This window comes from Arachis ipaensis, chromosome B4 (genome assembly GCF_059453495.1).
Source record: "Arachis ipaensis isolate K30076 ecotype BB chromosome B4, ASM5945349v1, whole genome shotgun sequence".
Taxonomy (NCBI): Eukaryota; Viridiplantae; Streptophyta; class Magnoliopsida; order Fabales; family Fabaceae; genus Arachis; species Arachis ipaensis.
The window spans coordinates 142,050,219-142,193,318 of NC_142439.1; the positions used below are offsets into that span (position 1 = coordinate 142,050,219).

Below are 143,100 nucleotides of genomic sequence, written 5' to 3' on the forward strand. Positions count from 1 at the left end.
TCGCGCGGCTCTCCCTCGGTCCTGGTCTTCCTCGCGACGGCGATGAGTGGCGCGGTGGCAGCGGCGGTCCGCAATGGTGGCGACGAGTTGGAGCACAAACGGCGGCGGCTATGGACGACAGCGAGCTCGATGACAGCAACAGCCTCTTCTCCTCCTCTTGGTGGCGACACGACGGCGGCAGCAACGCGGTCTTCTCTCTCTTCTCCTTCCTCGGCTCTCCCTCTTTCTTCTCTGTGCGACATGATGGCGCGACGGCAATGACGCCCGCCGGCGCTGCCCTCACTCTCCCCTCCCTTTTTTCCCGCGAGTCCCTCTCCTCTCTTCCCTTTCTGTTTCAGCTGAAGCTGCTTGTGTTGGTGTGTGTGTTGTTTTTGTTTGCTAATGAAGGGGGCGGCTTAGGGTTTAATTAGCGGTAAAGGAAAAATTGTGGTTTAATTAGGGTTAGGGTTTGTGTATGAAATTGGGGATTTTAGGTTTAATTTGAGTAAGATAATTTTAATAAAATTGGAGTATAGAGTATTAATTTGAAAAACTAATTTAATCTCTAAAGTTACTTTAAAATATTATTGTGGCATAAAAATACTAATTGATTTTTAATAAATAACTCTAATTGAAAATACATGGTAATATAATTAATTTTCTTTATCTTTAAACTTAAAGTATTAAATGATATAAATATAAATTATCTAAAATCAAATCATATAAAATTCTTATTATTTTATAACTACCAACTTTATAATTTAAATATAGAAAATAATTCAATAATTATAAAATTAGACAAAATTCTAATTCAAATAGCAAAACCTCATTATTTTCGAATTTCTAAAACTTTAAATCATAAATAGGAAAATAATCCATAAGTATAGAGTTTGGATAAAAACCTTAATTTATTTCAAATCCAATTAATTGCCTTTGATTATTTTTAATAAAAATAATTTCTGAAATTAAAACTATAAATAAATATATGATTTGAGATTAGTTCAAAATAGGACTTTTCAAAAGTTTTTGGTCTTATACGAAAATCCATGACGAGTATCCTATGTTGTGTTGTTAAACTCTCTTTTGGGATAATTTTACAATTAATGCAAAATTTCCAGTTGACTCTCCTCAACAAGAAGAAGTCGATTTGAGAGCTTGTCATGCCACTCGTATAAGTTATAAGATGTTCGTCTTTCTTTTTAAAACATGTATTTGCGATGAGAAGGTCAAATGTTGAGGAAAATCTAAAATAGTTTTACCCTCGGCATTGATCACTCTGAAACCTTGGCCTCCGTGAATACTTCCATACCCAGCCAATTCTCTTCCATCATGGCCATTTAAATCTCCTCCTAAGAAAATCTTATCTCCCGAAGGTATATCTTGGACCAAACTCTCTAGATCCTCCCAAAACCTTATCTTGTGTTGTTTGTCCGAACCCACTTGCGATGCATAGGCACTAATCACATGAAAAGCACCTTCCTTCACCACAAATTTGATAGAGATGATCCGATCTCCCACCCTCTTGACATCCACTACGTCCTTCTTCCACTATTTATCCACAATAATACCAACCTCATTCCTATTCTTCACCTTTCCTGTATACCAAAGTTTGAAACTGGAAGTATCCAACTCCATAGTCTTCGCACCAACCCATTTTGTTTCTTATAGGCACATAATGTTAATCTTCCTCCTTATCATAGTGTCCACCACCTCCATAGATTTTCCTGTTAGAGTGCCTATGTTCCATGTCCCAAATCTCAAACTTCTGTCGCTCCAACATTTACCTTTTACTTTGTGAACTAGCTTATTTACCCTCGTCCGTTCACGAAAACGCGGGAACCCTTACTCATTTAACACTACATTCAGGCACCGATGCAGCGGCTCTTGCTCCTTTGACCCTCGAGCCATACAGCGCGTTGCTTCCGGTCAACGACCTAACTTTAGCGTAATAACATCTTTGATTCATGTCATGAAGATTTGACTCAATTTTTATATTAGTTGTCGAAGACCTAACACAATCCTCCTTCTTTATTCGGACTTGGGACCGACTATATACCGCAAGTGTAACATAGACAGAGTTAATAGGATAACATTCTCAATTTAATGTAAAAAAATTTAAAATTATTGAAAAAAGAGTACGGACCAAATTTTGAAAATATCTACTATATTTAATCGTAATTTTAATATAGTATAATCACAATGAAATACTCTTCTACTATAATTTGTAATAACTAACGGATACTAAAGAATAGACCTAAAATTCAGTATTTATTCCTCACAACACTCTCATATTATACCCTCTTTATAATATATATTACACTAACCAAATAAAAGAGAATTCAAAGAAAGTTAGGCACCGTACTTGGAAGAAATTTGGCACTTCCAATAGGTGGTGATAGGCTGATAGCTGGCACTAAAGTGCTTGTTTTTGGAGCCTATAAAAGGAGGCCTTTGGTGCATGAGTTAGATGCATCAATTGAAGCAATGTCTAGGTCCTATAACGATATATGAGCAAATTAGAGGTGGAAAAGGAAAACACTTTGAATAATACTTTCACGGTTACATCTGAGTTGCATAATTATTTGCATAGTGAATGGTATCATCGAAGCAAATGGCCAACTTTGTAATCTCTGTGTTTGTTTTCTGCCTATTAGCAACTTCATTATCCGAAGCTCTTAATGTAAGGATATATACTATGTAACAATTTTAATTTGTTTCCCTGTACTATATACTTAATTACTTTAAATTAATTTTCATTCTCATCGATTTATGAAACTTTTTTGTTCTTATCCATTAGATAAAAATACAACTAAAAAGTCAAATTTTTATGTCAATATTAATTAACTTTTTAAAAAATTTAAATAAAAAAAATTAAGTCCTAAATATTAAATTTTAAATTATAATTCTTAAGTTTTAAATACTTGAAAATTTTTATAATTTTAAAAAATTAGTTTTTTATTCTTATTCTTCTCTATGAATATAATTTGATGAGTATATACTATTAGTTACTACTCCATTAAACTGAGTTTGCTAAGTATTGAATGATTTCTGTTTAAGCTTTCCACAAAAGAGCAGCAAAATTGGATAAACCATGGTGGAGACATATACAATAGAAGATATGCCAACAAAGAACACAAAATCAGCCGTGAAACCGTTTCAAGCTTAAGCCTAAAATGGAAATTCTATGCAGGGAAAGACATAACTGCAACCCCATCTATCTTTGATGGAATTCTATATTTTCCATCATGGAATGGTGAAATGTTTGCAGTAAGAGCATGTGATGGAAGCCTTATTTGGAAGCAAAACTTGCAAGAACTGACAGGGTTAACACCAACAGGGTTGGTTGGTGGTGTTAATTGGACAGTGGCTAGGGCAACACCAACTATAGCTGATGAATTTGTGATTGTTGGAATCTATGGTCCTGCTGTGGTTATTGCTCTCAAGAGATTAACTGGAGAGTTAGTTTGGCAGACAAGGTTGGATAGTCATGATTCAAGTACTTTGACCATGTCCGGAACTTATTATAAAGGGTTGGTAATATAACTTGGTATATATATCTCTTCTTAATTTCAAGAGTGAATTTGTATAATTTTTTTAGTTATGCTACATGTATACTAAAATTAGTTACTAAACTCAGTTATCAGTATAAAATATATGCTGAAATATAAATATATATTGAAAATAAATTAAATCACACATGTATTTATACACAAATACATTAATAACTGATTTTAGTAGTTAATTTTAATGTATAAATAATATTTTTAAAATTTTTTATATAAACTTTTTTCTTTCTTTAGGTGAAAACTAAGGTACATACTTATAGTTAACTTCATGCAAAGTTAATTATTGAAAATCGTTAAATAATTTGATAAATTTAATTAAATTATTATTTAAGGACTTTACCAATTATCAAAATATTAAAATGAAGACAATTACTGTAAATTTCTGACTACTTGTATATCTAAAACTATTCTACCTCTATATCCAGGGGTTTTTATGTAGGTACATCCTCACTAGAAGAACTGAAAAGCGTTGAAGAATGTTGCACATTCCGGGGAAGCTTTTCAAAGCTAGATATTTACACTGGTGCCATCTTGTGGCAAACCTACATGCTGCCGGATAACCATGGAAAACTAGGAGAGTACGCCGGAGCCGCCGTGTGGGGAAGTAGTCCTTCTATTGACGAGGCAAGGAACCATGTTTACATTGCCACCGGAAACTTGTACTCGGCGCCTTTGCGTGTTGAACAGTGTCAAGAGAAACAGAACAACCAAACGACACGGCCAACACACCCGGACGAGTGTGTTGAAGAGGAGAATCACTCGAATTCGATTCTTGCTTTGGATTTGGACAATGGTGATATCAAGTGGTATCATCAATTGGGAGGGTATGATGTTTGGTTCTTTGCGTGCAATAATTTATCTTCATCTCCTAATTGTCCACCAGGTCCTAATCCAGATGCTGATTTTTCTGAGGCACCATTGATGATCACCATTCATGTGAAGGGAAGAAAGGAAGATATTGTTGTTGCTGTGCAAAAGAGTGGTTTTGCTTGGGCTTTGCACCGGGACAATGGCACCATCATTTGGTCAACGGTAACAAATTTAAAATTGAACTTTTATAGAAAAAAAATTCTTGAAATAATTTTTGAATTATTCTCTGTGACTTAATAAAAGTTACGAGTTCAAATATACAATTAGGTGAAAACTCACGTGAAGTTGATAGTTAAAAATCAAAAATTTAGTCAAATCAGTCAAATCATCTAACGACTCTGAGTTATCAACTTCACGTAAAATCGACTGCACGTCTGCACCTGAGTTTCTACTATACAATTATTAAACTATAATCCTTATATTTTGTAGAATTTTATATCTTCTTATTAACTAACAAGGGAAAGTCTAATATTATATTCCTTTGAAAAATAATGATAAAAAAATATTAAATGAAACAATTTGTTTTCAAGGTTTTAGTTCTTTTAGAGGTATTAATTGATTATTTTTCTCCTTCAACACTTCTTTAGTAAGTAACTAAGTCTTGCAACGATTAACTAATATTAATAAGAAAATTAATTTTTAAGTCCATAATTATCTTAGATATATAGGTAAAAAAATAGATAGATAAATCAAGATTTTAATAAGTATCAGGCATTCTCAAAAATATTTATTATGTTATATGTGAACTTGATGTATCTTCTAAGTCCAATAATAAAAGAGTGTGGTGCGTTTTGGAAAATGTGAGCAGGAAGCTGGGCCAGGTGGGCTTTCAGGAGGTGGATACTGGGGGGCAGCAACAGACACAAAGATAGTGTACACCAACATTGCAAACTCTGATGCCAAAAATTTCACTCTTAAACCCTCGAACAAGACCACAACTAGTGGTGGTTGGGTGGCAATGGATGCTAATAGTGGCACAATATTATGGTCAGTAGAAAACCCAAGCAATGCCACTGCTAGTGGGCCTGTTAGTGTGGCTAATGGCATTGTGTTTGCTGGTTCCACAAATAGGAAGGGTCCTATTTATGCAATTGATGCAAAGAGGGGTGAAATTGTTTGGTCTTATGAGACTGGTGCCACTGTTTTTGGTGGAATGTCAATTAGTGATGGATGTATATACGTTGGTAATGGGTATAAGGTTGGTATTGGATTGTATCTTGGCAACTTCACTTCTGGAACCTCTCTTTATGCATTTTGTGTCAAAATAAAATAAATCATAACGGGAACTTGGTATGTACTATGTAGTGTTTCTTAATTAATAACATGGACTCAACTTTAGGTGCAATATATATAGAGCTAGAGCCAATATTATTGTGGTGTACTTGTCACTAAATCATATTGATCAATGAATTATTTTGGTCAACCTCTTTTTGGTATTAAATATTTTTGGTCAATCTTGTGAGTAAGTTATTTCTCATAGTTTGGGTCCGAATTAGTCTATCTCAAAGTCCATTAAACATTATTTATTAATTGAAGATTGGCTCAAGAAATTCTGATAAGATCTCAACTTTGAATACACATTTGCAAGAATAGTCTAATCTTATTTTTTTTTACGATCTCTCTTGTCTCGATAAAACAAAGACTAATCCATCAGGGTTAGAATTTTATTTAAGGATTTGTCATTGACTAATGGATTATTATATGTATAAAGTGAAATTCAAATCCTCAACCTTACTTAAGCAAACTAGTAAGCTTACCACTAAAACTAACTCAAGTTAATTAATGATTGTCTAACTTTATCTTCTAATAATCTAACTAAATAGTTTTATTTAAGACTAATTATCAGTGTCTCAACTCTAAAGTTGTCTATAAATAAGATATCAACAATTGCTATAGGTGGTAAACAAGTTCACTATGTTAACTAATTGTTAGAATTTAGTTAAAATATTACAATTTATTTTATAGTTGTTGTAGGTTAAGTTTTGAGTTAATAGTCAAAATTGTCCCTGAAAGATACTTCGATTTTCATTTTCGTCCTCGAAAGATAAATTTAATCAAAATCGTTCTCGAAAATTTTAAAATTAATCACGTTAGTCCATCCGTCCATTCTGTCACTAACGACGTTAAGTTTGCTGACGTGGCAGTTAGCTTGACAACCCAACTCAAACCAGATCAGGATCATACCCGCTTCCAATCCAACCCAAACCCAAACCTAGCAAGAAACAACATTCATTCTTCCCACATTCAACAGCTTCTTCATCTTCTACCTGAAGCTCCACCACGCCACCACCCTGCAAGGTATTCCACATTGCTGTCAGTCGCTATACGTTCCTCTACTACAATGTTGCCGGTTCTTACCTGCAGTTCTTCTCTTTGTTTCAATCTCATAATTCCTTTTCTCCTCCTCTTCCCTCTCTTTCTATTATTCTTTTCGCCACCAACACTGAAACCCTTCTTCTCTATTGATTCCTGATTTAGATGAACATACACACTTGCTACTCTATACCCATTTTTTATTTTTCGGGATTTCAATCCCAGAACTCCAGTTGCTCATAGATTGAAACTTTGATATAATATATGGGGGTCTTTGTTCCAAGTCTCCCAAGGGTGGTGACAGGGTGGTTGCCACCATAGATGGAACCAAAGAAAACCATAAAAGCTACAAGACCACCGTGCCTTCTGATTTGGCACCTGCGCCTCACACAAAGGAGGACATTAACAAGTAGAAACGTCGTGCTGAGAATGCTGCAGGGACTGGTATTGTTGGTAATCAAAATATTGGTTAGTTTAATGTTAAGCATTTGATTCCGATTGAGAGGTTGTCATTTTGGGAATAGGTAGCTCCTGCTTTGCCGAACACCCTCCACCCAATGATGCAGAGATCGCCGTCGCTGCGCCCTCTAACTCCTCTCTGTTCTTCCTCAATCATCACTGCTGGCTTCTGGTGGAACGTGGTCTCTTCCTCCACTGCAACTTGTACCGATCTGCTCTGCTTGTGTTGGTCTTCCTTTGTGCTCTTCCATGGACACCGCCAAGTTGGAATAAAGACCATTACTGGAAGAACGGCATCGACGAATAGGCAGCAGCTGTTGAAACTGGCATGGAGGCTAAGACGCGTAGAGGAGAAGGAAAGTTGTTGGATCGTTGGGTTGGGGCTCTAATTTAACGCCGTTAGTGATAGAATGAACGGAGGGATTAACGTGATTAATTTTAAATCTTTCAAAGACGATTTTGATTAAATTTATCTTTCGGAGATGAAAATAAAGATTGAAATATCTTTTAAGGACGATTTTTGACTATTAACTTGTTAAGTTTTCATAGCATTTGTAAGTTTTAAACAACTTTCATTCTTTGCATTAACTTCTAAAATCGAATTAAGGGTTAAGTACGATTTTGGTTGCATTAACTTGTTAAGTTTTCATAGCATTTGTAGGTTTTAAACAACCTTTCTTCTGCTTTATTTTTTGGTGCATAAAGGTTAGAGATAAGGAAAATCTCTCCTCATCATCTTTTCAACAATATTATTGGGTTGACTCACACATGTGACAGCTATAAGATTTGAGAGTTAATTAATTATAAGATAAGAATTAAGACAAATATGATATGATATACATAAGTTTCATATTATAGTTTGTCATCATGTGCTGGTATTATCCTTCAAAACAATGTGACTTATAGTCAGCAATTGCGTCTTTTCAACCATAATTAATTATTTTTTAGAATAATCAACTAACGTTTTACGAATTGTCTAATGATAAAAGAGTTTGGTTCTCTTTTTCTTTATGTGAAGTAAAAAATAACTTTTGAATGAAATGAATAGAAATATTAAATTGGGAAAAAGTGAATTTATCAAACTATTTTGTTATGCGAAAATCATATACCAATTTTCAAATTATTAATTTCGTTTTGTTTTACTTTTCAACGAGCTAAGGTTCTAAATTTGTATTTTCTTACAAGAGTATGATATAGATTAGGAGTTTAATACTTTAGTAGACTCAATTAATCCATAAAAAATGTGGGTCCACAATTAAATTTAACTTTGAATAAAAAAGAAGAGTAAATTACCAATTATGCCCCCGAATTTGTAAAACGCTGACATAAATACCCCTAGAATTCGATAACGACAATCATACCCTTGAAAAATTTAAAAACGGATCAGATCTGTCCAACTGTGAGGAGAACCCTTCTCCGTTAAACGGAGTTTGTTGATGTGTCAAACGGAAGTTCAACGTGGCATTCGTATTAGACTCTCAATCCCTTCTCTCCCTTATATAGTAGTAGGTGAGAACGTTTTTCTCAAATTGATCAGCAAGCAAAACCCTAACCAGAGCCATGCATGGTGGAAGCAGAGTCATGTCAAATTGTAATCGAAGGACACAGTCCATGAAAAATTGTAGCTCCGAAGAGGTCGAAGAACACGTGAGGAAGCCATATGATGGGACATGCTTCTGCCGTTTTCAGGTGGTGGCTTTGAAGTCGAAGACAAGGAGAAATATTTGGTTTGTATTTTTATTTTGAATATTTTTTTTAGGATTTTATGAGAAAAAATGTAAAAAGATTTTTTTTATAAATAATATTTTAAAAAAATATATTGAACATAATAAAATATAAAGAAAACACCTTTGTTAGTACTAATATATTTGAGAGATTATACTAATTAAGATAATATAGGTGGAGTGATAAATAAATTCGTCCTTTAATTTGATTTTGTATGTATATTTGTGTAGGAAGCTGGGCCAGGTGGGATTGCAGGAGGCGGATACTGGGGGGCAGCAACCGACACAAAGATGGTATACACCAACATTGCAAACTCTGATGCCAAAAATTTCACTCTTAAACCCTCGGACAAGACCACAACCAGTGGTGGTTGGGTGGCAATGGATGCTAGTAGTGGCACAATACTATGGTCGGTTGGAAACCCTAGCAATGCCAGTGCCAGTGGACCTGTTAGTGTGGCTAATGACATTGTCTTTGCAGGCTCCCCAGATTGGAAGGGTTCTATTTATGCAATTAATGTAAAGAGTGGTGAAATTGTTTGGTCCTTTGAGACTGGTGCTACTGTTTATGGTGGAATGTCAATTAGTGATGGATGTATATACCTTGGAAATGGGTATAATGTTAGTCTTGGATTGTTTTTTGGGAACCACACTTCTGGAACCTCGCTTTATGCATTTTGTGTCTAAGCAAAATACACCACCACCAAAGTAATAATCTTCCTTCATTTCTGATGATGGAAAGAAAGGAAACTTAGTGATATTATAAAAAGAAAAGACATGTGACTATATATTATATTATAGCCTCTTGAAGTTTTTTAATTATATATATAGGTACACTTCTAATTTTATTATATTCCTGCAATCTGATCTTGAGATCGAGTAGAACAAATTTCTCATAATATTATCCAAAACAAAAGTCAAATTAAAAAAAGAGAAACGATACGCTAAGTTTGTGGGGGTATGGGAGCAATCACCTTATAATATTACACTAACCAAATAAAAGAAAATTCAAAGAAAGTTAGTCACCGTACTTGGAAGAAATTTGGCAATTCCAATAGGTGGTGATAGCTGCCACTATAGTGCTTGTTTTTGGAGCCTATAAAAGGAGGCCTTTGGTGCATGAGTTAGATGCATCAATTGAAGCAATGTCTAGGTCCTATAACGATATATGTGCACATTAAAGGTGGAAAACACTTTGAATACTTTCACGGTTACATTTGAGTTGCATCATTATTTGAAGCAAATGGCCAGCTTTGTAATCTCTCTGTTTGTTTTCTGCCTATTAGCAATTTCATTATCCCAAGCTCTTAACGTAAGGATATATACTACAATTTTAATTTATTTTCCTGTACTATATACTTAATTACTTTAAATTAATTTTCATTCTCATCGATTTATGAAAATTTTTTGTTCTTATCCATTAGATAAAAATTCAACTAAAAAGTCAAATTTTCATGTCAATATTAATTAAATTTTAAGTCATAAATATTAAATTTTAAATTATAATTCTTAAATTTTAAATTAGGGGTGTTCATGGTCCAGTCCGGTCCTGAATCTTGTAGGGGCTAATTTGGTGTGATTTCACCGGATTTAGGGCCGGGTAAGGGTATCAAAAATAGACCCGATCATTATTTCGGGTCAGGTCTGTGTCATAGCTCGAGTCACCCGAACTCGGCTCGGTGGCCCGGTCATCATACACAATTAATATTTTGTGTTATTAGTGATGGATGATGACTATTCTTATGTAGAATTTAAGTATTGTAAACCTTAATATTTTGTGTTATTAGTAATTATAAGACTATAAGTTAACGTTTTATGTTTAAAGTACATAAGACTTTAGACTAATGCATAATATTGTGTTATTTGTATTGATTTAAATATTTGGTGTTATTAGACAATATTAGTATTGATTGTGGTTGTGTTTAGGGGTGTAATCGACTCGGTTCGGTTCGGTTTTGGACCGAAAACCAACCGAACCGACCTGATCGGTTGTTCAAAGAGGCCAACCGTTCGGTTGGCTGCTGCTTGAGCAACCGAACCGAACCGAACCGAACCAACAGCGGTTTGGTTCGGTCAGTTTTTTCGGTTTTTTTACACCTGGTTATCTGAATTTAAAATGCCATAAAATTAAATTTAAAACCTTCAATAAACTAGAATAACAAGAGTTTATCACATCCAAATCCAATACAAATTCAACTTAATTAAACATAAAACAAAGACAATTAAAAATGTCTAGCAAAACAACAACAATAAACACAGTTTAAACCGAAACATTCACTTTAAAACAAATAAAAGCCAAACAGCCACCATGTTTAATCAGAATCCACACCAGACTCATCCTCATCTTCTCCGGTTGGTGCAATTTCTACAAAAATAAAACAAGAAAATCAATATAGATTATAAACATAATATAGATTATAAATTATAAACATAAACCATAAAGGGAACTACAAATTTCTTTTTTGCATACCTAATTCAAGTTTCTCAAACTCTTCAATAAGCTCCTCAATTAGTTATATATTAACAAAGAAAATAAATTTGGTTGATATCAATATCTTCCACCAATAAAATAAACAACCTCTATATAAAATAAACCAATACCTTCCACCAATGAATCCACTTGACAAAAGTGCAGAGTTAAAGAAAATATGCATACAACATCAGCAACTAGTACTGCTAGATGAAGCAGAAAAGTGAACAAAAAGTAGACCTTTGGTAAGACAGAACAGAGATGCAAAGATATCCATCACAAATAAAAAGTGATAAATAAATGTCATAAGATTTTTAAAATAAATTCATTCTCTTTTAAGTGATATCTAAACTGCCAACATTTTATGTGTGATAACTGATATCTGATAACCATTCCAACAAGAAACTACCTTCTTTTTTTAATCTTTTTCTCTGTTTCCGTTAACCACACTTCTCATATAATAAGTTGCTTGAGTTTTAGAATTTAATAAGCATAACTATGTAATACCAAGAAATGGTTAAAAAAGTATTATTAGATAATAGAAAGGCTTATGCACATCATATGCCTACAAGTACAAACCTAAAACAAGTTTTAAGCACTGCTGGTAACACAATCGAACTATTTTAGTTATTCATCATACATCACTGTCATATCACTTAATAGTACTAGCAAAGTCATAAATAGTTGACCAATATTTGCATTAGATATCATGGTCTCTTTTCAGCATCTTTAAGTAACATTTAACTAATATACTAAAACTCAATATTTACTTTATCATGTAAAAGGCAACATGAAAAGGCAGTTCACCACATGGTTAGCAGCTTAATCAAACAAATGATAAATGAAGGAATCACCTGCAACTTATGATTATCACCAAGAATAAGAGGTTGCTAATTCACCCCCAAAAAGAAGACACATTCAACACAGCAACATTTTCTCAGATCTAACAACTCCATAACTTCATTTTTTATGTTCATTAACTCTGTATATTTTTAGATAAGTCTTCCAAATCACTAAACATACAATCAGAAACTCACATAACAATACAAATAAGCCAATGATCAGTAATTCAGTATCACAAGAACAAGAAAGAGCAATCAAAGAGACTCACTAGTAGTTAACAAAAACAACACAGCAACATTAACTAAAAAACAAATCACTAAACATTTGTATATATTCAACACAGCAACATTTTCTCAGATCTAACAACTCCAGAATTTCATTTTTTCTGTTCATTAACTCTGTATATTTTTAAATAAGTCTTCCAAATCACTAAACATACAATCAGAAACTCACATAACAAATTAACAATACAAATAACCAAACACAAAATCTAACCTCTGACGAAGACATAGTTCTGTTTCGTTTTGGGTTTTTGCAGGAGAGGGACTGGTTGTTCGGCGGCTCGGCCACTGGAATCTTGCTCGGCGGCTGGACTGGTTGGACGTTGGAGTGCTGCTCGAGTGCTCGGCTTTGGCTATGTTGCTCGGCGACCCTGCGACGGCAACCCTTCGACGGCGATGATGAACGACCTCGAGGCTTCGAGCGACGATTGGCGAGTTCTCTGTCTCCCTCAGCCTCTCCTTCTCTCAAATATGGAGCTCGGAGGTGGAACCATGGAACCTTCGAAGAATGGGGGAGAGAGGTGTGGGTGACTGGCAGACTGGGTATGTGGGTATAGGGTAGGCAGGGTTCGCGGCTGAAGAAGAAAGAGGAAGAAGAAAGCTAGGTTTTTTTTCTGATTTTCCTTTTTATACCTAGGTTAAGGGGTAACTTGGTAAAATCACACTCCACTGAACCCTCCTTCTTCGGTTCGGTCCGGTTCGGTTCGGTTTTAGCAAAGGCAACCGAAAACTGAACCGAACCGATCGGTTTAGTTTGAAAAAAACCAAAAAAACCGGTTTTTTCGGTTTTCCAATCGGTTGTTGTAGAATTCGGTTCGGTTCTGCGGTAATTTTCGGTCCGGTTCGGTAATTTACACCCCTAGTTGTGTTTTAATTTTAGGGAAGGGTTGGTTCTTGTTATATTTTTCTAAATGAATTTTACCATGTTAAATAATGGTTGGAGTCTTGAAAATTTAGATATTTTCACATATTAGCTTTCAAGAAGGTAATGTTAACGGCCTGGTTTTCACCCGATTTTTACCCAGTATAATCGTGACCCGAAAGTGTGTAGGTTTCATCGGGTTTAGGATCGAGTTCAAGTCTAACAAATGGGCCCGGTATATATTTCGGGTCGAGTCTGAATCATATCAAACCCGGTTTCACCCAACCCATGAATACCCCTATTTTAAATACTTGAAAATTTTGATAATTTTAAGAAAATTAATTAATATTAACTAATTAAAAATTAATTTTCTATATATTTATTCTTCTCTTAATATAATTTTGAGTATATACTACTATTTACTACTCCATTAAACTGAGTTTACAAGTGTTGAGTAATTTCAGTTTAAGCTTCCCACAAAGGAGCAACAAAATTGGATAAACCATGGTGGAGACATATATAATAGAAGATATGCCAACAACGAACACAAAATCAGCCGTGAAACCGTTTCAAACTTAAGCCTAAAATGGAAATTCTATGCAGGGAAAGACATAACTGCAACCCCATCAATCGTTGATGGAATTCTCTATTTCCCATCATGGAATGGTGAAATGTTTGCAGTAAGAGCAAGTGATGGAAGCCTTGTTTGGAAGCAAAACTTGCAAGAACTAATAGGATTAAAACCAACAGGATTGGTTGGTGGTGTTAATTGGACAGTGTCTAGGGCAACACCAACCATAGCTGATGAATTTGTGATTGTTGGAATCTATGGTCCTGCTGTGGTTATTGCTCTTAAGAGATTAACAGGAGAGTTAGTTTGGCAAACAAGGTTGGATAGCCATGACTCGTGTTTTGACAACTGAGACACAGTATTATGTTTGTTGACTCAGAGACTGGTACTAAAATTTTTGTCTCTGTCCCTAAAATTTCAGTTTTTCAATACCTCTAAAAAGTAAGGACACAGGAGACTGAAATTTTTAGAAACGGAGACTGAAATTTTAATAACATTTTATATCTAAAATACCCTCATTTCAATTAATTAATTATAATTTTATCCTTTGTGCAAATTAAATTAGAGTTTTATTCTTATTTCAATTTCTATCTATCACTTTACACCAAATAAAATAGTAAAATTTATTTTGGTCTCGGTGTCTTAATCTCTGTCTCTCAATCTCATTCTTTCAATCTCTATCTCTCTACTAAACACTACCTAAAAGATACAAGGAAAATTGCGGCTCTTACCAGCGGCTATTCGAATCGCCGCGAATTGGCAGAATAACGGGGTAGTATATCATTTTGTTGTGGTTTAAAATCGTAAACCGCCATATATATATATATATATTGAATAACAAGGTTTTAACTTTTTATTGTATCATATAGAAAAAGATAATTATTACTTACCTAAAGAGTTTTATCACTTTAAAAGGGTAAATTAATTAAAAACGTATTAGAAGTTTAATCACTTTAAAAGAGTTTTATTCGTATAAGATGCATTAGAAGTTTGAAAAGTTGTTTTTGATCTATGAATATTTATATATTTTTGGGGTAATTTTTTTAAAAAAATTTGGACTCCTATTAATAAGATTCTTATAAAATTTAAAAATACTCCATTCTTGTTAAGAAAAAGAACAGATATAGTTTAAAAATATATAACGTTATATTATATCAATAAACAAAATTATCACTAAATAAATAAGAATATATTTACTTAATTATCATCATTAATTAAAATAAGAATGTTATATATTAAGAAAATAGTTACTTTATTTCGATATATTAGAAATGGAAAGTTATTTTAAAATGTTAATTTGTTTAAAACTTGACAAATATATTAAAATAAAAGTGTATATGTGAAAAGAAAAATCGTTAAAATTAGAGTTAGTTTCATATTAAAATTGAGATTAAATAAGTTAATTTAATTTTAAAAGTTAGTTTATAAAATAAAAAATATTTTATACTTATAAATCATCTAAAGAACAAAAGAAACCAGATATAAGACTTTTAATAAAATGAGATGAAATTAAAGAAATTGTAGCATTTTAACCTAATGAATAGTGAGACTTTATCAAGCATTTTTCAAAATTAAGAAATGAATTCTTTACTTTTGCGTCATGTTGAGTATTCTATATAATACTAATATATGCTACACTCAATCAATATGGCCAATTATATAATTGTTTAGGGGTTTTTTGTCAACTGAATGTGTGGTCGTAGACTTTACGTAATAACCAATCTTTTTATTTATTTTCATAAATTATTTTATACGTTTTATTATTAAAGTTGACTTTAAATTTGATATACATGTGCATATTAAGAAACAACAGGGTTAGAGACCAACACTTTTTGTATCAATTTGGGATAATAATACATTCGAAACATTTTTATATGTTATATAGTGTGAGTAAAGAATGAGAAAAAAAATTGCACATTTTAAAAGTTGGAGAAGCTAAAAATTACACTTTTTTAATTTATAAACATTGGCATAACATGTTGGCTAGAAATTAGAATAGATAAAAATCGCTAATCTCATAGTTTTTAGTTTTCCCGTTAAGAAAAATGATATCAAATCATTATAAAGTAATTTATTTAAGACTATATAAACTTATAAAGGTAAGGTTATAATATTTTTTATTAGAATTTCTTTAGTAAAATAGAATTAATTAGTGAAGAGTTTTAAAATTTATAGAAAAAGAAGAATCTCTATTTTTCATTAAAAATACAATACATTATAATATTATTACCCATTTTTCATCTTATTATTAGGAGGTTAGGCGCAAGTTCTATACATTAGACAAAAGTTGCCATTAGTTAACTTTTTTTTTTTGTGACTGAAATAAATTAAACAAAGAAAAACAAAACAAACAAAATAAGAAATTGCCTAAACAGAGGGACAGTCTCATTCAAGACTACTCTTAAACTTCTCCTAAGGTGAAAGAAGCTCCACATGCGAAAGTTGTAACTTCATCGCCATCTTTGCTATAGTATCTGCCACCGTGTTTGCATCTCTCATAATCAAACGAAAGTCAACCCGCCAATTCCAATGCATGATATCTCTTATTTTGAGCACCAGTGGATCAATAAATCCAAAACCATCTTGAGTAATAAGATTAAATGCTTCCACACAATCCGTTTCATAAATAACATCTCGTTGACCCACATCCCAAGCTAAGAGATATCCTCTCCAAATAGCAAACAATTCTCCTTGAAGAATACTATTACTCTCAATCATTCCCAAACACCCCCTTTGCCAGCTCCCATTACAATCTCTAATAACACAAGCAAAACCAACACTATCACCCGAACCAAAATAACTAGCATCACAATTAATCTTAAAAGTACCAATAGATGGGGGATTCCAAAAACCATTTAGAGTAGAGGGAAGGGACATACGTTGTAATTCAAAAATATTCCTAAGCTCCTTTTCTGAAGTTAATGCCAGACAAATCATCACTTTTTTCGGAGGCCAAGTTTCATGGGGATTAAAGATGTCATTATTCCTTGCTCGCCATATCTACCAAAGTCCCGAAAAGAACTTGAACGGATGCTCTCTGCTATGATACAAGAACCAGTTCTTCAAATCCAAAGGATGACAAGAAATATCCAACCTATGCCAGACAAGCTGAGCTTTTGGACAATCCCGAATACAATGTAAAACCGATTCCTGGCTAGAAAGACATCTTGGACACCTATCCGATGACGACATCCCTCTTCTAAAGCGAAAACTTGCAGTAAGAAGAGCCTCCTTAAGACACAACCAAGCCAAAAACTTATACTTTTCCGGAACAAGCTGACGCCAAAGCCAAAGCCAATTCTCCCGCTCCTCCCAACCAAACAGCTGCTTACACAACCACAAGTAACCATTGCGTGAGTTATAGACTTTGGCAGCAGACCCACTCCAATACCAACCCACTTCCGGACCTGCTTGTTCATCTGGATTGTAAGAGAGAATATTATCTTTCAAATTTTGAGATAAAGGAGAATAAAGAGTATCCAAATGCCACCTACCAACCGACCAAATATCCTGTATCCGGAGATTCGAATTAGAAATGTGAATATAATCCATCTCATTAGATAACCGTCCTTCTCTCCTCTAGCTAGAAAACTAAAAATTCTGGTTCAAATCTCCAATACACCAAGCAAATCCATCCTTCAACACTTCCCAAGCCTTGCAAAGACACCTCCAAATAGGAGAGTCCTTGTTCTTAGGATAACTAAAACAGTCATATAGAGATGATCGGTATTTGGCATCCAACAGTTGGACCCATAGCTTGTTTGGCTGCTGGAAAAAAAGTCCAAACTAGCTTCCCAAGAAGAGCAATATTTACACAATAAGGATCTCTAATCCCCAAACCTCCATATTTTTTTGGAGTAACCAGTACCTTCCAACTAACAAGATTCAATCCTCTTCCATCAACTTGTCCTTTCCAAAGAAAATTCCTCATCATAGACTCCAATTTACTAATGATTCCTTTGGGAAAAATAGAGACCTGCATCTGGTACGTGGGAATAGCAGCAGCAACAGAATTAACCAAGCAGAGCCTACCAGCCCGATTGAGTAAACTTCCTTTCCAGCTTGCTAGCCTACTCCGAATCTTATCCAGGACACCATTGAAAGCTGAACGAGTCACCCTAGAATGGCTAAGGGTAACTCCAAGATACTTGCCCAAGTCCTGGACAAATCTGATAGAGGATACCCCAGTAAAACCCTCTTTCCTTGTTGCAGAGACATTCTTGGAGCAAAGTGCTTTAGACTTCTCAACATTAATCTTCATCCCAGATGCTTTGCAAAAAGTCTCTAAAACCAACATCACATTTTGCACTTATCTCTTTGTAGCTTTACAGAACAGAAGCAAGTCATCCGCAAACATTAAGTGGGATATTCTTGGTCCCCCTCTAGAAATAGCAACCGGCTCCCACAAGCCCAAATCAACCTGATGACTAATAAAGCATGCCAATCGCTCCATACACAACACAAAAAGATAGGGTGACATAGGGTCTCCTTGTCTAAGACCTCGGCTAGGAGTAAAGCCATTCAGATGACTCCCATTCCAAAGAATAGATAAGGAAGAAGCAGTGACACAATTCATAATCAAATTAAGTGTAGGAATAGGAAAACCAAAGCTTTTAAGGGTATGAGCTAAAAACCTCCAGTCAACTCTGTCATAAGCTTTCTCCAGATCAATCTTAAAGGTCAGTGTGCCTTTCTTTGATTTAGTCTTCTTCATAAAGTGGAGGACTTCTTGAGCAATAATGATGTTGTCAGGAGTTCCTCGTCCCGGAATAAATCCTCCTTGAAGCGGGCCAACAATCTCCGCAAGATGAGGACGAAGCCTATTAACAAGGACCTTCGTGATGATCTTGTAAACTACATTGCAGAGACTAATCGGCCTGAAATCTTTCATAGATACCGGTGATACAACCTTTGGAATGAGAACCAGTAAAGTCTCCAAAATTCTTGGATCAAGAGGAACACCAGAGAATGCCTGCTTAACCATCTTCCAAACATCAAGACCAATGATCTCCCAATATTCTTTGAAGAAGAAAGCTTGAAACCCATCAGGACCCGGAGCTTTAAAAGAGTTCATGTGAAAAACAGCTGCTTTGACTTCCTCCATAGTAACTGGTGCCGTAAGGTTATTGAAAGCTTCCTCATTCAGAGAAGGAAGAGGCACATCACCAAGACAACCCAAATCAACATCATCCAAATGACAGAATAAGCTTTTATAGAAAGACTCTGCTTCTTGACTCAGAACTTCTGGATCAGTTTCCCACACTCCATCCTTGAGAAAAAGGCCATGAATCTTATTATGCTTCCTTCGCACAAGAGTTTGAATATGAAAGAATCTTGTATTCCTATCCCCGAACCTTACCCACTGCTCTCTGGACTTTTGGAACCATAGGAGCTCTTCTTGCACTAGAGTATTATTATAATCATCAAGCAACTGTTGCTCTTTCTGACGCAAATAAATACTATCCACCACTTCCAAACGCTTTTGTAAATAATTAATCTGCTGCTCTAATTCACATTTCTTAACAAAAATGTTACCAAATATCTTCGAGTTAAACTCTAGTGAATTCTTCTGTACTTCCGAAAGCTTGCCATGAATTCCTCTATTACCAGACCACCATGACTGGTTCACAATATCCCTATACCCAGGATGAGTAGCCCAAGCAGCAACAAATCGGAAAGGTCGATTCCCTTTAGGATGAGGACGACCTTTACAACGCACCAGAATAGGGCAATGATCAGACTGAAGCCTATTTAAAACTTCTGCATAAGCCTCTGGAAAGATAGATAACCAACTACTATTTATACAGACTCGATCAAGCTTTTTTGCCACGTCAACATAATTTTTCACTCTCCTGTACCAAGAAAACCGCCTCCCAATAGTCTTCAGATCAAACAAACCACTATCCTCTAATGAAGTAGCAAACATGTCGGCTCTTTGATGAGAAAATTGACAGCCCTTAGATTCATGAGAAAATTTGACTTCATTAAAATCACCAAGAACAATCCAAGGTCCTTGAAAAACCATGGATTGTGCAACAAGATAATCCCAAAGGAGAATCCTTTTATTAAATTGAGGACTGCCATAAATACCACTACACCTCCAAATTAAATTATCAAAGTGAACCTCAACAGTAACACCCTGATCAAAAGCATCAATGAACTTACAGCAAACACCCTTCATAGAGGATAGAAACCAAATACCTCCCTTATGCCCCTCTGCTTCTACTATACCAACAGAGTGATACCCCAACCTTTCCCAAAATAATTTTAATTGCTGAAAAGGGGAGTGAGTTTCAACCACAATAAAGAAAACAGGTCTAAATTTCCTAACAAGTTCCTTACAATGCACCCGGGCTAACTTATTAGAAGCACCCCTAATATTCCAAACAATCATATTTAAACTATCCATAAATAATAGGGACAGAATAAATAAGAACATAAACTCTAAACAGAATCACCAACCTCAATAGGTGGTTTGTCCTGCGGTATTGGCACACTCTGATCCTCAATAATTGCCACCTTTGGACCTCCTGACACTGCACCTGCCATGCTTCCATCTACTAAGGTTTCCTCCGTTGCGCCACCATTTTTATCAACTGGCGAGTTCTGCAAGGAGGAAGGCCGAGGACGCTTCCGTAGAGAGATTCCACGAAGTGCAGGAGTTCTGCGCGATGGAGATAGCGCAATTTCATGTTTTTCTCGCTTCCCCATCCTAATGCCAATTGATTTGCCTCCATCACCATGCAAATTGGGCCTTGGAACCCTTCTCGAACCAAACTTGTGCTGCTTTCCATCTTGGTCCTTCAAATCTGATGACTGGCCCATTGTAAATTTTTCCTTACGCAGCACTTGTTGCCAGCCCTCTCCATCATCCATGCATACCTCATTAACATGACCATCAGGCACGTGAGGAGCCAATGATTCCGTAACTACATCCTTCCCTTTAACAACTCCTAATTTCTCACCCAAATTACGAGGATTCTCACCCAAATCACGAGCTTCTGATTCAGCCTCTTGTTGAATCTCATGATTGTTGTGTGGCACTAATGTCGGAGCTTCATTATTTTTTTCATCACCAAAGGAATTTCCGTTTCCTTCCAAGGACTCCTTCTCCATGCACAACGATTTATCATGCCCATACTGTGCACAAGTAGTACAAATCAACTGTAAACTCTCGTACTCCACTTCATAAGTCACACCCTCCACTATAATATGTTTGATTACAGGCAACTCAAGATTAATTTGAACACAAGCTCGGGCATATTTTCCTCTTTCTGCAAGCTTAGTAGCCAAATCTACTTTCACCGGAATCCCTATTGCAGAAGCAATTCGCAACATTGCTTGTTCCTGGTAGCACCAAATTGGAAGTCCCGAGACTCGAATCCATACCAGCGTTGATCCAAAGGATTTTTCGCATGGCCTAAAATCCACATCCCATGGCTTTACTGCAACATAGTGACCGTCTATCAACCACGGGCCACCAAGAATGACTTTCTCACGATCCGCAGCAATATCAAATTTAACCAAAAAAATCCAAACCCCACATCCAACAAATCAAACCCTCATTTGATGCGCCATAATATCCGAAGCTTATGCATGAGAGCCGTGTAGCCATAATGCTTATCCAGCACCTTGATCACGATGGCTTCCTTATAAGGTTCAGCTAGACAGCTCTTTGCCTCCTTGGTAAAACTGACACTTGGTGGACGAGAATCACCCTGCTTACCTGTCACCGTCGCGATACCATCCCCAGATAAAGACCCTACTAATGCAAAGGCCTTAGACTTTTCTGCACCAATGACTTTATCTCTAAAAGAGACCTTGGATGGCTTTTCTAACCCCTCTCGAGAAGAACCCTCCTTAACACCGGATACACACCCACCCACGCTCTCCCCCTTATCTCTTCCGATGGCATGGCCATCTTCCTCACCGTGTTTCATCCTCAACCGCTCACCCCCGCTCTCTCCTTCTCTTATTCTCCTTGAGTACGTACTCTTTCTCTGCTAGGGTTTTTTTACCAATAGTCCTAGTAAGTACATTCCCTTTAGGATGTCCGGTGTTTGATCTTCTAAAAACTACATCCTAATTCACCACACTGGAAAGTGCCAGCAATGGGTCTATGAAGAAGTACAAGACCACTGATGAAGCTTGGCAATTGATCAGTGATTTAGCTCAATCCACTAGGAACCACAGACAGAAGCAAGGCCGTTCAAAAGCTGTTGCAGAAGTATCTTCTAGTAGAGAGACTGCTGCTCTAACTCAAAGCATCTGTGAAATGACTAACTTGCTGAAGCAAATGCAGTTGAATCAACAAGCTCAACAAGCTCAACCTCCTCCACCACAGCAAAACCAACTACTATCCCACAAAGAATTTGCGGAATCTGTGCTGATTATAGGCATTACACTGATGAATGCCCGTAGCTCCAACAAGAAGACAACATGGTGGCATCCACTCACAACTTCTATGACCGCCCCAACCAAGGGTACAATCAAAGTGGAAGTAATAACCATGGATGGCAGGACAATTCAAACCAGAATTGGAGGGACAGCAATAACAGAGGAGGCAGAGATAATCAGGAAAATCAGAGGTGGAACAATAACAACAACAGGAAGCAAAATCAACCTTACAGAGCACCTCACTTGAGGCAGAACCAGGGACCACAAAACAATCAGCAGCAGACCTCTCAATTTACTCATTCTTCGTTATCTTCTAATGAAGATCTACTACAATCTTTTGAGAAAAGACAACAGACCATGGAAAATAACATCATGAATAGTATTAATGCCAGTCTGAATGGTCTCACCTCTACTCTGCAAGATTTTATGACACAGTTTGGATTAGCACAAAATTCCAGTAACCAACCTTCAAGCACCACTGGAATCCCCTCTCAACCATTACCCAATCCAAAGGGAGGCATTAATGCCATCACCCTGAGGTCCGGAACCACACTGCAGGAGAGGAATCAGGAGGAACCACGCTCACCAGAATACGCCTCAGCTGAAGAGGTGGTAGAAATCGAAGATGTTGAGGAGGAAGAGGATATATAGAACATAGCTGAAGAAGAAACAGCTCAACCACAGGAGGAAGCACCAAAAGGCGCAGGCACCACAGAAAACACTACTCCTATTCCATTTCCACAACTTGCAAGGAAGCCCAGGAAGCAGCTGGAACCCGATCCTAAAATGGTAGAGATGTTTAAAAAGGTTGAGGTAACTGTTCCCCTTTTTGATGTTATTCAGCAGGTACCTAAATATGCAAAGTTTCTAAAAGACTTATGTATCCATAAAGACAAAATTAATGAATTAGAAACTATTCCTTTAGGTAGTTCTATATCTGCTTTAATGGGAGGATTACCTGAAAAATGTAGTGATCCAGGTCCTTGCATAGTTAGTTGTACTATTGGTGGTGTAGTAATTTATGATTGCATGTGTGATTTATGAGCATGTGTCAGTATAATGCCTTTGTCTATATATGATGTTTTGAGGCTCCCTCCCTTAAAAAGGTCGGCAGCTCATTTTGTGTTAGCAGATAAAAGCATTATTACAGTGGCTGGAGTTGCTAAAGATGTTTTGGTGAATATTAAAGGGCTCACATTTCCCACTGATTTTTATATCTTGGAGATGCCCCACAATGATTCAGATAAGCCATCATCAATCCTACTTGGAAGACCATTCCTGAAGACATCAAAATTCAAATTGGATGCTTTTTCAGGAACATACTCCTTTGAAATAGATGGCCGCATAGTAATCTTCAATCGGAATGGAGTCATTGACAACCCCCCAGAAGATCGTTCTATCTTCCAGTGTGATGTCATAGACGAAAGTGTGGCTGAAGTTCAAAAGGAAGAGTTTGAAGAGAGGCACACTGAAGAAGGTCCAAGTGTGGAGACCCTCTTAACTGACAATGGGGGCACTTCGCCATTTTCACAAGCCCCAGATAATCCAGAGCCCGCCCATGATCAAAAGTTAGAATTGAAACCTCTCCCTCCACATCTCAAATATGCTTATCTTGAGGATGAGCAGAAGCTTCCGGTTATTATTGCAAGGGAACTGACTTCTCAACAAGAAGAGCAGTTACTTGATGTATTGAGGAAGCACAAGAAGGTAATTGGGTGGAGTTTGGCAGACATAGTGGGAATCAACCCTCAAGTATGCGAGCACAGAATATTTTTAGAAGAGGGAGCAAGACCTGTCCGTCAACCACAAAGAAGATTGAATCCCACCATCTTGGAAGTTGTCAAAAAGGAAGTGACCAGACTATTGGAAGCAGGTATCATATATCCCATTTCAGACAGTGAATGGGTAAGCCCAGTACAAGTGGTGCCCAAGAAATCTGGAGTCACTCTAGTGAAGAGTGAGCATGGAGAGCTCATAGCAACTAGAGTTCAGAATGCTTGGAGAGTCTGCATTGATTACAGGCGTCTCAACCAAGCTACCCGTAAGGATCACTACCCACTTCCATTCATTGATCAAATGCTGGATCGCCTGTCAGGTAAATCACATTATTGCTTTTTAGATGGTTACACAGGTTATTTCCATATTCATATAGCTCCTGAGGATCAGGAAAAGACTACTTTTACATGTCCTTTTGGGACTTATGCTTATAAGAGAATGCCCTTTGGCTTGTGCAATGCACCAGCTACCTTCCAAAGGTGCATGATGAGTCTTTTCTCTGATCTTATTGAGGACTGTATGGAAGTCTTTATGGACGATTTTAGCGTTTATGGTGATTCTTTTAGCCTTTGCTTAGAGGGATTATCTAGAGTATTAGATAGATGTGTTAATACAAACCTTGTATTGAATTTCGAAAAATGCCACTTTATGGTAAAACAAGGGATTGTATTAGGACATGTGGTATCTAATAATGGCATTTCTGTAGACCCAGCAAAGGTGAATGTTATTTCTAGTTTACCTTACCCCTCTTCTGTGAGGGAAGTCCGTTCGTTTCTTGGCCATGCAGGTTTCTACAGGAGATTTATTAAGGACTTTAGTAAGGTGGCACTTCCCTTATCCAGATTACTGCAGAAGGATATTGAGTTCGAGTTCAGTGAGGATTGCAAACAAGCGTTTGATAAGCTGAAAACTGCTCTAACTCAAGCCCCAATTGTGAGAGGACCAGACTGGAGCCAGCCGTTTGAAATCATGTGCGATGCTTCCAACCATGCAGTAGGAGCAGCGCTGGCTCAGCGTGAAGGTAAGGATCCTTTTGTTATTGCCTATGCGTCTAAGACTTTAGACACTGCCCAGTCCAATTATACTACTACTGAAAAAGAGCTTCTTGCTATTGTTTTTGCTCTGGATAAATTTCAAGCTTATTTACTTGGTACTAGAGTAGTAGTGTATTCGGACCATGCAGCTCTAAAGTATCTATTAGCTAAAAAGGAATCCAAACCAAGACTTATACGTTGGATACTGCTGTTACAAGAATTTGATTTAGAAATAAAGGATAGGAGTGGTAATCAGAATTTAGTAGCAGACCACTTGAGTCGCCTTGAACATATTAAGGATGATTCTACTCCTATAAATGATAATTTTCCTTTTGACAACCTGCAAGTAGTATCCGAGGTAGTCCCTTGGTATGCACCTGTCGCTAATTATTTAGTTAGCCGTACATTTCCTCCATATTTTTCTAAACATCAAAGAGACAAGCTGAAAAGCGAGTCTAAATATTATATATAGGATGACCCATATTTATGGAGATGTGGCGCTGACCAGATAATTAGACGTTGTGTGCCTCAATCAGAATTCCAGTCCATTTTAGAGGCCTGTCACTCATCTGAGAGTGGAGGACATTTTGGCCCTCAAAGAACAGCTAGAAAGATATTAGACTGCGGATTCTGGTGGCCTACTCTTTTTAGAGACGCTGCTGAGTTTTGTAAATCTTGCCCCTCATGCCAGAAATTTGGTAATATATCCAGGAGGGATGAGATGCCTCAACAATATATGCTCTTCTGTGAAAATTTTGATGTTTGGGGCATTGACTTCATGGGTCCATTTCCAAATTCTAATGGATATTTTTATATATTGTTAGCTGTGGATTATGTTTCCAAATGGGTGGAAGCAATTCCTACCCGCACTGATGATGCTAACACTGTTGTTTCCTTTGTGAGAAACCATATTATATGTCGCTTTGGATCACCACGAGCGATCGTGAGCGATCAAGGCACCCATTTTTGTAACAGGAGACTAACATGATTGATGAAGAAGCATGGGATAATCCATAAAGTTGCAACAGCTTACCATCCCCAAACTAATGGGCAAGCCGAGGTGTCAAACAGAGAAATTAAGCGTATCTTGCAAAAGATAGTAAAGCCTCATAGAAAAGACTGGAGCACCAGGCTACAAGATGCACTGTGGGCATACAGAACAGCATACAAGACACCCATTGGGATGAGCCCCTTCCGCTTGGTTTACGGAAAAGCTTGTCATCTCCCAGTTGAAATAGAACACAGAGCCTTCTGGGCAGTTAAGGAGTGCAACATGGGAATTGAGAATGCTGGAGCTGAAAGAAAGTTGCAACTGCAGGAACTGGAGAACCTTCGCCTAGAAGCTTATGAGAATTCCAGAATTTACAAGGAAAAGATGAAAGCTGTGCATGATCAAAACATCAAGAAGAAAGAGTTCCAACCTAGAGATTTTGTTCTCCTTTACAAATCTCGACTAAGGCTCATGCCCGGTAAGTTGAGATCAAAATGGGAAGGTCCATACAGAGTAGAGAAGGCTGAACCGTACGGAGTTTATCACCTAAGCCATCCTTCAAGCTCTGAACTTATTAAGGTTAATGGACAACGCCTGAAGCTATACCATGGTGAGAAGGTGCAGAAAAATAAGGAGCTTGAGATCTTCCGCTTGGAAGATCCCCACATCGCAGCAGATTGAGCTAGTGGAGCGTCCAACTTACGGACGTTAAAGCAAAGTGCTTGGTGGGAGACAACCCACCGCGGTATGATCGTTCTTTTCTTCACTTTTAGTTTTTCTTCTTTAATAACTCTTCTCTTTATTAGTGCTTTTGTGCTCTTTCATTTACATGTCTTTATATTTCCTTTAAAAAAAAAAGAAGAAAAAAAAAGAAGGGGTTTTTCGCCACGCGACGCGATCTCATCAGCGACGCGTCCGCGTCGCAAGGGCGGTGGAGAAAAAAAATAAATGAACAGAGAGTTACGCTGGAGTGTGGCTGGAGGCGTGCCAATGGCACAAATCGACCCACGCGACCGCGTCCCTGACGCGTTCGCGTCGCATGGGAATCATGGCCTCCCACGCGACCGCGTGCCCCACGCGGCCGCGTGCCCTGAGTTTTCGACATAAAAGGGTGCACAGTAACATTCTGTGCGAGAGTGATGCTGGATTGGTGCTGGAAGCACAATCTTTGTCACGCGACTGCGTCGCCGACGCGGCCGCGTCACCCATTTTATAACGCACACTGACGCGATCGCGTGACCCACGCGATCGCGTCACCCAATTTTGGCAATTAAAATAAATTGAACAGAGAGTTGTGCTGGAGCGAGGCTGCACTCGCGCCAACAGCGTAACATGGGTCACGCGACCGCGTGACCAACGCGATCGCGCCCCCTTACCTGGAAGCGCACCCACGCAAACGCGTGCCCCACGCGGCCGCGTCGCATGCGCCGCACAGCTCAACCTAAAATTGCCACATACCTTATCTTCCCCTCCTCCCAATCCTAATTTTTCTTTTCCCTCCTTATTTCTTCCTTCCCCCTTCCCCTTTCTATCTCATCTTTCACCCTCTATCTCTCTCACCACCATTAACAAGGTTTTACCTTCTTCTTCCTTCTTCTCTTTTCTATCATTCTTATTATTTTATGTATATATATTATTATTTCCTTTTCTTTTCTTTTTCTTTTCATTTTTTTAATTTAATTTTCTTCTTCTTCTTTTCCTTTTTATAGGGTGCTAGAAACTTTTTGGAGTCATCATCCCTCATTATATGCTTGTGGATTATTGCAAATTGTGTGACATTTATTTTTTTCTCCTATTTAAGGGATTGCTTGCATATTCATCTTCATATCTTCTATACCCTATTCACCATGCATGCTATGTGTTTGTGAAAAAGCTCATATGGCATTATGCACTTCTCTATGCTATACTATTCAATGCTTGCTTTTCACAACTTTCCCTTACTATTATATTAATTGAATTTTATTGTCAATACAAATATTTTGGCTTGTTACAAAGTATTGCTTGGTCTATGCTACTCATGCCCTTTTCCGACATGCCAATAAACGCCTTGCATCCACCTGTCTTTGTATGCACCAGTTATTTTCCACTGTTGGCTTTTCATATGCACTCGAGAGCATCTGTTAATGTCATCTACATTTTGATGTGCATCATTCACCCTCTTTTCCGTTTCCTTCCTTGCTGTATATCTCTTTAAATTTAATTTTCTTTCTCTTCCCTTCTTTCAGGATGGCCACCAAGAAAGGAAAGGAGAAAGCAACTTCCAAACCACCAGCAAGAAGAGGAACTAAAAGAGCATTAGTGGCAGAGCCTTCTTCAACTGCAGTTGAGCCCTCAACAAAACGAGTTAAGATGATAATAAAGGTTGATGAAAAGGAGAAAGCATTTCCAGCAAAGGACGCTGCGCGATTTTTCAATCACTACTGTGAGCAGATGTTCCCTATCTTGGCAGAAAGGAACTATAACAATGAATACCTTCTTATCCTCCCGTCCAATATTGCCACCTTTGTTGAGCCGCAAATTGAGCGAAGACAATGGGGTTTCCTACGGAGACAGGCAAGGCAGGTCAATCTTTCTTGGGTAGTTGAGTTCCACTCCAACTTCTACATGCCGACCCTGCAGTCTGTTTATGTCCGGCAGAAGCAAGTCTCCATCACAGAAGAGACCATTCAGCAAGCTCTGAGTCTTCCCCCTATTCCAGCAGGAATGGACGCTTTTCAAGAAGCCGCCCTTCAGCGCCAGAGATACCAATTTGACTGGGACTCCGTTCTCGGAATCATCGCAGCACCTGGCAGCCGTTGGATCTACGGATACCACCGTACCCGCCCTAAGGGAATCTTGGCTTCAGCACTTACCTTGGAGGCTCACGTATGGGCACAAATCATGTCCCATTACGTCTTTCCGAGCACTCATGAGTCCTCCTTCACTGCGGACATGGCTGTTCTACTATGGTGCATCCTTACAGACCAACCTCTGAATCTCTCAAGACATATCCGGAATGCTATGGAACACGTACAAATTGCAGGCAACTTACCTTTCCCCGCCTTGGTCTCAGATCTTGTCTCAGCAGCCGGAGTCTCCTACAGAGCTGGGGACACCAAAGCCGTGCTTCCACGAGATGATCAGTATGTCCCTAACGGAAAATACCTCAGACTCTCAGCAGCCACTACAAGCCTTCCTACTGCTCCAGTTGAAGATAATCCTTCTTCAACACCACAAGCATCTACAACTGAGAAATTGCTCTAGCAGATAATCGAACGGTTGGATCGGCAAGAACAGAAAGCAAAGATGTCACGAGCACCGATTCAAACACCTCAAGGAGCTACTCAAGGGACACTTCAGAGACTCAGATACCCCGGATTCCACTTCCTTTACTAGCACAGGGAGCCATGACGGTCCCGATGATGGAGATACTGCTACCAGCCCACCCCTGTTCCTGACAGATGGCACCGAGGACGGTGCAAAGCCTTAAGTGTGGGGAGGTCGGTCAGTACCTGATTTCCGGAGGTAATTTCTCTTCGCTAGCACCAATAATTAGGATATTTTAGTTAGATTTTCTTTTCCTTTATAGAATAGAATAAATTGCGTAGGTTAGGATAGTTGCATGCATGTTCTACTTGATTAAAAAGACAATAAGTTTCTTTTAAAAATCTATCTTTGGAACAAAATTTCACTAATTTTTCAAAAAATTTTATGATAAATTTGCTTGAGTTGTATTTGGAACATGATATTTGAGTTAAAAAATACACAACCTGTGAAAGATTTGAGCCTTTATGTATGGTTACATTATTTAACCATAATTATTTCATTCTTGTGTGTTTACTTCTCTATGACTGTAATCTATATTTTGTTTTATCTTATATGTCCAATATTTATTATATTCACATGCTTGCACATGATTGAGGCCATTATTTGTTATTAACTCACTTATCCCAAATAAACCTACCTTTTACATCACCTTTGTTAGCCCCTTGAGCTTTTAATCCCCTCTTGTTCTATAACACATTACTAGCCTTAAGCAGAAAAAATAAATTAAAAATCCCAACAAGTGAATCTTTGGTTAGCTTAAGATAGAAATTGTGTATCAACTAAAGTATGGGAACATTGGGTAATAAGGGAATGTATTTAATTTAATTGAATATTGGGAATTTGGGAACCTACTCATGAAAAGAAAAACCAAATTAGAAAATAATGAAGAATCTATGTGCATTGATACGTTATGTTTGCTTTTATGAAAAAAACCCACTTAAAAGAAGACAAATCTAACATTTAACCCAATTACAAATTTTTCCTTCAATCCTTCCAACTCAAGAGTTCCTTTTAATCAACTCCCCATCAAGTAAAGAAACTACTCACGCATTGTAAATAATAAATCCATAGCACATGAAAGGGAATTAAAAGAAGACATAATTATTGGAATTGAAATTGAATTAAAAAGAAATAATCCTTGCATTAATTAATCATAAAAGTATTCAAATAACAAAATTGAACAAAACAAAGAACATGGAAGAATGAAACCAAGTTAAGAAAACGAACTAGAATGACGAAGTCTTGATGATGAAATAACTCTTCTCATCAATGTTCCAATGCTAAGATCAATTGAAAATTAAAAATTCTAAAACCTAGAGAGAAAAACCTAAGAAAATAAAAACTAGATCTAAAACTGTCTCTGAACTTTAACTTCTTTCAAAATTTACCGAATTTTCTCGTTGATATAATCTTAATAAGTTAGGTATATAGTAAAGACTCATACCTCATCTAACAATTATTAAAGGGTTATGCTAAATATTTAATGAATTTTTGAACAACATGAACAACGAATCTTAAAATTGGTTAAGTTCAAGTAAAATACACTACATTCTAAATTACTCACCTAAATCTTAATATTGAAATAATTATCCGCACACCTAATAAATTGAACATTCGATATATCTATTGTTCATCTTGTTTAATATTTTCTCCATCTTCCAATACTTTTGGTCTATTTATATATCTAACACTAATATACCTTCATATGAAGGGGTTATTATGTAGGTACATCTTCACTAGAAGAACTCAAAAGCGTTGAAGAATGTTGCACATTCCGGGAAAGCTTTTCAAAGCTAGATATTTGCACTGGCGCCATCTTGTGGCAAACCTACATGCTGCCAGATAAAGGGATATAGTTGTAATTATATCTTTTACATGCTAGATATTTCCTTTCTTCCTTTCTTGCCATTATATCTTGAGAAAAGGATAAATAAGTCCCTAACCTTTTGTCTCGCAGACGTTTTTGTCATTGACCATTGAAAAATACTTTTAAATCCCCGACCTTCACAAAACTTAGACGGATCAGTCCCTGACGGAGGCATTTGGACGGAGGGACTGATCCGTCCAAATTTTGTGAAAGTCAAGGACTTAAAAGTATTTTTCAATAGTTAGGGACAAAAATGTCTGCAGGATAAAAAGTTAGGGACTTATTTATCCTTTTCTCTTATATCTTTTACACGTTTCTGCATGAGAGGCCAAGTGTGAACATCAGACGCCATTGAAGACTATTCTGCCATTGATTGTCCGTTGTAACTCATCTAGTCCTATATGTCCATCATTATGTTTTCTAATTAGAATGCATGAAGTGATGGAACATCGTAGCTAGCTTTTATAACATGGGTTGGGTCCTATTATCATTATTATTATTTTGAGATATATGCGTAACGAGACAGATATTTATATATATGATAATGTGTCATCATAATCATAATTTATTAATTTTAAACCTCATGCACTACTATGCCACTTAAATTTGGAGTAACTTATTACAGTGGATATAGGACCAGCCACTTTAATTTATAATGACTAGTATGTACTTTTAACTAGTAATTCAATACTTTTAGTTTAGCAGTTCATTATTATATATTTTTAGCTAATATTTTTAAATATTATTGATTAATTGTACTGTACCAATTCTTATAGCATTACTGATGGTAGAAAGGAAATTAGTCTTCGGACTCCAAGACGCATTTTGTTTTACGTAATATAAACATCATAGATCAAGTCAATGAGGAGTAATAGTTAATACTTCTTCCTGTATCATTCTTAGATACTTATAATCGTTTAATTAGGTCATAATTCTCACTTATTTTGTTCTAATTATTCTACACATTAACCAGTAATTTGAATAGACATGCATTGACTTAAAAATATGCAATTAACGTTACTCCTTCGGTCTTTCTACATTTGTCCAATTCATAACATTACTTTCCCATAACAAAAGTTTATTAAGCTACACTCCATGGGAATATTAAATATTATGATGAGAAATAGTACTCTTTGGTAGCTTAGTTTGTATCTATCTCAATTTTCAGAACAATTAAGTTTAAACTTATCATATTATAAAGTTAGAGATTGGTACGTAAATGCCAATGGGTTATAGCTCAAATAGTATAGTCTTTTCATACTCAGTTAAGACGCTGTGGATTCGAGTCTCCTATTTTTGGTAAAAAAAAGAAAAAAAAATTAGTACGTAAATATATTTAATTATGCAATATTATACCAATAAAAATATATACTTTTTATATTAATCATATATATAATTATTTAAAAAATATTATAATTAGATGATTGTGTAAAATATATTTTATACCTTCAACATATCAAAGTTAAATCCTTGTTTAAAGTAGTAACGAATTTGCCTCTATAAATGAAATAAGATATTGCAAAGCATTTGGCATTAAGGAAGATGAAGATAGATGAGAGACATAAAGCAGCTATTCCAACAACACAGCGCGTGTTGTGAAAAGCATTTTGCCGCATTATTAGAAAAACGATTCAATCACTCTACAGTGTCTGCATATAGTGGAAAATGACTCATGCATCATGCATGTACCTCTTATTATTATACGTCCAAATACATTATATTTTATTCGGATTTTAAATCCCTCAACAAATTACTGCCTTGGTGTAAGTTAGTATTAGTCAGGTATTAAGCAAATATAATGAGCACTTGTCCATGGAAAAGAAAATTAATTAAGTTGAAAAGCTTCAGATATCTATAATTATTATGTCAATTAAGTTTCAAAAAATAATTATTTCCTCTATTCTTAATCAAAATTTTCATGTTTTACTCTGAATTTTATCACGAGGAGACCTATCTAAAATTGATGTCGCTCCGACCCATCAAAATAAATAAATCTAAAATAATCGTTTTGAGAAAACTTAGATCGAACCGACTAGTTTAATCGAATTAATTGAAAATCGATTATTAAACTCATTTGATTTATGATAAAAATCGACCAATTTTAATTGAATATCAATTAAACTATTAAAATTTTAAATTTTTAATTCTATCAATTCGATCACCAATTTGATTTTTGATACTTTGCCTGAAATATTAGTTCATCTGGCTTGTTGAAAGATTGGAGGGCTAGTGGGTAGTCCACCTATTTTTTTTAAATAATAAAACTAATAAAGATTAATTTAAGAAATATAATAAATAAAAATCTAATTATATTTTAGATATAAAAAAAATAAATTATAACACAAATTTTCAACGTCAAAAGAGTTTTCCATTATAATATTTAATTAATTTTATTTATTTTTAATTTATAATATTTGATATTAATTGCTTCTCCCCCTAAATTAAAATTCTGAATGATACGTTGGAGAAATAGGGGCGAGAATCACGGAACTTCCAACAATTCCGATTCTTAGTATATAAAAAAATTTATAAAATATATAAAAGAACATCCATTTAGTATGAAAAAGAAACATTCTGATATTTAGTAGAAAAAATATCCTAATACCTAACATAAGCACCATCCACGTAGTCACGTAGAGGTTTTAGATTCATCTAAAGGTATTTGGCTGATTTTTTGCTGGTACCTTCTTGATTTCCTAGCATTGTTGTTTTCAAATTATTACAAAGAATAAAAAAAAAAGACCTTTTAAACTTAATTTTCAGTTAACAAATAATTTTGAAACAAAAAATTACAACACAATATAACATAAAATTAGGAATAAAATTTTGTGATAAAAAAACAAAAAATATCTTTATTTTAAGAAATCACAAAAAGAAAAAACTAAATAAAAGATAAATAACAAAATAAAAAAAAGATGTATTTAAAAATTCTAATTTTTTACTTTTGTATATATTCTTATAATCCTAAAAAAATAACCCAACACACCAAAATTTACGAAGTCGACGAGTTCAAAATTTTCATCCTATCAACCTTTTTGATGAATTTGGCAAATTGACACTGGGTTTCTGGTTGTTTAACTATTTTCGAAAGAAAAAAGTTAAAAAAATAATTTTTAAACAGTTAACATTAGTTAATTTTTTTTATTATAAAATTCTTTTATTTTATTTTTTAAATTTAGACAAATAGAAAAAGTTTGACTCCCTATTTTACTTCTAGAAAGAAAAAGTGAGAACAAACTATTATTGAGTTACCTTAATTTATTTGGGAGTTCCGTGTGGGAGTTTTCTACTATATGAGAGATGGATGAGATTTTAGTTAATGAATGATTTGAATGAATAATGTAGAATAATTAGTAGGTGGATGCGGAGCAAACCAGCAACGCACGTGGACAAAAAATTCTTGCTCAATATAGATCTTGTTAATTACATCTTGTCTCGTACCCAACTACTAGTATAGACATTTTACCCATTAGGTGAGACATAAGACTTGTATATATATAGTACAAAACGAATATATAAAATCTTACCAACAAATTATTGTTTTAACTTTTAAATATTTGTGCTTGAATTTTTTTATTTTAGAAATTGGAGACAAATATAAAAATAGAGAAACGAAACGTACAGTTATGCATGTCCTCTTAGATTTATTTAGAAAATATTTAATTTATGTTTTAGAGCATATATTGATTCCGTATTAATTTTTCAAATATAAATATATTTTTGTATTCTCTCTTTGAAATTAAACAAAGAAGGTTCAATAATACTTATCAAGATTATCATTACAACAAGCTTGTATTAGAGAATAATATTGTCTACAGATAGATATTTATTTATAAAAACCCTATAAAATCCTTTTTTTTATTAGTACATTAACAAGTCCCATAGTTTCCAGCAACTGTTAACCAAATCATAGATGCAAATAAAACTTTTCCATGATAGAAAGGTTTCAGATAGAAAATGTTTATATATATATATTTCCAACCATATCAGAGTATTTTTTTTTTTTTTTTTTTTACTATGGAACAAATATTTCATTCATAAAATAATCATACAACACTTACAAATAACAAAAAGAAATTTACATTTATATCTAAAGAAGAAAATTACATATATATTCTCCATATTAAACTAAGATGGAAAGTGATCATATATAATCCAATATATATTCAATTCCATATAATTTTAATATATATAAACATAGATAAAATATAATCTAGTTTATTTCTAAAACTACACAAAATTAAAAGTAGCTAGTGCAATAATATTATAAGATATTATTTTTAAATAATGCTATAGATCTAACTTTTTTTATTAACCAAATTCAATTAAATTTAATCTAACATGATAAAAATCAGTTATAACTAATATTATTTTAAATTTTATTATTTAACTTAGTTAAATTTAATTTAATAAAAAAATTAAATACATAATATTATTCATTTCTTTTCTAAATAAATCTAAAATCTTTTTTTATATGAAAATATTCAATAAACAAAATATTATCTTTGGTATATTTATTTAGAGATGAACCGTAACCATAACTATTCATAAAAAAGAAACAGAAAATAAAACAACACAAAATAAAGAGGAGAAAAATTTATTATAAAGGGTTATTAAAATTAAACAAAGATAAAAAATACATAACCAAACCATAAAACAAACAAAGTATTAAAACTAGACTGAAAAACAGGAGAAAATGGAGGAACAAGACGAGAAAAGAAAGGGAATAAAAGGAGATGGAGAAGGTTGGAGTAGATGGAGGAGGGGTGAAAAAAGGGGAAGAAATAGTAAAGGAGAGAAATAGAGGTAGAACAAATGGAGGAGGGGGTGAGAGCATAATAGTTAAAAATTTTTTATTTAATTCTTAAAATTTGTTGATACTACAATTTTAAATGAATCAATCGATTTTATAAAATGTATACTTAAAATTTTATGATTTTACAATTTAAATTTTATTAAAATTTTACATTTTACATATTTTTTATTTCCAAAATTTTAATTTTCTTTACAAAGAGCATTGAAAATCGAAGATGAGCGGTGGAGTGAGCGGGGAAGAGACTTTAAGGGTGAAACACGGTGAGGCAGCCGATAATGTCGGCGGAAGAGATAAGGAGGAGAGCGGGGGAGGGATTGCATCAGGGGAAAAGGATGATCATATTTTGGGAGGGGTTTCTAAGTCTTTGAAGGTTTCTTTCAGGGACAAAGTTGTGGGTTCCAAGATTGCTAAAACTTTTTCACTTGTTGAAACTTTATCGGGAGATAACATTGCGGTAGTTTCTGGGAAGCAAGGAGATCTCTTGCCACCGAGTGTCACGTTTACCCAAGAAGCTAAGAATTGCTTGGCAGAACCTTATAAGGATGCTATAATGATTAAGGTGCTAGGTAAACATTATAGCTACACTGCATTGTTTCATAAACTCCAAACGATATGGAGGATTAAGGGAGGTTTTGATTTATTGGACGTGGGATTTGACTACTTTCTTGTGAAGTTTAATATAGCTGAGGAGCGAGAAAAGGTTCTCTTAGGAGGTCCATGGATGATCGAGGAAAATTATGTGGCTGTGAAGCCTTGGGATCAAGAGTTTAGATCAAGTGAAAACTGTTTTGGAGCAACTTTAGTGTGGATTAGAATTTTCGGATTACCAATTTGGTGCTACCAAGAAGATGCAATACTCCGTGTTGCGGCTGCAGTTGGCATTCCCGTTAAGGTTGATTTGGCAACAAAATTAGCTGAAAGAGGACGATATGCTTGAGCCTGTGTTCAGATAGATTTAGGATTGCCAGTGACTAAGAAGATTCTTGTTGAAGGTGTTGAATATGAGGTTGAATATGAAAGTCTTCACCTTATTTGTGGCTCCTGTCTCAAGTTTGGTCATGATATGAAGGTGTGCAAGACTGACAGCAATGCAGTAGGAGGAACTAATGCCAAGGTGATCAGCGATGTAGCAAAGCAGCCAGAAAGCTCAAATTCAAAAAATTCAGTACATGTGGAAAAGACAAGTTTTTATTTTGGCAAGAATCTTGGAGATGAGACTGTAAATGTTACTGTCTCGAATTTGGTGGAGAGTGATTTGTATGCTGTTCATGTAGACCATGCACAACAAGAGGATTTGGAAGGTTGGACTCAAGTGATTAGGAAAGGAAAGTATAAAATGGGTCAAAAGCCTTCTCTTAGCACCCATCAGGTCCAACCAAAAGTAAAGAAGACTCCTAACAAGGCTACCAATACTTGGACTAGGCCTAATCACCAACGTACAACACATGCTACTGGATCCAAAGTAAAATTAAGCAGGGGCATCAATATTGGAAAACCGGTTAGTGTGGCTTCTTCGGGAACCCGGCATAATGTTCATCATCAGCAGTAAGGTGAGACAACAAATGACACTGTTCCAAAGCGTCCTCGCCCAAACTCTTTGCAGAATTCATCAGTAGATAAGGATGGAGCATCGACGGCGGGTATGGTGCAAGTTTCGACGGAGAAAATTGGGCTGCAACTTGAGAGTCCATTAAAGGCAGGATCGTCGAAGACAGGGACATCATGTTGAGTCTCGGGTTTGTTATTGGAGCTCCCTTTTTGCTGTTTTTATGGATAGTTTCAATATCATAGCCTGGAATGTGAGGGGTGCGTCTAACAAGATGGCCCGTGTGCATTGCAAAAATTTGGTGAGAATATATAAACCATCTTTCTTCTTTCTCTTTGAGACTCATACCATGTTTAATAATTTGAAGAATTTTTGGGATAAGTTGGGTTTTCATTGTGTTAGTATTGAGGAAGCAGTAGGACACAGGGGTGGCATTTAGTTTCTATCTTCTATTGCTAATGCTTCTTGTGTGGTTATTGATCAAATTGACCAATGTATCACAGTGAAAGTGAGTGTGTGTAACTTAGTTTGGCTTTGTAGTGCAGTATATGGGAGTCCTCAATTCGAAAAAAGATGTATGCTTTGGGATCATTTGTGTTCTATTAATTCAGGCCATAATAGACCATGGATGGCCGTTGGTGATTTTAATGAGATTGTGGCACCAGATGAGAGTACAGGTGCTTATTTTTCTTCTCACAGAGCTAGTCTATTAGCTACTACTCTAGATGACTGTGAGCTCTTTGATCTTAAAGTGACTGGTAGGAGATATACTTGGTATAGAGCAGTTCAGGCTGGCAGGGACTTGGCTAAAAGGTTGGATAGAGCTATAGTTAATGAGGCGTGGATGACAATGTTTCCTGAGGGTTATTCTGAAATTCTTAGCAGGCTTCATTCTGATCATTGTCCTATTTTAGTTCGTTGACATGGTAGCCCCAGAGTGAAAGGTTCACGTCCTTTTAGGTTCCAAGCTACGTGAGCAACACATCCTTCTTATAAATATGTTATTAGTAAAGCTTGAAATCAAGAGTTTGGAGGCGTTACCGAAATGCTTAAGATGGTTCAACAGGCTTCTTTGGACTTCAACTCAAAGATTTTTGGAAATGTTTTTGTGCGAAAAAATAAGCTGGAATATCAGATTGATCAGATTCAACGGCGTTTAGAGGTTACCGATGTGTTATCTCTGAGAATTAAAGAAGCTGAACTGAGGGAAGATTATAATAGGCTTTTGTTGCAAGAGGAATTTTTTTGGTACCAGAAATCTAGAGAGCAGTAGGTCAAGTATGGGGATAGAAACACTAAATTCTTTCATCTTCAGACTTTGGTGCGTAGAAACCATAATAGAGTACATGGATTATATGTTAGAGATGGATCTTGGTCTACTGATCCAGATATTCTCCAGGAAGAAGCCCTCTCTTTTTACAAGAATCTCTTTGGTACAACGGAAAAGGTTGAGGTTGATTGTTTAGGGGATGTTCCGATGCCCACTCTAAGCACTGAGGCTTGTGCTAGGTTAATTGACCCTGTCTCTTTTGCGGAAGTCAAGTCAGCAGTATTCAGTATGAGCCCTTTTAAGGCTCCTGGTCCAAATGGCTTTCAAGCTTATTTTTTTAAAGAATATTGGGAGATAGCAGGCACTGAGATTTGGAATATTGTCCGGAGTGTTTTTTTGGGAGAGTTCTTAAATCCTAGCATCATGGAAACTCTGATTGTGCTTATTCCTAAAATTGATAACCCTACCTTTATGAAGGATTTCAGGCCTATTAGCTTGTGTAATGTTGTTTATAAAATTATCACCAAAGTATTGACTAACCGACATCAGCATTTTCTTCCAGATATTGTTAGTCCTTTACAAGGAGGTTTTATTCCGGGTCGTGGTGCTCCTGATAATATTATTGTGGCCCAAGAAATTCTGAATTTCATGAAGCACACAAAATCCAAGAAAGGTACTCTTGCTTTTAAAATTGATCTTGAAAAAGCTTATGATAGGGTGGATTGGAGGTTTTTGGAGAGTACTCTCATTGCTTTTGGTTTTCCTATCATCACTGTTAATTTGATTATGACTTGTGTCCGTGCATCATCTCTTTCTATTATGTGGAATGGGAATAGATTAGATAGTTTTGCTCCTAGAAGGGGGCTTAGACAGGGCGATCCAATGTCTCCTTACTTATTTGTGCTTTGTATGGAAAGACTTGCTTGCTATATATCTCATAAGGTGGTCGAGGGTGTGTGGAAACCAGTTTCTGTCACTAGGGGTGGCCCAAAATTTTCTCATTTGATGCTTGCAGATGATCTCTTACTCTTCTGTCAGGCTACAAAGAGTCAGGTCCAAATGGTCATGCATTCTCTTAACATTTTTTGCAAGGCATCTGGCATGAAAGTGAATCTTGAAAAGTCTAAAGCTTTTTGTTCTAAAAATGTGACTGCTCGTAGAAGGGATATTTTTACTAGTGTTTCTTCAATACGTTTTGCTTTGGACTTAGGAAGATATCTTGGAGTTAACCTTAATCATTCCCGTACCAGTAGGGCTTCTTTTCATTCGGTGATTGAAAAGGTGAGGGGAAGATTAGCTAATTGGAAAGGACGGCTTCTAAATAAAGTAGGGAGACTTTGCCTGATCAATTCTGTTGCAGCATCCATTTCCGTCTATCATATGCAGGTATCTTTTTTTTCCAAATTAGGTTTGCGATAAATTATCTTCTATGATGAAACAGTTCCTTTGGAAGGATCAAGTTGATGGTAAAGGTCTTTCTCTTGTTAATTGGAGGACCGTGATCACTCCAAAAAAAATTTGGTGGCCTGGGTGTTAGAGATCCTGCGTGTGTTAATATATCTTTACTTGGTAAATTGGTGTGGCAACTTTTTCATTGTCAGGACAAGTCTTGGGTTGCTCTATTGAGGGCGAAGTATCTGAGGAATGAGGGAGTTTTAGATGGCACTGTCCCTTGCAATGCTTCTCATGTTTGGAAGAGTGTCTCAAAGGCTTTTGGTGCTCTTAAGGATGCCTTCTCTTGGTGCGTTGGGTCACTTGATCAATCTTTTTGGTTTGACAATTGGAGTATTGAGGGCCCAATTGCTCAAGATGTCCCTTTTGTACATATATTTGACTCTGATTTAACTATTAGAGACGTTTGAAAAGATGGTCAATGGAATCTCCATGATATTTTCTCTATCATTCCAGAAGATGTCAAATAGCGTTTGAATGCTTATAATCCAGATTTGAATGCTGGAGAGAGTTCGGGTTGGTCGTGGGGTGTGGCATCTTCTAGACTTTACTCAGCTAGGAGTGGGTACAGTTGGCTAGCCAAAAGAAAATTTGACTGGAATGAGCATGATAATTGGTTGTGGGTATGGCGACTGCATATTCCTGAGAAGTACAAGTTCTTGATTTGGCTCAGTCATCATAATGCTGTTCCTACGGCAGAGTTTCGTTTGGGTCGTGGTTTAGCTTTATCTAGCACCTGTCATCGGCGTCAGAATATTTCTGAATCAATTTTTCATTGTCTTCGGGAGTGCCCTAGTGCCAAGGAGGTCTGGAACCTTTTAAGCCTGTATTCAGATAACTCGAATTTACATGATTGGCTCTACAGAGGTGCAATGAGTGAAAATGTTTTTCTTTTCTTTTCGACCATCTGGTGGATTTGGAGAAGCAGAAATCATGACTTATTTAATATAGATGATTCATGGAGTGCTAGTAAAGTGGTGAGTTTGATTCGTAGTTCAGTAAGGGAGTTTCACACTATTTTTGCTATGCATCAATCTCTGTCTCCTCCTTCACTTTGTTTGCATTGGGTTCCACCTCCAGTTTATTCTGTTAAATTGAATTGTGATGCTAGTTGGTTTGCTCCTTCTGGCTATGCTGGTTTTGGTTGTATCATTCGCAATCCTGATGGATGTTGGTTGAAAGGTTGCACTGGGAAAGTCGAAGTGTGCAGTGTTCTTTTTGCTGAATTGTATGCAATTTGGAGAGGTTTACTTCTTGTTTGGGAGAGTGGATTTCGTGAGGTTATTTGTGAAACAGACTGTTTAGAAGCTCTTTTCTTGGTAAACCAAAGAATGCTTGGTAAGGATATTCCGGAATGAGATTTGGCAAAGCATATACAGGAGGTTATGAATTGGAATTGGAGAGTCTCTATTCTTTTAATTCAGAGGACTGCAAATAGTGTTGCAGATTGTATGGCTAAAGCAGCTGCTTCTGTCGCGGACATTCACTCGAATTGGAGCCAACCATGGAGTGAGTTTCAACATCTAATAGATTTAGATATGACCCTAGCCAATTAATTTGGTTTTGTCTTTTTTTTTTTTTCTTTTCTATTTAGTCACAAAAAAAAAAGCATTGAAAAGAAGGTGGAAGAAGAAAGAGAGAGCCACCGCTATCCTGTGAAGTAGTGTGGCGGTAGCGGCCCTACAAAGATTGTTTCTTGCTTTGGTTTACAAACAGAGAGGCACAAAGAAGTTTTTCTCAATAACGTAAAAGTTTTTTTTATTTGTGCAAAATAAAGTTGATAGAATTAAAAGTGATAAAATTTTGTAATATTATACTATGCTGAATATTATGGTGCTTAAAAGTGGTGCCTATTTATTAAAAAAAGTTAAAAAATAATATTTAATTTAAAAAATATAACAATAAATAATTTTTAAAAAAATTAAAATTTACTACAAAAAGTAAGTTAGGCAAAATTTAGACACCAACTCATAGGCATTATAGAATTGGCCTTATACTATATGCATTAAGTATAATATAATTTTTATTTGGTGAAAACTCAGATGAAGTCGACTTTACGTGAAGTTGATACCTGAGAGCCATTAGATGAAAATTTAGTCAAGTCAGTCAAATCATTTAACGGCTCTCAGATATCAACTTCACCTGAGTTTCTACCTTTTTTATGAAAACCAGGTGAAGTCGAATTAATAGTAATAAGTTAATAATAAAAAACGAATATATTAATTAAAAGTAAAAATATCATTAAGATTTTAAATCATAAAAAATGCTAAATAATACTAATTAGCTTAATAAGACATCTTCAAATAGGATTATATTATATGACATCCAATTAATTTTTTCTTTTTTAAGACGTGCCATCCTTTGATGTGATTATATATGGATTTATTTAAAGACTAGGAATTAACAAATATTGACTTTGTTCGCATGGGAGGATTATCTTACATATATATTTAATATGTTAAATGTCTAGTAACAGTGATTGCCAAAATATTATCAAAATTATTTAAATAAAATATTTTTTTCCGAACTTTTTCTAATGTTATTCATTCTGTGAGATAAAAATAGAAGGCACTAACGGTATGATGCGTAGCCGAGGCGACAAATAATTATTCGTGGACGACGGAAAACAAAAGCATATGCATTACTTTTGACGAATTTTACCTATGATTCTAATAAAGTTGGTACATATGATTTGAGCAAAATAGTCAAAGATTTGGACTGGTGCAGCTTATTCCTAACAGTCCAAAGGTTTAGTTATTACATAAGATAAAATATGACCCAACAGACATCCGTCTCTGTCAAAGTCTGAATAAATTCCACTAAAAATCTTAGCAATTGGACTTAAGAGACTAAAGAATGAAGAGATGACAAGTGCCATGACGTCATCATGCATGCCATGGTCCATGGAACCACTATAAAACCCCACTCCCTCCTCCCTGGTTTCAGCATCCAAAACAAACATGGCTCTCAAATACACACTTGCAGTGTTGCTACTTGCATTGTTCTTTGCAGCAGTCTCCATTGCTGATGAATACCCTAAACCTATTCACGACAAGCCTCCATTCCAAAAGCCACCCTATGAGAAGCCTCCATACCATAAGCCACCATTCGAGAAACCACCACACGACAAGCCACCCTTTGAGAAGCCACCACATGAGAAGCCACCATATGAAAAACCACCACACGAGAAGCCACCCCATCAGGAGGAGCAAGTAGAGAAGGTTGAGGTTAATGGGTACTACAAGCCACCACAACACCATCAGCCTCGTCCTTACAAGCCACCGTATGGAGGTGGTGGACACGGCGGTCACCACCCTCCAGCGGAGAATGAGCAGACTGACGGTTACTACAAACCACATCCACACCCACCTCATCACGGCCACTGGCCTCCAACTGCCAACTAAATGCATGTATCATGTATGCTTGTTAGCATGGTGATGGTTACGGTGATTTCAAATGTTAAATAAAATGCGGCTTAGGATAGTGGTTGCCGCTACTCTTTGCTGCTTAATTATACTCATGTAATCATCGTTTTCTTCTAATACTTTACTTCCATCTCTATCTTCCTGCTTCGTCTTTCTTCTCTTCCTACCTATCTTGCTTTGCTCCATCTATTATTAATAATGGATTTCTTTTTATATACTTGCGCTGCTTTGCTCCATCTATTATTAATAATGGATTTCTTTTTATATACTTGCGCTGCCGCTTCGTTTCTACCATTCTCTTCATTTCAATAACCACTTTATTTCTAAAGCTTAGCACAACAGATGCATTTTATTCATGTCACTGTTTAAAGGAAATGACATGGGTCAACACTTTTAGTAATATTAAATAGAAATTTTGTTAGCATTAATTCAAATATAACAAAAATATATATAGAAAAGAAATAAAATTATTAATCATCTAACATTTTTCCTAGTCGTCAATGCTACAATTTTAATTAACAGATTATATATAGTACCATCAGTCTGTCTCTACATATCCAGAGTCAAGACGCGTTGTGTTTTGTCAACCTTATATATATATATATATATCAATTATTGCAACTATAGCATGTGTCTATTAAAATTAATAATTATTAATATTAATTACTAACAGTATAAACCTAAAATATATATGAGGAGTGTTAGGGGCAGTATTTTTGTTAAATTATGATCAGCACTTAACCATCAAAAAGAAATTGAATGATTCTACACCATTAGATGTAATCTCATACTATTAAAAACATCATTGATGGCTAATTAATGGTTAAAAAATCACAAAATCTGCTGATTCTCTAGACTTTCTCTAAAATATATATTAGAATATAAAATATATATTAAAAATAAATTAAATAATATATATATTTATACATATATAAATATATAATAACTAATATTGAAGGTTGATTTTAATATAAACGAAACTGTAAAACTGAGTTAATTTAATAAAATAACAATTATATTGTACCGGAAAAATACTATATGTATCACTTAGCTTTGATTTTGTTTCTTATATTCTAATACACCTTTTATTTTTAGTGTTAAAATTAATTAAGGTTCAAAATTTTTTAAAGCGAGAGAATTGGTAAAATGAGAAAGTATAGAGTTAATCAATTTTAAATTAATATAATGGAACTTAGATATGATTGAAGTTACAAAATTAATGATGACTAATTTTTTACTTTATTATTTTACTATCTTTTTTATTTTAGAGGATCTAAATTTTAAAAATTAAGAATTTGATTTTAATACACCGTTAATATAAAACAATTTTACATGTGTATTTAATTACGTAATTATTTTTTATGTTAATCACATGAATAGTTATTCGAAAGAACTAATATAATTGAACGATTGTATAAAACAAGTGATAGTACATTAAAATTAAATTTTTTAAATTAAAAATAATTTATATGAAATAAGTAAAGATAAAATTCCATATGTTGCTCACCTTCCTTCTGATATTTTTATTTCTGTGTTTTTTTAGGTTAGATGGATTGGATCAATTATTCTTTTTTGGACAACCAATATTGGGCTTTTTTGGTAGTTAACCAATATTGGGCTTTGATTGAGAAAAGGAGGAGGTCGAGATTTGCTTTGTAAAGCTTCATCATAATTTGATCTCCAATCCAATCCATTTGGATGTTTCTTGTATATAGACGAATTTGGTTTGTTGACCAAAAACTAAAAGGTCAAATTTCGCCTTAGACCACAAAAGAGGAAATCGTTTAGCTAGAATGTCCGGCCCAAATGTATTGTCTTTTTTAATTGTGTATTTGATATTTTGATTTGTGTTTTTATTTTTTATTTTATAAATTAAAAGTAAAAATACAAAAAAGACACAAATTAAATGCATTCTAAAATCTCTCTCGTCTTTCTTTAATGTTCTATTTTATGAGACAAGAGCACTGAATTTTTCGCACACTGTCACGTCATTTTCTGTTATGTTAGTTAAATTAAATATGAAATTACGCAAGAGATGGTACATTGCATGTACAATGAATGTGAGTTTTACATGTGTGGACTTATTCTGCCTCCTGTCATAAATTATCAATTGAATTGATGCATGCTACTTCTGTACTTCAAGTCTACTGGAGACAAATCAACTAGTTTGACGAAAGGTTTAGGTACCAAATAATATAAAGAGTAAATTCACAAATAAAATTTTAAAGATTTATATTTTAAATAAATTAATTAAAAATATTTTTTAAGATAATAAGTGTAGATATATTATTTTTAAATTAATTCTTATAATTAGGACAAAAATTTTAATTTAAACTAATTTATTCACATTTATTATTATAAAAGATTTTATTAATATATTTTTAAAAATTAATTTATCTAAAATATAAATTTTCAAGATTTATTTATTATTTTACTCTTAAAAATAACACGGACTAAACACAATTACAATTCCGTGAAATTACGAACATATCATCCAAAAAAAGGAAACTGATATTTATAATGAAATAACCATAATCTAAATTAGAAAAAAAACCATATAACATTGATATTTCCTTAATTTACTAAAAAATGAATGGGATAAAGTATACCAAGAAGAGTCAAGAGTCAGAATGCGGAAACTCATAAAATAATAAAATATAGTAGTTGTGAGGAAGAAAGAGTACCAAGATGAAATCTTCACTAATTAACTTCTTGTTACGTTACTACTAAATATGACCATTTGAAATCTTCAAAATGAAGCAAGGAAGTATGAGTCCTAAAACAAGAATGGGAATTACTATTACTATTCTCATCTTCACCCAAATCTTGCTCTGCATTCATGCTACTGAAACAGATATATTCTGTTTAAAATCCATCAAGGATTCCTTGGAAGATCCATATAATTTCTTAGCTAGCTGGGACTTCAACAACAAAACCGAAGGTGTTATTTGTAATTTTGTGGGTGTTAGTTGCTGGAATCCCAATGAAAACAGAGTGCTAGGAATCGACCTGTCAAACATGAGGCTGAAGGGCCAGTTTCCGCGGGGACTTCATAATTGCACTTCATTAACTGCCTTAGACCTTTCATCAAACAGCTTATGGGCACCTCTCCCCTCTGATATTCATACATTACTCCCTTTCGCTGTCTCCATTGATCTCTCCAATAACAACTTCAGCGGACAGATTCCACCATCTCTCGCTAGCTGCACTTACCTGAATGTTCTCAAGCTTGATGGCAACATGCTCACTGGTGGAATCCCGGGTCAACTTGCGGCGCTTCCCAGGATTCGAACACTGTCTTTTGACAACAATAGGTTGTCAGGGGAAGTGCCTAACTTGGCATATGGTTCGGTAAGTGTTAGCTATGCTAAGAATAGGGGGCTTTGTGGAGGGCCCTTGGAACCATGCTCCTTCGACGGAGGAGGAGGGCTTATTATCATGGACCAATCCTTCAAGGATGGCCTTTTTGTTGGTTTTGCATCATCGTTTAGTTTTCTTCTTGCGTGCATCTTTTTCCTTTCAAATAGTTACTGGGCAAAATTATTGAAGTGGATCAAACACAATAAAGGTGTAGAACTAGTCAAATATGTGTGTTCCATCATCACAGGGAGAAAGCTCGGAATAGAAGCTGATCAGATGCCTCAATTGCAGGAGAAAGGAAGCCAAAAGGTATTCCTTCTCTTCCATTTCTTTTCCTCAACACTTTATTTACTCTCTCTGTAATCTGTATATTTTATATTGTAGTCTTCTTTCCCTTTTTTTCCTTTCAACTTTGTTTGGAAATTGGACAATCTTAATTATTTACAATAATTAAACAAGGAAGCTATGTAACTCTACTTATGTTCTTTATCTTAATGAAATTAGTTACTTATACATTTATCATGTTAGTTTCCTACATGAGTGCAGCCCTATTAATGTTATAAGTGTGATAAGTGTATGAAATTAGTTTCACATTGAAGAAAGCAAGGAAGATTGAGAAGTTTATAAGATGAGAGACTTATTAGTTTACTATTTTAAGGTTTTGAGTTGGATGTGGTGTCTTATCATCTTATGTTCTCTTTTAAAGGAGTATTCAAGAAGATGGGGAGTTGATGTGCTCGATGTGTTAGTTCACACTTGAGGCGGAGATTGTTAATGTTGCTTTTTTTATTTTGCCTTTTGGTCTTAATTTACTTTTATATTGATTTGATCACACCCATTATTGATGCTGCTTGACTGACCCAAACATTAAGATTAGTAATAAACTGAATCAACTCAAACCAAATGACTTGAGGTCTATCGGTTGAATTTAGAGATATACTAGACTACTATATTTTCATTACATTTCATGAATGCAAAAATTAAGTGAATTTCTATAGCTTTATTATCTAGATAATTTCATTGATAGTTGTGAGTTGAATTCACAGATAGCTCTACTACTGGAAAGATTAACATCCACTATGAAGTTTGAAGAACTAAATGATGCAACGGACGGATTTTCTATAAACAATGCAATTGGGTTTGGAAAGATGGGAATAATGTACAAGGGAACATTGGCTAACGGTTGGCACCTAGCCATTAAGAAACTAACTGATTCTCAACAATTTGGGAGACAAGTTCTTATAGAAATAAGGATTCTAGGTAAGCTCCGACACAGAAACATAGTTCCCCTGCTTGGGTTCTGCATTGAAAACGATGAAAGGATTCTGGTGTACCCGTATTTCTCAAATGGAAGACTCTCGAAATGGTTGCACCCTTTGGAAACTGAGGCTATGATATTGACATGGCCACAGAGGATTAACATTGCACTAGGTGTGGCTAGAGCCTTATCTTGGCTCCATCATTTATGCAATCTGCATGTGGTGCACTTGAATATTTGTTCACGGAGTATCTTGCTAGATAAGAATTTTGAACCCAAGTTATCCAATTTTGGAGATGCCAAGTTTTTGAACCCCAACAACCATGAGAGTCTAGGCATGTCGTTTTATATCAAGGATGGGAAGAAGGATGTTTATGATTTTGGTAATGTAATTTTTGAGTTGGTCACGGGAAAATTATATGAGGAATTGGTGGAGAGTTCATGTAACAATGCTAATCTATCTCCTAATCCTTCAAGTTTTTATAGTGCAATTGATAAGTTTATTATTGGTGAAGGGTTTGAAAGTGAAGCGTTTATGCTCATCAAGATTGCTTGCGAGTGTGTTCAGCCTTTTCCAGAACAAAGACCAACAATGGTTCAAGTCTACAACAAAATGAGCAGTCTATGGGAAGAGGTACATGAACTTTGCGGTGATTCTAACACTTGCACGCGATCAGAGAGTTTTTCTGCTACTGACCGTGATGAATTATAACCATAGTTGTCGTATTGTGTATAATTTTTTTTTTTTTAAATTTCAACAAAATAATACGGTAACCTAGGGTAACAGGTATTTTAAGCTACTTTAATATAGTCACCAAAAAAAAAAAGCTACTTTAATATATAATATAATATTTTATTTTATTTTGGCCCCCATTTGATGTAAAACTTGTTCTTGGATCTTGCAATACTCCATCAGTGAACTCAGAAGGCATAGCACCATCACATTCAGGATCTCTCTCTTTAGTGTTCCCTCCACTTTCTCAACTCTGCCCAATTTGTATGTTTAAATCTCACTATTAATTGGCTTAGGATGTTTTTTACTTATATGAATATTTTTTTTGAACATAGGTAGCTCAACACAATAAAGTGGAGCACCAAGAACTAAGGACAATCAAAACAAAATATAAACATAAATAAAAGCTGTAATCCGTTGTCATCTCTGACATTGCCATCAACAACCAAACGGATCAACTCTACACCATTCCTTGTAACTCAAGAAGGACAGAATTTTTACTCCTTCAACACTTGTCTCTATTCTCTGGAATATTCTGCTATTCCGCTCTAACCAAATGTTCCAAACAACCGCACTTATATGAATATTTCAACAATAATTTACCATAACTTTAATATAATTTTTAATCCACAATAATAAAATAATTCAGAAAAAAATTACATCAATAATACATATTTCTACTTTTTACTTTCTTATAATAAAGTAGAGAGGATTGGATCAACACAAGCATGTACTAAATAATTACTACTAGTTTACTACACACACAAATTAATACCCCTTAGCTTGTCATCTCTAATAATTAATTGAGTAAAGTATCGTTTTTGTCCCAACGTTTGGGGTAAATTCTATTTGTGTCCCTAACGTTTAAATCGTTCTATTTGTATCCTTAACGTTTATAAAAGTGATTCAATGTTATCCTACTATCAATTATATTAACAAATCAGATTATATTTTTCAATTATTCTCACTTGGATGTATTTATTCTCAATTAGGTCTTATTTGGATGTGTTCGATTTTAATATTATACCCACTATTTGTGTTTAGATTCAATTATGTCCCTAGAAAAGTGAATTATGTAAATGTTGTAGGAATTAGTTTCAACATTTGATGAGCTATTTTTCGGAGTAGATCATTGATTCTATCCCAGATATTTGTATTCTAACTTCAAGAAGAAATTTTTAAAACTCAAACTAAAGCGTTCATGATGTGTAATTAATGGCAGGATAACATTGAAGATACAATATGACGATTTAAACGAGACAAAAACAATACTTTACTGTAATTAATAAACATTACTTTCACGGTTCCTCTTACTCTTCTGTTTAGTACTGTTACCATCTAGGTATAAAAACCAAATTCTCTAGCTATATAACGCTTGGATATGTGTCTATGTTTGTAATGATACGCGCAGTACAATAATATGATTTATTTTCATTTTCATTAGTTGAAATTAATTAATTTCAAATTATGGAGCACTTGGTAGTTGGTACATTGACATATATGTATTAATTTATCAAAAACGACGAATAAAATCAAGTGAAAAGCCAATCTAAAGTGAAATGCAATTATTTTTACTCGTATGCATTATTTGTTTATTTTTTAGAAAAATTATAGGGAAATACTATAATAACATTTCTTATCGACAACTAATAAAAAAGGAGAGAGATATCTCTCTGACTCGATACACATCTCTACTGTTCTACTATATTTATACATACATGTTTCTCTCTCTCTTATATATGTATATAGTTGTCTACATAATTGTTTGATTTGAGTTGTTTACAAAACATTATTGAAATCTATAGCATTTGATAACTTTCTTAACCCTGCGAATAGAAAATTAATTAAACCACTAACGCTACAGAATGAAGCGGGTATAACTAGAGCGCAAAAATGTAACAGTATATATAGAGCTAAATATATTCTATCCTTCTTGTATATTGCATTTAAAAAATGGGTAATGCTACTGTGCTGATGATAAAATTTTTCCTCATCTGCTGAAGAGGCGTGGCACTAAAACAAAGATGACACGAGTTAGCATTGTTTTTATATTTGTAGACAAGTTCTTTGTTAAAATAGAGTGAGTAAAAAATGTTAACATCATGAATGTTAATTACATTAGATTAATTTATTTTTAATGATAATAATTTATTTGTTGGGTTTTATTGGTTTTGTCAAGCGTTTATAGGGCTGGCAATTCATACCCTACCTACGGGTATCCAACTCGGTCCAACCCGTTCGAATAGGGTAGGATACCCTACCCGCTGCGGGTAGGGTAGGATACCCTACCCGCTGCGGGTAGGGTAGGGTATGGTCCGGGTATACCTGCGGGTAGGGTAGGGTACGGGTTTAGGGTGTACCCTATCCTACCCTATCCGCACCTCAAATATAACACATATTTTATAAAAATTAGGTATATAATAAAGGAAGTGAGAGTTAAACCCACAACCTCTCTTATGTAATGACTTACAATAAGTGAACAACCACTAAACTAGTTAGTTAATTTAGTAATTTAGAGCATTAGTTTGTTACTTTTTTATGTTATTAATATGTATAAAATTTGAAATGATTGAATTTTATATTTACTTTGAAAAAATTTGATATTTCTGCGGGTAGGGTAGGATAGGGTAGGGTTTAGAACTTTAAGGTGCGGGTAGGGTTAGGGTTGAGAGATTCTCAACCCGCAGGTAGGGTAGGGTAGAGTTTTAATAGAATTTTCAACCCGCGGGTAGGGTTAGGGTAAGGTCAAAACCCTACCCTACCTACCCATGGCCAACCTTAAGCGTTTAGCTTTAGATTTTTTGTGAATATTATCTAGCTGGTAAAAATTGGTCCATAAAATAATAAATTAAAATAATAATAACAACAATAATATCTTTTCATAATAATAATAATAATAATAATAATAATAATAATAATAATAATAATAATAATAATAATAATAATAATAATAATAATAATAATAATAATAAAGAGTTAGGGTATTACCACCCAAATCTTTTTTTTTTTTTTGTTTCTGAAATTTTTATTTATATATATATATATATATATATATATATATTCTCATATTTAACTTGTATAATAATAAAAATAAAGATTTTTTATTTTTAAAAAAAATTATTTAAAACTAATCACTAGTATTATTTTTATTATATTTTTTATTTTTGAATTTATATTTTTTCATGAAATTAGTAGATAAAAGCTTATTGGATAATTAAAATTTGTGCTGAAAAATTTTGGTTTTGTTAAATTAAATGAAACACATTTAAAAAAAATTATATTTAACAAAACCAAAATGTTCCAGCAAAAATTTTAATTATTCAATAGATTTTTATCTAATTTCATAAAAAAATATAAACCCAAAAACAAAAAGAAACAGAATAAAAATAACATTAGTCATTCATTTTGAATAAATGATTTCTTTGAAGCAGGGACAAATTTAAAAGAGAGCAAACATAACTTTTTTTAACAAAGTTGATGGTTTTAAGTATTTAAAGTTATTATATATTATATAATTTTATTTTTAAAATAGAGTAACTAACTATTTTAGATAAATAATTAAATTATTAAATTCAAAAGTAAGTAATAATTTTTAAATTGAGATAAATATTATTTTTAATTTTTTTATTAAATAATTTTTTTAAATTTTTAAAATTTAAACTTTTTTCCTCTTTTTAAATATTTTTTCTCTTAATGCTCATACGTATTATCATATAAAAATACTTTAATATTTATAATAACAAAAAAATCTTTATAAGTACATGCATGAAAATAAATTATTTTAAAATTTATTTACTTTTTTTATGATATTAAAATTATAACATATTAAGTAAATTCATTAAAACAATTATATTTTATATATTTTATTTAAGAATATATTTTAAATACTAAAAAAATTATTAGAATAATTTATTTATATTATTTTATAGCATATTTGTTTATGATATGAAACATAAAAATATAACTTACTGTTATAATAATACTCAACAAAGTAAACTAATAAAAAATAGATAACTTTTTCTGTTGCATACTCTTCAATTATGTTTTTGGCTCAATAATTGATGAGTGGAATAATGATGACTATCGGTTTCGCATGATAATATGGATGAAAATTGAAATAAAATGATTAATTCTAGCTTGATTTTATTTTTCTCACATGAAAACTTGATGTTGTACCAAAAAGAAACATGAAAATTCTATTTTATTTTAACTTTTTGGTAGATTTGAATACTTCATGTGTGATATTAAAGGAAACTGCTGGTCCAGTCGTGCTTTCTTTCATCTTTTAAAAAGAAATAATTATTTTTCGAAAATATCTAAGTGAAGAGTATTTTTATTTTCTTTTAAAAAACTGATATTTTTATTTTAAAATGTTGTTTTACTATATTTTTGTTGAAAAAAAATATTATTTAGTACGATGTAGCTAGGGACGCATTTCTCTCCCAAAAGGCAAAAGACATTGAATATATTAAAAGGATAATTATTTTTATAATTTTTATAATTTTATCAAATTTATAATTAAATTTTTTTAATCTAAAAAATATTAGAATTAATTTAATATTTTTCTATAAATTAAAAATATTTATAATTAAAAATTTAATTAGATTTTTAAGCATATATATTTTTTAAAAAATATTTTATTAATTTTAAATTTTTTGATATAAAAAAATCTAATTATAAAATAAAAAATTATATAAAAATTCAATTAAAAGAAAGTAAAATTCTATATACAAATTTAGTAAAATTATATATAAACACCAAGAGAATAATTAAATTTCTATTAAATTATATGTTTTTTTTTTGGTGACTTATTAAATTATATGTTTAAGATGGTTGCAGGGCGTTGTATCATTATTTTTCTTTATATTTTATATTTTGCAGATAATGAGTAGACAAAAAGGGTGAGCAGAGTTGTAGAAAAGGTTAATTAAAACAAATATTTTATATTCTATATACTTATTATTTGTTCTTATTTAGCACATTTGTTAATAGAATTCTTATGAAAAATTAAGAACTACCACAATATTTTTTTTGTTAATAATTGTTAAGAACTTAAAAGCATATTAAGAAAAATAATAAACAAATTGTAATAAGATTTTTATTAAATAAAATAAAAAATTTTATATTTATCAGATTGTGCCAAACTAAAAATTTCATTACATATATGTCTTGTCACAATTTATATAAAGCGCCACAAGAGTAATGAGTTTTATTCTTTATTCAGGAATCGTACTATTTGTTGTTACGATTTTCTAGCAAAATTACAAAATGTATTTAAATTAATTAAATAATAATAAATTTTTAAAAAAGTTTATAAAAAATTATAGTTATTAAAATCAAATTGGATCGGTTGGTTCGACCAAAAAATTGGTGAACCAAATCTTATATTAGTCCGATCTGATATTTGGATCGTAAGATAAAAAATCGAAACGAACCGATCAAATTTGGAGTCACTACAAGAAAATAAGCTTTTTGCCACGCTTTTAAAGCGTACCGAAAGGTGCAAAAAAGCGTACCGATAGCCTTTCGCCACGTTTTTTGAGCTATCGGCACGCTTTTGAAAGAGTCATATCTGCCAGCGTGCCGGTTGATCTATCGGCACGCTTTTCTTGATCTATTGGTACACTTTACTTTTTGCCACGCTTTTATCTATTGGTACGCTTAAAAGCGTGACTGTATGTATAACCCTATAGCCACGTTTTTAAAGCGTGCCGAAAGATGAATATACAGCCACGCTTTTAAAACGTGCCGAAAGATGGATATACAGCCACGCTTTTAAAGCGTGCCAAAAATTAAAAACTTGTCGTTACACTTCAAAAGCGTGGCCTAATCCTTTTTCAAATAAAAAAAAAGGAAAAATAAGAAAAATAGAAATACTAATAAGTTAATCTTTCAAATAAAATATAATACTAAAAAATTAATCTTCCATTGATTTATATGAATTATGTACATGATAAAACATGAATAAAATATTTAAAAAAAATAAATTCAAATTCCAAAATAAACATTTAAAAAAATTACAATTCTATGTTATAAAAAATCTAATCTAATTCCTAAACAACATCCGGACTAATTTGTAGCACACGAATGGTTGCCCGCAACTCTTGTATAGCTGTTGGAGATGGAGAAGCTGTTGAGCAACAGTAACCTGTATGCATGAGAACTATACAACAAATTGCAAATTCAGTACTAATTTCAACCATGTCAAATTTATCACTTAGTAATCAAAACTAGTAGCCTCCTTTTTATAATAATACGTACCTGCAACAAGACCCGAGTCATATGTGTAGACATCACCTCTGACCTGAACATATTAATATTAACTCTCATTACTTGGTATAGCATCGGAATTCAGAATATTAGAGGCTAAAGGCAGATTTAAATTTCATACATTGGGTTCCCAAATAAAAAATATAGGTACATTTTTCTAATAGCAAAGTGAACAAATGAAAATTTTCATCTCATCTCATTAAATCATTTCATTAACTGAATTAATGTAAAAAAATTCATGCCGGCATCAAGGAAGCATTAGTGAAAAGTATGCATTAAAATCACATAAAACATTGACAAATGGAATGTAAACATTGCATTGACTGCAACGATAGCAAGCAGCCATAATGAATCAAATGATGCATATAAGTTGGCACTAGTTGAGCATGTTCAAACTTGAAACACCAGTTACATTAAAAAAAAAAAGAAAAATACTCGATGTCTGAGCTGAGGTTTCAACAAATACAACAAACATATAGCTATTACTAAGTAGTGGAATTTCACACTAAGAAGAATAGTGGCAAACCATATGGTGGTAGTGTCCAATTACAGCCAATACCACTATACATTAATGCATCATCTGTTATCTGAAAGCTCATCAAAATTCACAGCACTGAGTTAACATACAAATGAAACCTAGAAAAAAGTTATGATACCTTGATAGTCTCGCTTAAATCTCCAAAACCGTGGAAGCTGTGCAGGGGGCAGAACTACCAGCGGGCAGCTACTCTAAGAGCACAAATTGTAATAATCTCATTAAAATCATATTTCTTTATTTCTCAAGAAGTTATCAATTAAGAGTCTCCTATATAAATACTCTCTGAAGTACCTAATCATATCACTCTGCATCACAAGCATGTTGCAGAGTAGTTTATTACAATTCAAAAATCACAGAAAATATACACATGGTCATTGGTTAAAAATGGACTCACCTCTAGATCTTGAATCTGCTCAATGCGTGGGTCCTCAATTCAAAACTAATCCAAATTCAAAACTTGTTAATTTCCCAGCCTTTGAACACCTTTTGATGCGCCCATTGAAACTGCCTTAGCAGACTCAAATGATTCTAAGCACAAATATTGCATGGGAAAGAAAATAAACATAAGAATACTCATGTTAATCATTAACCCTGAGCAACAAAGTGGATTAAGAATGAGCTATGATACAAAACCCTACCTTGAAGGCCTCCATATGGTTTCAACTTCTCAAGAACTAAAGCTAGAATTGGTCCATGAATGTCCAAAACTTACTGTCATTGCAGCAGAGGCTGGCTTCAGAAGTTGTGCAGCTTCAGCAAAACTGCTTTGCACAGAAAGTTGCCTAGATAACCAATCAAAAAGTTCTTTACGCCCCTTCCGCACCAAGTTTAGAATCCGTCAAAGCAATTGTAATATAAGGAACCTACAATAGTAGCATACTCAGAGGATAGACACAAGACAGAAGAATCACTTAAAAAAAGATTGAAACAGACCATTTTATCAAATTGAACTCCTCCCAAGTCAAATTGAAGTGTAGTCTTACAACTGTTTGAGAGTGGAATTACTTTCTTGACCTCCAAGCCTCTGAACAGCATGGACAAAGGAGAGATGAAGATTAGGAGTCCAACGAAGCCTTAGCATCTTTGATCTCACATATTGTCTCACACCACTCCCTCTCTTCCCTTCTCTTGATGCTGTGCTGCTGCTACTTGGGTTTGCTGAATTTCCTTCTTCATTGTTATCCTCCTCCTCCTCCTTTGCTTCATTATTATTCTCTTCTTCCAATTCCTCATCATCACTCATAGCCGCTCCTTCATTCATGTCAAATGAATTTTCCTCACCCTCATTATCATTACTACTCTTGCCGCCACTTCCTTCTTTGACATATCAGTAGCTGAGCACTACCACAGCTACAGCAGAACAGAACCAAATGTCAAGAAGTTTAGAGAAAAAAAAATCCTAAACCACGGATCATATTAGAACAAAAAATAGAAATTTAGAAAAATAAAAAAATGAAGAACCAAGAAAATCAAATTCAAAAATCAAATAATCAGATCAAGGAAAAAATTGACAAAATAATTTACCACGGCATTGTGAACGTTGAACATGGCTGACGGAGGTGCGACGAGTGAGGGAGATGGAGACGGCGGCGCGACGACTTCAGAGAGGGAGACGGCAACGCGACGGGTGCTGAACCACGGAGGGAGGAGCGGTGATTGAGGGTTTGCGAAATAGAGTGAGCAACGATTGAGGTTCCGAATCCAACAAGGGTTTGCGAGACAGAGACCACTGAGAGAGTAGGAGGGCACGCCGGGACAGAGACCACTGATGGTGCGTGGACGGAGCAGCGCCGATGGAGGGTTCCAAATCTAACGAGGGTTGCGTCGATGGTGCGACGGTTGGGTGCGAGAGACCGTCGAGAAACAGCTGGGCGCGAGAGATCGTTGATGGTGCGGGATTGGGTGCGACAGAGAGAGGGATGGGTGTGAGGGCTAGATGAAGGGCTGGGTGTGAGGGTTAGATAAACATGACGGCGAGCTGTGTGGTGCGACGGTCTTGGCGATAGGCAGTGATGAACTTAGTGCGATGGCTTGCTGGGTGCGACGCCTTGCTTTTAGGTTATCTTCTAGGTTAAAAATGAATCTGGAAATAAAAGTGAAGTGTATGAGCAGTTACAACTTCTATAGGTTAAAAGTTAACTTAGAAAAAAGTGAAGTGTGTAAAAAATAGGGTGGCACTCTATCGGTACGTTTTTGTAGGGTGCCTATATAAACACAGTATATGGGCACGCTTAAAAAATGTGACTGTTAGAAAAAAATTAGTCACGTTTTTAAAGCGTGTCGATTTCTCTCTATGGGTACGCTTTACAAGCGTGGCAATAAGAAAGCGTGGCCAAATTTTAAATAAGTGGCCACCCTCGTAAAAGTGTGCCGATTTTCCTCTATGACCACGCTTTTTAAGCGTGGCAAAAAAAAGTGTGGCCAAATCACAAATCAGTGGCCACTCTCGTAAAAGCGTACCCATAGACCACTTTTGGGCACGCTTTAAAAGCGTGGCAAAAAAAAGTGTGCCGACAGACCTTTTTTCTTGTAGTGAGTAAACTAATAAAATCGGTCAAATTCGGTGAAGACCGATCCAATCGAACCGTTTAGAATTTAAAATATTTTGAAAATGTTTGAGGTAGGGTTCAAACCCCTGTCCTCATCCTCAATAAGAGAAATGTCCTTCACAATCATCACCAGACTATCATGTTTCTTCTTAATATATATGAAAATTATAACACATATAGATATTTTTCATCAAATAGTTTATTTCTATTTAATAGATTTTAATTTAGGTTATAAACTTGCTCATTCTTAAATTAATTATATTTTTATTTAACAATAATTATAAATCCACTTATTTTTTTTTTCATAATTATATAATATCTATTAATATTATTTTTTAATAAATACTTATAGTATATAATAGTATAATAGAAGATATAAACTAATTAATAAATTATTAAAATTTAAAAATAATAGTTATTTTAATATAAAAATAAAATAAATTTTTTTATGATAGAGTAAAATTAACAAAATACTTATTGTTCCTATTTCATATTATTTTAGAATAGCTAGATATTCTTAAAATGTTAGTGAAAATATGTATATTAAATTTTAATTTTAAATTTTTAATTATTTTTTATTTTTATTTATATTGAACTGCCAGGTCAATCGGTTCAACTAGTGACCCACCGATTAAACTAATAATTCAGTAGTCTGATCGGTTAGATCACCGATTCAATTTTGACAACTATACCAAAAACTAAATTTTAAAAAATAAATAATATTTTTCTTCATCATCAATATATAAATCGTGTTAGGATATTGTATTTTACAAAAAAAACACATAAATCGTGAATGATTCAGTAACAAATATAAATACATATAAATTATGCTAGGCCAATAAATTTTTTAAAGTTGTAAATAAAATCCACTAGTCTAACATGATTTATAAATAGAGGCAAGCATTATCCAATACTCTATTACGATTTATGTACAAATAACTTCATACTTATTAACACATCAAATATTATCTGATAAAAATAAAATGAATTATAAAATTTTAAGTTATATATGATATTCCTATAAAAAATAATATTTATAAATTTATAATAATGAAAAATCAAACAATAATAATAAGTTTAAATTAATAAAGTAAAAATATCCGAATAAAAAAAATCATGATTTATTTTATGCAAAAGAAGTAAAAACTATATAAAAATTTCGACACCTAATAATGTGTTGCATTTCTAGACAGAATTAATAGAAAAAATTATTATATTTTTCGCAATCTAAAAGTTGAAAAATATTATCCTTATCTAATTGATTTCTCAAATATATATATACGATCATACTTGTAAAATAAAATAAAAATAAATATATGATTAATAGTTACTTAGTTATCATAACTAAATTAAGAGTGTTTTGAAAATAATCAATCTGTAATTAGAAACGAAAATTTATTTTAAAATTTAAATTTGTGTAAAACATGATAAATAATATATTGAAATAAAAAGAGTAATAAAATGCTATGAAAGAAATTGCAGCACTTTAAAGTTTAAACTTTAAACTAATGAGACTCTTGTATCTTATAAAAGTAGGAAAAGAATTCTTTATTTTTGTGTCGTCAGTCGTCACTGTTGAGTGTTCTATATGTATACATGTCACTGAATGAAAATAGCCCACTATTTTGGTAAAATAAATTGAGTCTCATAATCTTTAAACATATTCTTTAATTTTTATATCACAGAATATTTTGCTCATTTTATTATTAAAGTTGACTTTTGATTTTATATACAAAGAGATATGGATGATCAAATAATTATTATGCATGCATCCGTGTAAAAAAAAGGTAATGTCTTTTTCATCATTGGCAGCAAGGCGTAAATTCTTTACATTATATTGATAGGGATATAATTATTTATATAATTTTTTATTAATTTAATTTAAAAAAAATAATTTTATGATATAATAATAAAAGTTATATGATTAAAAAAATTAGAATTTTATTTTTATTAACTTTTAAAGAAAAAAAAATAGTATATAACAAATAAAAAAGAAAAAAAATATCTATATAAATATTCAAGCAAAATATAAAAAAAAATTATTTGAAAGAGATGTGTTAAATATATAATTATTTATGTGTCTTGTTTTATTAATTTAAATTAAAAAAACGTGATTTTATTACATATATTATGACAAAGACGTCATTAATTATTAACTTTAATTCCTTCGATACATTGAAAATTTTAAATTCTTAGAACTTAACCGCATTTACCATTCTAGCTATATAAAACTAATGAGTACTAAAGGGTCTATCTAATTAAAATTAGTATTTAACTATTTATTCCTCGCAACACTCTTATATCATACCCTCTTTATAATATTACACTAACGAAATAAAAGAAAATTGAAATTCAGGTGGAGTCAACTTCACGTAAAATTGATAATTGAGAATTGTTAGATAAAAATTTAGTCAAATTATTTAAATTATTTAACGGCTCTCAACTATCAACTTCACATGAAATTGACTGCACTTAAGTTTTCACCGTAAAAGAAAATTCAAAGAAAATTAGACACCGTACTTGGAAGAAATTTGGCACTTCCAATAGGTGGTGATAGCTTGCACTATGGTGCTTGTTTTTGGAGCCTATAAAAGGAGGCCTTTGGTGCATGAGTTAGATGTATCAATTGAAGCAATGTCTAGGTCCTACAACGATATATGAGCAAATTAGAGGGTGGAAAACACTTTGAATACTTTCACGGTTACATTTGAGTTGCATCGTTATTTGAAGCAAATGGCCAGCTTTGTAATCTCGGTGTTTGTTTTCTGCCTATTAGCAACTTCATTATCCGAAGCTCTTAATGTAAGGATATATACTATGTAACAATTTTAATTTGTTTCGCTGTACTATATACTTAATTGCTTCAAATTAATTTTCATTCTCATCGATTTATTATGAAATTTTTTTGTTCTTATCCATTAGATAAAAATTCAACTAAAAAGTCAAACTTTTATGTCAATATTAATTAACCTTTTTAAAAAAATTTAAATGACAAATTTTAAGTCGTAAATATCAAATTTCAAATTATAATTCTTAAGTTTTAAATACTTGAAAATTTTTGTAATTTTAAAAAAATAATTAATATTAACTAATTAAAAACTAATTTTCTATACTTATTCTTCTTTATGAATTGAATATAATTTTATGAGTATTTATGCTTACTATTTACTACTCTATTAAACTGAGTTTGCAAGTGTTGAGTGATTTCAGTTTAAGCTTTATTCCACAAAGGAGCAACAAAATTGGATAAACCATGGTGGAGACATATACAATAGAAGATATGCCAACAAAGAACACAAAATCAGCCGTGAAACCGTTTCAAGCTTAAGCCTAAAATGGAAATTCTACGCAGGAAAAGACATAACTGCAACCCCATCAATCTTTGATGGAATTCTCTATTTCCCATCATGGAATGGTGAAATCTTTGCAGTAAGAGCAAGTGATGGAAGCCTTGTTTGGAAGCAAAACTTGCAAGAACTGACAGGGTTAACACCAACAGGGTTGGTTGGTGGTGTTAATTGGACAGTGGCTAGGGCAACACCAACTATAGCTGATGAATTTGTGATTGTTGGAATCTATGGTCCTGCTGTGGTTATTGCTCTCAAGAGATTAACTGGAGAGTTAGTTTGGCAGACAAGGTTGGATAGTCATGATTCAAGTACTTTGACCATGTCCGGAACTTACTATAAAGGGTTGGTATATATATCTCTTCTTAATTTCAAGAGTCTTTTTAGAATTTGTATAAATTTTTTATATAAACTTTTTTTTTTTTGGTGAAAACTCAGTGCAATTAACTTCATGTAAAGTTAATTGTTGAGAATCGTTAAATGATTTAATAGATTTAATTAAATTGTCATCTAACGATTTTTAACTATTAACTTCATATACAGTTGCACCTGAATTTTTACCTTATCTTTATTTTTTTTTTAAATAAGATTTTAACTTTTTATTATTATATCATATAGAAAAAGATAATTATTACTTACCTAAATATATCTTCTTATAAAAATAATAGTTAACATGTGTTACGTACAATTTAGTAAAATATAACAAAATATACCATGAGGGTAAAGTAAAAAGAAATTAAAGTTTAATCACTTTAAAAGAGTTTTATTCGTATAAGATGTATTAGAAGTTTGAAAAGTTTTTTTTTTTTATCTATGAATATTTATATATTTTTGGGGAAATTTAAAAAAAAAAAATTGGACTCCTAATATCAATAAGGTTCTTGTAAAATTTAAAACTACTCCATTCTTATTAAGAAAAATAACAAATATAGTTTAATTTAATAATATATAATGTTATATTATATCAATAAACAAAATTATCACTAAATAAATAAATAAGAATATATTTACTTATTAATTATCATAATTAAAATAAGAATGTTATTAAGAAAATAGTTATTTTATTTCAATATATTAGAAATGAAAATTTATTTTAAAATGTTAATTTGTTTAAAAGTTGACAAATGTATTGAAATAAAAAGGTGTAACGTGTGAAAAGAAAAATCGTTCATTAGAGTTAGTTTCATATTAAAATTAAGAATAAGTCTAACTTAATTTTAAAAGTTAGTTTATGAAGTGAGAAATATTTTATATATTTATAAATTATATATCTAAAGAACATATCTATAAGAGATATAAGATTTTGCCAATGAACTATATCTCAAATGGTATAACCTTCCCATATTTATTTAGAAGTTGTCGATTCGAAACTCACTCCTAACTTTAAATAAAATAAAAAGAAGAGACATAAGACTTTTATTAATGAACTATAGTTCAAATGGCATAATTTTTTTATACTCAGTTTAGAAATTGTGGATTCGAGTATCACTTTTAATTTTAGAAAAATAAAAAAGACATAATAAGACTTTTAATAAAATGAGATGAAATTAAAGAAATCGTAGCATTTTAAGCTAATGAATAGTGAATTAATGAGGCTCTCTTGCACTTTTCAAAATTAAGAAATAAATTCTTTATTTTTGTTTCATTGTTGAGTATTCTATAATAATATTATCGATAATATTAAAGAGATAAAAAAATAGATCAAATTTATTTTATTTAATATTTATTAATTTTAATAATAATTAATAAATATTAAATAAAAAATTTTGATTTTTTTGTATTAATTTTTAATTATCTCTGTATATGCCACACTCAATCAATATGGCCAATTAATCTTATATAATTGCTTAGGGGTTTTTTGTCAATTGAATGTGTCGTCGTGGACTTCACGTAACCAATCTTTTTATTTATTTTCATAAATTATTTTATACGTTTCATTATTAAAGTTGACTTTAAATTTGATATGCATGTGCATATTAAGAAATAACAAGGTTAGATAGACCAGCACTATTTTGTATTTGGGAGCTGTTTTTTTTGTGTCTCCTTTATCGTCATAGATTTTACGTACGTAAGAGTTTAAGACAAAGTTGTCATTAGTTAACTTCTTTCAAATTTTACTGAATTTTCTTTTTGGTATACATATGCAGTTATTTTTGTATAAAATTATTGATAAATAAAAACGGCTAGATGATAATTTAATAAAAAAATTAACAGAAAAAAAATCTCTCATTCAAAAAAATAGTCGAATAGCACTTACAAATAGCAAAAAATACATAAGATCTAAAACAAAAACAAAAATGAATAAGTTTTATGTTAAATTATGATACGAGAGTAAATACATAATTCGATTACAAAAAATATTAAAAATAAAAAAAGATAAATTATAATCTCTATTATTTTTAAAACTACATAAAAAGTGTTGCAAACTTACTATATAGACAAATATTTTTTTTTCTTTTTCGAATAGATCCAAAAGTTTCTTAAATTTAAAAATATTTTTATGGAAAAAAAGTTTCTTTCATTATATTTTCATCCCATACTTGTAATACCATTTTTAAAACAATCCCATTACGTTACTGTTAGAAACAAGAGACCAAACTAAAGAAAGTGTTTTGTGTATGTTCAGTCTGATGAAAAGTACAATATATAAGGGGTATTTATAGGTGCTAAATAAATCAAAGTAATAAAGACATAGAATCCTATAATTAATATACAGATATACTATATAAATATAAACGATATTAATTGATCTAAATTGATTCTAATGATTCTCTAGCATCCCCCTCAAACTCAAGTGGGAGCTAAGGATACCAGCTTGAGTTTGGATACCAAAGTTCGAAAACGAGTCGGGTGATGAGATTTCGTGAAGATATCAGCAGTCTGATCCAGTGTTCCAACAGCAATGAGACGAACAGCATCAATAAGGATACGTTGCCGAACAAAGTGACAATCAATTTCAATGTGTTCGGTGCGTTCATGAAACACATCATTATGTGCAATCTGAATAGCACTGCGATTATCACAAAAAACATCAGTAGGAGACGATTGAGGAGCACCCAGATCTTCGAGAAGCCAACGAACCGAGATAACCTCAGCAGTGGTGTCAGCGAGGGCACGGTATTCAGCTTCTGTGCTTGAGCGAGCAGTGAACGTTTGCTTCTTAGCACGCCAAGAAATGAGAGCGTCGCCAAGAAACAAACAGTAACCAGTAGTAGAACGACGATCAGTAGGATCACCAGCCCAATCAGCATCGGAGTAAGCCTGAACAGCCAAAGAGGAATGGGCAGAAAAATAAAGGCCATGAAATAGAGTGCCTTTGATGTAGCGAAGAATGCGAAGAACTGCCGCATATTGAGTAGTACGAGGAGCTAACAAGAACTGGCTAAGTACATGAACCGGATAGGCGATGTCTGGTTGGGTGACAGTCAAGTAGATGAGTCCCCCAACTAACTGTCGATAGAGAGTCGGATTATCCAAAACAGTGTCATCCATAGGGGTAAATCGAACATTAGGCTCAAGAGGAGTAGACTCAGTGCGACTATGTGTAATCCCAGCGCGAGCAAGAAGATCTGAAGCATACTTAGCTTGAGATAGATAGATGCCATCATCAGTGGAGATGACCTCGAGACCAAGAAAATAGCTAAGAGAACCAAGATCTTTCATCTCAAAGGTACGGTGAAGTGAGGTCTTGAGATCAGAGATACCATCAACATCATCTCCAGTAAAGATCATGTCATCAACATACAAAAGTAGAAGAACAACTTCACATTCACTTTTACGAATGAAGAGGACATTCTCATGAGGGATAGAAGTAAAACCAAGACTGCATATGGTAGTGCTGAACTTGTCAAACCATTCACGAGGAGCTTGCTTAAGTCCATAAAGTGCCTTGCGAAGGAGACAAACCTTACTATCAGGACAAGGATATCCCGGAGGTGATTTCATATAGACTCTCTTTTTCAAATCCCCATTAAGAAATGCATTCTTCACATTCATCTGACTGATAGACCATTTTTTAACCGCGACAATGGCAAGAAGAGCTCTAACAGACGTATGACGAGCGACAGGAGCAAAAGTCTTTTCATAATCAATACCATACTCTTGCGTACAACCTTGAGCAACCAAGCGGGCCTTATAACGATCAATAGAGCCATCAGAGCGGGTCTTGATCATGTATACCTATCTACTGTCCACAACTTCCTGATCAGAAGAAGGATAAACCAAATCCCAAGTGTGTACTTTTTCAAGTACCTGTATTTCTTCCTGCATTGCTTGTTGTCAATTTGGATTTGTGGAGGCTTCTCTGAATGACTTAGGTTCATGTTGATGAAGGATAGTAGAAAAACAATGATAATCAAGAAGATGAGGAGGAGGATTCCTTACCCTAGAAAAACGAGTGGGAGGAGGAGGCATGACGGTAGGAGTAGGATCATCGTCCGGTCTGAAATCATCTAGAGATGGAGAAGGGAGAAGAAAAGGAGGCTGTGGAGGGTCACTCGAGATAGAATCTGTAGAATCCTCACTAGGAAAAAGATAAACATTGGGGTTAGTAAACAAAGGTGACTGAGTAGTAGGAATTGACTCAAAGGATGAGAATCGAAAAAACATGTGATGCTCCCAGAAGACAACATGAGGAGATATACGAATACGTTTAGAGAGAGAATCCCAACAACGATAACCCTTGTGTTTAGTGCCATAACCAAGAAAACAACACATACGAGCCCGAGGTTCAAGTTTACTATGTTTATGAGGCTGAAGAAGAACAAAACATACACAACCAAAAACTCGAAGAGAACTATAATCTGGGGAGGTATGATAAAGACGCTCAAAGGGAGTAACATTACCAAGAACAGAAGAAGGGGGTCTATTGATAACATGAACAGCAGTAAGAACAACTTCACCCCAAGTACGCTTAGGACACGAAGAAGAAAGGAGCATTGCACGGACAGAGTCAAGGATGTGACGGTGTTTGCGTTCAGCTCTACCATTTTGTTGAGACGTACCAGGACAAGAAAACTCAGACAAAGTACCCTGTGCTGCAAGAAAGGTTAAGAGTTTGGAATCACAGTATTCCATAGCATTATCACGTCGGAAAACCTTAATGACCTTGGAAAACTAAGTTTTAATCATAGTAGCAAAGTTGATATAGATCTGAAGTAACTCATGGCGATTAGTCATCAAATAAACCCAAGTAAAACGAGAATAATCATCAATGGAAACGACAAAGTATCGAGCTCCGCCCATAGAGGCAGTGGGAGCAGGGCCCCAAACATCAGAGTGAATGAGATCAAAAGGAGAGCAAGCAAGAGATGAATTATTGTGAAAAGATAGAGCAGGTTGTTTGGCAGTTTGGCAAGAAATGCAATCAAAAGATTCATTTGGAACCTAACCTAAAACACCCTGAGACACAAGAGGACGTAGTTTTCCTAAGGAGGTGTGGGCAAGACGTTGATGCCATAAGTGAAGGGTAGAGGGAGAAGAAGCAGCACAGAGATTTGGTACAGGAGAAATATGAAGATTCTCGAGTTCAAACAACCTTCCGACCTTACGTCCAGTCCCGATGATTTGTCTCGTCCGAGGATCCTGTACACGACAACCAGAAACGGAGAAAGTGACTTCAAAACCCAGATCAACAAGTTGACCAACAGAAATAAGATTAAAGTTTAATTTTGGAATATAATAAGTATCAGGAAGATTAAGAGTTGACTGGGATATAGAACCCTTGTGTGTTGCGTGCAAGAGGGAGCCATTTGCAGTATTGACAGAAGGTCCATTTGTAGTGGTAGACAAGGACGAGAAAATATTACGCAACGGAGACATGTGATTAAAGCAACCTGAGTCAAAGTACCATTTAAAATTACCTGGAGGGGTCGAAAAAGCAGCAGGGGTATTACCAGAAACGGAGAGAAGACGCTGAAGAAGAGATGCAATATCAAATAGAGAGACAGGAGACGGGTTGAGTGGATCAGGACGTGGTAGGCGAGTAGGGCAGGCAGTAATTAAATGTCCCAAGAGCTTGTAGTAACGGCAGAATAGCTGTGAACAATGGTAGCTAATATGACCTTTTTGGTGGCATGTGCGACATTCAACAGAAGGACAGTCGGAGAAGAGGTGCTCAGAACGGTTACAGTTTCGACAGAATTTATCCTTTCAGTCTGTGACAGCAAAAACATCTGACTTTTCCATAATAGTAGTCACAGAGATCAAGGAGAGGAGAGAAAACTGCAATTTTGGAGCAGAAAATGAGGAAACAGATGGCAAAATCGGAAAGAGCTCACCAAAAACCTTAGGGAGGGTCCCACTGTCGAACACGTTAGCAGCCACGTCAGATGCCACGTCAGCTGCTTCGTCAGCAGAGCAAGACACGTGGCAACACGCGATAGGAGGAAGGAGACGCGTCAGCGCTGACACGAGCACTGAGCTGGTAGCGGGTCAGAGAATGCAGGTCAGGTTGGATGCGGGCTGGGCGGATCTGCGTGGGTGCTGGCAACGACACGTAGCGCTATCTGGGACCGTTGATCCTGGGCGTGGATCCAACAGTTATGGATGGCATCTGGGGAGGGAGAACTTGAAGCAGTGACCGGACTTTCGGCGGCGTTCGAAAGCTTGCAACGAGTAGAAGACGAAGGTGACGACGGTGACGAACCAAGGCGTCGGGAAGAAGTCGAAAATGGAGGACAAAGTACTGCCAGTGAAACAAGATAACGGAGGTATAAACCAAATATTTTTGAAAAAAAAAATAACCTAAGCTCTTGATACCATGTTAGAAACAAGAGACCAAACTAAAGAAAGTGTTTTGTGTATGTTCAGTCTGATGAAAAGTACAATATACAAGGGGTATTTATAGGTGCTAAATGAATTAAAGTAATAAAGACATAGAATCCTATAATTAATATACAGATATGCTATATAAGTATAAACGATACTAATTGATTTAAATTGATTCTAATGATTCTCTAACAGTTACCAACATCATTTCTACCAATTTCTGCCAACTCTTGTTTATGATTGTGTTTAACGGAAGTGTCTTTATAGATGTGTCTAATAAAAATATTTTTTTAATGACTGTGTCTAATGGAAGTATCTTTATATATATATATATATATATATATATATATATATATATATATATATATATATTTCCTGGATGTTTCTCCTTATTCATGAGTTTAAAATACCATAAAAAGAATCTAATATATCACAACGAAGAGAGAACAACTATAACGCAATTTTTTGAAATATAAATCTGGATCAGATCCAGATATCTAAAAGAAAAAACAGAAACAAAAATAAAAACCCAAACCAGAAAGAAGGGGCGCGCGGGAGAAGAGATGAAGAGATGGTGACGAAAGTAAAGTGGCAGTGGTGTGATGTGACCGGTGAAGAAGGAAAATAAAAATGTAATTATAAAAATAAAGATGATAATAGATAAATAATAAGGGAAGAGAAAAAGAGAAGGAAAAGAAAAGATGAGAAGGTTAAAGAGGGAAGCAGGGGATGGTCACCGCAGCCCTGGGACAGCGGCGACCCTCAAGTAGGCATCGTGACTTCCTTTAAGAGAGAGGGGGCTATATCTCTTTTCGTTTGTATCATTTGGTATTTTTAATTTAGTCAAATTTATTACTCTAAATTATTTCATCGTTGTCAAATATTAACTTCACATAAAAATAATGGATAAGTATGACTTTGGTCCCCAACGTAGAGGCTGAAAATTTATTTCGTCTCCGACCTTTTTTTCGCTATAAAATGGTCCCAAAGGTTTCAATTTGTTTTAAAATCGTCCTTTTTACCAATTTTATTTTTTTATTACCAAATTACCCCTTATTAAAAAATTATAAAATAAAATAAATATAAAATAAATAAAAAAAAAAGAAGAAAGAAATACAAAGAAGCAGGGGGTGAGGAGAGAAAGAAAGGGGGCGCAAGAAAAAGGGGGGGAGGAGAGAAGGGGACCGCCATACCGCGGCACTATTGCACCACCACACCGCCGCTCTGCCGTCCTGCCGCATCGCACCGCACCACCGCACCGTCCTGCCCCACCGCACCACACCACCGCATCACCTCCTTCTTCTTCTTCTTCTTCTTCACCGCCCCCTACTGCGCTGCTTCCCTGCCGCCCTGCCGTCCTGTCGCACCGCACCGCACCACTGCACCACCTCCTTCTTGACCGCCGCTCTGCCGTCCTGCCGCCCTACCGCCCTGCACCACCGCACCACCTTCTTCTTCTAGATTTTTTGTGACATTTTTTACTTTTTTGTGAAATTTTTTGTGGAATATTGTTGTTGCTGAAATTTGAGTTTGGAATATTGTTGCTGAATTTGTTGATTATTGTTCAAAGTGCATGTTGCTTGAATTGATGATGACCATGATAATAATGGTGGTGGTGGTGGTGGGTTCTTGTTCAGCTTGGGCTTCTGGTTGATTTTGGTTGATTTATCTGGTTGATTTTGTTTGATTTATGATGATGATGATGACCATGATGATACTGGTGGTGGTGGTGGTTGATTTTGGCGTGAAGGGAGAAAGGTATTTTCGTCCGAATGACGTTTTTAAAACAAACTGAAATTTTAGAGACTATTTTGGAACAAAACAAAGGCCGAGAACGAAATCAATTTTCGGCCTTTACGTTAAGGACCAAAATCATACTTATCCCTAAAAATAACGTAAATGTGTGCCTACTTGTATATCTAACACTATTATACCTCCATATCTATAGGGCTTTTTATGTAGGTACATCTTCACTGGAAGAACTCACAAGCATTGAACAATGTTGCATTTTCCGGGGAAGCTTTTCAAAATTAGATATTCACACCGGTGCCATCTTGTGGCAAACCTACATGCTGCCGGATAACCATGGAAAACTAGGAGAGTACGCCGGAGCCGCCGTGTGGGGAAGTAGTCCTTCCATTGACGAGGCAAGGAACCATGTTTACATTGCCACCGGAAACTTGTACTCGGCGCCTTTGCGCGTTGAACAGTGTCAAGAGAAACAGAACAACCTAACTACGACACGGCCAACACACCCGGACGAGTGTGTTGAAGAGGAGAATCACTCGAATTCGATTCTTGCTTTGGGTTTGGACAATGGTGATATCAAGTGGTATCATCAATTGGGAGGGTATGATGTATGGTTCCTTGCGTGCAATAATTTATCTTCATCTCCTAATTGTCCACCAGGTCCTAATCCAGATGCTGATTTTTCTGAGGCACCATTGATGATCACCATTCATGTAAAGGGAAGAAAGGAAGATATTGTTGTTGCTGTGCAAAAGAGTGGTTTTGCTTGGGCTTTGCACCGGGACAACGGCACCATCATTTGGTCAACGGTAACAAATTTAAAATTAACATTTTTATAGAAAAAAAAATTCTTGAAATAATTTCTGAATTATTTTCTTGCGACTTAAAAATTACGAGTTCAAGTATACAATTATTAAGTTATAATACTTATACAATATATTACACTATGTGAGTACGATTTTTTTTTTCAAGTCCTGCGTTAGCGTGCGATGTACAATAAATTACCTTATATCATAATTTTATAGAATTTTATATCTTCTTATTAGCTAACAAGGGAAAATCTAATATTATATTCCTTTGAATAATAATGATAAAAAATATTAAATGAAACAATTTGTTTTCAAGGTTTTAGTTCTTTTAGAGGTATTAATTGATTATTTTTCTCCTTCAACACTTCTTTACTCTTTAGTAAGTAACTAAGTCTTGCAACAGTTAATTAATATTAATAAGAAAATTATTTTTTTAAGTCCATCATTATTTTAGATATATAGGTAAAAAAAAATGGATAGATAAATCAAGATTTTAATAAGTATTAGGCATTCTCAAAAATATTTATTATGTTTTTTTTTTGTTAAAAAAATATTTATTATGTTATATGTGAACTTGATGTATCTTCTATATAAATTCCAATAATAAGAGTGTGGTGCGTTTTGGAAAATGTAAGCAGGAAGCTGGGCCAGGTGGGCTTGCAGGAGGTGGATACTGGGGGGCAGCAACCGACACAAACATAGTGTACACCAACATTGCAAACTCTGATGCCAAAAACTTCACTCTTAAACCCTCGAACAAGACCACAACTAGTGGTGGTTGGGTGGCAATGGATGCTAATAGTGGCACAATATTATGGTCAGTAGAAAACCCAAGCAATGCCACTGCTAGTGGGCCTGTTAGTGTGGCTAATGGCATTGTGTTTGCTGGTTCCACAAATAGGAAGGGTCCTATTTATGCAATTGATGCAAATAGGGGTGAAATTGTTTGGTCTTATGAGACTCGTGCCACTGTTTTTGGTGGAATGTCAATTAGTGATGGATGTATATACTTTGGTAATGGGTATAAGGTTGGTATTGGATTGAATCTTGGCAACTTCACTTCTGGAACTTCTCTTTATGCATTTTGTGTCAATGTAAAATAACTCATATTGGACCAACGCAAGTTGGCACAGATGGATGAGGGTCTGTGTCCCTTAACTATCTCTTCTGGGTTCGATACTCACTGGAGGATGGGAATGGAGCTTGCTTGCTTGGGAGGGTCGCCCACTTTGTGTGCCTCTGCAGTACCCGATGGATTAGTCATTGGGCTTCCGGCCTGATGGATACCCTGGTGCAAACAAAAAAAAAAAAAAAAAAACTCATATTGGGAACTTGGTATGTACTATGTAGTGTTTCTTAATTAATAACATGGACTCAACTTTGGGTGCAATATATATAGAGCTAGAGCCAACATTTATTGTGGTGTACTTGTGACTAAATCATATTGATCAATGAATTATTTTGGTCAACATTTTTTTGGTATTATATATTTTTGGTCAATCTTGTGGGTAAGTTATTTTTCACAATTTGGGTCTGACTTAGCCCATCTCAAAGTCCATTAAGCATTATTCGTTAATTGAAGACTGGCCCAAGAAGCTCTCTTTGAATACACATTTATATTTTATAATAATAGTCTAACCTTATTTTTTTTTCAATTTCTTGTCTTGATAGAAGAAAGACTAATTTATCGTGGATTAGAGTTTTATTTAAGGATTTGTTACTAATTGATAGATTATTATATGTATGAAGTAGAATTCAAATCCTTGACACTTATTTAAATGAACTAGTGAACTAATCATTAAAATTAACTCAAGTTAATTTATGATAGTCTAACTTTATCTTCTAATAATCTAATTAAATAGTTTTATTTAAGAATAATTATCAGTGCCTCAACTCTCAAACTGTCTATAAATAAGATATCAACATTTGCTACAGGTGTTAAACAGGTTCAATATGTTAACTAATTGTTAGAATTTAATTAAAATATTACAATTTATTTTATAGTTGTTGTAGGTTAAGTTTCATAGCATTTGTAAGTTTTAAACAACTCCCATTCTTTACATTAACTTCTAAAGTATAATTAAGCTTGCTAAATTATAATACCAATAATCTCTCTTAATAATAGAAAAGAGAGCAAATTCAATATTTAATTTCTCCAATGAAGGACCTAAGAGCTTTACTAAAATCATGAAACTAGTTCGAACTGATCGATTTAACCGAATTAATTTAAAACTAGTTTTAAACCAATCTGATTCATAACAAAAAAAATAATTACAAGCGAATTGGTCAAAAACAAAATAATTGATATAAAATCTAGTAAATTAGTTAAATTAATCTAATTTTTTAACGGTTGATCAGTTTAAAATAATAAAATATAAATAATATATTTTTAAAATATATATATAATATATATTTTTTATACATAAATAACTAAATATATTATTTTATTATATATAATTCAATTCTAATTAAATTTTAATTAAATTTTTAAATCTTTAAACATGTAACCTTATCCTTGCTTGGATGCCTAGGATCTCATTCCCCATAAAAAAAACCTTGAAAATACAAACACATTGGTTGACTCGTGAAATGAGAAGTGGGGACCACATACCATTTTTTTTAAACCGCATTCCTCAATTCTACAGGTTAAGGATTAATTTGTCGTAATACTGAGTTTTATTTAAAGATTTATCGCTGGCCAATAGACTATTACATGTACAAGACAGGATTTAAATCTCTGACACTTGTTTAAGCAGACTAATAAACTAACTACTAGACTAATCTAATTTGGTTGGACCACGTGCCAATGAAGACAACTCAGAATCACAACATCATGTGTTGGGTCCATCATTAGGCCCAACTAAGCCTACTCACGCTTTCATATAAACCTTGGCTTCAAACCACAAACTGCAATATTCTCTACACACTGTCCATTCCCAACAAACCCTTTTACTCAATCACAAGATTCCTAAGACCCTTTACATAACTCAAAAGTACACCTTCAAATTCTTATCAACACAATTCATATTCCTGTGAAAACAATATGACCAAGATCTCTGTATTGCTCCTATGTCTCTTCTTCTTCTCAGCTTCAGGGCTTGTGAATGGTTCTTCCAAGCATCAAAAGATTGGGGTTTTTGAGCTCAAGAAAGGTGACCTTTCTTTGAAGGTTACCAATTGGGGTGCAACAATTTTGTCTCTCATCCTTCCTGATAAGAATGGTATTTAATTATTTTGTTTTATTGATAATGCTTCTAATTTTGTGAGTAATAATCATTCTGAATTTTAATTGTTTCTTCCACTTTGTGTTCTGTTTTCAGGAAAGTTGGGTGATGTTATTCTTGGATATAAGTCAATCAAGGATTACACTGTGAGTTTATTTTGTATTTTTCATACCAAAAGAAATAAAATTTTGTTGTTGAATTTGTTTCAGATTTTCCTATACACCTTTCTTCTGCTCTATTTTTTGGTGCATAAAGGTTAGAGATAAGGAAAATCTCTCCTCATCATTTTTTCAACAATATTATTGGGTTGACTCACACATGTGACAGCTATAAGATTTGAGAGTTAATTAATTATAAGATAAGAATTAAGACAAATATGATATGATATACATAAGTTTCATATTATAGTTTGTCATCATGTGCTGGTATTATCCTTCAAAACAATGTGACTTATAGTCAGCAATTGCGTCTTTTCAACCATAATTAATTATTTTTTAGAATAATCAACTAATGTTTTACGAATTGTCTTATGATAAAAGAGTTTGGTTCTCTTTTTTTTTATGTGAAGTAAAAAATAACTTTTGAATGAAATGAATAGAAATATTAAATTGGGAAGTGAATTTATGCGAAAATCATATACCAATTTTCAAATTATTAATTTCGTTTTGTTTTACTTTTCAACAAGCTAAGGTTCTAAATTTGTATTTTCTTACAAGAGTATGATATAGGTTAGGAGTTTAATACTTTAGTGGACTCAATTAATCCATAGAAAATGTGGGTCCACAATTAAATTTAACTTTGAATAAAAAAGAAAATACCCCATTGGCATTTTAATAACTTTGAAAATTTTCAACTTTGTTTTTTCTTATTTTTTTTTATGAATTCTTTTCCTTATTTATTAAAAATCTAAACTTTAATTATATCGTTAGTCTCTATAATTTTATCAAATTTTTAATTAGATATTTCTATTTTTTTTCTTTCAATTGTCAGGATTTTACATAGTTTTTAATTTTATAATTAGGTCTTTTTTATTCTAAAAAATGTTAAAATTAATTAAATATCTTTTTATAAATTAAAAGTATTCATAATTAAAAATCTAATTAAATTTTTAACGGTATATATTTTAAAAGAAATATTTTATTAATTTTAATATTTTGATATAAAAATAATCTAATTATAAAATTAAAAATAATATAAAAATTTAATTAAAAAATATATAATAATTTAATTAAAAATTTGATAAAATTATAGAACGAAAAAAATAATTAAACCAAAATTTAAAACGCCCCCAATTTTTTTTCCTTCTCGGGATTCTGTTTCACAAGTAGAAAAAGACAAAAGAGCATAATATTAGTGATGACTAATTTAATACGGATATATTTATATTTATATTCAGTCAACAACGTGAGTATAATTAGTAGTGGCAATATGTAGAGTAATATAATTTTTTTTATACAAATAATGGTCCACAACGTGAGTTTGTCTATATAATACTTATATAGAGCTATTTAGATAAAGACGCTTAAAATGTTTTTTTAAAAATATTTTTTAATAATTAAAATTTAATATATATAATCGATTAAATCATATTATTTTTGTCAAAATTAAGTTAGACAAATTAATTTAACCAAAAAAATGGTGAATTAAATTTTGAATTAGTCTAAATTAATATTATTTTTTTTATAAAAAATGACTACAATATATTTATTATAGAAAATAATTAAAATACTCTTATTATATATATATATATATATTAAATTTTAAAAATTTTAAATCCTAATCCTACGATAGAAAAATAAAGGACTAAAATTTAGGATTCTCAAAATTAATATATATAATAAAAATATTTTAGTTATTTTCTATAATAGAGTATTTTATTATTTTTTATAAAAAATAATATTAATTTAGACCAATTTAAAATTTGATTTACTATTTTTCGGTCAAATTAATTTGTCTAGCCTAATTTTGATAAAAATAACACGATTTAATTGATTATATGTGTTAAATTTTAATTATTAAAAAATATCTTTATAAAAAGACATTTTTAACGTCTTTATCTTTATCTGAGTCGCTCCCTACTTGCATTGTGTAGATTGGAACAGGAGTCATATATAATGGTTCCAATTATGTTTTTGGCTCAATAATTGATGAGTAGAATAATGACTATCGGTTTCGCATGATAATATAGATGAAAAATGAAATAAAATGATTAATTCTAGCTTGATTTTTTTTTCTCACATGAAAACTTGATGTTGTACCAAAAAGAAACATGAAAATTTTATTTTATTAACTTTTTGGTAGATTGAATACTTCATGTGTGATATTAAAGGAAACTGGTACAGTCGTGCTTTCTTTCATCTTTTAAAAAGAAATAATTATTTTTGGAAAATATCTAAGTGAAGAGTATTTTTATTTTCATTTAAAAAACTGATATTTTTATTTTAAAATGTTGTTTTACTATATTTTTGTTGAAAAAAGATATTATTTAGTACGATGTAGCTAGGGACGCATTTCTCTCCCAAAAGGCAATAGTTGAGCATGCTATTCTTGGAAAATGATTTTATTCTATTAATTAATAATTAGTAAACGAAGAAAGAACTAATCACTTTTTGAAGATAAAGACATTGAATATATTAAAAAGGTAACTATTCTTATGATTCTTATAATTTTATTAAATTTATAATTATATTTTTATATTTTTAATTAAATATTTATATTATTTTTAATTTTATAATTAAATTTTTAATGTAAAAAATATTAAAATTAATTTAATATTTTTTTGTAAATTAAAAATATCTATAATTAAAAATTTAATTAAAATTTTAGTTATATATTTTAAAAATTATATAAAAACTCATTAAATTTTAAGATGGTTTCTAGGGCGTTGTATCATTATTTTTCTTTATATTTTATATTTTGCAGATAATGATTAGACAAAAAGGATAGAAAAGGTTAATTAAAAGAAATCAATAATAACACTATTCCTGCATCGATCACTTTTGACATTTATATAAAAATATTATTATTAATTAATTATGTATTTCAATTTATTTTTAATTAACAAAAAACATATATTAATTGTTTAGAAAAATATTATTATCAAATAATATCTATTTTAAAAAATATAGATGTAACAGGATTGGAAATAAATATACCAAAATCAAAGTGGTCACATATTTTGATTTTAATAATTTGCAGAATGGTACAACTTACTTTGGTGCTACTGTTGGGCGAGTTGCAAACAGAATTGGAGGAGCTCAGTTTACTCTAAACGGAGTTCATTACAAATTAGTTGCTAATGAAGGAAACAATACACTTCATGGTATGCTTAACCTAATTAAATTCTAACATTAAATAAAATATTTATACTATGGATAGCTATATAAATTTTTGGTAACAAAAAAAAATTAATAAAAAAAGTTAAAATTTATTTTATTTAGTATTATTAATTATTACTAAAATTAACTAATATTAAATAAGATAAATTTAATTTTTTTTTATCTTTCTAATATTACCAACTATTATATTTCTCTTAGAAAATGCATGCTCATTCTACTTTGCTTGCCTTTTACTAATTAGGTGGAACCAGAGGATTCAATGATGTTCTTTGGAAAGTGGAAAGCTACAAAAGAAATGCCAAGAACCCAAGTATTACCTTCAGTTACCATAGTTTTGATGGTGAAGAAGGTAAACAAATAACCACAATCATCTAATAATTGATTGGCCAGAAATAAAATTATAATATTAGTGTTTTCATGGTGGTCGAGTATACTTATAAAAGACTCTGATACTCAATTCAGTAATAGTCTAATTATGCAAAATAATAATTGAAAATAAATAACATATTTTAGATACATATTAAGCCCTTTATTTATAGCATTTAAAAAATAAATTTTAAAATAATTTAGATAAATTCATGTAAGATATACACAGAATTCTACATGAATATAATTTAGATTATGTCTTTTATGAGCTAGCATGCTCCTAAAAGGATTTTTGACCGACTATAACTTTAAATCTAATATGAGAATTGGACTGTAAGTCCCTAATAAATTTAAAATTATTCTAAGACTAAAACAAAATACATTTACTAATAATTTTAGAAACTAAATTAAATTAAACCTTTACTAGATACTAATATTCATGAGATTGCATTATGTTTATTATTTCAGGATTCCCTGGTGATCTCATAGTTACTGTGAGCTACATTCTAAGTGGGAAAAACCATTTGGCCATAGTGATGAAAGCAAAAGCATTAAACAAAGCCACCCCAGTGAACTTAGCCAACCATGCTTATTGGAACCTAGGAGGTCAAAACAGTGGCAACATTCTTGACGAGGTTGTCCAAATCTTTGGTTCAAAGATCACAGTTGTTGATAGCAAACTGATTCCCACAGGAAAATTTGCTTCAGTGAAAGGAACACCCTATGATTTTCTGAAGCCACAAGTTGTTGGAAGCAGGATTAACAAGCTAGCTTCAACAAAAGGCTATGACATCAACTATGTTCTTGATAGTGAGAAGAAAATCAAGCTAGCAGCAATAGTTAAGGATCATAAATCAGGCAGGGTGTTGGAACTTTACACAAATGCCCCTGGTTTGCAGTTTTATACTGGGAACTACCTTAGTAATTTGAAGGGTAAAGGTGGATATGTGTATCAATCTCATGCTGGATTGTGTTTGGAGAGTCAAGCTTTTCCTGATTCAGTGAATCACCCAAATTTCCCTTCAACTATTGTCACCCCTCAAAAGCCTTACAAGCATCTTATGCTCTTCAAATTTTCCACATATTAGGTGTACTATGTTGAATTTAGTACATCATGCGCTAAGGTAATTTATTCATCGGTATAAATAGTAAAAAGGAAAAAAAAAAACATTTATTATAATTTAAATTTATACGATTGAATTACCTTAGTGCATGATGCACTGAGTTTAATCTAATACATCGTAATTTTAATAAATTTGTGTAACATGATTTCACGTGTCATCCATAGTTCTCGTGGTTTGTTGCAATAAAAAATAAGAACGATTTTTATTATTGTCATAATTATTACTTTATTAGTGGAACTTTATAATCTTTCATCAATACCTAGTTTTCTATCTTGCTTCCTAACCTTTTATTTATATATTGTGGGAATCTAGGCCTGATTTGATAAAAAATTTTAAAAAAATAATTTTTTAAAAACAAGTTTTTTATTTTATTTTATATTTGATCATTTAAAAGGGATGTGGTCGAAGTCAACAACTATGATTGCTTCCTAATTTAGCAATTTCGGGTAAAGCATTAAATTAGCTTCATTTAAGGGTCTACCGCTGGCCAATAAATTATTGCATGCACAAGACAGAATTTGAATTCGAAACACTTCCTTAAACAGATGAATAAACTGATTATTCGACCAGCTCAAATTGGTTTCTATAAGTTTATTTATTAATTTTGTTAATATCTTTACGAAAAAAGTCAAACCGGAAAAAGCCCAACTCCGTAACGCTGAGTCCATTATAATGTGGTTGAGAGAACGTGTATGTAAAGTAAAAGAGAGCAATGCTCATCAATTAATTTGGGCTTGGGAATCTTGTTAATGGGTTTATAATCTCTAAAGAAGTCAAGCTCATATCAAACTTCAACCCAACAAAATAATCAGATCACATCAAACTGGTTAACCCCAAAAATATTCTGACCCAAAAATATAAAGAATTTAGTAAGATTAAAAAAACAACAAATGATGATATACATTTAATTAAATCCCAAACAAATTAGGATGAACATTATATTAAGAGTGGGCTTTTTTTTTCAACTAATTTTCAATTCATGTACGGAATAATAAAATAATTAAGGCGACATAACAAATAATTCCAATAATTCTAACTAAATACAAGAAATTTTAATAACCTTCATTCTGATGAACTCATCAATATCTGGTTTTGTCAGGAATTTCCTTTGCTGCTTTGAGTATCCTCTCAAATGCACTTTGCATGCATGACTTCAATTTTTGTTCATCTATAAAATCTTTTTCGGTCTTGAAGGTAACTCTTAGCACTCCCATATAACTCATAATTGAAATGACAAGACTCTGAACACCATACATTTAAAAATAAAAAATTAGAAACAAAAAAGTGTAAGTATTTTTCATTAACATATATATAAGTCCTAAATTGTGTCTTACGTTGATGTCCAAAAAAAATGTTTAAATAATAAGATAATAAAAAAGGTAAGAATATGAGTGAAAAGGCCTTCTTATTAAGATGTCTTCCAATTCCATTACATTCAACAAAATTAATTAAATTTATTTATTCTAATACACAGCTTTAAATTTCTCATAGGATCAATAGGTAATAATAAGAATGGAGGATTAAGTACGATTTTAGTCTTTAAAGTATAGGTTAAAAATTTTTTTTTGTTCCTAACCTTATTTTGCATATAAAATCGTTCTTTGGGTTTAAAACCAAGTTTTAAAATCGTCATTTTTACTTAAATATTAAAATTTTGGACCAAATTACCCATAACAAAAAAATTATAAAATAAAATAAAAAAAATAAGAGAAAAAGAGTGTTTATGATCTGCGAAGAGGGAAAGAAAGAAAAAGAAGGGGAAAGGAAAGAAAAAGAAGAAGTTGTCTATGATCCACCTCTGTCTTCACTTCTACCGCCACCTCCATACGATTTTGGTCTCTAAGGTAAAGACGATTTTAAAACTAAGTTAAAGCTTAAAGACAATTTTATATGAAAAAAAAAGATTGAGGATGAAAAATTTTTTTGACTTATACCTTAAGAACTAAAATTGTACTTAACTCTAAGAATGGACTTTAATTAATTAATTAATTGATTAATAAACATTATACCTCGGGGCCACCAGCGAGAGTAAAATACAAGCCTTTGACAGGATGATTAGCTAAAGCCATTTGTTGTAGTGGTCCAACTAAGTTTGAAATAACCGCACTTGAATTTGATAATGTCCCATAAATGTGTTTAGCTACTGCCTACAACAACATTATTGGTCAACCAAAACCATTAAAACATCCATAAAAGATTAGTAGTATTATATTAATAAGGTTTATACTTTTATTGTGTACGTATGTTCCATGATTCCTTGAACGTTTTTAATTAGTTACTCTACTAGTCTACTCCATACAACAACTTTGATCAACCAATAAACCATATTATATTAGAGAATACTTTATTAATATTAAGGTTTATACTTTAAATTTGATATTGTCCCATGAATCCATATTTGGTATATTAGACAAGCACATTAGATATTGTGATGAGATAATCTATATCTCCATTTTTTACAGCTAGGTTACTTTTTATTTAAAATTTCAGGGTCTTACTAATAAAAAAGTTCTTTAACAATATTATCATAAAAAGTTTATAAATTTCTATGCATTAAATATATTAGAAGAATAAAAACTTTAAATATTGTCATCATCAATATTAGTAAATATATACACATATTCATTCTCAAAACCACTCATTAATCTATAATTACATTAAGTGTTTAATAGATTTTAAAGGTTAATTAGTAGTACTAACATTCTAAATATTTTTGAAGTTACCGACTTTATTTTTTTAGGAAAAGTCTAGGGGACCAACAATTTTTGTGTTTTGTGGCCAGCACTTAACCATCAAGAGAAAAGTGAGTAATCTCTCATCATTAGATGTAATCTCACACCATTAAAAAGACTATTGATGGTCAATTAATGGTTACAAAATACAAAAATTATTGGCCCCAAACACTCCTTTTTTTTTAATGTATATATATATATATATATATATATATATATATATATATATATATATATATATATATATATATATTTGGAGTAAAAAGTGACAAAATCTTTTCCAACAGGATAAACAAAATAATCACCATAAAACTAATGAAGTAATGATATAACAGAAAACTTATCATCATGATTATCAAAATTAATTAGTTTAATTAGTCAAATATATAATAATGTAGCAAATTACCTCTTGCCCTCTTAGTTTACCCTCCATTTCCAATAGTGTGCCGGTAAGAGGAACAGCTAAAGATTGTTTCTTTCTCTTGATCATGTTATGTGCTTCCCAAATAAACTCTAAAGGATTTGAGGTTCTACTTTGTTTTAATTTGGGAATAGGAACATGCAAGAAGGAAATTTTGTTGCCCCAAGGAGCCTTGGCTTTGGTGTTGAGCATATCATTGATTGATTGGTATCCTTCAATGTTTCTTGTATTCAGTAACACCAATGCAGTGGATTCTGCTGTCTTTGATTTGGAGTTCATTTCTTCCATATACAATCTTGTCCCATAGAACACTATTCCAGTTACTACATCGTTTATTGTCTGCACTTTGTAACATATATTAAACAACCAAAAAGGATCATTAATGATATAATAATATAATAATAAATTTTTTTATGTATTTTATTAAAGATATAACTATTAATATATTTTTTTTTTGTCAGTCAAATATGTTTAAAAAAATGTATTATATGACATAATCAGAATCAAATTAATATTGTTGAATTTCGATCACATAACTATTTCTAAACATAAAGATATGTATAATATAAATCTTGTATCTTTTAAGAATAAGATCTTCAGATAGTTTATTAGTGTGAGACATCTCTTATTTCATAAATTAACTTCTAAAAATTGAATTAAACTTACTCAATCTCAATCGAGTAAAGAGGTGTTTATATTTTTAATAATAATTTTTAATATATAAAAATTATATTTTTTTTAATGCTTTTAAAATGTGATCTTAAGGTACATGTCAACAAGTCTGATCCAAAAAATGTTATTCTTATCTTGTGTCATATATATTGTCAATGTATTCATCATTATTTTTTTTATCATTAATTGAAGGTGTGATTCTTAAAGTAATTAAATTAGTTAAATTAATCTAGTTAATAAACACTTGTAATAATGGTCTTACCACTCCAAGCCTAGACTTGATATCTGAGACTTGATTGATAGAGAAAGCCATGGTTGATATAGAAATCGGTTGAAACTCAACACCAACATTCCCAGATCTAATTGGTGTCTTTTCATCATTAATGATGCTACTCTTCAACATGCTCCATCCAAAATCTGCCACGGTGTAAAATGCCGAAGACAGCAACCAAGAAAAGCTTGAACAAATTCCCTTGGTGGACTTGGATTCTTGCTTTGAAGGCTTGAGAGTTGGAAAAGACAAAGGAAGAGAAGGGTCATCAGCTCTTTGAAGACATGAGAGAAGCGCACCCATTAGAGAGTAGCCATCTCCAAGTGCATGGTGAAGCTTGAATATCACACTCCCATGTGCATCACTTGTAGTGCTATTCACTATGTGAACTTCCCATAAGGGCTTGCTTTGTGGTAATTCTTCCATTGATATTCTTGATAAGTAATCTTGAAACCACTTGTCATTTGATTCTAGTGTTTCTGGCAGTATTGGGGTTCTCACATGTTCTTTCAAGTTTACATCAACTTTCTTCCATCTTTTCTCTCCTTTTTTGTCTTGCACCTTAACCATATATAAGATGTGTGTCAATGTTAAAACTTGATATAAAAAAAAATACTGTCACAATATATTTCTTAAAAACTGCCGCAATTAAATAGTAGGACACAAATACATACATTTAATGAAGGTAAAAAATCGTCGCAAATTACCAAGTTTCTTTTTTTTTTTTTTACCAAAAATATGAGACAATTGAGTATGGGGAGTCTATGCCATTTGAGCTATTACTCATTGGCTAAAATTTGGAAAGATAGGAGACTCGAACCCGCAACCTCTTAATTGAGTATGAGGAGTCTATGTCATTTGAGCTATTACTCATTGGCAAGTTTTCTTAGGAACAACATAAACAAACAAATTAATTAAAAATAATTTTAAATATTTCTAAAACATTGGTATTTTAATAGTTTGAACCGTTAGTCTCAATATAAAAAATATATATAATATTATTTAAAACTAACGGTTCAAATTACTAAAATATTAATGTTTCTTGAATATTTAAAAATTTTCCAAACATATATACACTATTGTATAGAGAGTAAACAAAAAATTATCAACATTTTGGAAATAAAATAAAATAAGAATATTTTGGTCAACTTTTTTCATAAAATTTATTTTTATTAGAAAAAAAAAAGTCCAATAGAAATCGAACTAGTAGTGAAAAAGACTTGATATTATGATATATGAATAATATTTTTTAAAATTTAAAAATTTAAACAAAAACTAAAGTGCTAGCAATGTGTTTCTTTCTTACCATGATGGAGGAGAAGCGTGGATTGATGGGAAGAAAAACATGTTTGAGAAGAGACATAGCCTGCATTAGCAAACCATGAATTGGAACTTCAAATTCTATAACTCCAATAATGTATATGCATAGTGCAGAGCTGTTGAAATATTGTCCCACAGGACTAACTGGTTCTACTCCCTCCTCTATTATTTCATGATATTCCATAACAATAATAATACTTACTTTTCCAAATTAAGACCACTTTATTATATGCTGCTAAAGTGCTAATTGGGACATGAGTGTCAGAGGAAATGCAACTACTATATATAGTATAGAGCGTTATGGGATGTATATGAGGAAATAATTAAGGTAAGGTGAGGATAAGTCAAAAAAGAAAGACACGTGGCTCAATTACTTTGTGACAGCAAGGCGGTTATTATTTAAGTAGTAAAAGTTGAATTGCTGGTCGTTTTTTCTCTGCTATGAACACGTTTATATAATTAAGCGTGACGGATCAACTAAAGTCACCAGAAATTTAGGTGTCAATTTAGTTACAAGAAAGGTTTTACTGTTCAACACTCAAGCCTCTGTAAAAAACTAAAAATCATGGGGATTTTTATTTTTATTTTTAAAGGGTTTCAATAACAATAGTAGAAAATAGTAAGCTTTGATATAAATTTCTTAGTTTTTTAATAATAATAATAATAATAATATACTCAAAATTATTAAATATATATGCTTTCCTTTCCTTTTTTTTCCAATACAACAATTATATTTGTATGAGACTTTATTTTAGGTAAAGAAACACTTTCATATGCGCATTTCAATAATGGCAAGTTGGCAACCTTTACTCAATTAAATGAATGTGCTATTATTTATTGCATTTTGATATTGAGATAAATGTGATATGGTTTGAACCTGTTTTTATATTTTATAAATTTTAAAAAGTAGTTCAGACGTTATCAAGTTTTGTGTGCGAAAAGCCTTTAATGCAATTTGGGTTACGTGCATTTTTCAAACCGCAAATAGTACGCAATTAAACTGTCGGCCAATTTCAGCCTCGATCTGTGCATTTTTATGATTTTCTCTCTTATGAGTTTTGACTTTTTTTTACTTAATAAATAAAAAGATCATTAATAATTAAATTTTTTAAATAATTTATTTTAATAAATGCATAATAAATATATTAAAATTTTAATTTTTGTATTGTTTTTTATAAAAACTTTTTTAATTGATAATTTTATTATGTGTTTTTATTTTAAAAAAATATTACGTTTTATTCTTCTTCATTCTACATAATATTTTTAGTTATTAAAATATGTTCTAAAAATAGACATTAAAACAATTATAACAAATATTTTATTAAAATTATTAGAAATAGTATTTTATATTTTTAATATATTAAATACATAAAAAATTTAAAATATTTTGATTATTATATTCTTAGAATATATTTTTAAAACACAAGATAAACTATTATTATTATTATTATTATTATTATTATTATTATTATTATTATTATTATTATCATTATTATTATTAGTAGTAGTAGTAGTAGTAGTAGTAGTAATTATAAAGATATGCAACTCTTTTCAGTTAATATTTGTTAATTTTTATACAATTTAATTTTTAAATTTTAATTTTAATCTTAAATTTTAAATTTTAAAAATAAAATTTTAGTATTAACTAATTAAAAAATAATTTTTTATATTTATTCTATCAACTATATTAAGTGTAAAAAAGTTATTAAATTAATTACTTGTATAAATATATATTAAAATATATAATATATATTTAAAAAAATTAATAATATATTTATATATAAATATATAATAATTAATTTAATAACTGATTTTTAAGTATATATATATATATATATATATATATAATATTTTGTTATTCTATTATTATTTACATTATCGCCGGTTCTTAATTTGTTCAAAACATGTAGCAGTCTTTGTCAAAGTCAAAATACTCGCTTTCATACACATTCCTTTACCTAGTTTGGAATATATGGAAATCAAGAACTCAAAAAGTTTAGGGTTGCGCGTTGAGCTGATATATATAGTTAAATAATAATTATTTTGTGGATGCTTTATTTTTTCCTTTCAATTCATGGCTGAAAGGATGACATACATACAATTGACAATTGGGAATTAACAATAATATACACCTGATATTAGGTTCAACAATCACTACATCCCCATCCATGGCAGTCACACTATTAATTGTTAGCCAACTATTAACCACCAAATTAAATAACAAAACCTGACCATATATACAACCACAAAATGCTTGAACGACATGTATATTGCTAAATAATAATAAATTCAATCTTTTATTCGTTTCATACATCACCTTTTTTTTTTATATATATGACTAATGCTGATTAATTACTTTATGAATGATATATCAATATTACAAACTTAGATTAATTTCTTTCAACCCCATGTCTAGCCCACTAACATACTTGCTACATAAACGTAGTTCTAATAAAAATATTTACCAGTCCAAAAAAATAAATATTCAGAAACCATGAATCGTGCACTCGCACTGCCCTAAATACATGCCAACAAACAACGGGATATTTAGTGAGGTAAGTATCAAAGTGGTCCCTGAAGTTATCCTCGAGGATCAAAATAATTCTTGAACTTAAAAATTTGTCTAGATCGTCCCTGAAGTTGATCTCCGGTACTCATAGTGATCCTTCCGGTGAATTTCGTTCAGCTGGCGCAACCGAAAAGCTGACCTGGCGTCGTTGGTGACACGTTAGCAGCCCAACGGCTAGCTGACGTGGCCTAGTAAACGTTTTAGAGTCAATTTGGTCCCTAATTTTAGTTTAAAAACCCTAACCCCCAAATTGACTCTATTCTCCTTTCTTCTCCATCGCACATGCTGTTTTCGTCTTCTCTCCGTTCTTCTCCATCGCACCAGAGGTGATTCTTCAGTGTTGTCTTCATCTTCGAACACCAGACGTTATGGCTAGCGCAAGCAACGCAGCTGGGAGCTCCAACAACCCAAGATCATTTGGAAGCATCATGAGGAGGATGAATAGAAACAGAGATGCGCGTCTGCCAGAATGGTATGCATGCGGGTCGAGACCAGTGCTGCGATGGTCAGCGACGGATTCTAATCCAGGAGACTGTTCGCGGGTTGCCCAAACTACAATGTAAGTGCTTGATGATGTTCCTTTTGGTAAATCTAGAGGTTGGTTGATTCACTTTTCTGGGTTTAGACTGCAGGTAAGAGGTGGTGTGGGTTGTTTATTTGGGTGGACAAAATTCTGAAAGAAGATGCGGTGACATGTGATGGTAGAACAAGCTCTTCAAACGACAACGAAGAATGGAAGATGAAGATTGCTTGGAAACTTGGAAGACTAGAGTCTGAAGTTAGAATTCTGAAAATGGGGGGAATTTTCTTGTTTACATGTATGCTGCTGCTGCTGGTTACAGTTGTTGTGCTTGTCTTAAGGTTGGATAGGCAGCAGAGTCAATTGTGTTTAGCCAAAAACTAAGTGAAATGTGATATGCATATGTTCTTCTGTTCATGTAATTGCACTTCTCATTTTAGTTGAAAGGAATGCAGATTAAACTGTTTCACATGACTGTCCAAGAGTAATTTGGAATTTGAATAAAGTAGAGGTTATATGTAAATAATTGTTCCTGCAGTACGAATGGAATCCTCTAATTTTTTTAATCGTAATGGCATATCAGAGAACAACAAAAAGAAAATATGGCACAGCTCAAGTTCAATGAGGTCATAATCCATAATCATATATTAATGCAGAAAACATATTCAAAATAGGCAAGGAAGAGCCAGGGCAATATTCTGCAAGTATATCAGAAGTTCTCAACATATTGAGAACACAAATTTTGTACAAAAAAATCCCCAACACTTGGGTTCTAAATGCAGAAAGCACACTGCTTCATCAAAATAGTTAAACAAAATAGTGTTCTCCTAAACATAATAAACCTAGTCTTCATTTTTTGTTTTTTGGTGGTCTGAATCCAGGATTCGGAACAAACTTCATGAAGTTAAAAAGTCTTGTTACGGTCTCCTGTGATGCACCTTGCATAGGATGAGACGGAGGAAGAGTTGTGGGTTGACTGGTTGCTGGTGGGTGGCAGCAGGTGGGGTGGTTGCTGCTTGAAAGCTGCTTCCTGGAGTTGCCTTTTCTTGTTTGGATGACTTCCTTTTGGGAGACAGTTTTGGTGGCCTCACAGGAGGAGGCAAGACCTATTAGTGAAGACATGTATAATAGTTACTAAAAGTGGAGAAGAACATGCACATAATAAGATTGAATGTAATATAATTTTGTGAACCTCTTGAGAGTCATCGGTTTGTGACAATGGTGGTTGACTGGCTTCAAGTTGAATTTTGGTGGGGGTTCTGGGACAACGGTGGCTTCACCACCATTAGCAGCCGGAGGTTGGACAGCAACAGCAACCTTAGCAGCAGCAGCCTTAGCAGCTGCAGCAGCCACCTCATCAGCAGCTCTCTTTCTGCAGTTTCTCTTCGTGTGTCCCGATTCACCACAATAACGACAGTGACCTTTTTGATAGATTCTTTTCATCTTCTTCCTCTACCTTTTACCCCCACTTGGCTCCTCATCTGCATCCTTTCTTCTTTTTTTCGTAAGTGGACCTGGTTTCTTTTTAAATTTAGGTGCTTGTGGTCTGTTATGTGGTGACTTTTTCCATAGGGCTTGACCTGGAATTGGGTTGATATAGAAGGCATATGTGTTATTATATGCTTCCATTGTCAACCACTGGTGACAAAACTCATCTGGTCTTCTACCAACCCTTGCCAATGCAGCACAAGCATGCACACACGGCATCCCTAAATAACATTATCACAAGTCCAAAGATTACCAATATTAAGCCAACAGTCAAGAAAAAAAATAACAAAGCAAGAAACAAGTAAAAGTATATCACCACTCAATTGCCAAAAACCACATGTACAGAGTCTCTTTCCCACACCCACATCTTCCTCACTAGACAATAAATCACCATCAGGCCGATATGGTTCATCCTCCTCACAACCATCACCCGCTTCACTATCTGAGAAATTCTCTGAGCTAGACAATGCCACATGTTCTGTTTGGGGCTGTTTTCCTTTACCATTACGTCTTACACTAGTTCCACTAGCAGCTGCTCTTGTTAATGGCTTCCTTTCATTTGGTTTTGGTGCTGCAGATTTTACATTCCTAGTCCCTCTCCTTGGTACAACAGACTTCTTGGTCTCTTTTGATTTCGACTATGGTTTAGGCATTTCAGTGGGTAGTGACATTTTTTTGGGTGGGTTTTTCAGCTTGGTTTTACTGGGTTGAGTCACTGTTTTTGGGGGTGGATTGGGGTTTGACATAGGAGTTGCAGTGGAGTGGGGGTGTATTTTTTTTGCTAGTTTACTAACAGTAATTGAAATAGGTGGGAGCTTTGTAGTTGAATCTGGTTTTTCGGTGGGAATAGTGGTGTCATTTGGTGCAGAGGTTGGAGTAGATGCTGCTGTGGTGGGAATTGGCTCGGCATTATCATTGGTAGTGGGGTTTGGGGTGGGATTCAAATCCTGTATCACCAAGAGCTCCTTCCCTTTAGATGAAACTACCTCTGCTTCCTCAATGTACAGAGGGTTTGAGACTCCATGTTCATAGTAAACATGAACAACCCCCTTGTTCTGCTGACAAAGGTAGCACATCTCCAACAGCTCCTTGTCATTTGTTAAAGCCCTTAGACCATTTTGCAACGGCCTATTAGGAACCAGCTACCATGTTTGAGTGACCTTGTCATATCCAAGATCCTTGTGGTAGTCTCGGACAAAGAAGACATCCAGTTTGTCTGTATCAACTCCTGGAAACTCAGAGACATCTCCACCATTGTAAGTCACACCTCCATCAACATCTATGATGAATGATCCTCCATGGTGAAATAGGATGGTAATCAAATCATCACCCATCTGCAATTTAAACAATTTTAATTTTATATTAGCCTCCCTAAACTTCAACCACATTACCAACTTACTAACTCCATAACTAAAACTGTAACTGTAGTAAACCCTTGGACAAAATAAACAAGTTTCCATCTTAACAAAAACTCCCTTAGTTAGCCTAACCACTAAGAAACCTCCTCCTGAACAAACCCTAGCCAATACCCCAAAACACAAGCATGCATTCCGACACAAAACACTCCAAGAAAATATTTTTTCCCCTTGTGAAGAATAGATTAACAACAAAATTCAAAAAACAGAGCTTCACCACACATTTAAATATTTTTTTGCGTACCTTTATCAGAGAAACCCGTCTTCACAACTCTCTGTCTGATGCAGATGATGAAAGCGATCCTCTGGAGCTTAGGTTCTCCACCAAAATACGCTCCGGTGACTGTAATAGCACTGGCTCCAGTGAAGAGGGTAACGGAGAAGAAGAGAGCTCTGCTTTGTGTTGTGTGTGTGTGTTTGAGTGTGGGAGACGAGACGTTAGTGTAACGTTGAGGGAGGGGGTTTTTTTCGCATAAAACAACGACGTTTTATGTCTTTTTGGCGCCACCCCACAAACGACGTCGTTTTGGGCTGCTAACGTGTCACCAACAACGCCAGGTCAGCTTTTCGGTTGCGCCAGCTGGACGAAATTCACCGGAAGGACCATTATGAGTACCGGAGATCAACTTCAGGGACGATCTAGACAAATTTTTAAGTTCAAGAATTACTTTGATCCTCGAGGATAACTTCAGGAACCACTTTGATGCTTACTTCGATATTTAGTTCTAATAATTGATTAATCCTAGTTGCGGACAAAAAAAGTTCCAGTGTACAAAAAAAAAGTTAATCCTAATTGCAGATGAAGCTTTAGTTGAAACAAAAGATCACGATGCATTTTAAATTTTTAATATGAAATTTGAATCATCTAAATTTTATATTTTTACTTTAGAGGATAAAGTAAGATCTTTTATGATTAAATATTTTTTCATATTTTTTCTTGATCCTACCTATAAAATAAATGGTAATAGATTATATTTTATTCTCTAAAATAAAATTTAAAATTTAGAGGATCTAAATCTTTTAATATACTACACCCAAATTTAAGACTCCAACTTAACGCACCGAGTTACGAGCCACAAGGATGTTAGTAGCATGGTTACAAATTATATAACTACAATTAAGTTTAATTTTGTTTTGTGTATATAACAATTCATTGTGTCAAGAGTAAATTTTTAAATAGAATTTAAATTTATAACGGATTAATTATTGACCTATCGATTTAAAAAATATCATGAAACTACATCTAGCATATGTAATAAAATAAAACCACTCATCCCAAAATTTAAGTTAATAGAAAAAGATAACATAAATAATTATATTTCTAATACTCTCTCTCAAGTAAGAGTCTTCTTTTTATGCTATTTTTTTTATTTTTAAAATTTATCAAAGATCAAACTCTTGATCTTTTAAACACAGAATTTTGATACTATGTCATAAAATTATTTATCCCAAAAATTTAAAATAACAAAAAAAGGCAATATAAATAATTATATCACTAACAATGTAATTAAAAATTATATAATATAATTACATACAAATCTAAGAGAAAGAAATAAGTAGTAGGCCTAGTTTAATTATTATTAATTTTCAAAGCGTGCAGACAACAAACTAAATAATTAACATTATGTAACAATAAATCCATCCCAATTAAGAAACGAGATAACATATATTCATGAATTTTATGATTTTGACCTTGGCTTTTCATGATAGTCAAGAATTACAATAGCCCAAACGAAATACAAGAATTTCAATAGATAAATAAATAATGACACCTTAATTAACTAAAAAGTAAAAAATAGTAATTATTTGATAATAGAGTTTGGAATGGGTGGCAATTAGGGATATAAGAAAATTATTAAGATAGTATCAGTATGTGTTGTTGGTTCAATAATTTTGCTACCTGATAAATTCGCTTTAAGAAAAAACAGACGAAAAACTAGTTTGGATATGATGAATCCAAAAAGATGAAAAACTAGTTGGGATTAGGCCGTAATTTGATTATGTTTTGGATCGGAGGCCGTGGTTTGATTATATTAGGGACGGATGCCGTAACTATTTGAAATGGAGGCTGTAATTCGATAAGTTATATACTTTAGTAAATTGATAAAAATTTGATATATACATTGACTTGTGGTGGCGTGATTGATGATTTTGATTTTAAATGGATAATCACATAACTTTAAAATTAAGATTGAGGTTAGACAATTAATGAATAAGGGATTAGATGGATTTAAGAATGAAATAAATTTAAATTGGAGAAAAAGATTTATAAGATGAGCAATGATCATTACTATTGTTAAACATATTTTTTATTATATATGTATATTATTCTATAACAATCCTAAAACTCCACTAACGAGACCGTGTGGTTAGGTTCTTACCCTCTATACCCTTATCTTTTTTAAGAAACGGATGAGAAAGCTTATGAAGAGAATTATGTGCTTGTTGGGTTGTGCTTTATAACTGTATTATCTTTGATATTTTTCCTCGCCTTTGCTATTATTAGTATAATTTTATAAAAAGGATAGGAGTTGAGAAAGCTTATGAAGAGAATTATGTGCTTGTTGGGTTGTGCTTTATAACTGTATTATCTTTGATATTTTTCCTCGCCTTTGCTATTATTAGTATAATTTTATAAAAAGGATAGGAGTTGTGGTTTTGCGATATGGCTTTGTACACATTCTGGTTTTTCAAAAAAAAGTCTAGCCAATTTTCAATTAAAGGTTCCTACTATGTAAAATTATATTTAAAAGTTGTTGTAATATTCTCGCTATCAGAGTGGTGCAACCAGAAGCATGACATTCTAGTAATAATGGTATTACAGTGTCCCTCAAAGGTGAAACCCATAGGCTGTCAATGGGTGTATAAAATCAAACGTCATCTAAATGGCTCAATTAAAAGATACAAAGCACGTTTGATGGCCAAAGATTTCACACAGACTGAAGAGGTAATTTTTTGGAGACATTTTTACCGGTTGTCAAACCAGCCATTGTCCACATAGTTTTAGCTTTTGTTTCTATTAAACAATGGTCAATTCAGTTAGCTAGATGTCAATAATGCATTCTTCTTCCATGATGATTTATCCGAATTGGTATACTGGAGCTGCCATTGGACCTCTCTTCTAATCTTCCAATTTAATATTGTCGTCTCTATAAATCTTTGTATGAGTTGTGTCAGTCTAGTCGAATGTGGTATGAAAAACTCTTCATTCATCTTCTTTCTTGTGGGTATCAACAGATTATTTTTTATTATAGTCTAGTTATTAAAATTGTGGATAGAAAAGTATGTATTTACTATTTTGTTAATATATATTGATGGTATTGTGGTTATTGAAAATTCTATTTCTGACGGCCATTAGACGAACCTTAGACTTTTATTTTAGAATTAAAGATCTTGAAATTTTAAAATATTTTTGGGTATTGAGATGGCTCATTCTAGTAAAATAATTGCACTTTCACAGCATAAATACTACTTAAACATTTGGACTCATTTTGAGCTTTTAGAAGCTAAGCCCATTAGTGTTTTTATAGGTAGTGCAATTAAACTTTTTCAATATGACAATTCTCTTTTTCTAGATCCTTTTGTTTATTGTCGCTGGTCGCTTGATTTATTTAACCTTTACTCTTCCAGATATTACTTATGCAACTCATCAACTTTGTCAATTTTTAGCTGCACGACTGCACCAATTCAAACTCATTACAAAGCAAATGTCTCTGTCTTTCGGCATCTTAAGACCAGTAATCTTGACAGGAGACTTTTCTTTTCTCGAAGTTCTAATATCCAAAATTGCAGTTTTAGCGATTCATATTAGGTCAATTATCCGGATACACGTAGGTTTTTAACTGGCTATTTTTTTTTTGGGATTCTTTAGTATCATGAAAGACTAAAAAATAAACCACTATTGCTCGTTCTTCTACCGAGGCCAAATATCACGCTCTTGCTAACACCACCTGCGAGCTCTTATGGATTCTTAATTTGCTGAAGTTTTTTAATGTACCTTGTGCTCGTCTTCCTTTTTTCGTTTTGTGACAATCAGAGTGTTTTACATATTGGATCGGTCATTTTTATTGACCTAACTCAAACAAAATCAAGTTCAATAAGATTAAATCATCTTCACATCTTCTTACGCCTCTTTTTTTAGAAGTAGTGACTCATCATACAAAATTATTTTATTAGAATAAAAATCTTTTATGATATTTACAAGTTTGATAAGATTATGATAAGATATACAGAATTTATATATATATATATATATGTGACTTTAAAAAATGATATAACAAAATTCAAATAATACACATTTTATATTTTTATTAATGTTTCTTTTTTTGTCCATTGTCTTAGTATAACTACTTAGGATTAAAAATTGTTTAAATATTATATAACTATTTTAAAAATCTTAATGATCTTAATTAATTCATGTAATAAAACTCAACAATCGTCCAAATTTGTTTTGTCCGAAGTTTTGTTGGGTTGCTGTGCTACCTAATAAACTACTTTTTTCTAATACCAAAATAAAGCAATACCCTATTATATTAAATGCTAGAGGACAAAATATCCGGCTAGGTAGTATTTAATTATTTATTGTAACCAAAACACAAAAAATATGATAATAATAATAGTGAATTAACTCTTGTAGAATAAATAAAGAGGATATATAAATTAAAGAAGTATAAATAAAAAATTCTAACATTAATATAATTAGCTTAATAAAGATTATTTATATATTTATATGTAGTAATAAAGAGAGAGAGAGAAACTATTAATAGTGTATAAAAAGAGAGAATGGTATTTTATTGTTTTTGTGTGTGTTGTTCGTCGGTTGCTTCTCTATTTATAGACAAAGAAGTTTTATATTTTTCAACTTCATTAATTTAGTTTGCCTTGAGAAGTTAAGTATTGAGAATAAAACCAGCCGCCCATATTAATGGGCATCCACCTTGACCATTTTGATCTTATCACAACACTCCCCTTGGATGTCCATTCAGGATTATGCATCGTTAAAACCTTACTAAAAAAAATCTAATGGAAAAAAACCTTTAGTGAAGGAAAAAAGAGTATAATATCTTTTGATGGAGACTGCCTCATTAAAAACCTTGTCAAGAAAAATCCAATGGAAAAAAATCTGATCAAGGAAAAAAGAGTACAATCTCCCCCTCTTGTTGACATAATTTAATGTCTCGAAATCGGCGCATCCCAATCTCATATACCAATATTTCAAAGGAGGATTTTGGGAGTGATTTTGTGAATAAATCTACCAGATTGTCACTTGAGCGGATCTATTGGATATCAATTGTCCCTTGATTTTGAAGATCATGAGTGAAGAAGAATTTGGGAGAAATATGCTTTGTTCTATCACCTTTAATGTATCCACCTTTAAGTTGAGTAATACATGCTGTATTATCTTCAAACAGGACAGTTGGAGCTATCTTATGATCAGTCAGTCCACATGATGATATAATATATTGGATCAAACTCTTGAGCCAAAAACACTCACGACTAGCTTCATATATCGCTAGTATTTCAGCATGATTAGAGGAGGTTGCTGCTATCGTCTGTTTCGTGGACCTCCATGATATAGCTGTAATATACCACCATATGTGAATAAGTATCCTATTTGAGATCTCCTTTTGTGTGGATCAGACCAGTATCCAGCATCTGCATAGCCAACTAGTTGTGACTTGGATCCATATGGATAAAACAATCCCATATCAACCGTTCCATGAAGATATCGAAAGATTTGTTTGATTCCACTCTAATGTCTTCTGGTTGGAGAGGAACTATATCTTGCTAGTAAATTCACAGCAAATGATATATCAGGTCATGCATTATTAGCAAGATACATTAGTGCTCCAATGGCACTAAGATATGGTACTTTAAGACCAAGAATATCTTCATTCTCTTCCTTAGGACAGAATTGATCCTTTTCCACATCCAAAGATCTTACAATCATTGGGGTACTTAATGGATGTGACTTATCCATATAAAATATCTTCAAGATCTTTTCTGTGTATGTTGTTTGATGAATAAAGATCCCACTTTTTGTATGCTCGATCTGTAGGTCGAAACAAAATTTAGTCTTTCCAAGATCTTTCATCTCAAACTCTTCTTTTAGAGTTTTTATAATTTTTGAAATCTCTTCAAGAGTTCCAATAATATTTAAATCATCAATGTACACAACAATTATAATGAATCTAGATGCAGATTTCTTTATGAAAACACATGGGCAAATATCATCAGACGATTATATCACATTCGTCCAGATTACTTCAGTCCATATAAAGATCTTTGCAATTTAACTGAGTATAATCCTTGTGAATATTCATTGGATGGTTTAGATATCTTTAATCCTTCAGGGACTTTCATATAGATATCACGATCTAATGAGCCGTATAAGTAGGCTATTACCACATGCATTAAATGCATATGTAGTTTATGATATGCAGATAAACTGACCAAATAACGCAATGTTATTACATCCACTACAGGGAAATACGTTTCTTCATAATCTATACCGAGCCTCTGTGAAAAACCTTGTGCTACAAGTTAAGCTTTGTAGCATGCAAATTCATTTTCTCATTTCGTTTTCTCACAAATACCCATCGGTATCCAACATGTTTTACATCTTCTGGTGTATGGACTATAGGTCCGAAAACTTCACGTTTTGCAAGTGAGTCTAACTCAGCCTTCATGACTTCTTCCCATTTTGGCCAATCATTTCTTTGTCGACATTCTTCGACTGATCTTAGCTCAAGATCCTTACTTTCATGCATGATATTTAATGCCACATTATATGCAAATATTTCATTGACAATTATCTTATTTCGGTCTCATTTTTCTCCTGTAAAGACATAATTTATCGAGATCTCGTTATTTTCACAATTTTCGGGAACCTGAACGTCTTCTAGCATTAAAATTATATCAGAAATTTGGACAACTGCAAGTGTTTTTACTATGTCTTTTTCAACAGGAATAGTAGTTACCTCTTTTTTTTTCCGAAGATTTTTATCTTTGGAACCAACAGGCCTGCCACGCTTCTGGCGTGAATTTGCTTCAGCGGCTATTTGTCTGATTGGGACATCAATTCGAATTGGGACATTTTTCCCTGATGTATAAGATTTGGTTATCCTTTTTGTATCGAAAAATGTATCAGGCAATTTATTTTCTATTCTTTGCAAATGTATAATCTTTTGAACTTCTAGTTCACATTGCCCTGATCGAGGATCTAAATACATCAACGATAATGAAATCTAATTAAATTCCTTTTCAGGAAACTTATTCCCTCCCCCTAATGTTGGAAATTTTGATTCATCAAAATGACAATCCGTAAACCGAGATTTAAATACATCTCCAGTTTGTATCTCAAGATACCTCACTATAGAGGGAGAATCATATCCAACATATATCTCCAATTTTCTTTGGAGTCCCATTTTAGTGCGATTAGGTAGTGCAATGGGAACATATATCGCACATCCAAATATTCTTAAATGGGAAATATTTGGCTGCTGGCCAAATGCTAATTGCATAGGAGAGAACTGATGGTAACTTGTTGGCCTCAAACGAATAAGCGCTGCGGCATGTAAAATAGTATGCCCCAAACTGAGGTTGGGAGATCTGTTCTCATAAGCAAGGGTCTAGCAATTAATTGGAGGCATTTAATAAGTGATTCTGCTAATCCATTTTGTGTGTGAACATGAGCTACTGGATGTTCAACATTTATTCCATTAACCATACAAGAAGCATCAAATGCTTGGGAAGTAAATTCACCAGCATTACAAGACGAATTGCTTTGATTGGATTTTCTGAAAACTGTACTTTTAATTGAATAATTTGAGCCAGTAATCTCGCAAACGCCAGGTTGCGAGAAGACAATAAGCACACATGTGACCATCTCAAAGATACGTCTATTAGGACCATAAAATATCTAAAAGATCCACATGGTGGATGAATAGGTCCACATATATCGCCTTGAATCCTTTCTAGGAATTCAGGGGATTCAAATCCAATCTTTACTGGTGATGGCCTTAAAATTAACTTCCCATGAGAACATGCAGCACAACAAAATTCACTATATTTAAGAATCTTCTGGTTCTTTAGTGAATATCCATTAGAGTTTTCAATAATTCTCCGTATCATGGTTGTTTCCGGATGACCCAATCTATCATGCCAAGTTATGAATTTATTTAGGCTAGTAAACTTCTGGTTTACAATGGCATGTGATTCAATTGCACTAATTTTGGTATAATATAACTCAGATGAAAGTGATGGTAACTTTTCTAATGTTACCTTTTTATTTAAATCATGAGTTGTGATACATAAATACTCATGATTTTCCTCATTCATAGTCTCAATGTGATATCCATTTCGGCGAATATCTTTAAAGCTCAACAAGTTTCTTAGAGACTTGGTAGAAAATAGTGCATTATTTATTATGAATTTTGTTCATTCGGAAAACAAAATTATAGCTCTTCTGGAGTCTTCAATCACATTGCCTGAGCCAATAATAGTATTAACATATTCTTCTTTTGGCACAAGATGGGTAAAATATATATTACTTTTGAGAATGGTATGCAAACTTGCACTATCTGCAAGGCAAATATCTTCATTATATGTCCTTGCCATTCTCTTCAAAGACAAATAATAATAAAATAAGTAGAAGTATATACGCATAAAATTATTTTCTTGATTGAAAATATTTTTCTAAGAAGTATAGTATATAATAAAAAAAATTATTATTATTATCTTGGCACATTCAATAATAAATATTTTATTAAATATTATTTATATACATTATTCAGATGTATAGAAAATAAAACTTAACAAGAATTTTTTTACATTATTTATTTACATGAATAATTAACAATTTCACATATTAAACTATTTCATCATTGATCAAATGGCCAATATTTCCTTCAGGATCCTCAAAGAAATAAGATACATCATAATGAGTGGTGGAATTTTTAGCATCATTTGAAACAAAATTTGTTTCCTTTCCTTTATCATCCTTTTTCAAAGATGCTTGATAAAGATCAATTAGGTGATGGGTGGAAAATTAGATTTTCACACAATCTCACCGGCAAGTGTACCGGGTCGCATCAAGTAGTAAAACTCACTTAGAGTGAGGTCGATCCCACAGGGATTGATAGATCAAGCAACTTTAGTGAGATGATTAGTCTAGTTAAGCTAGCAGTGTTGAATTGAGTGAAATGGAACCAACAGAAACGAAATTGTAGTAAATTTAAAGTGCAGAAAGTAAAGTGACTAAATCTTAAAGAACAAGGAATGTAAATTGTAGTAAATGTAAATCAGCAAAATATAGATTTGACAGAAGCTTAAAGAGTAAGAAAAGTAACTTGCATCAAATGTAAAGGGGGCTGGGTGCTGAAAAATTAAATGAAGCAGTAAAGCAAGTAATTGAAGAGATCTTGAGAACAAGTGATAGAAAATTTAAAGTGCAGAAAAATTAAATTCAAATCACAGTAGCCTCAAATGAAAAATGGCAGAAAGTAAAATTGCAGAAGAGAAGATTCAGAAACTGAAATTTCATAAGCCAAATTGAATTTGATGCTTGAATTGTAAAGTGCAGAAAAATAAAAGTGTATCAAAGAGAACTTTCTATTTTATCCTACTTCTACTCCTATTGCTCTCTAGCAGAGCCAGCCTCCTTAATGAAATGAAATTGATGCCTTTATATAGGCTTTACAAAATAAAAATAAAAATGAAATTAAAAACAAATTACAAATGAAATTCCTAATCTAGCTTTTCTTTGTGCCTTTGAGTCATGTTAATGGGCTTTGCTTGCTTTGGATTTGAAGAAGAGTGGATCCGGATGGCTTGGTTCAAGTGGCATGGGTCTGGGTGCATTTGGTTCCCTCCCAGGGGAGCGCTCCGTTTGGAAAAGTGAACTCCACGTTCACTTTGCTAAGGAATGCCTTTGGTGCGCCTTTGTTCCTCCAGCGTTGCTTTAGTGAACGGCACGTTCACTCTTTGAACGCTACCCTTCCTTGGTGTGTGCCTCCCTTGGTTGACTGCTGTCTAGCGCTCCCTTGGTTGAGCGCTACGTTGCCTTCTTTAAGTGCTGGGTCTTGTTTGAGTGTTGCGCCTTGCTTCCTTAGTCAAAAGTCACAAAAAAGGTGGAAAGAGTGAATGCTACGTTCACTTCCAAAGTGAACGCTGGCCTAAAAGTGTTGCTGAGTGTAATTTTTGGGCCTTAAAGATGCCTATCACTTGTACTTCAATTTCATGCCAAATATAGATTGCTATATATCGTTGAAAAGCTCTGAATGTCAGCTTTCTAATGCAACTGGAAGTGCATCAATTGGACATCTGTATCTCAAGTTATGGTCCTTTGAAGAAGGCATGGTCACGCTATTTTAGAGGCCAAAAACGTTCACTTTAGTGAACGTGGCGTTCACTTAGTGAACGCTGCATTGGAGGCCAAAGTTAGCACCAGCTTCTGAGGCCCAAACTTAATGTTCACCCCATACTATTATATATCGTTGGAAAGCTCTGGATGTCTACTTTCAAATGAATTTTAGAGTGCATTATTTAAAGCTCTACAACTCAAGTTATCCTCCTTGGAAGGTGGAGAGGTCAGCTGGCCTTACTGCAGGTTGATACTATGTTCATCTTTGCACTTTTGGGATAAGTTTTCTCCCTCAGATTTAGTGTCCACTATGCAATGCCATATATTCTTGGAAAGCTCTAGATCCCTACTTTCCAATGCCACTAAAATCACCTCATTTGGAGTTTTGTAGCTCAAGTTATTCTTGTTGGAGTGTGAAGAGGTCAGGGTTGCAAATCCTTTTTGCTCCTTTTGAGCTTAATTGAGCTTAATTTGTGCTTCTTTGCTTCTTTTTATACTTATTTCTTACAAAGTTTATCAAATCAAAAGATCAAAAAAATATACCATTTAAGCACAAAAGCATTCAATATTTAAGCACTAATCATCAATTTCTTGTATGAAAAAGCATAGAAAAACATGACATGATGACTTGTCATCACAACACCAAACTTAAACCTTGCTTGTCCCCAAGCAAGAAAAGAATCATGCAGCACATTTTGACAAACCAAGGTAAGAAGAAAAGCAAGTTAATGTTCATGGTTGGCTAGTTTTCCATGCATGCTACAATCACAAAAGAAATGTAAATGATTGATGCTTCTATCTAGCTCAATTTATGAAATCTTTTCCTTATATTTCTTTCTTGAAACAAGCTTTACATTCTCTTATTAGCTTCTCCTTTTGGGTGCTTTGTCCCATGAGTTGATAACAAAGCTACGATTCTAAATGCTTTGTTTTCAAGTATTACCACTTGATACATAAGCACCACATGCATTGAATTAGAGGACTTCATTAAGCTCATTTGTTTCTTTTCTTGACTCTCTAATCATTGATGCTCAGAACCTTGAGCTTTGAGGGAGTGCTTTTGTACTTGAGCCTAGCCTTGACTTCTAAGTGGTTTGTTTTCAAGCTTTTTGCCTGATACATAAACACCACAAGTACTTAACAAATGAATTGTCATTGGTACTCAGAGCCTTTAACTTTCTCATTCTTTCTCTTTTTCTTTCTTGCCTTATTTGCATTTGCTTCCTTCAAGGTTTTCATGATTTCAAAAAAATTTCATAAAATGTCCTAGATGAAAACTTCAATTAAATAAAATCCAATGCAATTGAGCAACAGTTAATCATACTAGCTTTCCAGTACTTGTATGCACATGCTAAATTCTTCTTTAATGACCTTGTTTGTTTATGATCATGATACTTTACTGCTTTGAACTTTACAAAACTCAAGTTGGTAGTCATAGTGGCATAGCAACATGTTACAGATCAAAATTCAGGCTATGCTTATTCATACACACATGTAAATAGAGAAGATAAAGACAATCATGCAATTTAAAGTGCTGGAAAAAAATGAGAGGAAAAGGGACTTTACAATCTTGTAATTCATCTTCTCTATAGTTGTCATTTTCCTACTATTCTTCTCCCTTCCCATACCAAACTCAGAATGCTTGCTAATCCTCAAGGAACAATCAGAACAATGGTGATGGGACTAAGATGGATCATGAGTGTCTTACACAATAAAATGTTAGTAGTACATGTGTTTAAGCAAGCAAAATTAAGAATAACCATCAAGGCACAGGAAACAGAGACATTGTGATTGCAAAAATAAGAGGGTGTGTATGATACATTGTATAAAAAAAATAAGTGGCACACCAAACTTAGTGTGACACTTTCACTTGGAATTGATGCAAGTATCCAGTATGGATTGGGAACAAATTTTGTTGCATAGCAACACCAAACTTAGAATGCAACCATATGTCAATTTATTTGAACTAAAACTAAACAAAGAAAACTGTTGTATGTTAAATGCCATTACCAAGGGAAGAATCTGTCATGAATAAGGATCTCTTGGTGATATATTAACAAAAACAGTTAATAAAAGAAAGCATTAAAAACAAGGAAATGACTAAAACAAAGAGAAAACTAAAATTGTCGAACTAAAAAGAAAAATAACACTGCAAAGGGCATTATGATTATGCAGACAAGTGGTGTTGCTAAATAAATTGCATAGAAAATAAGTGGCACACCAAACTTAGAATCGTGTGACACTTTCATTTTTTATTTGATGCAATCATCCAGAAGGATTGAAAATAAATTGTTGCAAGGCAACACCAAACTTAGAATATAATCATACACCAATTTATTGGAATTTAAACAAAGCAGAGAAAGAAAATAAACAAAGCAGACAGAGAGAGTAAACAAAGCAAAGAAATGAATTGTTACCTACGGTTGGGTTGCCTCCCAACAAGCGCTCTTTTAGTGTCATTAGCTTGACATGTTGTTCTTCACTTTCTTCTTCTTCTTCTTCTAGTTTGTTAAGAGGAATGACCTCAATGGGGGAGAAGATTCAGCTATTGTCCCCTGTCTTGGTCTCTCCTCAGCAAGCTTCCTTTTGTTAATGGCTTGATTAAGCTTGCTTGCTGGATCAGGGGTAGGATTGGTGCTCTTGTTAGTTGCCTTCACTTCTTGGATATCAATACTTGGTGGTTGTGTGATGGTTGGAGTGTTTTCTTCATCAAGAGCCTCTTGAATGGGTGGTTCAATGAGCCCTTCATCTATGTAATTCTCTACTTCACTTGAGTATGAGCTTCCTTGTTTGTCTTCCTCACTTTCTTGTTCCTTCACTTCCTCATTTACACTCAACATTTGTCTTAATAGCACTTTCTTAGAGGAGGCTTGTTGTTCTTCCCAAAATCTCTTCATCTCCTTTTCATATCTTTCAATCACAGATTCAATTGTTGAGACTTTTTGGTTCAGGGATGTTTGTGAGGGTTGTGAGTTTTCATGTTCCTTTGTCATCTCAAGTGACTTCTGTGGATATGCAGCTGCAGGTTCAAATGCCTCCACCACCTCCTCCTTCATTGAAATTTCACTTGATGCAGTGGCCGCTTCTTCCACTTCCTTATTCACATCCACCAATTGTTCTTCATCTTTCTTGCTTAACACTTCTTTGTTTTTCCTTGTCTGCTCCAAATATCCATCCATCTTATTGTAGAGGATTTTTTGTTCTTTCCAAGAGTCTATGGATATTTGCAAGTATTATTCAAATGCTAGCTCAAGGGATGAAGGTTGAGAATATTTTTGTGGGCATGGATGTGTTGTGGTGATGTTTTGAGGGGCATGGAATAAATTTTGTGGATTGTAGAATGAATTTTGTAGTTGGTATGGATCGTAGAGGAAATTTTTTGTTGAGGTATCATCAAGTGATGAAGGATTTTCACATGAGAAGTTGGGAGGTGAGGTTAGACAATTTTGTATGAATGAATTAAAGGTTTGCTCAAGTGATGATGGCTCTTGATTAATGGAGTATGACACATTGAATGCTCTCTGATTTTGATCCTCCCAATCACAACTTGAAGAATTGTGGAATTCATCACAGTATGGATCATCTTGTGGCATTGGGGGACAATCTTGCATGAACTTATTGAAAGCACACTCCAGTGATGATGTCTCTTGATGAACAAAGTATGGATCATCGAGATCTCCTTGATTTTGACCCTCCCAGTCACAATCTGAGTAGTTGTTATAGCAGTATGAATCATCTTGTGGCTCTGGGAGGTGTTCATACTCGTTTATTCCTTGTTGATACTCACATCCACCATTAGCTTAATAACATGAATTATTTTGTGATGTTAGGCAGTATTCCATGGAATTATCTTGATTAGCATATCCCCACTGATTGGATTGCTCAAAATCTGTAGTTTCTTGGTGATATTCCCAGTCACCATTAGAATAATGACTTAAATCAATTTGTGGTGGTGGAAAATATCCCATATGATTCTCTTGCTCATCTTGAGGTTCTGAGGCATATCTACATTGATTGGAGTGCTCAAGATCTGTGATTTCTTGGTGATATTCCCAACCACCATTAGAATAATCAATTGGTGATGGTGGGTAATATCCCATAAAATTTGATTGATCACAAGATGAGTTGAACTCCATTTGAATTTTATAAAACACATCACCAATAAAAATTGAAATTCATATCACAGAGGAGAATTTCTTAGTGAGGCAATAACTCAAACACCTTGGCATCAGAAAATTAAAAGAACAAAAACAAAGAAAAATGCTTAATCTAGACTTCTCACCCACTTAATCATTGTCGATCTAAATCAATCTCCGGCAATGGCGCCAAAAACTTGATGGAGTGGAAATTAGATTTCCACACAAACTCACCGGCAAGTGTACCGGGTCGCATCAAGTAGTAATAACTCACAAGAGTGAGGTCGATCCCACAGGGATTGATGGATCAAGAAACTTTAGTGAGGTGATTAGTTTAGTCAAGCTAATTAGAGTGCAGAATATAAATTACAGAAGCTTAAATGACAAGAAAGATAAATTGCAGAAGATCTAACTTGCAGGAAGTAAAGTGACAAAACCTTAAAGAACAAGGAATGTAATTGCATGTAAATGTAAATCAGTAGAATGTAGATTTGACAGAAGCTTAAAGAGCAAGAAAAGTAACTTGCATCAAATGTAAAAGGGGCTGGGTGTTGGAAAATTAAATGAAGCAGTAAAGCAAGCAATTGAAGAGATCTTGAGAACAAGTGACAGGAAATTTAAAGTGCAGGAAAATTAAATTCAAATCACAGTAGCTTTAAATGAAAAATGGCAGAAAGTAAAATTGCAGAAGAGAAGATTCAGAAACTGAAATTTCATAAGCCAAATTGAATTTGATGCTTGAATTGTAAAGTGCAGAAAAATAAAAGTGCAGAAAAATAAAGGTGTATCAAAGAGAGCTTTCTATTCTATCCTACTCTTACTCCTATTGCTCTCTAGCAGAGCCAGCCTCCTTAATGAAATGAAATTGATGCCTTTATATAGGCTTTACAAAATGAAAATGAAATTGAAATTAAAAACAAATTACAAATGAAATTCCTAATCTAGCTTTTCTTTGTGCCTTTGAGTCATGTTAATGGGCTTTGCTTGCTTTGGATTTGAAGAAGAGTGGATCCGGATGGCTTGGTTCAAGTGGCATGGGTCTGGGTGCATTTGGTTCCCTCCCAGGAGAGCACTCCGTGGAAAAGTGAACTCCACGTTCACTTTGCTAAGGCATGCCTTTGGTGCGCCTTTGTTCCTCCAGCGTTGCTTTAGTGAACGGCACGTTCACTCTTTGAACGCTACCCTTCCTTGGTGCGTGCCTCCCTTGGTTGAGTGCTGTCTAGCGCTCCCTTGGTTGAGCGCTACGTTGCCTTCTTTGAGTGCTGGGTCTTGTTTGAGTATTGCGCTTTGCTTCCTTGGCCAAAAGTCACGAAAAAGGTGGAAAGAGTGAACGCTACGTTCACTTCCAAAGTGAACGCTGGCCTAAAAGTGTTGCTGAGTGTGGTTTTTGGGCCTTAAAGATGCCTATCATTTATGCTTCAATTTCATGCCAAATATAGATTGCTATATATCGTTGGAAAGCTCTAAATGTAAGCTTTCCAATGCAACTAGAAGAGCATCAATTGGATATTTGTAGCTCAAGTTATGGTCCTTTGAAGAAGACATGGTCACGCTGTTTTGGAGGCCGAAAACGTTCACTTTAGTGAACGTGGCGTTCACTTAGTGAACGCTGCATTAGAGGCCAAAGTTAGCACCAGCTTCTGAGGCCCAAACTTAATGTTCACCCCATACTATTATATATCGTTGGAAAGCTTTGGATGTCTACTTTCAAATGCATTTGAGAGCGCATCATTTAAAGCTCTACAGCTCAAGTTATCCTCCTTGGAAGATGGAGAGGTCAGCTGGCCTTACTGCAGGTTGATACTATGTTCATCTTTGCACTTTCGGGGTAAGTTTTCTCCCTCAGATTTAGTGTCCACCATGCAATGCCATATATGCTTGGAAAGGTCTAGATCCCTACTTTCCAATGCCACTAAAATAACCTCATTTGGAGTTTTGTAGCTCAAGTTATTCTTATTGGAGTGTGAAGAGGTCAGGGTTGCAAATCCTCTTTGCTCCTTTTGAGCTTAATTGAGCTTAATTTGTGCTTCTTTGCTTCTTTTTCTACATATTTCCTACAAAGTTTATCAAATCAAAAGATCAAAGAAATATACCATTTAAGCACAAAAGCATTCAATATTTAAGCACTAATCATCAATTTCTTGTATGAAAAGCATAGAAAAACATGATATGATGACTTGTCATCACTAGGTGCCTTGGGGTACAACAGGTACGTGACCAATGGCTCTTTCCACCACAACGGAAGTATTTATCCTCAATTGATTTACTTTGCCCATTGTTCCTTTCTTTATCCCACTTTTGGTGAGATCCTTTCTTGTGAATATAATTCTTCTTCCTTTCATAATTTTTCTTATTACCAAAATCTTATCATTTACCTCTTCTGGGGTAATGATTTGCTGCATTTACTTCAGAAAATGGGGCGGCGCCAGCTGTGCGCGCTTCATGATTCCTTAGAAGCAATTCATTGTTGCGTTCAGCAACAAGAAGGCAAGAAATTAACTCAGAATATTTTTTAAAGTCTTTTTCTCGATACTGCTACTACAGGAGCACATTCGAGGCATGGAAGGTCGAAAAAATTTTCTCTAACATATCGAGTTTGAGGAAGTATCACCGTCTTTTGATGATTGTACCTTTTTTCAAGGTCTTTCCGCAGATTTGCAGGATCTTTTAATGTGGGATATTTATTTTTCAATCATACGTCAAGATGACGATGAAGGAAAATCATAGTTTTGGCTTTATCTTTCTGGGATGTATTATTTTCAGTCTTAATGGTATCTCCAAGATCCATTGAATCAAGATGGATTTTAGCATCTAATATCCATGATAAATAATTATTTTCAGATATATCAAGAGAATTAAATTCAAGATGAGAGAGTTTCGACATAATAAAAATTTGTTACCTGGAGTCTTCTAAAATTTGGTTAGAGTCTCGTGTTGATAACGTGTTGTAGAATAAATAACGATGATATATAAACTAAAGAAGTATAAATAGAAGACTCTAGCATTAATATAATTAGCTCAATAAAAATGATTCATATATTTATATGTAATAACACACACAGAGAAAGAGAGAGAATGGTGTATATTGTTCCTCAGTTACTTCTCTATTTATAAAAAAACATTTTACATTTTTCAACTTCATTAATTTGATTTACCTTAAAACAATCTATTCTATTATATAAAAATCGGATGTCTGCACTTAATGATGAAACTGACGTGGCATGCTTCAGAGAGTGTTTCCCGATTTAATTGTTTTAACTCATTCAATATAATTTATTGCACTGACTTAATTATATCAACTAATTGATTTAATTAGATATTTAAATATTAATATAATTAATATAATTTATTATAATTTATATTACTTAATTAATTATATTACATTAATTATAATTCGTTATATTAGTGAATTAGTCTTTTCATTTATAAAGTCTAAAATAAAATAAATAAATTGTTATTTATTCTAATTAAATTATTTATATACTATATATGAATTAACGTTAATTTATAAAACATAGAACTTGTGGATTGTGATAAAAACGCAAATAAAAAAAACGCATACAATTATAGAAGAATTATATCTTTCCTTTTTATTTATTTTTAACCATCGTTTTAGATTTTATTTTTTTTAAAACCAATGATAGTAGAATTTTATTGATGCTAGATAAAATTATAGAAGAATCAAATCATAATTTGCATTTATTAATGCTAGATAAAATTATAAATTGTTGCTCTTTCAATCAAATCGATCATACCACATACAAAAATAAATTAAATTAAATAAATCGAATTTACATTTCTATATAAATCGAATTGAATAAATTCGATTTAGGCAAATACGTAGTAAATTGAATTTATAAGGTTCGAATTATATGCAACTTCTGAATAATTATAATGTTATGGATATTTTATATAAAAATTAATACAAAAATAATTTAAATTCCGTGCAATATTTTTTTTGTATTTATGAGCAATTAAAAATGAACGAAAAAATATTGTATAAAATTTGAATTTTTTTTATATAGATTGTTGTATAAAATACTAATATCATTATAATTATTTATTTTGAAACAGAGTACAACTAAGATTTTACTAACAATTTTAAATAAAATATTTTTATAAAATTTTAAAATTTTTTATTATGAGCACTTTTTGTAATTATTATAAATAATTTTATAAAATTTAAAAATGACTTAACAGATGTTATGAGTAAACCGTCTGACAAAAAAATTGATTATAAAATCGGTCATATATGTGATTAATCGGTGAACCGTTAGAACTGGTCGATTTTTTTTAAAGGGTTTCTAGTTTGTTAATAACTCCTCCAAACGGTACCGTTTTGACTTAAAAAAAAAACTGAATCCCCAACGGCTTAAGCCCGTAACCCATTCCCACTCCCACACTCCTCTCCCCTCCTCTCTGAAATTGACGTGAAATTTTGAAATTGAAAGAAGAACCCTAACTCCACAAATCGTAAGCCCGCAGCCGTCGCAGCGTCAGACTTAGAGAGAGCGTGCTGAGATAGAAGAAGAAAATATTATAGTTAAAGCAATAGCAGAGGCTGAAGGTCAAGCGCATGAAGCAATTGACTGAGGATCATAAAAAGAGAATGCTTATAGAACAGATGCAGGGTGAAAGAGATAAATGGCTTGCTGCGATCAACACATCCTTTGGTCATATTGAAGGTTTGCAACTGTTAACAAACCTTTTGGGAATTATATCAGATTAAGAAACAAAAAATTGGTGCTATATATCAAATCTTATTTTCATACCCTTTTTATTCTGTACGTCTTGAAATGCCAGTATTTATGATACATGATGATTTGCCAACATACAAAAATAAAATAATTTCATGCCTTTTCAAAATTTTTTGTGATTTACAGTACCTAATTATTGCATGTAAATACGGTGATTTCCTCTTTAGCATATATTGCTTCTTATTTTGATTTTTCAAAATTAAACCGCATTTTACCATGTAAATGAAACACAATAAATGTTGGCCGTTAATTTCTATCCTAATTTTGATAATTATTTTATTTTATTGATATGATTCAGATTCTTTAATCCTGAATAGTCCAAAAACTTTCCGTCTTTTTTCTTAGTTGGATTTTGATAGAAACGTCAAGATTTTTGCAATCCTTACCAATACTGGGGCTGAACTGTGCTGTGACTCTCTATAAATATAGCATGGATGATCACCATACTTACTGTTTATCTGTACTGAAATTCATAATATTTGAGTAATTTTGTTGTGGCAGGTAGCAATGGCCGTTAATTTCTATCCTAATTTTGATAATTATTTTATTTTATTGATATGATTCAGATTCTTTAATCTTGAATAGTCCAAAAACTTTTTGTCTTTTTTCTTAGTTGAATTTTGATAGAAACGTCAAGATTTTTACAATCCTTACCAATATTGGGGCTGAACAGTGCTGTGACTCTCTATAAATATAGCATGGATGATCACCATACTTACTGTTTATCTGTACTGAAATTCATAATATTTGAGTAATTTTGTTGTGGCAGGTAGCAATGGCCGTTAATTTCTATCCTAATTTTGATAATTATTTTATTTTATTGATATGATTCAGATTCTTTAATCCTGAATAGTCCAAAAATTTTTCGTCTTTTTTCTTAGTTGGATTTTGATAGAAACGTCAAGATTTTTGCAATCCTTACCAATACTGGGGCTGAACAGTGTTGTGACTCTCTATAATATAGCATGGATGATCACCATACTTACTATTTATCTGTATTGAAATTCATAATATTTGAGTAATTTTGTTGTGGCAGGTAGCAATGGCAGCTAGGTGAATTCATGTGCCATGTGGTGAATTTCACAATATTTTTTTTATCTTTCACTAAATATGAAGACTTTGATTTTTAGGTATGATCTCATCAAGTTTATCAATGCTGGTCCAGAGCATAAGGTGTGAAAGCTCAAAGTACATGTCATTAGACTTTGGACCGTTTCTCACTTTGCAAATTCTGGGGTGAAGGCACCTATTGAGATGGTTGTCCTTGATGAAGAGGTAAAATCTTCTCTTTGCATTTGAGATTTATTTTCGTAATGACTGAGCAATAAACCTCATTTATCTATGACTCTATAAAACTAATGCATTCAGGGGGATACAATTCAATGCTCTATTAAAGGCATATTTGTTCCTATCTTCGAGGGCCTACTACTCGCTGAGGGCAACGTGTACGTGGTCACTAATTTCACAATTTCTTTGAATACCATCAAGTTCAAGCCTACTAGACACGAATTTAGAATAAACTTCAACAGGGACACGAATGTGCGTCCGGTACAAGACTCTTCAGTTTCATTGAACAGATTCAATTTTGTTCCGTTCAAAAAAATTCATGCAGAGTCTAAAGAAAATGGTTATTTAGTTGGTAAGTACTTTGTTAGAGTAATCTATCACGCATGTGTTGTTTAATTCTTTGAAGTCTATATTTAACGCAAAATAATTTATCATAATTTTTGTATTACATAATATGTCTATATTTAATGTATGTCATTTGAATTGGCTGATGCGTCATTTTTTGTTATAGGTATAGTACTAAAAAAATTGTATTATTTAGTAAAATTATTCTTCAATTCATTAATTATTGGCTTTGTTTTCTATTATTTTGTGTTTTATTTTAACACATCTAAACATAGATTTCATATATATAACAACTAAAGAATTAGTACCTTTAAAGGAATCGTTGGTAACAAGTACTAACCTATTTATTTTTCGTTTCTTCACGAACTTCAATTTCTAGGCTCTAACTATTTATTAACAGTCTTTTATATTTTTATTTTTAAGAAAATTAAAAAAATCTGATTTCAACATGGATGAAACTTTGAAAAAGATATGTCATTTTTTGACAAAAATTTGAGCAGATAGAGTTTTGTTAATGGAAAGATTGGTGCCTTTATTTTGTAGATGTGATAGGTCAACTTGCCTCTAAGGGTAACTTGGTCGAGTTCACATGGGACGGGAAGCCGTCAAGTTATATCATGATAGAACTTGATGATCTTGAGTAATGCTTAATATCTTTTTTATAGTAGCTTTTGTTTTAAAATATTATTTTGCAATTTTGTGCCTCTCTTTACTTTACAAGCATTCCTATTTCTTATAGGGGTGGACAGAAATTAAGGGTAACGTTGTGGCAGACTTTGGCTTTTAACTTGATCAAATATTTGGAGGAACACCCATGTCTTACCTATGTGGTTATTCTCCAAATGGGCAAGATGAAATTTTATAGTGGTTTATTTATTTTACTGGTATTTGAATGCATGTTTTGTGTCATCATATGCTTCTGGTATTTTCTTTAATTTGTTATGCCTTTTTGTAGGGGTCATGGGTGTTTCCAACATAATCTACAATTCGAAACTATTTATCAATGTTGAGTTTCCAGCTGCCAGGAATTTCTTTACAAGGTACAGTGTATAGATCAGTAGTGTGGCCAGCAGAATATTTATACAAGGCTTTTGATTATTTAACTATTAGCAAATTTCATAAATTTTGATTTAAAAATGTAAGGGTGAACAAATTGGATCCTGTTGACGGACAAAGCATAATGCTACTGGTCTGTGATCAACCTGTTTCAATTGAGGAAGATTTTTTGCGTATGTCAATCTACAAAACAATTGTCGAGATAAAGGAGCATAATCAGGTAAAATTCTTTCTTTATTAATCTTCCTTTTTTTTTCAATTATTATGTCTAATGTTTGTTGGATCATAATCTCAATTGTTGTGTTGTACCCTTACATCCATTGATTTTAGGATGCTGTATTTGTTACTGCTGGGACAATTAAGGAAGTTGAGACCGAGTTTGGTTGGTGGTACAAAGGATGTAAGAAGTGTCGTCGTGGCTTAAGAGAACTTGAGAAAAGATATTTCTGTCCCAATTGCGTTGAAGACTACGGGTTCTATGTACCAAGGTATGACTCACGATACTTTTTTAACATTGACACACTACATACTCTGTCTAAGAAAATAATGGTATAAACTAATTATTTGTATTATTTCTTGATAAATTTTGTTGTTGAATTCTATCATTCATGATTCAGTTAGCCTAATAAGTTAAAGATAATTGATTTTAAATAAGCCTAACCATCTCTTTCAAAGCATAACATATAGCAAGAGTTAAACATAATTAACCAAATAAAAGGGTTTCATTGACTTAAAAGTGTCGAAGAACAATAATAATACAAATTTTGACGTACATAAAAATGTGCATCAGATTACTACAAGTCAAAGAACAGTGTGTCGAGAAACTGGTACCTCATCTAATATTCTCAGTTTACAATCCAGTGAAGATAAAGGTGACATTTTTCTCACTGTAATTGACTCATATTTATCTAAATTTAATTTATATCAGTTTAATGATTAAAATTTTCTATATATTTCTCATTACTCATTCATAGGGAAGCAACTATCTATGTATGGTTTACACTGTGCCTCACATGGAATTTGACAGAAAAATACTCCTAATTATGTAAGACCTTCTACATCAGAGATAAGATCTAAATCTTTAACTCTACGGACGGATCCCTCATTGACAAGAACTCCACTGTCCGTGTTAACAAATAGTACGTATAATTAATGATTGCCAAATGATTCATACACCAATATTTAACAAAATGTATACTTCATTGAAAATCATTTATATAACATAGATTTATTACAATTCTAGCATACTCCAGTGTACAAGGACCCGCTAATAATCTAACGAAAAAATATAAGGACATTTAATTCAATGTTTTATTTTACATCAATGGCCAGAAAAATTGACCGAGGGGTGAACAATGGGACTGCTCCTCCAATTTTTAAGCTTGGGGTCAAAACTACCATAGCATTGGTAGCTTACTTCCTCCTGATAGTTTGCGACCAACATTTGCCCAGCTATATATCTATAACACAGAAAATGAGATTGATAATCGAATAGGCACACTTCGGTAATTTTCATGCAAACAGTCAAATTTTTTAGTTATTTCTTATCTGTGAGAGAAAATAACATAAATTTTATTATTTTTTTCGTAGCTCCAATAAAGCTATAAATGAGCGGGATAGAGAAATTGTTGCAATATTAAGAAACATGCTAGACAAATATAATAGTTTGGCAAAAAATTTTCGCTATGCAAGAGATAGGTACCAACAGAAAAATTGCACAAACATAAAGTTTAAGTTGATTAGTAAAAGGACTAAAGATGGCAAGACATACAACTTGCCATCTGCATCTGAAGTGGCTGCATTGATTATTGGCGATGTCGAACAACTTAGCAAAGATAGAGATATTATTATAGAGAGTCAATCTAGAAAGCTCCAGCGGATTGATGTTTTTCATCCATCTTATTTAGCCTTGCAATATCCATTGTTGTTTTCGTATGGGGAGGATGGATTTTGTTTAGGTATTGAAACATCAGATTCTATCTCTGCTAGGCCTACAAAGAAAAACAAAACAATCACTTTGTGACAATTCTTTGCTTTTCGACTACAAAAAAGGACGGGTGAATCTCCGTTAATTTTGAGATCAAAGAGATTATTCCAACAGTTTCTGGTAGATGCCTACACAATGGTGGAATCAGAGAGGTTAAAATTCTTTAGGTGTAAACAACCACAGTTGAGGGTTGATAAATACAAATGTCTACATGAAAATCTTATAATCGGGGATGTAGATGCTGCAAGGCTTAGCAAAAGAATCATTCTTCCCAGTACTTTTACCAGTGGACCTAGGTATATGATGAATAATTGTAAAGATGCATTTGCAATTTGCAGATATGCAGGATATCCTAGCTATTTTATCACCATGACCTGTAACCCTGAATGGGATGAGATAAAAAAAGAAGTGACTTCCATTGGATTGAAGGCAGAAGACCGTCCTAATATATTGTGTCGAGTTTTCAAGATCAAGCTTGATGGTTTGATTGATGACCTAAAAGAGGAAAAAATCTTTGGAAAAATTTTGGGATGTAAGTCTGTGTTTATGCAACGCTTTATTAAAATCTTATGTTGTAATGCTTTGCTCATTTGTCTTTTTCAATTTTCAGACGTTTGCACTGTAGGGTTTCAAAAGAGAGGGCTTCCGCATGCACATATCCTTTTATTCATGAGTAACGAGTTCAAGCCATAAACACCAGATGACATAGACAAACATATAACAGCTGAGATTCCTGATGAAAATGAAAGGCCAAATCTACATGGAGCTATTCAAAATTACATGGTACATGGTCCATGTGGTCCGTACAACAAGAATTCACCTTGCATGAAGAATGGATCATGTTCAAAGTTCTATCCTAAAGAGTTTAGACAGCGAACACTCATTGATGAGGCCAGATTTCCCAAATAAAGGTATACTGATAACGGTCAAACAGTGAAGAAAAGGGAATGTGTACTAGACAATAAGTTCATTGTTCCGTATAATCCAGAATTGTTGCTCAAGTTTGGGTGCCACATAAAGGTGGAATATACATGTCAAACAAGTTCTATTAAGTATCTGTTTAAGTATGTACACAAGGGTAATGACTGCGTAACAGTTACTCTATACAATGCTGGTGATCTGTCAGAAGCCACACAAGTTGTTGACGAAATTAGGAATTACTACAATTGTAGGTACATTTCGGCATGTGAGGCAGTCTGGCGTCTATTTGGATACGAAATCCAAGAGAAAGAACCATTTGTGATTAGACTTCCATTCCATTTGGAGGATGAGCAACCTTTGGTTTCTGGTGAAACTTCTAATGTGAATGATATCGTCGAAAGAGCAATATCTCATAAGTCCATGTTTTTGGGATGGATGGCGGCGAACATGTCATATCCCTATGCTCGAAGTCTGACTTATCTTGAGTTTCCAACCAAGTTTGTTTGGAAGGACGATTCTTCAAAGTGGTTTCCTCGAAAGAAAAGCTTTGCAATTGGAAGGTTGACTCATGTACCTGCAGGTAATGACAAGTTTATATTCAATTTTGATCTTACTTATTTAATGATTTAAATTTAAAATCTTAATAGCCTGTACCCCACGTCCATTTTATTCGATTTATCTACACTAAAAAATAAATATTTAAATAACTTTCAACAGTTATAATCTGTAGATTATACAATTTTTTATTTTCTATATTTTTTAGGAAACTTATTCTTATGCGGATGTGTAGCTACATAATAATTAAAATAGCGTAGCTTAATCCATTTAACAACTTAAAAGTGGGATTTTAACCAAGTTTTTTGCAGCAAATACTGAAGAATATTACCAACGACTTCTCTTGAATACTCAAAGAGGATGTATGAGTTTTCGAGATATAAGAACAGTAGGAGGAACAATTTATACTATGTATAGAGATGCATGCTTCGTCCTTGAACTCTTGTAAGATGACAAAGAATTTATTGATGCAATTAAGGAAGCAATCTCATGGGCCTCAGGATCATATGTTAGGAGGTTATTTGTCATTCTATTAACATCCAACAATATCTCAAGACCAGAACATGTCTGGGATAGATGTTGGCATGAACTCTCAGATGATATTTTGTATCGACAGAGAGCCGTGATGAACATGAGGGGTGAGTTTTTATTAATTACAGTGATAAAAGTTTTTTCTTATTGATCATTTTTAGTTTAATTGAATTTTTTTAGTATTGTATAATATGCAGAGTTAACAATGTCAGATGATGAGATTAAGCAGTTGTGCTTAATGGATATAGACAATATCTTACATTCCTATAGTAAAACCTTGAAAGACTATCCTCCTATGCCTTTAGCAACTGAAGTTGATAGTTCTTTGTTAACCGAAAGTGTTATTAGGGAAGATCTAAACTTTAACATGGATGATTTAAAGAAAAATGCCTCAGACATGTTAGCCATCGCAACACCTGAGCAGAGATATGCATTCGATAAAATTGTTACAGCTGTGTATTATGATGAAGAGGGTTTTTCTTTGTGTATGGTCATGGGGATACTGGAAAAATATTTCTCTGGAACCCTATGTCTGCTGAGATTCGCTCAAGGGGTGATATAGTGTTAAATGTTACTTCGAGTGGTATTGCATCTTTACTTCTTCCCAATGGAAGAACGACACACTCAAGGTTCAAAATACTGCTGAATATAACTGAGGATTCTGTATGTAACATCAAACCTGGTTCCCCTCAAGCAATGTTGCCGTTGAAAGCCAAACTTATAATTTGGGATGAGGCTCCAATCGTTAGTAGGTACTGCTATGAAGCGCTGATAAATGCTTGGGTCATATCATGAGGTGTTCTCCAACATATAGCAAAGATTTTCCCTTTGGAGGAAAAGTGATTGTACTAGGTGGAGACTTTAGACAAATTCTTCCTGTCATTCCACGAGGATCGAGACAAGACATCGTTCATTCAACTGTGAATTCGTGTTACCTTTGAAATTTTTGTCAGGTTCTCAAACTAACAAAAAATATGAGACTCTCTGTAGGGACGACTGCTTCAGATCAAGATGAGACAGAGCAATTTGGTGAGTGGTTATTGAAAGTTGGTGATGGTCTAATAGGTGACAATATGGATGGTGAATCTGAGATATGTCTTCCAGGAGATATTGTTATTCCTTCTTCGGACTAGGCATTTGATGAGTTGGTTCATTTTTCTTATCCAAATATTTTGGAAAACATGTCTTCAAAGGATTTTTTTCAAAGCAAGAACTATACTGGCTCCCACACTAGACATCGTTGAAGAGGTCAACAACCATCTGATGGCTATCATTCCTGGAGGGGAAAAATTATATCTTAGTTCGGATTCCATTTGTATGGATGAAGGGAATATGGAGAGTCAACTAGATATCTATAGTCCTGAATTACTGAATAGCATAAATTGCTCTGGTTTGCCTCCACATAAATTAATACTCAAGGTTGGTGTTCCGGTGATGTTACTGAGGAATATTGACAAATCCAGTGGTCTTTGTAATGGTACAAGGCTACAAGTTAGGAAGCTTGGAAATCATGTCATAAAATATGAAGTCTTAACGGGTAACAATGTTGGTCATATTGCTTTGATTCCAAGAATGAATATGTTACCAACAAATGAAACCGTCGCAGTTAGATTCCAATGAAGACAGTTTCCCATAATAGTATCGTTTGCCATGACAATTAATAAGTCTCAGGGACAAACTTTATCTCATGTTGGATTGTATTTGTCCAAACCAGTTTTTACACATGGCCAACTATATATGGCACTTTCAAGAGTTAAGAGTAAGAGAGGTTTAAAAGTTTTACTTATGGATCACGTAAGAATGTCTGCAAATTCAACCATCAATGTTGTTTATAGAGAAGTCTTTGAAAAAATAGTATTCTAATGTAAATATTTTAATTTTATTTTAAATTCTGTATCAGTGTATAATTATTTTACTTTAAAAATATAAAATAATTATTACTCACTTTTTTTAAGTTAAACTTTGATTTTGATAAAAATTTTATAAATTTCTTAAAATAATAATTATTTTGTACTTTTGTTTTAAATATCGAAGCATATAATTTTTTTTACTTTTATAAATTTTTTCGTGCTGAGCACGGGGTCATACACTAGTTAAATATTAAAAATAAAATCAGCCGTCCATATTAATGGGCATCCACCTTGACCATTTTGATATCACAACAACATTAACAATACTATCCGCCCTTGATGTGAATCTCTCTGTTTTGTCGACATGCTAGGTAAGCAATAGGATTCTTTCACCCTTTTGGTTGAGAAAAGATATTGCCAAGATATAGTACGTATAGGAAAAATACTTTTGTAGACAATGATTGATGTTTTTGTTAGGAATTCTACTAGAAAACTAAGAGGGATATAATCAACAACAAACTAATAAATATATTTAAATTACATTCTATATTAATTAATTGTCATTAATTATTAATTATATAAATTATATTTTTTAAAAATATATAATTAATGATTATTAATTATCTCTTTTTACTCTAATTCATTTTTTATCATTTATTATGCAAATCTTAATTTCTCTTTAAAAAAAATATCGAAACTAAAAAAACACCAAAATATAAGATAAAGAATCATCCAAATTCTAAAAAAAAAACATAAAAAAATATAGAAAAAATAATCATCCAAAACTAATAAAAAGAATCATCCAAAATTTAGGAAAAAGAAACAAAAAAATTAGTTAAAAGAATCATTCAAAACCAAATAGGAGAGGAGAAGAAGAAGAAGAGTCGTATGGTGACCTTGGACGGTGTTGTGTGTACGGTGGGAGACTCATGGTGGCGCATTGCAAAGAGGAAGCCACGGAGGCCGGACATGGTGAGTGGAGGAGTCGCCATGGATCGGAGTAGTTGATCGCGCATTGTGAATGGAGGACCGGCGATGGCTGCCTCACAACGGGACGGTGGGCGACGGCGTCGACAAAAGAAGAACGGTGATGACGGAACGTGTGGAAGAGGCCGCGCAGCGTGCAAAAGATGCGACGGTGGTCGGTGGATGGCGACGTCAAAAATTCGTGGAGACGACGGGTTTGAGGAGGGAGAGATTTGACTATTTCCAAATGAATGAAAATGGATTAGTTTTTATTGTGTATTATAAATGTGATTAGAATAAATGAAAAAATAATTTTTTTTGAATTTTGAATTTTAATTTTTAAATTTTTATTTATTTATAAAATTTAAATTATAATAGATTTGGCTTATGTTAGTTTGTAGGAGAGTTGTTTCCTATACTTTTCTTTTTGTTAGAAGCTATATGTGCATGCGCTCTGCTCATGGTTTTTATTTATAGTAGTTTGTTTAAGTGCTTCTTTTTGGGCTTTTTTACCTATATACGCAGGGAAAAATCATTTATTCCCAAAATACACATTCATAGAAAGAGTTTTCAAATTGCACAGCTCCATTTCAATTGAGGCACCCACGAAATGGTTTAACCCACCATTTCCATCCTGCTCCACGAGAAATGGGGAGAAGCGGACCTGTGCATGTCAGAGACTGTATATCAAGCTAGGCAACCATGAAATAGAGCACCTCAGATGAGACACCCACGAAGTAGTCCAATCCGTCCCTGACACCTGCGAAATGCAGACCTCCGAGGAGCCAGCCACGAAATGGCCCAACAAGTGACTGACTTCGTTCTTTTTCTTCTTCACAATTTGCTATATACAAGATGGCAAAAAATTTTCATCATTAAATAAGAGTGCTCAATGAGACAAGTTATGAAATATAGAAAAAGGATAAATAAGAAAGGTTAATTACCAACATAGTTCTAAGTTCTAAGTTCTAACATAGGAGAAAATATTCTTAGTGAATCTTTGCATAACTTTAGTGGGTGTACAGTTTATTCATACTTTTTTTTTACATATTCTAACTGATTTAGGGTATGTTTGTGAAACACATTGGAGAGGATAAAAGTGCATTAAGTGCTTTGTGTTCTTTGATGTTTGGCAACTTTTCTTGAACGCGGTTAAGTGCTTTGAACGCTGTTTTTTTATGTTTGGCAACTTTTCTTTTCTGAAGGCTAAAGTGATTTTGCATCCTAAAAGCTCGTTCATTAAAAGCAATAAATTGTAGCTTCTGCGTTTACTTAATGTACGTTTAGATTTGTTGCTAGTTATTATTGTTTTTTTTCATAATTTTTTTTAAATAAAAAATATTGAGAATATTAAAACAATTATTCTAATTTTTGTGCATTATTTATTATTTTAATTTTTATAATATGTATTATTGTTCCTATTAAAAATGATAAATTAAATAAAAAATTAATTATAAATAATAATAAAAATATAACAAATAAAAAATTAGAACCTAAAATAATAATAAAAATAAGATTATTAAGAGTACTTAAAAAAAGTACTAAAATATGTTATTTTATATATTATTTTTAATTTAATAAATAAATATTAATTTTAATATAAAAAATTAAAAAATTATCAATTTTATATGTTATTTTTAATTTTATAAATAAATATTAATTTTTATTATAATAATAAAAAATTATAATATACTAAAATAGAGTACTATAAAAAAATACTATATAAAAAATCCTAAAAAAAATATAAAAAAGATTAAATATACTTAAAAAATAATATTATAATTTAATATTATATTTTTTTAGTAATTAATTAATTATTTATCTAGGACTGATTTTAACTAATATTATCTAAACAATATTTATTTTATCAAAATTAATTTTGGTAAAAATTGCCAAACATAAATCATGTTGGCACAAACTCACTTCTACCCAAAATCAATTCTACAAAATCACTTTTATTCAAACTCCAGTTTGACCAACATGAATCTAAACACACACTTGTCTGTCCATTTCGCGTCTGTCGTCCTTGATTTGGTCTGTCCATTTCGTTACTGCCACCCATAAAATGGGATCTCCATTTCGTGTCTGCTGTACCTGACATAGTGCTCCCATTTCGTGAGCACTTAGTCTGAAATGGTGTTGAAATTCATTTCTTGGCCACTATGTATGAAATGGAGCTGCGCATTTTGAGGACAGTTTTCATTTATGAGTGGGAATAAATAAATTTTTCGTGTGTATATAGGTAAAAAAGTCCTTCCTTTCACTTTTTATTTTTAATATGGAGAAATGTGTTGGGTGATACAGCATTGTGGAGAATAGGGGTGCTTTTCCTGCATGTGGTGTTAGTAGGCTAAATCGGACCGAGGGATTTAGAACAAGAAACTCGGACGATCCGATTAGAGGAGATCTACAAAAAAATATTTTTTTAATAAAATTCGGACAATCCGTTTTGATTTAAAAAAAAAAAACTAAAAACGGAGGGTCCGTTTTCTTTTAAAGAAAAAATAAAAAAAAAACAAAAATTCAAAACACAGGTCCGTTTTCAGTAAAAAGAAAAAAAAACAAAAAATGTAAACGGAGGATCCGATTCATTTTAAATAAAAACAAAAGCAAAAACTAATCGGACGGTTCAATTTGTGGTCATCGAATTTTTTAATAAAGAACTCGGACGGTCCGATTTCTCCCTGTCCCACACCTGTGTCTAACACCTGTGTAAATCATAACCAAGCACAACTCACACACTCCTCCAATATAAAAAAAAATTAGCCCCTTCCTTTTGTGTGAAAGCTTTTGGAAATTAACATGAGCGCCAATAATCCTATGACTAGTCATAAGGGCTTGGATTTATCTAACCAAAAAAAAAAGGAAATTGGATTTAAAAGTTATTTAAACGTATCATGAAATTATTTATTCTAAAAATTTAAGATGATAGGATGAGACACCATAAATAATTATATTTTTAATATTTCTTCTTAAACAAGAGTTTCTTTTGTATTTGTATTATTTTTATACGAATTTTTTTTTATTTGTCTTATACTATTTTTTTTATTTTTAGAATTAATCAAGAATTAAACATAGAGTTTTGATATCATATCGTAAAACCACTCATTCCAAAAACTTAAGTTAAAAGGAAAAATCAATATAAATGCATATCTCTAACAAAATGTATATAAAAAATTGAGAAAAATTACAATATTTAAATGTGTGATATGTGTGTTATGAATAAAAAAAGGTTCTAAAAATCAATTCGAACTGAATCGGTCAAATTAGAAATTAATGAAATTGCGGTTTGATTTGCATAAGAAACTATAAAAAATGTTTTAGAATTGGTAAAATCGGCAGAAACCAATCAGCAAACCGAACCGAAACCTAGTTGATAGTTTAGATTAAAAGTTAGGATAAAAAAAATTAAAATTAAAAAATTTAACAATAATTAAAAAATTTAAAATTAATTTTTTTTTATGAGAACATCAAAAATAAGCTTGTGATATTGATATTAAGTGTCAAGTTTAGACGGTAACACATGTAAGTTTCATTGATTGTGGAGTAACTCTGAGTTTTCGTTTTTCTTTTTTGACAAGTGAGAATGTGAGATTAATGATATTGATTCGTGATGAAGTGTTTATATATGGGTAACACCAGAAAAAAATAATACAAAAAAAAAGTGTTCATGTATGAGATATATTTGAGCTAGTTAAAAGAATTTAGGTGGTAGACTAAAGTGGAAGGGATACTTTTTCTAGAATTTAAACTTTAGTAACAGTCATTATTTAGAATAAAAGAGAGAAGAGATAGTCAAAAAATAATATTTGTTTTAGCTGGACAATATAATTTTTTATTGTACAAGATATAATAGACACAAAAATATAGATGATGATTAAAAGAGGAGAAAAATAAAGATCAAACTTTTAAGTTTAAAAAATAATTAAAAAGAATAAATAATAAATTTAACTATATTTTTTAACATGTTAATTTTTTCTAATATTGCGTACATATAAGTTGATGTAGTTTATGTTAAATAAAATGAGAATATTTTGCTTTTTATTTTACTTATTATGAATGTATTTAAAAAAATGTACAAAACTTGTATTTTATCATATATAACTATATTATAATATTATGTTTATGTTGTCTATTATATGCAATCATCTAGGTGAAAATTGTTCACACTTTATGGTCAATAAACAATATTCACTATGACTGTGAAAAAACAAAAAGAATATTAATATTAATATTCATATACCTTGTGTATAGATTTATGACACAAATAATTTTTATGACGATATAGTTTGATTTTATATTTACACCAAATAAATAAATTTGAATTCAAGAAGTAAAAAATTTTGTTTTTTAATTAATAAATATTTTGAACTTAATTATATTAAAATGATTATTATTATTATTTTGTAATATTTTATAATAGTGGTTGATTTAATCTATTATATATTATTAAAATTAATTTCTTGTGCTTAATAATAAAGCTAGTATGTCATGCTTGTGAAAGTGTTTTTAAATTTATTCTTTTCAATCATTAAATTAAATCAATTATAATAAATAAATTATAAAACTAATTGATCTAATCAATTTATATAATTGAATAATTTTTTGATAGTATTTATTTTTGTAACTTTAGTTAAAATGACAAAAAAAATTATTTTGATTTGAGATCAAAGTTAGCAATATTAATTGTCTCATAATTATGATTAATTTATTTAACATATTAAGTTAAGTTTTAATAAATTTAATTTTTTAATAGCTATAACTAGTGAATAATAACAATAAACACGTACTCTGAGGTACTCCATTGTTAATTTTTAATTTTAGGTTTTGTATACGTTAACATGACAAATTTATTTTCTTTAAGTCTTTTTCTTTTATCTTAATCTTATTTTTTTCGCTAAAATAAGATCCAAACCACGATTTCATTCAAAGATGACAATATCTCGCTACTGCAACTGGATTCCGAATAGGTAGACAAAAGTATAATTTAAGGTGCAACACAGCGGAGACTCACAAGAGAAAATTATCCCGTGACAGGAACCGAAAGTTGTTGTGATGCGAATCCAACAATACAGCAAGCATAAGCGGCCGTGGATCTTGAACTACACTCTCGTCTATCTGGTGCCCTACATCTAGATTCAGACTCCAAGAACAGCAGCTAGGTGGATCTTGAAGTATTCGTCTACCTGATGTTGTTATCCTGATCGACTAGTTCTGAATAAAATAATTTTGTAGCTTCCTGATGAAATTGTGGTTTGAATTTTATCTTAGTGATAAAAATAAGATTGAGATAAAAAAAAGACTTAAAGAAATTAGTTCTGAATAAAATAATTTTGTAGCTTTCTGATGAAATTGTGGTTTGAATTTTATCTTAGTGATAAAAATAAGATTAAGATAAAAAAAAAACTTAAAGAAAATAAATTTGTTATATGAATACATACAAAATTTAAAATTAAAAATAAACAATGGAGTACCTCGGAGTACCTCAAAGTACGTAGTTATTATTGTTTTCCACTATTTAATTATTTATAGTTATTAGAAAATTAATTTTATTAAAATCTAACTGAGTATGATAAATAAAGTAACTATGATTATGAGACGATTAGTATTATTAGCTTTAACTTTTAATTAAAATAAATTTTTTTGTTATTCTAACTAAAATTATAAAAATGAATATTATCCAAAAACTATTTAACCATATGAATTGATTAAATCAATTAGTTTTATAATTTATTTATTATAATTGATTTGATTTAATATTGAAAAGAATAATTTAAAAACACTCTTACAAACATGACATACTAGCTTCATTATTAAGTACAAAAATTATTTTAATAATATATAATAGATTAAACCAACCACCGTTATAAAATATTACAAAATAATAATAATCATTTTAATATAATTAGGTTCAAAATATTCATTAATTAATAAGCTAAATTTTAAACTTCTTGAATTTAAATTTATCTATTTGGTGTAAATATAAAATTAAATTATATTGCCATATAAATTATTTGTGTCATAAATCCATGCACAAAGTATATGAATATTAATATTAATATTTTTTTCACAGTCATATTAAATATTGTTAATTGATAGTAAAATGTGAACAATTTTTACCTCAACAATAGTATATAATACACAATATAAATATAATATTATAACATGTTTATATGTGATAAGATACAAGTTTTACAGATTTTCTTAGATACATTTATAATAAGTAAAAAAAAAGTAAAATATTCTCATTTTACTTAAATCAACTTATATGTACGTAATATTAAAAAAAATATGTTAAAAAAGACAGTTAAATTTATTATTTATTCTTTTTAATTATTTAACTTAAAATTTTGATCTTTGTTTTCCCCCTCTTTTAGTCATCATTTATATTTGTGTCTATTATATTTTGTAGAATAAAAAACTATGTTGTCCAACCTAACCAAAATTTATTTTTTGACTGTCTCCTCTCTCTTCTATTTCAAATAATGACGGCTACTAAAGTCCACACTCTATAAAAAGCATCTCTTCCACTTTAGTTTACTACCTAAATTTTTTTATGTGACCCAAATATGCCTCATACATGAACATTTAATCATGAATCAATATCATTAATCTCACTTGCGAAGAATAAAAAACGAAAATTCAGAGTTGCTCCACAATCAATAAAACTTATATGCGTTACCGTCTAAATTTAAAACGGAGCATCAATATCACATGCTTATTTTCGACGTCCTCACCATAAAATTTCCCTTTATTGAAATGTTGGATATTGTTTTTCTTTCAAAATGTTTATCATCGTGGATTAGACTACCTCTAAAGTGGTGAAATAATGACTTCCTAACTTTAGGCTATTTTCACTTAATAAATAATAAGAGAATGAATGTATTCATTTTTTATAAATATGAATAAAACACTAACGTCCAATGGAGGATGATGATGTTCTCCACATAATGGCCTCTATATATAATTATGATAGAAATAACATAATTATTCAACATTTGTTGTAACCAATTGAAAGCATTGACTCTGGGGATTATCCAAACACCCAGTATCATCTCCAACACAAATGCATTTATTTGTGACTAGTATTGATGAGTTTCTATCTTTGTCTAAGCACAATCCAGTATTGTTGTCTTGTAAATGCAAACCAGAATGAGATATGAACTTCCAAGAACTACTTAAGTCACTTGATGAGCAATCAGATGAGACAACAGCAGGATCACCTTCTGTTCCAAGAGATTTCAAACAATGATCTCCATTCAATTTGATCTTCTCCCTCTTGATTCCACCCACTTGCTTTTTTACAATCACCAAGTTCAATTTGGTTGTAGTTTTGATCAGCTTTCACACAGCCCACTTTGTGGGTGATATAAGATGTGGGAATATGGTGCCTTGTACACATTAAAGCTAATTAAACCTCTAATAATAACAATAATAATAAACCCATATGTTCATTAAGTTTGTGTTATGGCGTGCATAACATTAATTGAAATCAATATTAGTTCAAAAAAAAAAATATTTTTGAGAGACTAATAATATAATTTTAAAATTCTTTTGATAATTAATCAAAAAAATTTTACTATCTTTGAGACAAACTTGTTTGATTTTTATAATGACTACCTATGTAATATTTAATAACATCGTATTATTAAATGATTTAGAGTTAATACTCAATTTAGTTTCTGAACTTGTAAGTGAATCTCAATTTTATAATAACTACCTATGTAATATTTAATAACTATGCTAGAGGAGATAAGCTGTTATGTGATGAGAATCTTGGCTGGGAACAAAAAAGAGTTAGTTGCTTATATTGGAAGGCTAACACCAGTGCAGCAGAGTAGACTGGAAAGAGAGAAAAGAGAGACTAACAAGTGGCGTCCGATTCCTACTGGAGATGACAATGGTGATGTCTTCGAAGTGCAGTGCTTGCCATCAAAGGTGAGTGTCCACCTGGGTAGAAGAACTTGTACATGTCGCTTTTGACAATTGATTGGATTGCCATGCAAGTATGCATGTGCTGCACTAGCCTACTAAAATCGTAGACTAGAGGATTATGGACATAATTGGTTAACTGTTGCTGCATATAACTCCACATATGAGTATCTGATCCAACTTGTTCTAAGCCTAGAGTTTTGGGAAAAGGTTAATATTGCTCCAATTTTATCACCTGTGTATAAAAGACCAGCCCATAGTCCTAAACAAAAGAGAGACCCAAGGTCAGATGCACCTGTAACCAATCCTGATCCATACAGAACAAAGAGAAAATACGGCCAGATCACTTGCAAATAGTGCCTAAAGGTAATTTGCTTAATTTGTATTCAAATTTTTTGGGATAATCATAATTAATAATCATCCTCATGTTCATTTGTAGACGGTCATAATGCAAAGACTTGGAAGTTAAGAAAAATGCTATGGCAGGTAACAGAGGGTCACCACCTCAAGGAGCACCAGTGGATATAGATGAAGATGATGAACTACAACAAGAGATGTACTGGGAGGAGACGTTGGAAGCAGCGGAAGCAGAGGGCTACAATGATAATGCTTCAAATACTGCATCACAGGTTTGAACTGTCCATGTTATATCATTTACTTGTCTCTTGTTGAATAATTAGTTTAGGGAGTGATAATTACTGTTTTTGGTTATGTGTTTGTTACCAACCCACCACCTGCTCCGTCTAATCAGACCGTAGTTCGGCCTTCACCAATTAGACCGCCTCTATCCAGGCCACCCACCACAAATGTCACTACAAGTGGTGGAGGAAATAAGAAGCTACCCAATAGGAGATTAACTATAGGAGGCCTCCAGGTTCACTTGAAACAAGATTCCAACCTCCTAGCCCTACCAACACTGCTCCTAGGGCTGCCGCACCGAACGCTGCTCTATCCACAAATCATATCAGGCCCACAGTGAGCTGTCAAACCATGTAGCATGCTAGCCGTGAAACTACCACAAGGTTTATACAATTCATGTCAACTTCATCTATAGGGGCAAGCAGCAAGCTCATCTACAGCTAGATGGCCATCACCTGCATTTAGGCCACCTGCAAATATATCAGGAAATGGACTCTCAAGCGGAAGCAGCAAATCTACACCAAACTAATGAGTTGAATGAAAATATGTGTTTATCTTGAGTTCAAACACTAGTTATGTTTATGTTGAACTAGACATTGGCTACATAGTTATGTTTATTTTGGGTTCCAGTACTAGTTATGCTTATGTTGGTCTAGACACTAGCTATATAGTTATGTTTATTTTGGGTTCAAAAACTAGCTCTTTTGTGAAGACTGAAGACATTTGCTATGTTATGACTACTATTTACCTACTTGGATTATAATGTTGTTGGCTTTCCCATATGGTCTATACGTACTGTAGTTTACTTAGGTTCTGACTATCGTTTCCCTATCTGTATTTGCGTATTCCAGGTTATATCATGAAAACTACATCGATGTCATAGTACAATTAAAATAAGGGTATAAATAGGAAAATATATGACCATCTAAGTCTACATCTGTCAATTTTAAAATCGAATAGGGCCATAGGGGTACATATATCAAGAAAGAAACACTGTTACCAACAACACATACTCAGCCTCCAAACCCAGACACACCCATCCCCAAGAACATTCATTTCTAAACCCAGAAAGCCTCAACTACATCCTGAAATAAGAGCAAAATCATGGTAAAACACAACAAAAACTCCACCGATAGAAATGCAAGCCACAATCTAATAGAACGAATTCTCCCTGTAACATTACCTAGCTTCATCACAATCTTCATATCCTTCTCCTCTGCTACAGTGCTACTCGAATCACATTCGCATTTCCAGTGCCACGGATGTCATCTTTCTTTGCTCCTATTAGTGCTTTGGCCAACCCTATTCATTCTCCTTCAATCTCATACAAAGTATTGGCAATCCTTTGTCTGCAAATGAAAACAACATAAACCCTAGGTATCAACAAAACCCCAGCACCATGAAAAAAATAGATTAACCTTGTACGTACCTTCCATTGAGGACAACTAATAACCCATCTCCCAGAATTAGTAGCTGTGCCAAACTCAAGGAGAATCACGTCCATACCACAGTTGCATTTGCCATCAACTTTGCTCTCACCCTTCATCCATGAACTTGCAGACCCAAAAAGACTGCTGCTACCGTTCGACTGCGTTTACGGGATTACAAATTAGTTTTCTCTCTTTCGTGGTCAGATTTGTAAGCATTTAAATCTTTCAGGGTCAGTTTTGGTAGTTTATTCTTATTATGTATTAGAGTATCGATCTTATCCTTCTCTTTTGTTCATGAATTTATCGGTTTCGATCAAATTCCTCTAACTTTTTCTGTAGCACTACACAACATCTTTTTAACAATGTACCAGTAAAAGCGTGCACGTTAATTTATAGTTCCACAATAAAAGTATCCTTTTAAAAGGGTACATAGGAAATATATCCAGAGAAATACTTCTCTTGCATAGGCACCAATTACTTGTGTTACTTGAGTTCTTAGGATTTCGCCCTTATGATTAACACTAGTAACACTGCTACTCAACTTATAATGCCATAAGAGTTAAACGACTCAACATTGCTGTCTTGTGGAAGTTAAATTTTATTATCTGGACTAATGGATTGCTAAGTCAGTCTACACCAACACCAAGTCCACCTTACAATGACATTATCATATACAGCAGGACCAGGAGTAACAGGAAGGATACCGAAAACAAAGCAAGACAATACCTCATCAACTCCTGCTCCCAATCCACTTCAAAAGAATATGTAACAGGAACATAATCATGGGGTTCAAGGCCTAGTTCTTCTTGTGCTGCTTTTAAATTCTCCTCAAAAGATTTCACACTTCCAATATTGAAATAAAATTTATACTGCCCACCAGTTCCCTTCGCGGGGAGGGTTCCTTCGACAACTTCACTGTCTGTTTGGTTACGTGGAGTATTCCTCACGTATATTCTGGCAATTGACTTATTTATTGACACAACAATATGGTCTACTAAACGTGGCTCCAAAAGCTCATATTTAAACTCCTGAAAGTTAATCTGCACATAATCAAATTATTCTTGATGTCAGCACGAAATCATATAACGAAACAGAAGAAACTAACAAAACCAGACACAAAAAAACCATCTTATAGCCAGGAGGAACAGTGGTGTAATCTCTTCTTACAAATCATGCAAAGTCATCCTTATTATAGCAAGCACTGCACAGCTCAAACAAAATTCAAGACTTGCAACGACCAAATTCTTGAAATGGAGCTTCAATACAAGCAAGCTGTTGGTGACAGCAGCATAGAGCTCATCTAGCAGATACACCATTTTTCCCATATGAATAACTTTAGCCATAGAGAAATTCACCAAGTAAAATCAGTAAGGGGTATATCAATTAAATGAGCTTCATATAAGAGTCCCTGAAAATAAAACTTCCAATGGTACACGCATGCAAATGAGGATAAGGACTAAGGAGAAGACAAGGAATCAGGGAGGGCTCCTAATGATATAAAAAATGCAGGTCTCAGAAAAGATACTGATGTAGCATCAAAAGAATTCAGCATACAACGTAATGTGATGCATGATATAAAATAGCACCAGTTTTTATGAGCTCTGCTATTTCCATGTATCCCAATACATTGAAAGATGAAGACAATTGAGGCAAAAAGTATCACTTATCTGGGCAATACATGGTGAACTTTTCATGCATTTGAAATCACTGATTTCATCAAATGAAAAGCAGGTATTTGTATATCTCAAGTTCTCAACTCAACCCAATTTCACTGATCCAACAAATTCAAACCAAGCAACAGGCACTGGTAATATGCTTAAAGCTATGCTTACCTGTTGCCCTTCAGGACGATAAAAGCATGCAACCGTGATTAGCGCCATTACCAAAGAAGAGATAAAAAGTTGCTTAAAGGGAATAAAGTAAACATTTCCATGATCATCTCTGTTTGTCTCTGACTCTTCTGAAATTAGAAGGAGCAAACGTACACATTACAAAAGTTATAGCACGATACGCCAAACCCAAGAAGAATAAAGAAAAATTAAAAGAGCATCTACAAGTCTATAAGAACTACACAAAAAGTTAAACAACTGTTAACCTATTATTAGTTGATATTAGTGCACCAATCACACAATTTGCAATGATCAACTTCCCACAATACACAGTACACAGATGGCACAGCAAAAGCCCTAACTTACTATTCTTCTTAGATCTTTCGCTGAAAAACAACCGGTAATGAATCTTAGGGTTCGCCGGAACACACTTAAAATCAGGCAAACTGGAAAGGATTCCGTTTCCACGAGCTCTAGCATGAGCAACATATCCCCTGAAAAACCTTAATCCCAATTCTGTTCCTTGTGAATGCACATTCGTTCGCGTAGCTCCGAGAAGGGTTCCCAATTTCGCATCACCGCGCAAATATTCCTGCAATCCAAATCCAAAGTTGGAACTTCTACACTATATTCTGAGGTGCAAACGGAACTCGGATCGAAAGAGGGAAAAAAAAAGGGAGAAGGTTTCTTACTTTGGCCCGTGAAGAGCGCGAGAGTGAGCGCCCAATCCTTGAAAAAATCATGATTGGAAGAAAACACAGACAGAGGAAGAAGAAGAATTAAGCGTGAAGAGTGAATTGGATAGATCTAAACAAAGGATTCGGGAAAGAATGAGGAAGTGTGTTAATATCGGTAGCGAAAATAACATGAACGACGCGGTGGTTTAAGCTTTTTGTTTTGTCGACATGCCAAGTGAGCAATATGATTCTTTCACCCTTTTGGTTGAGAAAAGATATTACCAAGATATTGTATAGGAAAAAAACTTTTGTAGACAACGATTGATGTTTTTGTTAGAAGCTATATGTGCATGCGCTGCTCGTGGTTTTTATTTAGAGTAGTTTGTTTAAATACTTCCTTTTGTGTGGAAGATTTTGGAAATTAACATGAGCCCCAATAATCCTATGACTAGTTATAAGGACATGGATTTATCTAACCAAAAACAAAAAAACAAAAGAAATTGGATTTAAAGACTATTTAAATGTATTATGAAATCTCTTATTCCAAAAGTTTAAGTTGAGAGGAGAAGATACTGTAAATGATTATATTTTTAAGGGTAGTGTTAGGGAGCCAATGGCTTAAGCATACAATGTGTAAATAAAATGATTAGGGATAATAAACATCTTATATCATAAAGTCACTTATCCCAAAAATTTAAACTAATTTTGGAGTTCACCAAGGATCGAACTCTTGACTTTTCAAATCTATAACTCTAATACCATATCCAAAACCACTCATCCCAAAAGTATAACCTGACAAAACAATGTAACACTAATGGTGATATCTCTAATACTTCCTAAACCTCCATTGTACATATTGTACGATAACCATCGGCTCTATTTTTAATACTTCTTAAGTAAGAGCTTTTTTTGCGTTTGTATTATTTTTACATAAGTCTTATTTTCTTCTTTTATTTGTCTTATGTTATTTCTTTTTATTTTTGAGGTTCACCAAAGATTGGACATAGAATTTTGATACCATATCATACAATCATTCATTTTTAAAGCTTAAGTTGATAAAAAAAATTAATATAAATAATCATACCTCTAACAAAACGTATATGAAAAAAAAATTACAATATTTAAGTGTGTGACATGTGTGTTATGAATAAATCAAGGATTCTAAAAATCAATTCAAACGGATCGGGTGAATTAAAAATTAATGAAAAGTGCGGTTTGATTTGTATAAAAATCTATATAAAAAAAAATATTTTAGAATTGGTAAAATTGGTATAAATCGATTGATCAAACTGAACAGAAACCTAGTCGATCGATAGTTTAGACTAAAAGTTAGGATACAAAATTTAAAATTAACTTTTATTGAAATGTTGGATATTGTTTTTCTTTCAAAATGTTTATCATCGTGGATTAGACTCCCTCTAAAGTGATGAAATAATGACTTCCTAACTTTAGGCTATTTTCACTTAATAAATGATAAGAGAATGAATGTATTCATTTTTTATAAATATGAATAAAACACTAACGTCCAATGGAGGATGATAATGTTCTCCACATAATGGCCTCTATGGCAACATATAATTATGATAAAAACAACATAATTATTCAACATTTGTTGGAACCAATTGAAACCATTGACTCTGGGGATTATCCAAACACCCAGTATCATCTCCAACGCAAATGCATTTATTTGTGACTAATATTGATGAGTTTCTATCTTTGTCTAAGCACAATCCAGTATTGTTGTGTTGTAGATGCAAACCAGAATGAGATATGAACTTCCAAGAACTACTTAAGTCACTTGATGAGCAATCAGATGAGACAACAGCAGGATCACCTTCTGTTCCAAGAGATTTCAAACAATGATCTCCATTCAATTTGATCTTGTCTCCCTCTTGATTCCACCCACTTGCTTTTTTACAATCACCAAGTCTAATTTGGTTGTAGTTTTGATCAGCTTTCACACATAGCCCACTTTGTGGGTGATATAAGATGTGGGAATATGGTGCCTTTGAAGATGGATCTGTACAAATTAAACTTAATTAAACTTCTAATAATAATAATAATAATAATAAACCCATATGTTCATTAAGTTTGTGTTGTGGCGTGCATAACATTAATTGAAATCAATATTAGTTCAAAAAAAATATTTTTGATACACTAATAATATAATTTTAAAATTCTTTTGATACTTCGTCACAAACTTGTTTGATTTTTATAATGACTAACTTTGTAATATTTAATAACATGGTATTGTTAAATAATTTAGATTAATACTTAATTTAGTCATTAAATTTGTATGCAAACTTTAATTTAGTTTCTAAAATTTTAATTTTTTTTTTAGTCTCCAAATGTTGCAAATGTGATGACTCAAATTAGTTCCAAAATAATTTTTAGCACAAAAATATTAACAAAGCGTTCACATGAATAACTAAATGTCATACTGAAACTTGTAAATCAATATCATTTTTATTTTGGCATTCAAATAGCCCATAATCAACGTCAAATTACTTGCTTTAGAAGAAACGGTTTTAATAAATACTACTTACAAATTTATTTTTAAAAAATTTGAGTGTCAAAACAAAAATGAAGTTGGACTCTGTTCAACGTGGCATCCAACTATTTACGTTAGCGTTCTGTTAATGTTTCTGTATAAAAAATTATTTCAGCGACTAACAAAAGTCACACTCATAAAATTTGAGGATTAAATAAAAACCATTAAAATTTTAAAAACAAATTTGTGTGCAAGTTGAAGGATTAGATTGAATATTATCTTAATGATTTATTATCTATTTTAAAATTACTTTTATTTTTAAATCACCGTAATGTGTCATCGCTACTATAATCATTAATGACTATTTTTGTCTTTAATTTAAAAAAGAGAAATGCTATTTGTACACCAAAATCAGTCGCTAAAATCGGCCATCAATGTATTTGTGTATAAATATATGTATAATTTAATTTATTTTCAATGTGTATTTGTATTTAAATATGTACTTTATACTAGTGACTGACTTTAGTGGCTAATTTTGATATTCACGTAGCATAACCATAATAAAAAAGAATATTAACTTTGATTAAAATATTTTAAAAATTAAGAATGAACTTAAAATTTAGTCTACCTATAACGTGTTAAAATAATAGTTTATCCTTTATAATTAATATGGTATGGCATACCTTGAAGTGTGTTTAGCAATAACTGAAATCTCTTACGGAATTGAGGGTAAGTTGTTCCATTCCAATAGAAGTTGTTTAAACCATAAACTTCAGGAGCATCAACATTCCCTTGTCTCAAATAATAGCTACCTTGCAATCCCCACCAACACCAATCAATGTCTCTCTCAGCAAGGAAAGTCAACATGCAAGTCAACCATCTCTCATCACTCTGTGCTCTTGCAATCAAATCCATCCCAAACTCACTTATGAACAAAGGTGAATCGTAATCATCATCACTAAGGACAAAACCGACATTTTCCTCTAGATCACTCTTCATTGAAGCACACACAGAATTTGCTGATTTATTGCCCCAGTTAGGGTTCCAATAAGGGTAGTTATGTGCCTCAAACACAACCTTGTTCTTTGGTTCTACGTTCAATGGAGTTTGCTTCAAGAATCTGAGATCGGATGCGTAGTAAAAACCTGAGAAGATCATCAACACGTTTGGGTTTTGGTGGTGAATGGCTAATGCTGCTCGTCTCATGTTACTATACCAAGCTGCCACATTTTGATTGGGCCCACGAAGTTCATTCCGCAAACTAATTGCAACGATCTATTGGGTTCAATAATGTCAATTTAAAATTAGTTATCAATTCTTGATTTCGAACAAGTGATTCCTGGTTTCATGCTATCAGAATTTATATATATATATAAAATAAAATTATTTTTGTGAGGGAAAGAATTTAAAATAGAAACAAAAGAGAATTAGAGAAGAATCAAATCAATTAAAAGAAAAAAAAACAAAGATAATTCTATTTATGAAAATAGAATTGTTTTTGTGAATTCGGAAGAATTTAGAATGGGAACAAAAGAAAATTAAATGAGAATCAAATCAATCAAAAGAAAAAGAAAAAATATTCCATTTATAAAAAGTAAACAAAAAAAAGATATAATTCACTAATAAAAATTACTTAATTAGGCTGTTAGACTCGCATTTACTTTTTCTAATTTTCTTAAAATTCGATCATTGTTAAGATAAACAAAATATTTAAAAATTATTTGTCTACAATATTTATAAATACATGTAACGTCTCATTTAGGCTGTGTTTGTTTCTAGAACAGAATAAGACAAGACACTGAAAATAAGATATAAAGAATAGAGACACAAAATTTTATCTTCTTATATTCTATTTGGTGATAAATTAGAACAAATTATGAAAATTTAATTTATTCACATTTTTTTCATTCAAAAAATTTGAGACAAAAAATATAATAATAAAAAATATAATTATAAAAAATTAACAAGAATAATGAAAGAAAAAATAAAAAATAAGTTGTGTCTTTTATTAGTGTCTTCATGTCCTTTCTGGATACAAAATACACTAATTCAATGTCTCCATGTCTCTTCTATCAAATACAATTTTGTGTCTCTGTATTCATATCTCAGCATCCTATTTCTATAAACAAACCCAACCTTATATACACATTAATCGATGGTTGCCATGTGTTAATACATACACATCAGTATTTTTATTAACAGTGTCAATATTTAGGTATATAATTGAAATATATTCGAACCATTAGAAAAAAAATTGAAACAAATTAAACATAAAAGATAATTTTAAAAATTTTAGGAAAAAAAAAATATAATCTACCCTAAAAATATTTTAATAAATAATACAACATTTGTTACCTTCTAATTAATTAGTTATAAATAATAATATCGATACTCACATTAGATAAATTCTTGAAAAATTGAGCTGCCAAAGTGTGTCCTTGCACCCACTCATCAGGATCAAAACTTGAGTCTCCAAAGAAACCATTGCCGTCGTCGCTGTCGCAACACCATTTCGGCTTGCTGACGTGGTTGTCGGCGACAACCATAATGTTGGCACTGAAAAGTTGTTTAACAACAAAAGCATAGGCTTGAGGATGAGTCATGTTCAAGAAATCATTGTTATGCTTCATGATCCCTAATTTGATCTCTTCCAATTTCAAATCATCAAGGGTTTGTAAAATGGTTTGATTAAAGTAACGAGTGAACATGAAGGTTGGCCAAGTGAGACGAACGCAATTAAGGCCAAAAGAAGAAATGTTGGTGACAATGTTGCTTAGAGTTTGTTTGTGCAAACCCTCTGCCAACATTACACTCATGTGTGATGGCCAATTTGCACATCTTAGCTTCACACGTTGCCCTGTCTTTTCTTCAACAATCCTTTTATTGTTGATTGAGAGAGGATAAGAAAATGAATGTGATGATGCAAACACAGCTTGTAACACTATGAAGATCAATAGTAGTAGTGAAGATTTTGCCATTATTTAGCTTTTGTTTGGGGGGAGAGGGTGGGTTTTGATTTTTAAATATAATGTATAGATTCAATTATAAATACTCCTACACACTTTATTTTGATATTTAATGGCATTGATTACTTTCTTTTTTTATCATCAATCAACATCTTCTATTTGTACGTAATTAATGTACGTAGCAGGTGCGATACACGGAAAATGTTTATTTTTTATTTATATTTAAAATATATTTTTTTTTAAAATTTATAAAAATTTATTTTTTTAAGTATTTTTTTATTTGGTTCAAAAGCAAAAAAAATTTGTCAAAATTAAAAAGTCTTTAAGTGATTATAAAATGATATCTTTTATAAAGTAAATTTTATATTCATTATTATTATTAGTTGTTTTGAATCTAATTTTATTTTAACTGACATTAAAGTTAATCATATCATAAAATTTTGTTAAGATATTTTTTTTTTCGAATAGAGAAATATTTGTATTTTTAATTGTGCATTATATAAGATACTCTTATAAAATAATATCAAAAGAAAGAATTAATTAAGAATAGTAATTATTGATTTATTCTTAATATATAAATTACAATTACTTCTTTATTAATTAGAATTTCTGACACTTGTTTAAGTGGACTAATGAGATAACCACTAGACCAATCCAACTTGGTTATAATAGAATTTATATAAATCACATTTAATGTATGTAATTAATAATAAATTAGAATATTATCTTTATTTTCTAATAATGTAATAATTAGAATATTATTTTTTTTATTATCAAAATTAAATTTAAATATTTTATTTAAGAGATTAACATATTTATCCTTTAATCAAAATTTATGCATTTAATTATCATGCTTTTAAGATTAAGAAATAAATTATTAATTAATAATATAATAATTTAATTTTCTAATTTGAGAAAAAAGAATTATGTATAGTTGTAATATAATTCATATAATTTATGTTTAGTGTAATTAATAATAAATTAAAATATTATTTTTTTCTAATAATATAATCATATATATCCCTATCATTAATTAATTTAAAACATTAATGCACGCATTCTAACTTTAATTATGATATATTTATAAAATATGTTTTATTTATTTAACTTATTTTATTGAATTAAATAACCATAATTAATTTATTATCACTTTGTAATACTTGGGACGACTAAATTCTCAAAGTAGATCCTGAGATTGACGTCGTGCATTAAAACCGTCCTTGAGATTCTAATTGTATCAATTACATCTTTGATATTGGAAAAATTGCACCATATTAGTTTCTGATCTGTTTTTCATTAACGACGCGCTGACGTGGCTCGATGACATGGATCTTTGGTTCGATGACGTTAAAATTTTTAATATTTTTTGATACACTCAATTTAATGATATTTTTTATTATACAATTTTTTATAATAATTTTTTAATTAATAATTTTAACTTGTATGATTAGGGCACATGTTAGCTAAATCCAAAATTTTATTATTACTTCTTGTGTTTATTTTTATCTATTTTAATATTGTTCAAACCATTGTTACAATAAGTGCTTATATTAATTAATAGTGTAGTATATGAAAAGCCTGCCTAGATAAGTTATAGATAAAATAAATTATTATAATCAACAGTATAAATCTATCTTATTAATTTAGTGAAAAGTCAATTATATGGGGAATCGAACATTCTTAAAACGGATGGGAATAATGAATTTATATTAGTTAACAAATGCCTTATCAAGTATTCTTAAAATATTTATTAAGGTGTTAAATATTAAAAAATTTGTATTAAGAAATATTATTATACTCTTAACTTATACTCTTTACTAAATCAATATCAATATCTCATATAATTTTTTTAATAAAATATTGTAGAAAAATTATATAATTAAAACTAAAATTTTTAAAACATTTTATAAAAATATTTATATTTAAATAACTTGTGAAAAAATAAAATTAAAATTAGTGTATTCAAAGCTATTAAAAATTTTGAATTTATATAAAAAAAAAAGAACAAATTGATAAAGGGACTAATTTGGTGCGATACATTCAATTTGAAGGATTAAAATGAGTCATTTGATACAAAGTAAGGGGATCAATTTAGTGCATATGTAATGATGACATAGTGGATGACACGAGGACAAATAACATTGTGACACGTGACATAACCATCCATGTCAGCATGCCATGTGTCGTTGACCGACACGTCATCATACCGTTACACGTGGTCATACCAAGAGGTGACACGTGTCACCAAAGATCCACGCCATCAAGCCACGTCAGCGCGTCGTTAACAGAAAATGGATCAGGGACTAATATAGTGCAATTTTTCTAATTTCAGAGACATAATTGGTGCAATCGAAATCTCAAAGACGGTCTATTTAAAACGGTTATAACGTACAAATCAATGTTGGGAAAGAGATAAAGATGTTATTCTATGGGTCAACTTTAAAGCCAGTGGATTTGGATTTTCTAAATTTTAAATTTTACTTTAGAGGATAAAGTGTAATCTTTATCATTTATTTTATAGGTGGGATCAAGAGAAAATATGAGAGAGAAATTATTCAATAATAAGAGATCATATTTTTTCCTCTAAAATAAAAATTCAAAATTTAGAGGATCCAAATTCAAAGCAAAGCACACCTATGGTGATCCTATGTCAGCAGCAGGTGGGATCCTTGTGATGGGATGCAATAATAGATGAGATCCGTTTTAAGTAGTGGACTGGGTAATTCGGTAGGTTTTGTTGGGCTTTTCGATAGATCTCTCTGCATTCCAGAATTGTTATTAGGAATAAATAATCATTTTTAACTATAAAAGATTGAGATGCTGATAATATTCACTATGATTAATTTAAATTAATTTTATAATCATAAAAAATTTGTCCCGTTTAATATTTTTAATCAAACGTCAATTTTTTAAATTTAACATTAATTTGACTTTTTACATGGCTATTTATTATCTAATGTATCAATATTTTATTTTAATTTAATAATAAAATAATATTTTACTAAACTAATCACACATCAGAGTCTCTTGGCACCAAATTAAAACATCAAGACTTTCGTGCGTAAAGTAAAGGTTCTTCATCAATGGTGATGTCGATTCTCCTCTAACCCAACGGTCGTCGTCGCTCTTCACCAACGTTCATCGTTTATGAGCGTGGCCAGTATAGTCGCCGTTGCAGAGGTCCTTTTTGTCGTGCATTCAGAACTTGTACGTTTCCGTATCAGTCGTCGTTATCGCGTTAATGTGTTCTCAAAGTACTCGCCGTTGCCTTCTCGTCATCATCCTCGCTACCTGTGTTCCGGTTGGTTTCTGTTTCTACTCTTTCTTTTTTCTATCATTGTTTTCATTTTTTAAGTTAGGGCAAATGCTACTATTGCAGAATTTTTAATTTACTTATGATTTCCTTTGAAAATGTTACAAAGATTTTACTAATTAAGTTATTGATTGTTGGTGATTGCTGATTAAGTTGTTAATTTCAATATTTTGTTCATTGTTAATTTAGTAATTTTTATTTGTTGTTAATTCCTAACTTGAATGTTCTTGATTAATTGCTGTTAGTTTAAAAAGACTCATTGCATTTTGCTTTTCTCTATACGTAATGGTGGCCAGTGAAATCTAAAGGTAGGATAGTTTTATGGGTTTGCATAACCACGAATATAATTAAAGTATTGAATGAAACTGAATTATTTGTATATATATTTTATATTGTATTCACTTGAAACAATTTTCAAGCACTGTTATGATTTATGCACCATGAAAATTATATATACTATAGGAATAGTAAGTTAATTTTTAGAATAGGAATTTCTTCAATTTCAATTTTCCATAGTGTCTTATGCAGCTAAGACATCATTGGTCTACACTCACCACTTCCCATTCATCATCCTTGCTTCCTGTTTTCTCATCTCAATCTCAATGTTGCAGTTCCTTCTAAAATCATATCTTTCATTTATATGCTTGTAACTATGAATATCTTAGATATATAAAACAGTTCCATAAGTAACCCAAAAATTTTCAACAAATTTATATTCTACTAGATATTATATACATCTATGAGATTAATTATTTTAACAGCTAGATATAAATTATAATGACTTATTGTATTGGCTTTAATGCTAATACTTAGCAACATAATACTTCTCACTTCAACTTCTTATTTTCTCTTTGTTCATTTTAAATGTACATGCTTTTTATATTCTAGGAGTAGTAACTTGAAATGTCTGATTCCTAATGATTTTTATTATGATTGTGATTATATTTGTTGAAGTTATTTTCTTGGTATAAATTTGCATGTTAATTATTTTATTTTATTTTTTTAATTGAATATTTGATTTAAGTTTTTTAGCAATTAATCATGTTAATTCTAGTATGAGTTTTAATATTGAGTCATATTTAGGTAGATGGCAGCAACAACTCATATAACTCTATTCATACACCATGGTGGAAGGTTTGTAAGATACAGCGATGGAAATGTGGAATGTTAGAGGTGATGTTAACAAAGTTAGAAGGGTTAACGTTGACACACTAAACAACTTCTTCATTAAGGGTCTCCTAAAGGATATTGGATATACTCTTGTGAATGAGTGCTATTGGCTGAGACCCAGTAAGGAGCTTAAAAATAGGTTGAAGTTACTGATGACCAACATTGATGTAGTTGAGATGTATGAAGCTGCCATAAATCATAATAGGTGAATGGATGTGTTTATTGAACATCCAATTAGTCTTCCTACGCTAGCCAAAGATGATGAAGAGCATTTAAGTGAAGATGATGTTGTTGTTGGGGAGGTTAGAAATGTCACTGCAGAAGAGATGAATAGCAAAGTGGAAGGAAAAAATGAGGAGAGTGGACAAGTTAAGAATGTGGCCCAAGTTACAGCGAACAAAAAATCTCACTCACAGTCCATTAAATCTCATTTCCAGCCCACTAAAAATCACTTCCAACCTATTAAATCCTTCTCTCACCCTAACCCAAGCTCTGAAGAATCCACTGCAGCACACACCCAAATATCATCCCCACTAGAAGGCAAAGCTCCCTCGCTCCAGATACTTCCCACCAATAGTGAACAAAGATCAAGCAAAACTCCTGACCCGAAAACTCAACAAGAAACAAATACATCCAGTTGGACGAATGAGCTACTCACACAGTATGTACCTGAACCAATAGTTGAGTAGCAACACCAAGCAGGGTCTGTATCAGGTTCAGTCTCAGTTCCTCAACCCCAACCCCAAGCTAAAATAGAGAGTACTCCAACTGAAGAAGTGGGTAAGAGCAAGAGAAAAGTCAGAAATGTTAGAGGGCCTGCTCCTACAGGTTCAACAAGTGTGTTTGGATGTCGGAAGGGAGTTTGAAAGCATAGCATTATTCAAGAAAGCAGTAAGAAAGTACAACATCGCCATTGGACGGAGCATTTTCTTCCCCAGAGTTGATCCGAAGTGATCAAAAGCCATATGTTACCACGAGAATTGTCCATGGTAGATTTATTGTGTACGAAGAACTCATCCCCTAAGTTATCAAGTGAAGACCTTTATTGATCAACATAATTGTGCAAAAGACAACAAGTGCAAATCAGCGGATGAAAAATGGGTAGTGGATGAATTAGAGAAGAAGATGAGAACTCATCCAGCGTTGACGGTGATAGAGGCTGAGCAATTCTTCATAGAAGAGTATGATATAAATGTAAATAAGAGAAATATCTACCGATGTATAGTCAAAGCTAGGGAGA

At 32.6% G+C, this 143,100-nt stretch overlaps 10 protein-coding genes across 15 annotated transcripts; 7 read left to right on the forward strand and 3 right to left on the reverse strand.

Moving 5' to 3' along the window:
* Positions 1–2,484: 2,484 nt before the first annotated feature.
* LOC107637280 (uncharacterized) lies at positions 2,485–9,602 on the forward strand. 2 transcript variants are annotated; one of them, XM_088485364.1, is made up of 4 exons: positions 2,485–2,659; positions 3,037–3,509; positions 3,971–4,577; positions 9,143–9,602. In XM_088485364.1, the coding sequence occupies exons 1-4, from the start codon at positions 2,573–2,575 to the stop codon at positions 9,596–9,598; spliced, it is 1,623 nt and encodes a 540-aa protein (XP_088341490.1). In that variant the 5' UTR covers positions 2,485–2,572; the 3' UTR covers positions 9,599–9,602. The 2 variants fall into 2 exon arrangements, with proteins under 2 accessions (XP_088341490.1, XP_088341489.1); XM_088485363.1 differs by lacking the exon at positions 9,143–9,602 and adding an exon at positions 5,224–5,699.
* Positions 9,603–43,325: 33,723 nt separating this feature from the next.
* Positions 43,326–43,954, forward strand: LOC107637284 (uncharacterized). Its single transcript, XM_016340715.2, has one exon. It carries the CDS (start codon positions 43,354–43,356, stop codon positions 43,795–43,797), a length of 444 nt encoding a protein of 147 aa, XP_016196201.1. The 5' UTR covers positions 43,326–43,353; the 3' UTR covers positions 43,798–43,954.
* A 2,499-nt stretch (positions 43,955–46,453) lies between these two features.
* Positions 46,454–49,210, forward strand: LOC107637285 (probably inactive leucine-rich repeat receptor-like protein kinase At5g48380). Its single transcript, XM_016340717.3, has 2 exons — positions 46,454–47,487; positions 48,225–49,210. Exons 1-2 carry the CDS (start codon positions 46,573–46,575, stop codon positions 49,146–49,148), a joined length of 1,839 nt encoding a protein of 612 aa, XP_016196203.2. The 5' UTR covers positions 46,454–46,572; the 3' UTR covers positions 49,149–49,210.
* Positions 49,211–61,144: 11,934 nt separating this feature from the next.
* Positions 61,145–72,670, forward strand: LOC107637286 (uncharacterized). 2 transcript variants are annotated; one of them, XM_088485511.1, is made up of 4 exons: positions 61,145–61,328; positions 61,737–62,218; positions 70,590–71,199; positions 71,835–72,670. In XM_088485511.1, exons 1-4 carry the CDS (start codon positions 61,260–61,262, stop codon positions 72,300–72,302), a joined length of 1,629 nt encoding a protein of 542 aa, XP_088341637.1. In that variant the 5' UTR covers positions 61,145–61,259; the 3' UTR covers positions 72,303–72,670. The 2 variants fall into 2 exon arrangements, with proteins under 2 accessions (XP_088341637.1, XP_088341638.1); XM_088485512.1 differs by having other exon boundaries at positions 71,838–72,670.
* Positions 72,671–74,024: 1,354 nt separating this feature from the next.
* LOC107635318 (uncharacterized) lies at positions 74,025–79,465 on the forward strand. The gene is made up of 5 exons (XM_021122018.2): positions 74,025–74,420; positions 74,520–74,569; positions 77,622–77,745; positions 78,003–78,110; positions 78,596–79,465. Exons 1-5 carry the CDS (start codon positions 74,243–74,245, stop codon positions 79,213–79,215), a joined length of 1,080 nt encoding a protein of 359 aa, XP_020977677.1. The 5' UTR covers positions 74,025–74,242; the 3' UTR covers positions 79,216–79,465.
* A 641-nt stretch (positions 79,466–80,106) lies between these two features.
* LOC107635319 (wax ester synthase/diacylglycerol acyltransferase 4) lies at positions 80,107–84,904 on the reverse strand. Its single transcript, XM_016338768.3, has 5 exons — positions 84,654–84,904; positions 83,339–83,908; positions 82,390–82,743; positions 81,261–81,398; positions 80,107–80,492 (listed from the first exon to the last, which is right to left on the reverse strand). The coding sequence occupies exons 1-5, from the start codon at positions 84,849–84,851 to the stop codon at positions 80,331–80,333; spliced, it is 1,422 nt and encodes a 473-aa protein (XP_016194254.1). The 5' UTR covers positions 84,852–84,904; the 3' UTR covers positions 80,107–80,330.
* Positions 84,905–114,725: 29,821 nt separating this feature from the next.
* On the forward strand, positions 114,726–117,730 carry LOC148569488 (uncharacterized). The gene is made up of 6 exons (XM_088485080.1): positions 114,726–114,886; positions 114,929–115,122; positions 115,291–115,438; positions 115,502–116,091; positions 116,795–117,150; positions 117,551–117,730. Exons 1-6 carry the CDS (start codon positions 114,726–114,728, stop codon positions 117,728–117,730), a joined length of 1,629 nt encoding a protein of 542 aa, XP_088341206.1.
* Positions 117,731–117,860: 130 nt separating this feature from the next.
* On the forward strand, positions 117,861–118,217 carry LOC107637287 (uncharacterized). The gene has a single exon (XM_016340719.1). The coding sequence runs from the start codon at positions 117,861–117,863 to the stop codon at positions 118,215–118,217; it is 357 nt and encodes a 118-aa protein (XP_016196205.1).
* A 9,475-nt stretch (positions 118,218–127,692) lies between these two features.
* LOC107635320 (ATP-dependent zinc metalloprotease FTSH 3, mitochondrial) lies at positions 127,693–132,236 on the reverse strand. 4 transcript variants are annotated; one of them, XM_016338772.3, is made up of 7 exons: positions 131,936–132,236; positions 131,610–131,835; positions 131,247–131,374; positions 130,141–130,454; positions 129,414–129,572; positions 129,168–129,333; positions 127,693–128,439 (listed from the first exon to the last, which is right to left on the reverse strand). In XM_016338772.3, exons 1-5 carry the CDS (start codon positions 131,984–131,986, stop codon positions 129,527–129,529), a joined length of 765 nt encoding a protein of 254 aa, XP_016194258.1. In that variant the 5' UTR covers positions 131,987–132,236; the 3' UTR covers positions 127,693–128,439; positions 129,168–129,333; positions 129,414–129,526. The 4 variants fall into 4 exon arrangements, with proteins under 4 accessions (XP_016194258.1, XP_016194257.1, XP_016194259.1 ...); XM_016338771.3 differs by having other exon boundaries at positions 127,693–128,454; XM_016338773.3 differs by lacking the exon at positions 127,693–128,439 and adding an exon at positions 128,865–129,069.
* A 1,241-nt stretch (positions 132,237–133,477) lies between these two features.
* Positions 133,478–137,401, reverse strand: LOC107637288 (glycosyl hydrolase 5 family protein-like). Its single transcript, XM_016340720.3, has 3 exons — positions 136,808–137,401; positions 135,095–135,686; positions 133,478–133,940 (listed from the first exon to the last, which is right to left on the reverse strand). Exons 1-3 carry the CDS (start codon positions 137,387–137,389, stop codon positions 133,519–133,521), a joined length of 1,596 nt encoding a protein of 531 aa, XP_016196206.1. The 5' UTR covers positions 137,390–137,401; the 3' UTR covers positions 133,478–133,518.
* Between the last annotated feature and the right edge of the window lie 5,699 nt (positions 137,402–143,100).

What these genes read in the sequence shown, in the direction of transcription:
- LOC107635319 (XM_016338768.3), bottom strand. Translation starts at nt 84,851, where the DNA reads ATGGAATATCATGAAATAATAGAGGAGGGAGTAGAACCAGTTAGTCCT. An exon ending in CACGCTTCTCCTCCATCATG is followed by an intron (nt 83,909 to 84,653) that starts GTAAGAAAGAAA and finishes TATATGGTTAAG; the next exon opens with GTGCAAGACAAAAAAGGAGA. An exon ending in CTCTCGCTGGTGGCCCCGAG is followed by an intron (nt 80,493 to 81,260) that starts GTATAATGTTTA and finishes TATGGTGTTCAG; the next exon opens with AGTCTTGTCATTTCAATTAT.
- LOC107637287 (XM_016340719.1), top strand. Translation starts at nt 117,861, where the DNA reads ATGGCTATCATTCCTGGAGGGGAAAAATTATATCTTAGTTCGGATTCC.
- LOC107635320 (XM_016338772.3), bottom strand. Translation starts at nt 131,986, where the DNA reads ATGATTTTTTCAAGGATTGGGCGCTCACTCTCGCGCTCTTCACGGGCC. An exon ending in CGAAAGATCTAAGAAGAATA is followed by an intron (nt 131,375 to 131,609) that starts GTAAGTTAGGGC and finishes TTCTAATTTCAG; the next exon opens with AAGAGTCAGAGACAAACAGA. An exon ending in TGGGAGCAGGAGTTGATGAG is followed by an intron (nt 129,573 to 130,140) that starts GTATTGTCTTGC and finishes CCGTAAACGCAG; the next exon opens with TCGAACGGTAGCAGCAGTCT.
- LOC107637280 (XM_088485363.1), top strand. Translation starts at nt 2,573, where the DNA reads ATGGTATCATCGAAGCAAATGGCCAACTTTGTAATCTCTGTGTTTGTT. An exon ending in CATTATCCGAAGCTCTTAAT is followed by an intron (nt 2,660 to 3,036) that starts GTAAGGATATAT and finishes TTTCTGTTTAAG; the next exon opens with CTTTCCACAAAAGAGCAGCA. An exon ending in GCACCATCATTTGGTCAACG is followed by an intron (nt 4,578 to 5,223) that starts GTAACAAATTTA and finishes AAATGTGAGCAG; the next exon opens with GAAGCTGGGCCAGGTGGGCT.
- LOC107637284 (XM_016340715.2), top strand. Translation starts at nt 43,354, where the DNA reads ATGGCTCTCAAATACACACTTGCAGTGTTGCTACTTGCATTGTTCTTT.
- LOC107637286 (XM_088485511.1), top strand. Translation starts at nt 61,260, where the DNA reads ATGGCCAGCTTTGTAATCTCGGTGTTTGTTTTCTGCCTATTAGCAACT. An exon ending in CATTATCCGAAGCTCTTAAT is followed by an intron (nt 61,329 to 61,736) that starts GTAAGGATATAT and finishes GAGTGATTTCAG; the next exon opens with TTTAAGCTTTATTCCACAAA. An exon ending in GCACCATCATTTGGTCAACG is followed by an intron (nt 71,200 to 71,834) that starts GTAACAAATTTA and finishes GGAAAATGTAAG; the next exon opens with CAGGAAGCTGGGCCAGGTGG.
- LOC107635318 (XM_021122018.2), top strand. Translation starts at nt 74,243, where the DNA reads ATGACCAAGATCTCTGTATTGCTCCTATGTCTCTTCTTCTTCTCAGCT. An exon ending in AGTCAATCAAGGATTACACT is followed by an intron (nt 74,570 to 77,621) that starts GTGAGTTTATTT and finishes AATAATTTGCAG; the next exon opens with AATGGTACAACTTACTTTGG. An exon ending in AGGAAACAATACACTTCATG is followed by an intron (nt 77,746 to 78,002) that starts GTATGCTTAACC and finishes TTTACTAATTAG; the next exon opens with GTGGAACCAGAGGATTCAAT.
- LOC107637288 (XM_016340720.3), bottom strand. Translation starts at nt 137,389, where the DNA reads ATGGCAAAATCTTCACTACTACTATTGATCTTCATAGTGTTACAAGCT. An exon ending in TTTTCAAGAATTTATCTAAT is followed by an intron (nt 135,687 to 136,807) that starts GTGAGTATCGAT and finishes TGAACCCAATAG; the next exon opens with ATCGTTGCAATTAGTTTGCG. An exon ending in ATTGCTAAACACACTTCAAG is followed by an intron (nt 133,941 to 135,094) that starts GTATGCCATACC and finishes TAATTTGTACAG; the next exon opens with ATCCATCTTCAAAGGCACCA.
- LOC148569488 (XM_088485080.1), top strand. Translation starts at nt 114,726, where the DNA reads ATGGTGGAATCAGAGAGGTTAAAATTCTTTAGGTGTAAACAACCACAG. An exon ending in CTTTGGAAAAATTTTGGGAT is followed by an intron (nt 115,123 to 115,290) that starts GTAAGTCTGTGT and finishes CATAAACACCAG; the next exon opens with ATGACATAGACAAACATATA. An exon ending in GTTGACTCATGTACCTGCAG is followed by an intron (nt 116,092 to 116,794) that starts GTAATGACAAGT and finishes TATAATATGCAG; the next exon opens with AGTTAACAATGTCAGATGAT.
- LOC107637285 (XM_016340717.3), top strand. Translation starts at nt 46,573, where the DNA reads ATGAAGCAAGGAAGTATGAGTCCTAAAACAAGAATGGGAATTACTATT. An exon ending in AGGAGAAAGGAAGCCAAAAG is followed by an intron (nt 47,488 to 48,224) that starts GTATTCCTTCTC and finishes TTGAATTCACAG; the next exon opens with ATAGCTCTACTACTGGAAAG.